Source organism: Bufo gargarizans, chromosome 10 (assembly GCF_014858855.1).
Source record: "Bufo gargarizans isolate SCDJY-AF-19 chromosome 10, ASM1485885v1, whole genome shotgun sequence".
Taxonomy (NCBI): Eukaryota; Metazoa; Chordata; class Amphibia; order Anura; family Bufonidae; genus Bufo; species Bufo gargarizans.
In genome coordinates, this window is record NC_058089.1 from 96,154,718 (window position 1) to 96,298,896 (window position 144,179).

The window sequence follows — 144,179 nt, forward strand, 5'->3', positions numbered from 1 at the left end:
AAGCAGGGGTATATCACAGACAAAAATTGGTGAATGTCACCCAACTATGTAACAGAGAAATTAGTGAAATATATTAACCTGTCTACTAGGTAGAGCAGGGGTATATCACAACCAAAAATTTGTGAATTTCACCAGACAATGTAACAGACAAATTAGTGAAATTTATTAACCTGTCCACTAGGTAGAGCAGATGTATATCACAGCCAAAAAGTGGTGAATTTCACCCGACAATGTAACAGACAAATTAGTGAAATTTATTAACCTGTCCACTAGGTAGGGCAGGGGTATATCACACCCAAAATTTGGTGAATTTCACCGGACAATGTTACAGACAAATTAGTGAAATTTATTTACCTGTCCACTAGGTAGGGCAGGGGTATATCACAGCCCAAAATTTGTGAATTTCACCCGACAATGTAACAGACAAATAAATGACATTTATTACCTGTCCACTATGTAGAGCAGGGGTATATCACAGCTAAAAATTGCTGAATTTCACCTGACAATGTAATAGACAAATTAGTGAAATTTATTAACCTGTCCACTAGAGGTAGAGCAGGGATATATCGCAGCCAAAATTTGGTGAATTTCAACCGACAATGTAACAGACAAATTATTGAAATGACTTAAAATAAAATACGTAAAAATAAAAAAATATAATCTTGATTTATCAGGTGGAGGTCCATATGGAGTAGGAGGTGGAGGAGGCGGTGGACGTAGCAGTGTAGGTGGAAGCGGCGGTGAAGGAGGACGAGGTAGCCAACACTGATTATTGGTTTTATTTTTTATTATTTATTTTTTGTTTAAATTAGGGTACACCCCAAAAGAGTGTGAAATATCAAAAATACAACAATGAGCAATTGCGGTGTAGTATAACAATGGCTGGGTAAGGCCGGTATACATGTCGATTCTGCACAAGGTACGGACAAGTCCTGTGGGATCCATGCCTGGTTTATTTTAATGCACGTGAGCTTGTCCACATTGGCTATGGACAGGCGGCTTCGCTTGTCTGTGATAATGCCCCCTGCCATGCTAAACACACGTTCAGACAATACACTGGCTGCAGGGCAGGCCAGCACCTCCAAGGCGTAAAGGGAAAGCTCAGACCATGTGCCCAATTTGAAGACCCAGAAGTTGAAGGGGGCAGACCCATCATCCAGTACGTGTAGGCGGGTGCACACATACTGCTCCACCATGTTGCTGAAATGCTCCCTCCTGCTAAGACGTTCCATATTAGCTAGTGGTGCTGGTTGTTGTGGCGTGCTGACAAAGCTTTTCCACATTTCGGCCATGCTAAACCTGCCTTCTGAGGTGCTGTGTTGGCGACCTCTTCCTCCTCCTCTGCCTTCGCATTGTGCTTCCACTGTGCTCCTACTGTCAGGTGGGAATGCCACCAGCAGCGCATCTACCAGCGTGCGCTTGCACTCGCACATCTTACGATCACGCTCCAGTGACGGAATTAAGGATGGTACGTTGTTCTTGTAATGGGGATCCAGCAGCGTGGCCACCTAGTAATCAGCACAAGTTAGAATGTGGGCAACTTGGCTGTCATTGCAGAGATACTGCAGCATGTAATCGCTCATGTGTGCCAGGCTGCCTAGAGGCAACGAAAATATGTCCTCTGTGGGAGGTATATCATCTGTGTCCTCTTTTTCCCCCCAGCCACGCACCAGTGATGGCCATAAGCTGGTTTGGGTGCCACCCTGCTGTGAACACAGTTCCTTCTCCTCCATCTCCTCATCCTCCACCTCATTCTCTTCCAGAACTGTGCCCTGGCTGGACAATTGTGTACCTGGCATTTGTGGGTGCAGGAACCCACCCTCTGAGCCACTTGTGAATGACTGGCCTGAAACCCTATTAAATGATCCCTCTTCCTGCTCCTCCTGTGCCACATCCTCTTCCATCATCGCCAGAAGCATTTTTTCAAGGAGGCATAGAAATGGGATAGTAACGCTGAGAACGGTGTCATTGGCACTGGCCATGTTGGTGGAGTACTCGAAACAGCGCAACAAGGCACACAGGTCTCGCACGGAGGCAGGGTCATAGCTATAGGGGGTGCAGAGGTAGCAGTCTCTACCAGGCCCAGGAGCCTGAGGGGCCCAAAGACCCTTGTGCCACATAAGAAGACACTGGTATTATAGAAAGTGTATGCAAGTTACACCTCTGGCTGGACAGAAGGGGTTAGGTTAAGAATTTAGTATGGAGGAGGGGGGTGCAGTTTCAATTTTTGCCTGAGGCAGCACGAAGGTCTGAGATTTGAGGGAAGGGGGGCCCAAGCTGAACTCTTGCACCAGGGCCCATGAGCCTTTAGCTACTCCCCTGCATGGAGGCCCAGTCATTGGTGGTGAAGTGGTGCTTTTCCGCAGAGTGACTCACCCATGTGTGCTGCAGCTGAAACTCTACTAGCGCCTGCTTCTGCTCGCACAGTCTGGTTAGCATGTGCAAGGTGGAGTTCCACCTTGTTGGCACATCGCATATGAGGTGGTGAGCGGGAAGGGCGAAGTTACGCTGCAGCGCTGACAGGCGAGCAGCAGCAGGGTGAGAACGCCGAAAGCGCGCACAGATGGCCCACACTTTCTGCAACAGCTCTGACATATCAGGGTGATTTTTAAGGAACCTCTGCACCACCAAATTCAGCACATGCGCCAGGCAAGGGATGTGCGTCAAACCGGCTAGTCCCAGAGCTGCTATGAGATTTCACCCATTATCGCACACCACCAGGCCGGGCTTGAGGCTCACTGGCACAAACCACTCATCGGTCTGTTGTTCCATGGCCGTCCACAGCTCCTGCGCGGTGTGGGATTTGTCCCCCAAACAGATACGTTTTAAAACTTCCTGCTGTCGTTTCCCCCTGGCTGTGCTGAAGTTGGTGGTGAAGGTGTTACGCTAACCGGATGAGGAGGCGGTAGAGAATGAGGAAGCGGAGTAGGAGGAGGAAGCAACAGGAGGCAAACTGAAGTGCCCTGCAATCCTCGGTGGTGGAAGGACATGCGCTAAACTGCTATCGGCCTAAGGCCCAGCCGCCACTGCATTTACCCAGTGGGCTGTTATGGAGATATAACGTCCCTGACCGTGCTTACTGCTTCACGTATCCGTAGTTAGGTGGACCTTGCAACAGATGGCGTTGCGCAGTGCACACCTGATTTTTTCCCCCACTTGGTTGTGCAGAGATGGGATGGCTCTTCTGGAAATGTAGTGGCGGCTGGGCACGACGTACTGTGGGACAGCCACAGCCATAAGGCTTTTAAAACTCTCCATCTCCACCAGACGGAAAGACAGCATTTTAAAGGCCAGTAATTTTAAAAAGCTGGCATTCAGGGCCAGGGATCGCGGGTGTGTAGGGGGGTACTTCCTCTTCCGCTCCAGTGTTTGGGAGATGGAGAGCTGAACGCTTCCGTGGGACATTGTGGAGATGCTTGGTGACCCAGGTGGTGGTGCTGCTGGCAGATCCTCTGTTTGCTGGGTTGCAGGTGACACTGTCACTCCAGAGGTGGATGAAGAGGCCGAGACTGCAGCAGAAGAGGAAGCAGGAGGATCCAGAGACCTTTCTTTGTTTTTGAAGTGTCTACTTTATTGCAGTTCGTGCTTTGCACTTAGATGCCTAGTCATGCAGGTTGTGCTCAGGTTGAGAACGCTTATGCCTCGCTTCAGGTTCTGATTGCACAGTGTGCAAACAACTCGTGTCTTGTTGTCAGCACATTGTCTTAAGAACTGCCACACCAGGGAACTCCTTGGAGCTGGCTTTGGTGTGCTCGGTCCCTTGGTGTGGTTGGCAGTAGCAGGTGTACTGTCTAGAGGACGGCGGCTCCACTTGCACCCTGCTCACTCTTCTGCTGTGCTGGTGGCTCTGTGCGACCACCGCCTCTTCCTCCAAACTACACAGGTCACTTGCATGACCTTGATTCCAAATCGTCCTCCACATGATCTTCCACCAAGTCTTCACCCCTGCTCTCCTTATCAGTCTGCACACTTTCGAAAACCCCAGCAGTTGGCACCTGTGTTTCGTCATCATCCGAGACGTGCTGCGGTGGTCCTTTCATGTACTTATCCTGAAACATAAGTGGTTAGGCATCGGTGCACTCAATCTCTTCCACTTCTGGGGCAGGGCTATGTGGATGGCCCTGGGAAACCCTGCTAGCAGAGTCATCAAAAAGCAGAAGAGACGGCATCATCACTTGGGGCTCAGACTGCTCAGCTGATTTGCAAGGGGGTGAGGTGAAGGACTTATGGACATGGGCTGCAGATGCCAATTCTGATTTTTCAGCAGGAGACTGGGTGGGAGACAATGTGAAGGAACTGGAGGCACTGTCAGCCACCCAATTTACTATCGCCTGTACTTGTTCTGGCCTCACCATTCGTAGAGCCGCATTTGGCCCTACCAAATAACAATGAAGGTTCTGTCGCCTACTTGCACCTGAGGAAGGTGTTTCACTTGTGCGTGTAGCTGGCACAGATAGACCACGTCCTCTCCCTGCAACAGGAGCTCCACCAGCATTACCACGACCGGGGCCACGTCCCTGATTTGACGCTCTCCTCATTCTTTGAGTTCACCCACCAAACTAACAGATGTTTTTTGTCAGGCGACAATGTAACCGCCAATAGTCAACAATTAAGTTCACTGAGCGTAAGGCAATCCGATGTAATAAAGAGGAAAAATTTATTGAGGTCACACAACAATGTGACAGGCAAATTTTATACAATTACTTCACTGTCCCAAAAAATGTTAATTTGTCAACCAACAATGTAACTGCAGTATTGACTGGTTGTATTTGACTGTGATAAATGCAGGCCCCAGATGTAGGATCTTGCAAATAATTGGTGTTTTTTTAAACCCATACTATAACAACAGTATTTAAAGTTTGGATTTGACTGTCACAAATGCAACAAAGGCCACAAATGTATTATCTTGCCCAAAATGGGTGTTTTTTTTAAAACAAGAATCTAATAGAAGTATCTAACACTTGTATTGGAATGTGACAAATGCAGCAAAGGCCGCAAATGTATATGCTTGCCCAAAATGGGTGTTTTTTTTAAATACCAAAATATAACAGCGGTATATCATGCTTGTATTGGACTGTGACAAATGCAGCAAAGGTCCCAGATGTAGGGTCTTGCATAAAAAATTTTTTTTAAACCAAGAATATAACTGCAGTATTTAAACTTTGTATTTGACTGTCACAAATGCAACAAAGGCCACAAATGTATTATCTTGCCCAAAATGGGTGTTTTTTTAAAACCAGAATATAATTGCAGTATTTCAAGCTTGTATTTTACTGTGACAAATGCAGCAAAGGCCCCAAATGTAGGGTATTGCAAAAAATGAGTGTTTTTTTTTTAAACCCAGAATATAACAGCGGTATATCACGCTTGTATTGGACTGTCATAAATGCAGCAAAGGCCACAAATGTATTATCTTGCCCAAAATGGGTGTTTTTTTAATACCAGAATATAACAGCGGTATATCACGTTTGTATTGGACTGTCATAAATGCAGCAAATGCCACAAATGTATTATCTTGCCCAAAATGGGTGTTTTTTAATACCAAAATATAACAGCACTATCTAACACTTGTATTTCACTTTGACAAATGCAGAAAAGGCCCCAGATGTAGGTTATTGCAAAATATTTGTGTTTTTTTTTTAACCCAGAATATAATTGCAGTATTTCAAGCTTGTATTTCACTGTGACAAATGCAGCAAAGGCACCAGATGTAGGGTATTGCAAAAAATGGGTGTTTTTTAAATAACAGAATATAACAGCAGTATCTAACGCTTGTATTTTACTGTGACAAATGTGGGCATGGCTGTGATGGCTTCTAAGGGCACACGAGTTAAACACTTGTTGATTGGCTGCTCTGCAGCCTTTCAAAAAGCGCCATTAACTCGCCGAACACTGAACACAAACTTTTACCGGGGTCCAAAAATCCTAAAGTTCGGTAAGAACCCGAACTTTACAGTTCGGGTTTGCTCAACCCTAATTATAAACTCTGTCACCACACAACCACATTCACAGTCATTACTTGCAATGTAACACACTTCCCCTGGAAATCAGCTGTGTCTATGTCTATGATTGGCTGGGGAACTGGGTGTCAGACCCCTGTCGATCTGATATTGATGACCTATCCTGAGGATAGGTCATCAATATTAAAAGCCCAGAGAACCCCTCTAACAGACGAATATTGGAGAGGGAGAGTGTAGGGTGTTAATGAGGACCATCCTCATCTTTTGCTGGGTTTACTTCTTCCAAATCATCCTTCTTGGTCTCCATGTCCTAGAAAAGTCAGCAACATGCAGAGAGAGGAGGAACTGGATAACATATTGTCATCTATATATCTATATTAGATGATGTGGAAAATGAGGAAAAGCAGATGACAGAAGAAGGGCTCCCTCATGTAGGGCAGGAGAGTGCTGGGTTGGAGACATGGGTACAGCCCTTGTTTAACCCCTTCAGGATCCTGCCATTTTTCACCTTAAGGACCAGGCCATTTACTTTATGTGGTGATAACTTTAAAACACTTTTACTTATCCAGGCCATTCTGTTTTCTCGTCACGTATTGTACTTCATGACAGTGGAAAATTTTAATTAAAACAAAATAAAAATTATAAAAACTACTTCCTAATTTTAATATCTCTACTTTTATAATAGATAGCAATACCTCCAAAAAATACATTTCCCATATGTCTACTTCATGTTTGGATCATTTTGTAAATGTCGTTTTATTTTTTGGGGAAGGAGGGAGGCTTAGAAGTTTAGGTCTAAAGTCACTTTGTGAGGCTTACATAATAGAAACAACCCAAAAATTACCACATTTTACGAACTACACCCCTCAAGGTATTTAAAACTGATTTTACAAACTTTGTTAACCCTTTAGGTGTTCCACAAGAATTAATGGAAAATAGAGATACAATCAGGGCCGGCCTTAGGCCTTTAGGCGCCCTGTGCGAGAAAGCTTTACAGCGCCCCATAGTGACCACGCCCTCAGTAACCACGCTTCTCAGTAACCACGCCCCTCAGTAACCACACCCCTCAGTAACCACACCCTTTCAGTGGTCACACCCATTTCTCCAATATCTGCTCAATTTAAGATTGAGCCATATGGTGTCATCTTCAAGCGGATCCGTCCCCATTGACTTACATGTTAAGTCGGAACGGATCCGCTCGTCTCCGCACGGCCAGGCGGACACCCGAACGCTGCTTGCAGCGTTCAGGTGTCCGCTCACTGAGCGGAGCGGAGGCTGAGCGCTGGCAGGCGGATGCATTCTCAGTGGATCCGCCTCCACTGAGAATGCATTAGGGCCAGACGGCTGCGTTCAGGGCCGCTCGTGAGGCCCTTCAAACGGAGCTCACGAGCGGACACCTGAACGCAGGTGTGAAAGGAGCCTAATGTGGTAGTGTTACCTGCAGTCCTATGTAAAACCACAGATAACACTAGTGCTGATAATGTGGTAGTGTTCCCTGCAGTCCTATGTAAAACCACAGATAACACTAGTGTAGATCATGTGGTAGTTTTACCTTAGTCCTTATTGTGCCTTCCTGTGTCTATCGCACGGACTCCATGCTGGCGGCGCTGCCTCCTCTTCCTTCTTCCTCCGCACAGAACGTTCTGATGCAGCTGCGTCAAGACATAGGAACAGTGGGCATGGTGATGGTGACACACAGGGACAGACACACACACAGTGGCATTGACACATTTCTCCCTGTCCCCTCCAGATGGGCAGCATCAGCACATCTCTGCCCCCCCCCACCCCCGCGTCACCATGGCATTGGCACATTTCTCCCTGTCCCCTCCAGATGCGTCACCATGGCATTGGCACATTTCTCCCTGTCCCCTCCAGATGCATCACCATGGCATTGGCACATTTCTCCCTGTCCCCTCCAGATGCGTCACCATGCCATTGGCACATTTCTCCCTGTCCCCTCCAGATGCGTCACCATGGCATTGGCACATTTCTCCCTGTCCCCTCCAGATGGGCAGCATCATCAGCATCATCATGTGCTGATGCTGCCCATCTGGAGGGGACAGGGAGAAATGTGCCAATGCCATGGTGACGCGGGGGACAGATGTGCTGATGCTGCCCATCTGGAGGAGAAATGTGCCAATGCCATGGTGACGCGGGGCCGGGGGTGGGACAGAGATGTGCTGATGCTGTCCATCTGGAGGACAAATGTGCCAATGCCATGGTGATGCGGGGGCAGGGGTGGGACAGAGATGTGCTGATGCTGCCCATCTGGAGGAGAAATGTGCCAATGCCATGGTGACGCGGGGGCGGGGGTGGGACAGAGATGTGCTGATGCTGTCCATCTGGAGGACAAATGTGCCAATGCCATGGTGATGCGGGGGCAGGGGTGGGACAGAGATGTGCTGATGCTGCCCATCTGGAGGAGAAATGTGCCAATGCCATGGTGACGCGGGGGCGGGGGTGGGGGGGGGACAGAGATGTGCTGATGCTGCCCATCTGGAGGGGACAGGGAGAAATGTGCCAATGCCATGGTGACTGGGGGAGCGGGGGTGGCGGGGCAGAGATGTGCTGATGCAGCATCAGCACATCTCTGCCCCCCCCACCCCCGCTCCCCCAGTCACCATGGCATTGGCACATTTCTCCTCCAGATGGGCAGCATCAGTGATGCTGCCCATCTGGAGGAGAAATGTGCCAATGCCATGGTGACTGGGGGGGGGACAACAGAGACTCTGTCCCCCCCCCCAGTCACCATGGCATTGGCACACTTCTCCCTGTCCCCTCCACTTGGGCAGCATCAGCACATCTCTGTCCCGTCCCCCCATCCCCCATGGCACTGTTGGCACATTCACATAAATCATAATCATTTCTCCAAATAAAAAATACCTACTTGTTGTTCTTCTCTAGCTGTAGACTAGTGCTGCCGCGTGGGCCTTGCTGACTCTGCTGGCTGGGAACGCTCTGTCTCCTCTCTGGAGGCGGAGCTCAGGGGCTATGCTCCAGCAGCCACTGGTCTGCTCTCTTAAAGAGACAGGCAGGCCAGCCAGGCAGCAGAGCGGAGCTCAGAGCGGCCGCGAGCCCCGCCCCCTCCTCACTCCTTCAGTCCGGACCGGAGCGCAGTGTGTGTCATACTGTGAGTAGTGTGACTGAGTCTGTGTTGTAAGTCCGCCGCCCGCCCGCAGGCCCTGCCCCCTGAAGAATAAAGATTTGCGTCACTGCGGGCTGCCGCCCGGCGCCCTGTGTGACTGTGTTGTAAGTCCGCCGCCCGCCCGCAGGCCCTGCCCCCTGCAAAATAAAGATTCGCGTCACTGCGGGCTGTCGGCCGCCCGGCGCCCCTGTTGCTATGGCGCCCTGTGCGGCCGCACAGCCCGCACACCCCAAAGGCCGGCCCTGGATACAATTTCACTTTTTTGGCAGATTTTCTATTTGAATCCATTTTTTACAGTTACAAAGCAAGGTTTAACAGCCAAACAAAACTCAATATTTATGGCCCTGATTATGTAGTTTACAGAAACACCCCATATGTGGTTGTAAACTGCTGTACGGGCACACGGCATTGCGCAGAAGGAAAGGAACGCCATACGGTTTTTGGAAGGCAGGTGCAACTCCAAAAAGTGACCCCATTTTCAAAACTACGCCCCTACAGGTATACAAAACTGATTTTACAAACTTTGATAACCCTTTAGGTGTTCCACAAGAATTAATGGAACATAGAGATGAAATTTCAGAATTTCACTTTTTTGGCAGATTTCCCACTTGAATCCATTTTTTCCAGTTACAAAGCAAGGGTTAACAGCCAAACAAAAGTCAATATTTATGTCACTGATTCTGTAGTTTACAGAAACATCCAATATGTGGTCATAAACTGCTGTTCGAGCACACGGCATTGCGCAGAAGGAAAGGAACGCCATATGATTTATGGAAAGCAGTTTTCACTGGGATAATTTTAAGCTGCCATGTCACATTTGAAGACCCCATGATGCATCCCTAGAGTAGAAACTCCAAAAAAGTGACCCAATTTTAGAAACTACACCCCTCAAGGTATACAAAACTGAATTTACAAAGTTTGTTAACCCTTTAGGCGTGCCACAAGAATTAATGGAAAATAAAGATGAAATTTCAGAATTTAACTTTTTGGGCAGATTTTCCATTTTAACCCATTTTTTCCAGTTATAAAGCAAGGGTTAACAGCCAAACAAAACTCAATATTTATGGCCCTGATTCTGTAGTTTACAGAAACACCCCATATGTGGTTGTAAACTGCTGTACGTGCACACAGCATTGCGCAGAAGGAAAGAAACGACATGCGGTTTTTGGAAGGCAGATTTTGCTTTACTGGTTTTTTAACACCATGTCCCATTTCAAGCGCCGCTGATGCACCCCATGAGTAGAAATTCCCAAAAAGTTACCCCATTTTGGAAACTACGGGATAAGGTGGCAGTTTTGTTGGTACTTTTTTAGGGTACATATGATTTTTAGTTGCTCTATATTACACTTTTTGTGAGGCAAGGTAACAAATACATAGCTGTTTTGGCACCATTTTTATTTTTTATTATTTACAACGTTCATCTGACAGGTTAGATCATGTGATATTTTTATAGAGCAGGTTGTTACAGACGCGACAATACCAAATATGACTTTTTTTGGTTGTTTGTTTCAGTTTTACATAACTAATCTGCTCTAAAGCCCTGATAGAGACCCTCGGGATGTAAATATAAACAATAGACCAAAAAATATCCCTTTAGGGGTCTCTACTAAATAAGTGTAGAATAAAAAATTATATCTTTATTTATTCATTTAAAACACTAACTGTCACGGATAACAAGGGGGGAATTCTTTAAAAATATCAGCCCAAGATAGGGTTTGATACTTGTAAACCTAGTGGCTACTAGTAATTACTAGCGGTAGCTGAGGAGGATTGGTGTCACCTCTACTGGCTGTTATGTGCGCAGCCAAGTGCGCTATGCACTCAATTTGGGGACAGGTCAGAAAACTGGCGTTATAGAATTGTTATTGGCTTTGGTGGGAGTATACTATCTCCCTAATTTATTGAGGACTGCATAAACTGTTGGTAACAATGTGGAGCTTGCTTTTCAGTGGAATCAGACAAACAGTTGCAATGGTTAATGTGCATAATGTGCTTAATCCATTGGCAAACAGCTTGTACATGTAGCATGTCTTAGTATCAAGCGTACATAGTGAATAATTTGATTCCACAGTTTGTTTTCTGTTAATTTTGCCTGCTTATATAGCAGGCTAAACACTTATAACATTTGTATCATTAGCCCTACAGGTGTAGCAATGTACTCTGAGCATATGAGCTCAGTGGGAGACACTGTTGCTAATCACTGTTTGCATACTGACTCCATCTGTTCTCTGCCCTAACCTCACAGTAGCAGACCTACTGATTACACTGACGACTGACTAATTGCCCCTCAGTATTCCCTCTCGCTCACTAGGATGCCGACTTGAACTGCCTAAAAATTGAAGTGCAGCACTATTACACCCCTTCCAACATGTTTTGCCACAGAAGTGGCTTCGTCAGGGGATGTGGTGTACATGTTTTAGTGTCTCCATATTCTGAGAGCCATAGTTTTTTAAGTTTTTTAGCGATTATCTTAGTTAGGGTACCATTTTTGCGGGGTGAGATGATAGTTTGAGTGGCACTATTTTGGGGTGCATATGACTTTTTGATCGCTTGCTATTACACTTTTAGTGATGTAAGGTGACAAAAAATTGCTTTTTTTTATACTTTTTTTTTTTTTTTTTACCGTGTTCACCTGAGGGGTTAGTTCGTATGATATTTTTATAGAGCAGGTTCTTATGGACGCGGCAATACCTAATATGTATAAATTTTTTTTTTACTTAAGTTTCGCACAATAAAAGCATTTAAAAAAACAAAAAAAACAATGTTTTAGTGTCTTCATATTCTGAGCCCTAGTTTTTTTTTTTTTGGGCGATTGTCTTATGTAGGGGCTCATTTTTTGCGGGATGGGGTGACTGTTATATTGGCACTATTTTGGTGGGCATACGCCTTTTTAATCGCTTGGTGTTGTACTTTTAGTGATGTAAGGTGACAAAAGAATTGTTTATTTAGTACAGTTTCTTTATTTATTTTTTACGGTGTTCATCTGAGGGGTTAGGTCATGTGATATGTTTATAGAGCTGGTCGATACGGATGCAGCGATACCTAATATCTCTACTTTTTCCCCAATTTTTTACAAATTTATTTTTACTTTATTTGGGGAAAAATAATTTTTTTAATTTTTTTTACTTGAAACTTTTAATTGTGGGGGGATAAAACTTTATTTTTTTAACTTATTTTTCACTTTATTTTTTGTCCCACTTTGGGACTTCAACTTTTGGGTGTCTGATCCCCTTTCCAGTGCATTCCAATACTTCTGTATTGGAATGCATTAGCTGTATGTGTAATACAGTGTGTATTACTCATACAGCTTCCTGCCTGTGAGATCCAGAGCAAAGAAAATGTGCTTGTTTGCCTGAGAGGCTTTGGTTGGGGTACTATTACTCCATATGGAGAGCGACAAGTACACATGAGAACACGTAAGGAGTTTTGTAAGCCAGTCAATGCTCCTCTAGGTTTCTATGAAAAATCTGCTGGCAGCTGATAGGCTTAGCCTATTTAAAAGCTAACTTGAATATCTTTCCCAGAGATGAGCGTTTCCTTACCTACAATACTCTGAACATACAGTCATGGCCAAAAGATTTGAAAATGACACAAATATTAGTTTTCACAAAGTTTGCTGCTAAACTACTTTTAGATCTTTGTTTCAGTTGTTTCTGTGATGTAGTGAAATATAATTACATGCACTTCATACGTTTCAAAGGCTTTTATCGACAATTACATGACATTTATGCAAAGAGTCAGTATGTGCAGTGTTGGCCCTTCTTTTTCAGGACCTCTGCAATTCGACTGGGTATGCTCTCAATCAACTTCTGGGCCAATTCCTGACTGATAGCAACCCATTCTTTTATAATCACTTCTTGGAGTTTGTCAGAATTAGTGGGTTTTTGTTTGTCCGCCCGCCTCTTGAGGATTGACCACAAGTTCTCAATGGGATTAAGATCTGGGGAGTTTCCAGGCCATGGACCCAAAATGTCAATGTTTTGGTCCCCAAGCCACTTAGTTATCACTTTTGCCTTATGGCACGGTGCTCCATCGTGCTGGAAAATGCATTGTTCTTCACCAAACTGTTGTTGGATTGTTGGAAGAAGTTGCTGTTGGAGGGTATTTTGGTACCATTCTTTATTCATGGCTGTGTTTTTGGGCAAAATTGTGAGTGAGCCCACTCCCTTGGATGAGAAGCAACCCCACACATGAATGGTCTCAGGATGCTTTACTGTTGGCATGCATGACACAGGACTAATGGTAGCGCTCGCCTTTTCTTCTCTGGACAAGCCTTTTTCCTGATGCCCCAAACAATCGGAAAGAGGCTTTATCGGAGAATATGACTTTGCCCCAGTCCTCAGCAGTCCATTCACCATATTTTCTGCAGAAGATCAATCTGTCCCTGATGTTTTTTTTGGAGAGAAGTGGCTTCTTTGCTGCCCTTCTTGACACCAGGCCATCTTCCAAAAGTCTTCGCCTCACTGTGCGTGCAGATGCGCTCACACCTGCCTGCTGCCATTCCTGAGCAAGCTCTGCACTGGTGGCACTCCGATTCCACAGCTGAATCCTCTTTAAGAGACGATCCTGGCGCTTGCTGGACTTTCTTGGACGCCCTGAAGCCTTCTTAACAAGAATTGAACCTCTTTCCTTGAAGTTCTTGATGATCCTATAAATTGTTGATTGAGGTGCAATCTTAGTAGCCACAATATCCTTGCCTGTGAAGCCATTTTTATGCAACGCAATGATGGCTGCACGCGTTTCTTTGCAGGTCACCATGGTTAACAATCGAAGAACAATGATTTCAAGCATCACCCTCCTTTTAACAGGTCAAGTCTGCCATTTTAACCCAATCAGCGTGACATAATGATCTCCAGCCTTGTGCTCGTCAACATTCTCACCTGAGTTAACAAGACGATTACTGAAATGATTTCAGCAGGTAGGTCCTTTAATGACAGGAATGAAATGCAGTGGAAAGGTTTTTTGGGGATTAAGTTAATTTTCATGGCAAAGAAGGACTATGCAATTCATCTGATCACTCTTCATAACATTCTGGAGTATATGCAAATTGCTATTATAAAAACTTAAGCAGCAACTTTTCCAATTTCCAATATTTATGTAATTCTCAAAACATTTGGCCACGACTGTATACTACGCATACTAGGCACTCTCCAGAATGAGAAAGAGCACCCCCAAGCAACACATAAATATTACCAGAAACCCAGAATAGCATACTAGGCACACCTTTTCCTCAAGACCAGAAAGACCTTTTAACCAATTTTCAGGGCAATTGAACATATATGATTCAGGTATAATTGAAAGTCAAGTTAAAAATTTAGAATTTTTTTTATAAATAGGAATGGAAAATTAAAAGAATTTTAAGAAGTTCTCTCATCTCAGAAAATCTGAACCTTCATTGTAGACTGCTAGTAATTAATTCATAATGTCTAGAAGGAAAAATATAGGAATCGTACTACAAAGAGTCATTAGAATAGATGCTCCAGAATTGTCATTACATTGTACAATGTAAGTAGTTACTAAAACCAACGTCAGGAGGGTTTACAAGTCCCATGTAAAAGACAGAGAATGGCAGGACGGGGAGCCTACAGCATAGTTTACAAATGTATTGTTTATCAAATACACTTGAGAGTTTTACTCGCCCAAGGATCTGGGAAATCTGTGCATGTGATCCTGATATTCCAGTGCTAGCGATGTCACTTGATTGATCCCACCATATAAGTGGAGCGGGTGCCACCTTCCCCCTGCTGGATTGGGTTTCTAGAGGTAAGAATTTAGCCTATTCTACTTTTACAACATAACCTAAATACATTGATTAAACATAAATCTTAGGCCTCATGCACACGACAGTTGTTTTTTGCGTCTGCAAATTGTGCGTCCGTCAAAAGAAACGGATGCAGCATCCGTTTTTTGGGGAGGATCCGTTTTTTTCCACAGATCCCTTGAAATAAATGCCTATCCTTCTCCGCAAAGGTGAAAAAAGTAGGACATTCACAATTTTTTGTGCTGAAGGGAAACACGGACAACGGACGCGGAACACAAACGGATGAACTATCAGCATTTTTTTTGCTGACCAATTGAAATGAATGGGTCCCCATCCTATCCGCAAAAAAAAACAACTGAACGGAGGCCAAGAAAAACAACTGTCGTGTTCATGAGGCCTTATTTGAATACTCCTTTAAGGACTCTGGTGTCTGTAAGACTCTTGAGATTTTGCTCTTGAATAAAAAATTTATCAAACATGGTCGCTAGTACTCTTTCTGGATTCTGTATGTGTTAATACATGGTGGTTATCAGAAAGATCATGTTGCTAAAATATATTATGTGTTTATGGTTGACTAAAGATCAGAGTATAAACTAACAGCAGCCCTTGTTAAAATGTATAATTAGGTAAAGTTTAAAGATTTTACCTTATTATCTTTTGTATAGGAATTTCTAGAAACAAGAGGTATGGTTAGGGTATGTTGACAGATTTATTGCAAATGCAGCCCCATCTAGATGTACAGAAACGATATTTATGTTCACATTTGCCATATGTGAACACATTTCTAAGCACGCCTTTGATAATAACAATCTTGACATTCCTTTTCGTCTGGTTAATATGGAGAACATTTGGTGCAATTTCTGATAAAGATACATTTATAGAAGGAAAATATGCAGTATTATATAATGCATTTATATTTGTTATTCACTGTATGGGTTGAATTACGGTACATTACTGGGGATTTGGTACTGAAAACAATGTTACTATTCTCAAGCATTTATTAAGAATTCTATCATATTAGGTGCATGCATGAATTTAGATCACTGTGGTGGATATCTTTGGTGAAATGGGTGACATATCTTACATGTAAACTAATCTAATTCATCTTGAAATTTTCAGAAATTCATATTTCAGCTGAATCCGAATATTTTGTGATTCCAGTCTGACAAACTTGTTAAAATGATAACAACCATTTTACAGGCATCTGCTATCAAAAAGGGATCATTTTTGGACCATGTTTTAATGAGAAAAATATCTGACAGTGCAGTATGTTATTAAACCCATAGCCATACGTGGCACTGCCAATTTGATATTACTAATGCTGTCTTGACACTAAAGAGCTTGAAAGGGATGATTGGATATGGTCCTAAGAGAACTCAGAGTGTGACATACAACTTTTCAGGGAAATGTAAGAACTTTTGCTTTGGGTAGAATTAATTCATACCATAATCAAATCTATTGACCGATTTGTTAAAATCTGACCCAAAAAGAATTTCAGGAAATTTGCTTATCTCTGCTTGCGTCATATCTAGACCTACACATCTTATAATATTTTTCCTTTGTTATTATAATATGGTTTGAAATGTCTTTGAAATTCCTACAGAATAGCTAGCAACTTGAATTTGAAGAATATAATGAACGACCGGCTCCCAAGTCTTAATTTCCTATGCACATAAATAATGAAGAAAAAGTGAGTTGGATGAATAAACTGTACATATTTCAGGATTATCTTAGTGTAGCCTTTTCATGACTTTTTCCTTTAAGCATTCAGAAATGAAATCCTTGTGGACAATTTTGCATAATTCTGAAGTGTCAATAGAAAACATACTGAAACTCATCAAATAAATTGACAATCTGCCAATAGAACCATTTTCCCAAATAGGAGGAATAAATGAGATCTTTGAATTATGTTATGGGTTATTTTTCTGTGTCACTTCTACAATAAAACACCTAAAGGTCAGCATTTTTATAGTACATTATTTCTCCAGAGATTTGACAGTCTACTAAATCCATACTTAAATCACTCAGGAACAAAATGTTCATGTACATATTGAGTGATATTGAGATGTAAAGTGAATTCATTTGTTTTATAAATACTCTAAATACTAAATAAATTATTTTGCATTTTTATTCTTTATCTTTAAATGACAACCTGGCCCAAATAGCAAGAAATACTGCAATTTAATGAACACAAATATACAGTATGTTCTGTCCAGTAGGAGCATTTAGAAAAATATCCTTTACTCTAGATGTTTCTATTACTTCTTCATTATTACATTCAATGTATTCTGATCTGTTAGTGGCTTTTAAAGACCCTCAAAAATGTATGTAACAGCAGGGAGTGATAATCATAAAGAGCAGGGTAATAGAGGTATACGTCCCTATGTGTTAGTATCAGAACAAACAAATATATGAAGGGACGTTAAAATGGAGCAAAAATAATAAAGTTTTATTAGTGCTTAACGTAGAAAAACGTTAAGGTGAAAACCTACAATTGATAAAGTTGGGCACAGAGTCGGTCCCGTATTGCTAAATTCGGGTGCCTAGTAATATGGTCACAATGTCCACTAGGTATATGGTGTGGGAGGGACCCAGTGGACACCCTATGTTAATAATATGGACAACAGATAATAGTGTATACAATTCCACCGCTACTAGTGGTTGAATATGATACTCCAAGAGGCAGGTTACTGCCTGTACACTAGAAGTAAGCTGGTGGAATGAATACTGAGAGAATGGTATAACCTCTGAAAAAGAAGAATGTATGTCTAGATATAAAATAACTCCCAGAGATAAACCCAGTGGGATACCATTCGCAGCATTAATAAACTGACGAGTGACAGGCCACTCACTGGGCAGTAATGGTCAGCAGGAGGGATGGCTGTGCACTATGCCGTCCCTCAAACACTGACCCTCGTGCAGGTGCACAACAATCACAGGTGAATACTGGTGCTGGCAAAGGTACAACCAGCCACCAGCAGTCCCTGAGGACTCAAAATTCGATTCTGATTCAACTCCAAATCGAAAGTGCTCCAACTAGCCTAAAAATTTGTGTATGACACACTGAGGTCTCCTTTGACTACCCTTTCTCTCTTGTTTTTTGCTTTAAAAAAAAATATTTATAATTTTTATTTCTCTCTCTTCAAAATTTTCCTAAATTGAATCACCAAAAATTTAGATTTGTAACACCCCAGAGTTGGGTTACTACACACCTCTACCCCACTTCTATCTTCTAAGAGCTTTTATGCTGCCATCTGATGGGATTTTGCTTATGTTCCACAGAAATGTGCATAAAAACTATGTTTAACACGTTCAGGACCTTGGACGAGTATACTCGTCCTGGAACAACGGTACTTAGCGCACCAGGACGAGTACACTCGTCCTGGCATTAAACTGTCACCATGTCTGCAGACATGGTGACAGTGCTGAGTGCCGGCTGTTACACACAGCCAGGCACCCAGGGTCAATGCCGAGGGGGGTCCTGTGACCCCCCCGTATCGGAGATCGCTGCAAACCGCAGGTCTATTCAGACCTGTGGTTTGCAGCGCTTTCTGTAGTTTCTGATCCCTGCGGTCCCTGACCGCAGGGATCAGAAACTTTAAAATGGCCAAAGTAAAAAAAAAATTAACCCCCCCCCCCCTGCACCCCTGAATGATTTCATGTCGGCGGGGTGCAGGGGGGCAGGTTGTGGGCGTTTGCGAATTTTCATTGGTGGTCAGTGGTGTATACCAGAGTGTCAGCACATTGCTGACACTCTGGTATAAATGGCTGACATCGCTGTGATGTCAGCTGTTTCTCCCTTTCCATACAGGACTTATGGAAAGGGTTACGTCAGGGAGCTCTCTCCCTATGCCATCGGGGGGGGGGGGGGGGGGCCTTTGCAGCCCCCAGATGGATGGGGGGACAGAGGGAGGGAGCTTCCCTCCTTTCCCTTCCCTGTCTGCTCAGTTGTGGCAGACTGGGAAGGTTCCCATGGCAACAGGACGCCTTCTCAGGCGTCCTGCTGTCCATGGTGCTGAACAGATCTATGCTAAAGGCATAGATCTGTTCAGTGTAAGTAAAATACAGTACTACCCTATATAGGGTAATGTACTGTATTATACAGACATCAGATCCACTGGATCTTCAAGAACCAAGTGGGTCTGGGTCCAAAAAATGTAAAAAAAAAAAGTGAAAAAAATAGATAATTAAAACACATTTATCACTGAATAAAAATTTTAAAAATAAAATACAGTACACATATTAGGTATCGCCGCGTCCGTAACGACCTGATCTATAAAACTGTCATGTTACTTTCCCCGCACGGAGAACGCCATAAAAATAAAAAAATAAAAACTATCAGGAAATTGAAATTTTGCCCACCTTACTTCCCAAAAAAGTTAATAAAAGTGATCATAAGAGTCGCATGTACGCCGAAATAGTACCAATCAAACCTCATCCCGCAAAAAAATTGCCCCTATATGAGACAATGGCCCAAAAAATAAAAATAACTATGGGGACACTATAACATGATTTTTTTTTTGTTTCAAATATGATATTATTGTGTAAAACTTACATAAATAAAAAAAAGTATACATATTAGGTATCGCCGCGTCCGTATCGTCCAGCTCTATAATAATATCACATGAGCTAACCCCTCAGATGAACACCGTAAAAAATAAAAAATAAAAACTGTGCAAAATAAACAATTTTTTGTTACCTTACATCACAAAAAGTGTAATAGCAAGCGATCAAAAAGTCATATGCACCCCAAAATAGTGCCAATCAAACCGTCATCTCAACCCGCAAAAATCATACCCTACCCAAGATAATCTCACAAAAACTGAAAAAACTTTGGCTTTTAGACTGTGGAAACACTAAAACATGATTTATTTTGTTTCAAAAATGAAATCATTGTGTAAAACTTACATAAATAAATAAAAATGTATACATATTAGGTATCACTGCGTCCGTATCGACCGGCTCTATAAAAATATCACATGACCTAACCCCTCAGGTGAACACCGTAAAAAAATAAAAACGGTGTAAAAAAAGCAATTTTTTGTCATCTTATGTCACAAAAAGTGTAATAGCAAGCAATCAAAAAGTCATATGCACCCCAAAATAGCGCCAATCAAACCGTCATCTTATCCTGCAAAAATCATACCCTACCTAAGATAATCGCCCAAAAACTGAAAAAACTATGGCTCTCAGACTATGGAGACACTAAAACATATTTTTTTGTTTCAAAAAAGGAAATCATTGTGTAAAACTTACATAAATAAAAAAATTGTATACATATTGGGTATCGCGGCATCCGTGACAACCTGCTCTATATAAATACCACATGATCTAACCTGTCAGATGAATGTTGTAAATAACAAAAAAAAAACTGTGCCAAAATGCTATTTCTTGCTACCTTACCTCACAAAAAGTGTAATATAGAGCAACCAAAAATCATATGTACCTTAAACTAGTACCAACAAAACTTCCACCCTATCCCGTAGTTTCTAAAATGGGGTCACTTTTTTGGAGTTTCTACTCTAGGGGTGCATCAGGGGGGCTTCAAATGGGACATGGTGTCCCAAAAAACTGTCTAGCAAAATCTGCCTTCCAAAAACCGTATGGCATTCCTTTCCTTCTGCATCCTGCCATGTGCCCGTACAGCAGTTTACGACCACATATGGGGTGTTTCTGTAAACTACAGAATCAGGCCATAAATAATGAGTTTTGTTTGGCTGTTAACCCCTGCTTTGCAACTGGAAAAAAAATAGTAAAATGGAAAATTTGCCAAAAAATTGAAATTCTGAGATTTCATCTCTATTTACCAATAACTCTTGTGGAACACCTAAAGGGTTAACGACGTTTGTAAAATCAGTTTGGAATACCTTGAGGGGTGTAGTTTCTTAGATGGAGTCACTTTTATGGAGTTTCTACTCTAGGGGTGCATCAGGGGGGCTTCAAATGGGACATGGTGTCCAAAAAAAATCTGTCTAGCAAAATCTGCCTTTCCAAAACCGTATGGCATTCCTTTCCTTCTGTGCCCTGCCGTGTGCCCGTACAGTGGTTTATGACCACATATGGGGTGTTTCTGTAAACTACAGAATCAGGGCCATAAATAATGAGTTTTGTTTGGCTGTTAACCCTTGCTTCGTAACTGGAAAAAAATAGTAAAATGGAAAATTTGCCCAAAAATTGAAATTCTGAAATTTCATCTCTATTTGCCAGTAACTCCTGTGGAACAACTAAAGGGTTAACAACGTTTGTAAAATCAGTTTTGAATACCGTGAGGGGTGTAGTTTCTTAGATGGAGTCACTTTTATGGAGTTTCCACTCTAGGGGTGCATCAGGGGGGCTTCAAATGGGACATGGTGTAAAAAAATAACTGGCTAGCAAAATCTGCCTTTCAAAAACGTATGGCATTCCTTTCCTTCTTTGTCCTACCTTGTGCCCGTACAGTGGTTTACGACCACATATCGGGTGTTTCTGTAAACTACAGAATCAGAGCCATAAATATTGAGTCTTGTTTGGCTGTCAACCCTTGCTTTGCAACTGGAATAAAATGAGTAAAATGGAAAATCTGCCAAAAAAGTGAAATTTAGAAATGTTATCTCTATTTTCAATTAATTCTTGTGGAACACATAAAGGGTTAACAAAGTTTGTAAAATCAGTTTTGAATACCTTGAGGGTTGTAGTTTCTAGAATGGGGTGATTTTTGGGTGGTTTCCATTATATAAGCCTCACAAAGTGACTTCAGACCTGAACTGGTCCCTAAATATTGGGTTTTTGAAAAGTTCAGAACAATTTCAAGATTTGCTTCCAAACTTCTAAGCCTTGTAACATCCCCAAAATATAAAATATCATTCCCAAAATGATGCAAACATGAAGTAGACATATGGGGAATGTAAAGTAATAACTATGTTTGGAGGTATTACCATGTATTATAGAAGTAGAGAAATTGAAACTTGGAAATTTGCTATTTTTTACAAATTTTTGGTAAATTTGGTATTTTTTTATAAATAATTTTTTTTTTTACTTCATTTTACCGGTGTCATGAAATACAATATGTGTCGAAAAAACAATCTCAGAATGGCCTGGATAAGTCAAAGCGTTTTAAAGTTATCACCACATAAACTGACACTGGTCAGATTTGCAAAAAATGGCCTGGTCCTTAAGGTGAAAATGAGCTCGGTCCTTAAGGTGTTAATGTAATTGTTCTTATAATTTTCCAGGTTCACCAGCAGGTGGCAGCATCATTGTCAGACATAGTCTCAATGTTATGGCAGTTCAGAGTGGAACAATCCTGTTCTATTCTGCCCCCCTTCTGAAGAGAGATGTACTATTCCATCTTCCTGCAGCAAGGGAGGGAAAAACCAGTTAGATCCAGATATTTATATTTATTGATATACTAAATATTCTCAAACGATGGAACTCGCTATAAAAACATAAAATCCTAAATGTTTCTTAATAACAGCAGTTTAAAATGGTTCTCTTAATGGTCTGAAATTTCTGAGAGTGCCCTGCTCTTTTCCTCTATTTTTATTTTATAGCAATGTTTTTCGATTGGTAAGGTGCACCTTTTTTTGGTTTTCAGATATCCTTGTGCGACATCTAACTCCTTTTTTTTTTATCCAGATATAGTTTTTCCCCTGCATAGGGAAGACAGCAAGGACCAAGTCTCGGCTAAGACTTGGTCATATTTCCAGTCTAAGCACCTTCAGCCTCAGCTGGATAAAGAAGCAGAAACTGCAGACAACCTCCAGAATTCCAGGAAGAAAGCATCCCCTGAGAATCTGTAAGTTAAGTCCAGAGACCTAGAAAAGACATTCCTGCTCAGCTAGTCTGTCCACATACAGCAGAGGTCATATTCAAAGCAGAAGTACTCATTCCTGCCAATCCTTGCCAAAACCTGCTGGGAACAAAAGACCAAAGCTGTATACTGCTTGGATACAAGTTATGTCAAGTAAAGAAACATTTGAACTTCATCTAAAGGTCTGGTCATCATTTCTGCTGCAAAATTCCTCTATTTCTCCTACTATCACTGCACTAAAATTTATTGCAAGTGAGCCAGGAGTCCAGCCGTACCCAGGTAGGAGACACTGTGTCACAATTATCACTATCCTACTGGGACATTATAGGCCATTACACCACTCTGGCAATCCTAATCTAGGACGTGCGTTATAACACCTTGGAAGGGCCCTGGGATAGTACCCTGCGCACGCTGCAATTGGTGTCACAACAAATACAGAACATTAACAACCCTAACAAGTCCTGGCCACTGCAGGTTCAGCTCTAATTATTACAAAATTCGTATCAAAGCCAATTTGTTTATTGCTACTGCTGAGCCCATTACTGGCCGCAGCGATCACATGGCATCGTTAGGGATGTTCTCACTGAAGCACTAGAAACAAAAACCAGCCATAAGCACTGGAGCGACAGATCTGGAATGGTGGTAATCGGGCAGGTGAGTAAGGCTGCTTTTGGGTTTTGTTTTATAGCACTTCCTGCCTTTATACACAGTTTTGCTGGAAAACAATTTTAATCAAAATAGCGGTTCATACATTTGACTGTATTCCCAGTCTATTTTGTAAGGAGCCATGATAGGGCTGCATGAACCCTCTAGTTTTCCTCTGTATTCCTTTGATTTAATATGTTTTCTGTATGATTTAAATACTTCTATGAGGATGGGGCGGAGCTTGGCCGCAGAGTGAGATGCACATGCTTGTGTGAGCTCTACTGCAGACACAGTGCAAGCGAGCTTAATCAACACACTAAGAGTGGCGATAATGGGGAAAATTGGACAAGACAAGTCCAGAGATATCCCCGAACCATGGGGATCAAACCCAGTCCATGGAGAGATGGAGAAATTCTTCAAAAAAAGCGCTCAGAGGCCCCGCGCTGAATACAAGATGGCGCGGGAGAGAGAGACAACAGCGAGAAACGAACAGGCAGACGCATCTCCAGATCTTTTATAAGAGAGGCTCTAGGGGTTGCATTAGCTTCTTTAAAACAGGACTTACAAGATATAAAAGCAACCAAAAACAACTCAGAGAACGTGTGGAGATGCTTGAGGCCAGTCACGAAGAATCAATGGCTTTTAACACTGCGGCATCCCACAGCTTTGAACATGCACAGGCTCACATTAACCACCTATATAGCCTGGTCGAAGACCAAGATAACAGGGAACGGAGACACAAGCTCCGTATTAAGGGCATTCGAGAGACTGTTCTGCCTGATTCTATCATGCCGGCACTGAAAGAGCTGTTTCAAAAGCTACTAGGCCCCGAGGCCACAGATGACCTCACTATGGATCGAGCCCACAGGGCTCTTCGCCCACCTCCCAAGCCACAAGAACCCCCACGAGACATATTCTGCAAACTGGTTAGTTTTAGCACCAAAGAAAAATTGCTTAAAGCGGCGAGATAAAAACACCCACTTGCCTGCTTTGGTACCACCGTTTTTTTATTCCAAGATCTATCAGCAATGACATTGCAGAAAAGAATAGCACTAAAACCTCTTCTGGGAGTATTGCAGCAGAAATATATCACCTATCGTTGGCTCCATCCGTTTGGTTTATTGATTAATAACCCGGGGCGCAAGCTAGTGATCAGATCTCCCTCTGACCTTCCCCAGGTCTGCAACACCCTGGAGACAGACCCGCTGGATATAACGGATTGGTACATCGTTAAAAACTTAACGGACTTAATGGACTGTGCTCTCTTAAGGAGACAGAGACGGTCTTTGGTTGTGTTTTTGTCCATATTCTTTTCAATTGCCGGTGACTGTTGAGCGACATTTGACTCGAGTCCTTTGCCTCACGAGACACCAATGTGAACACATGTGAGTTACGGTTAAGTAGGGCATTAATACTCAACTTAACCACACAGGGATGAGGCAGTAAAACACGTGAGTTGGTTTTACACCACTGTGATAGAAGACTGCTGGACCTCCTTTTCTTCTGTTCTATGGAAGTTTGCGATTAAAGATCGCTGTGAGCCCGCTTCGTACGGTGTATGTGAGCACCAGATGATTCGCCACACGAGTGTTGATCCTGTCGATCGTGCTCACTTATGCTTGAAGGAGGGTGTATGCGGTGTGCGTTCGCTGCCTGGTGGCCGTCTGGGCTGTGGGCCTCTGATCCCTGCCCCTTATAGATATAACAACATTAAATGAGATGCTTTGTCCATCTGCTTTATTTAGCTTTGGATGCCGGACGGGTCCTGCTTTCTCCTCCAGGAAGTGAGATCTCCACTTGATTTTTAACATGCACATAATTATGGACACTTGCATGAAACTATTGTTAAATTATGCTTATAAATTAGAATTGACTGACTTATGGATTTCATAATATTGTAAATGTAATATCGATATGAAGTTTTTGTATGATAATGAATAAAATATAAAAAAAAACAAAAAAAAAAAATTAACGGACTTACCAGCTATACCCGTGTTGGAACCTTGGACCCCTAGTGCTTCCTCCAGATCCCAGCGCTTAAAGAGAGGGATGATGAAGACGACCCCAAGAACGATTTTTCCTAGATCTGGATTGACTCTCCACAGGAAGATTACCCGATTCCTGCTCCTCAACCACTTGAGGGAACCTCCATTCCTGGTCCACAAGTAGACCTTCACCTGAAGTCCCCAGAGGATCAAGGGACTATTCTAAAGATGAAGAATCGTTCTTACTAGCTACAGTCATAGTTGATATTAAGTTTATCCTTTTCTCACTGTGATCTAATTTTCTGAACTCTGAGCTTATCCAGAGTTTTATTTCTTATCTTTATCTCCACTTCCCTGAATTATTTTTCTCATAATAGGCCTAACCTCTAATCTACCCTCTCCCCCTCCTCTTTCCCCCCTCCTTACCTTACCCCGCTTCCCTCCCCCCCTCATATCACCTCTTAGTCATATTACCTTCTCTTATGCCTTCTTGATAAAGAAAAAAAGAAAAAAATATATAGTACATCTTCACACGGCTTTACACTTTTATCCCCACTATGACCAGCCTTACTTAGGTCCACTAGAGGACCTATACGGTGTCCCCCACCTGGTGCTCATCTACAAACCCAAGCTCACTAGTTCCTCCTTCTATAGCTTTTATCTTCCTACTCGCTGGCATCGCCATGCTGCCTATTGCTGTCCATTTCTCCAGCTCCCACTCTTCCACCCTGATTGGGTGGCTCTCTTTATTTCTCTAATTCAGCATACCCTCCAAAAAATTGCTGTACTTAGAAATGGTTATTAACCTATGTACTAGTGTTCTTATTGACTGTTCAATTTGTTTTCCCCACCATGACTTTCCTCTCCCCCTCCTAGTCCTACAGCACATTAGATTTACCAAGCAAGTCTGAAATCGCTTCATTGACAGATCACACATCTTCACCTCAACTAAATGGCCACCCTGAAGGTCTGATCTTTCAACGCTAGAGGCCTTAACTCTCCGGCTAAACGAAGTCAGAAAATAAATTTGCTACGCAAGCAACAGGTGAGTGCAGCCATGCTACAAGAAACTCACATTAAGAAAGACCATACACCGCGTCTGAACCATCTCTGTTTTAATCAATAGTTTCACGTTGTATCGCCTTCCTCTGCATCCAAGGGAGTGTCTATAGCGATCCACAAAAACTTTCCACTAAATGTTCTCTCCTCCTTGATTGACCCGGAGGGAAGATACATTTTTTATCAAAGGTACACTAGGCAATCAAACATTTACATTTGGGAATATATTTGGCCCGAACACTGCTCAATCCAAATGGATTTGTAGCACTTTAGAATATCTAAGAAACTTTGCAGAAGGAGCGGTTATCTTAGGAGGTGACTTAAACTTGGCACTATACCCACAACTAGACTCCTCAACAGGTTTATCTTCCACATCCAGAACAGCTTTAGCAAAAGTCAGATCCATATTAGAATCGCTCAGGCTCATGGACGGCTGGAGAGCTATACACCCCAATACTAAAGATTACACTTTTTACTCAGTGGCCCATCGCTCGTATCAGCGCCTAGATTACCTGTTTTTACCCATTCAGTTATTATCCTCCTGCAAAAAAGCAAAAATAGGTTCCCTACTGCTTTCCGATCATGCACCAGTGTTTTTGGAGGTGATCCTCAGACAGCTCCCCAAACCCATGTCCAACTGGCGGCTGAACGAGTCTTTGCTTGATTCTCCAGACCATAATATAAAAATAACCAAGCTGCTTGCGGAATACTTTAAGCTCAATGACACACCTGACGTGAAATACGGATCTATTTGGGAAGCTCACAAAACGGTAGTTAGGGGTCACCTAATAGATCTTGGATCTTACATTAAAAAACAAAAGGAACAAATACAGAAACTTGAAAATATTCATAAGAAACATATATATGAGGAGACCCTAAGCCAACTTACAATGTTCAGACCTACCCTTAAGAACATTCTAAATGCCCGTACAGCTAAGCTATTTTTAGCAGCTAAATATGAATATTATGCACATGGCGACAAAGCCTCAAAGTTTATGCTATCACAGATTAAAAAACGGAAAACCAAATCCTATATCCATATGATCCGGTCTCCCTCTTTACATCCTTTGAGAAACACTGATAAGATAGCCTCCCGGTTCAAAGACTTTTATGAAAGTCTATACAATATCACCCCTCCTCCTTCATTGACAAACGTAGAAGATAAGGTTACGGCAATAGACAAATGGTTGGCTACCCTCAATCTGCCCTCTCTCTCTCTCTGCAGAACAGTCCAGGCTTTTACTAAAACCATTTACAATCCACAAATTAAGTAGAGTCCGGGCCCGGATGGTTTATCGCTGTTATTCTATCGTACATTCCGTACTACCCTATTGCCTAGGTTTCTTGACCTATGCAACGGGGCATTAAAAGGAGGGCCTTTGCCATCCCAGATGTTGATGGCACATATCACAATCATACCTAAAGAGAGCAAAGACAACTCTCTCTGTGCCAACTATAGACCTATATCACTCCTTAACACCAATCTCAAAATGTTCACCAAACTCATAGCCCTTCAGCTAAAACCGATTCTGGCCCTTCTCATCCATAGTTAATAGGTTGGATTTGTGGCTGGGAGAGAGGGCAGAATGAATACCACTAGACTGATCCACATCATAAACTACGCTAGTAGCCGTCGGATGCCATTAAGGCGTTTGACCGTATTGATTGGATATTCATGAAAAGAGCGCTCAACAAATTTGGAATACCGGGCCAATTTATATCTACCTTCATGGCAATGTATAATAAACCCACAGCCAGGGTCCAAATAAATAGTACTTTATCCCCCCCACAGATCAATAATGAGATCCGACAAGGATGTCCCTTGTCGCCTCTACTATTCGTTCTCACAGTGGAATGCTTGTTTTAGGCAATTAGACAAGATGATAGAATAAAGGGTATTGATCTGCAGGGGGTACAGCACCACCTTGCCGCATTCGCGGAAGACCTCTTGGTAATAATAACAAATCCAGACTCCGCATTTCCCGCTATACAGAATATATTTTACCTTTTTGGGAAAATATCTAACTTCCTAATAAACCCAGCCAAATCCAAAGTTCTCAATGTGACCTTAGACTTACAAACCCAAAAAAGATTACAGTTAATTACACCTTACCAATGGTCCAACATCTCTCTAAAATTTCTGGGGATTTGGTTAACAGCTGACCCAAAAGATTTATACAAAACAAACTTTCAGGAACTCCCTAAAGCTATAAGCCAAACCATTAATAATTGGGACATCCAATTCTCATCCTGGTTCGGTAGACGCTCTTTAATAAAAACGGTATTATTGCCTTAGATACTGTATTACCTACAGACCTTACCAATACCCCTTCCTAGATCCTTCTTTACGCAAATGTAGACCATCTTCTCCAAATTCCTGTGGCATAAGAAAAAAACCTAGACATTACACCACATTACTTTCTCTTCAGGGCGGGATGGGGGTACCGGATATACGTAGCTATTATTTAGCTATACAAGGAGTACGATGTCTAGACTGGCTCCGCCACTCAGAGACCCGCCTGGACATACAAGCTGAACAAGCAATTAACCGCATCTCACTAAGATCCCTTATATCATCAGACAAATTTTTGTCCCATACAAAACTTTTTACCCTCCTAACAAAAAACACGGTTAGTATATGGAACCACCACCTAAAACACTTGCTGAATTCTACCCCTATATCTCCTTTACTACAAATAAGAGATATACTATGGGATGCACCACCACAATTCCTTCAGACCCTTCCGGGTTTCCTCAGACGTCTCACCACCCCAATTATAGACCTGCTAGATTTGCAGGGTTATTTACTAGAAAACTGGGAGCAACCCTTACACGTACTCTCTCTGTCCTACTTCCATTTGACACATGTCAAAAGCTTTATGAAAACATTACTTCCAGCAAAATATACAACTCTGACTCAATTTGACTCAAAAGTATTACAATTGAAAGAACCAACTAAAAATATAACTACTATATATGCTGAGATACTTCAATATAACAAACCTGAAACTTTGTCGTTTATGATAAAATGGGAAAGGGACCTACAAAAGATTCCCTTAACAAGTGTTTAGCACTCACTCCAATGATCTCTTCATGCGTCCACCTACAGGAGAATTATTATAAGATACTCACACGGAGGTCCTTCACAAAATATACCCAGACGTCAGTCACCTATGCTGGCATTGTAAACAGGAATCTGGTACATTTATTCACATATGGTGGCAATGTAGTCATATAGCTTCCTTTTGGAATACTATATGTTCTTCGATTAGTGAGATCTGTAAGACCAAAGTTCAACCAACACCACAACTATGCCTACTTAACCTGTTGGATCCGATACCACTCCCTAGACATGCAAAGAAACTGATAACTTCCTTGCTGACCTCTGCTAGGATACTTATTGCCTCTAAATGGAGATGTGACTCACCTCCCACATTAGCTATGTGGCTTAATAAATGTGATGATATCTATAGAATGGAACAGATAGCTGGTTGGGAAACCATATCCACTCAAGCTTATCAGAAGACCGGGTACCCCTGGGTGTCATATAGAGACTTCGAAAAGCAAGGGCAACCCAGCAACACAAAACAAACTCCTATAGTAGACTGAAATCTCCAGATAGTTTGTATTCCAGACTTGACGACTTAACAAGCTGTAAACCCTCCCCCCCTCCCCCCTATATTCCCTTTTTCTACCTAGTGTTTACTCTTCGTATTTTATATGACTATTCACTATCCTTGTGTAGAGAAGGGTCGGCACTGCTGGATGGACGCGGTGCACGAGTCAGTGGGTAGACGTCCCAATACTTGCAATAAAAGGAAAAAAGACCGGCACTCGCGATGATGATGAATGTTGCGTTTATTCAGTCACATATTATAAGCATATAGTGACGCGTTTCAGCACAACACGTGCTTTCATCAGACTATACAATAAACCCCTATCACATCCCTTTTAAGCACGTGTTGTGCTGAAACGCGTCACTATATGCTTATAATATGTGACTGAATAAACGCAACATTCATCATCATCGCGAGTGCCGGTCTTTTTTCCTTTTATTCACTATCCTTATCAGCTGTAAAATGTATTATTGTACATCTGACCTTTTAAGAAAAGTATTACTCTTTACGGAAACAAGCAAATAAAACATTTATATATTCAAACAATCTATACTCCTCAATAAAAAAGTTTTGAAACTAAATACTTCTATGAGAAAATAGCTTCATGCACAGAGAGGTAGTGCATGAGTCTAAGGTGTATTCATACATTGCTGTTTTAACATGGTTTCAACACAACACCCAAATACAGAGAAAAGCACTGGGATTACAAATATTTGAAATTGTATTCAATGTATTAAAATACCATGCAATTAAAATAAATAATGGTGATATAGAACATATATATATAACTTGAAGAAAATGGACTGCACTCCAATTAAAAGTGAAAAATAGTGAACTTTTATTCACCCATATTGTGGCAACTTATGCGACGTTTCGGCTCACAAGAGACTTCTTCCAGCCTCCAGCCTTCTTAGGCTGGAGGAAGGCTCTTGTGAGACGAAACGTTGCATAAGTTGCCACAATATGGGTGAATAAAAGTTCACTATTTTTCACTTTTAATTGGAGTGCAGTCCATTTTCTTCAAGTTACATTATTGGGGTGTTGCCGTGGCCCCCGTGGACACTGCACCCGCTGCCTGGTTGGTGCTCCCGCTGGACTTTTTCTGCTATATATATATATATATATATATATATATATATATATGTATAGTGGCAAGGTGAACAGTAAAATGCATGGGAAAGTCCCGGAAGGGGGGCATATCTCTCCCAGGTTCTTTAACTGGCTGAGATGGATTAAATCCAGGATGGTGCTGGCTTCAGCAAACTTAGTTGCTGGAGCTATTTTCTTTATTTATTCAGGGCTGGATTTTACTTGGATCGGGATGGTAGGTTTTGGCAGTAGGACCTCCCAATCTACCCCCCCTCAGTCCTGGGCAGGTTTTTCCCTAGCAGGAAGGGATCCCCAGGTGAGGCCTGCTGTAATCAGGCCAGTATAAAGCATCTCCCAGTGTGTCAGTCTGGGGAGGGAGAGAGAGAGTGTTTGTGAAGCAGAGTCCTGCAAAGGCTATGTGTGTGGTCTCAGTCAGGAGGGCTGTGGGGCCACAAGGCTTTGAATAGCCTGGAGTTTGGAGGAACACGCAATGTCTGCAGTGAGATGGTTGCATGGCCACAGTCAGGCGGACTTCTGGGCCCTAGTTCTGCTGATATACTGTTTTGCTACAGCCTGGAGGCTGCTGGGTGATTGGCTGAGAAAGCCGCATCTGAGTCCAAGTGTGAACTGCATTATGTAGGTGAGTCAGGGATTAAGTAATATGTTTAGTTAGAGCCCAGCCGGGCCAGTGTTTATTGTTTTGTACTATTTGTGTCTTGCTGTGTTTGAAGACTGTCCAATAAATGTAACACAGTTGTCAGCGATAATTCTGTGAGAATGACCCCAGAAAAAGAGACGATCCCTTACAATATATATATTAGAGATGAGCGAAATTTGCTCTGATCCAAATTAATTTGCAATGAATCACATTAGGAATTGGCTAATTTCCAGGCTGCATAGAGCCTTTATATGGGTGTAGAACACTGTGCCTTGCAGTAACACACATAGGGAGTCTGCTGTGGTAGTGAAATATTACTGTGAGTCCGTATGACATGCAGATGACAGGCGTCGCTCTTAGAATCACTGCACATTTCACTTATTTGGGCAGTCACGGGGCAAAAACTAACCAAATAACTCAAGTATTAACTCAGCCTAACAGGTCGTGTAAAGAAGAAGCACAATCCCTTTACACCCTCGTCAACTGATTCCACTTAGATGTCTATATATTTTTATCTAGAAATATGACAATAAATGGTTTTAGTGCAAATAACACCAGAGTGAACGGCGTCTATTTTTCTCGTATTGTACTGAACTGACAATAAATGTTTTTAAAGCAAATAACACCAAATGTGAACAGCGTCTATTTTTCTCGGATTGTACTATAATAGGGCACTAAACGCTTTCACTATATATAGCTGCAGAAGTGAACAGAGTATAAATTTCTATTTTTCCACAGATATTAGCCACTAAAGGCTTTTCAACATAACACTTGCACCCCTACAACAAATTGCTGGAATGACAGAGCTGTATAATGGCTATTTGGATCCCCAAATAATCTTTCCCTGCACTTGTAGATCGTATCGTGCACTTATAAAATGCTTTTTTTCTTCAAAATGAGGTTTTCTTTCACTCTCCCTAGTGCCTGCATAAATGTCTGTCCCTGAACAAAGTACGATGGTGAATGGCAGAATCTAAGATGGCCGCCGTATTTATAGGGCTGTGACATCACCGGCCCGGGCTGGCTGGCTGCTGATTGTCTGCATGCATGGCATTATGGGTCATCCTGCCTTCCCAGAGTTCCTTGCCCCATGTCCACACACGTGTAACCGCCATTTTAGCTGCCATTGTAGCCGCGATATTAGGAAAAATTGCAATTCGTTACCACGAAGCGAGAGGAAATTTGCATTAGTTCAGAATCAAATTCTTCCTGAAATTCGGAACGAATTCGACTTCGTCAGCTTTGATTCACTCATCTCTAATAAATGTATATATATAGCAGATAAATCGGGGCAACCCCAGCTGGATTAGATAACTATATATATACTTATTGCACATTGACCAAAAGTCACATTAACAGCTCAATAATATAAAGTGCATGTGCCTTCCAATAATCATGAGAATGCTAAAGTATCACTATGACTAAATGTACACATCAAAACATAAGGTAACAGAATACCAACCAGGAAGCTCCGCGCCCCTACGCTTCTTTCGCCTATAGCTTCATGAATTATTTTAATTGTATGGTATTTTAATTCATTGAATAAAGCTTCAAATATTTGTAATCCCGGAGTTTTTCTCTATTTTTGGGTGTTTCATATGAAAGTGGGCATAGAACATGTGTAATGATTGTATGTCTTGCTGCCACATTACTTATAGGTGTATGGTTTCAATGCAGTTGTGACTTTTAAAGGTCAAACATGTTTGATATACATGTTACACCAGCAAAAAGCACAATAATCATTAAAAAACCTGGGTAAAACAACATGGTTTTTCGAATGTGTATTTTGAGGGTCATTCACTAAAGACCAGCGTTTCAAAGTCTTAGTAAAAACCCTGATGGAGGACAATATGACTATTTTATTAAAAGCCTCACATGACACATTAGTAAATCTGGATGATTATTCCATGTGTGGCTTGACTAGAGATTTGAATGGAGGCAACACCATGTTCTTGTCATCTGTGTCTCTGTCTCTTTTGACGCATCCCATGATCTTATTTGCTTTGGCAGCAGTTGTCTGGCATTGGTTTTATCCAGAGATTTACTATTTAATACATAATTGTACATTCTGTTTCCTGGGCACAAGTGTATATCTTTTATCATTTATTCACATTGACTGTTTAGTCGAAGTTACACAATGTTTAGCATTTTTCTCAAAAATCTGGGGAAAAAAAGACTTGAAAATAGTAAAAAATAATTATAAATAAAACCTAAGGACCAAATACTGTCATGAAGACAGATGTGAGATACAATCTGTTCATAACAACCAGGACTTTGGGGATACTATGACCACATGTATTTTATGGAGCAGAAATACATTAAAAATCTTATTTTCAACATCAAGAAATGAATCTGAATGCAACAAAAAATCTATATATTGTAACTTCAAATGACATGTTTGCTAAAGCAATGTCTATTTATTGAAAGGACTTTGTTGCTTGGGTTTTCAATGAAGCAATAAATGTGTGTTTTGTAACAGCAGTCACGTCCCTAAATAATAACATTAGGAAGAAAAAAATACTTTCTGCCAAAACCACTAGCATTACTGCCAAAGGAATTGAATTCCAAATGCATTATGCTACAAATACCTGTCAATTTTGCAAGAAAAAATGAGATGGAGGAAAATATCTATTTCTGTTTTATATTAAAAATTCAGCCCAAGGGATTGGTTTAAAATGTAGCATATTTATGTTGTAATTTATTAGGGCAATTGTACTGCATGCAGAAAAAAATAGCCCTTTATGATTTGATGTTTAAAATATACATGTTCATTATTTCACAAATGTGCTGGCATTTATTTAGGTATGAACCAAACCACCATTGCCATAAAACACATATCTAACATAACACTTTTATTGTTTTAATTATAATTCTAATAACTCTCAATACCAAAGAGCAACCGAGAGGAATTCCCCGCTGTATTAAACAAAAATGAGATCCTCATAAGATTCTGTTCAGAAAAAACATGGGGTTCAAATATGGCCACTAAAATGTAGCCATGTAAAGGGAATGTATCATCAGAAAATGATCTATTGTTTAAATCAAGTATCTATATTGAGCATATTTTTTATTTAATTTTTTTTAGAATTTGTGTTGCTTTTTTATTTCCAATGTCCCTATCTATATTAAAAAATATCAAATATAAAAAAAAAACTAAAATCATGCAGTTTTTTATCTTGCTCTCTCTCCCCCTTGAAAAGTTACCTGTACAGAGCAGGAAATCTCCACATATTTTTAGGCATAGTGGACAAAGTGAAAACTGCACAATTTTATGATGGATAGGTAGATAGATAGATACATAGAACTAAAATGTATAAAATTAAAAAATATATATTTAACATAAAAATCTGATTTAAACATTCATTTTCTGATTATGCATTCCCTTTAGGCTGATAAAATACTCTAATAAAGAGTGTATTTTGATTATAATATAGAGTCAATAGATTGGGCTCTGATAGGTGCAAATGGACCTGGAAAAAGCAAGGGAAAAGGGGGCTAATGGATTGAGAAATTGAAGGAACTGTCAAGTTTGGTGGAGGAAGCCTGATGATATGGGGTTGTTTTATAGCCAAAGGCATTGAACACTCGACCAGGATCGATGGTGGTCTCAATGCTGAGCTATATGTGAGTATCCTACAAGATGAGTTACTTCGTACACTTGAGTACTATGGGTATGAAAAGGAAGACATAGTGTTCCAGCAGGACAACGACCCGAAGCATACTCCGAGATTGACGAACAAATGATACAATGACAATGAAGTAGAGGTGCTGTATTGGCCTCCACAGTCCCCAGTCCTCCATCCAATTGAAAACTAGTGGGTAGAGTTGAAGAAAAAGCTGTATTCGTACCCAAGTGAGTCAACCAGTATGCGCCAACATTGGGAACGTGTAGAAGAGACCTAGGAACAGATTTTGGTTGAGACAGGCTTAAATCTGATCTAGAGCATGCCCAGAAGGATTCAGGCAGTGCTGAAAGCCAAGGGTGAATTTACAAAATACTAACAAAATAATAAAAACAAAAATTTTGAATTTTAGGAGCAAAACAGTAACAATGCAGTAACATTACATGAATCTGCATTACTAATCATATGCTAAATAGTTGCAGTCCAATTTATGTATAGTGTTGAGCGCGAATATTAATCGCGAATATCACAACTTCGATAATTCACGAATATTACGAATATACTGCTATATATTCGTTATATCGAATATTCGTCATTTTTTACATCTGAACAAATGATTCCTCCCTGCTTAAAATGCTTGTGGTCAATGAGTCAGGCATACTCCTCCCCACAAGCGTCCCCGTCACCATAGGAACGTCTGGTGGTTAGAATATACCATCGGATCTGAGTTAGATCGTGAAACTTCAAATCTGATGGTATATTCTAACACAGAGGCGTTCCCATGGTGATGGGGACACTTAAAGTTAGAGTATACCAACAGGTGCATACATACTGGCCCCCTGCTGGCTGGCGGCACCTGACCTCTGACAGGGCACTGTGATCCACACAATTAACCCCTCAGGTGCCACCGGGCAGCAGTGCGCCCCCCCACTACCCCACTAATAAAATCTATCATGGGCAGTGCGCCCTAACCCCTCACCAGTATTACAATCATTGGGGGCCAGTGCAGATCCCCCCCTCCATATTAAACATCATTGCTGGCAGTGTGCCCTCAATCCCCCCTCCCTCCCCAGTATTAATCATTGCTGGAAGTGCACCCCCCCCATCATTGGTGGCAGCAGCAGTTCCGATCGGCGTCCCAGCAGTTTAATGCTGGGGCTCCGATCGGTTACCATGGCAACCAGGACGCTACTGAAGTCCTGGCTGCCATGGTCAGTTAATCAGCATTGTACTTACCTGCACTGGGGCCGCCGGGCGCTCCTTCTTCTCAAACTCACAGGTCTGTGTGGCGCATTGCTATAAGCATACGCCGCACAGACCTGTGAGTTTTATTACAGATTTTTCACAATTAAACAAATATCTCGAATATGAATATTCGCGAATATATGACGAATATTCTACCAAATATTCACAAAATATCGCAAATTCGAGTATTGCCCCTGCCGCTCATCACTATTTATGTATGAGATCGCCAAAATGATTGTCTCTAAAACAATTGTAGTCTCACATTTAAAGCTGTAGTGGATGGTGAGATATGGAACCTGAAAGTCAAAAGTTCTAAATATTTTTACCCTTTTGCTCGTCAGTGTCCCATGGGACCCATAGTGTTACTGTACCTCAGTGGCTCTCTGCTATGGGCATAAGTCCTAGAACTTATGAGTGCCTTCTCATTGCAGTATAAATGCACAATCATAATGTAAATGGTTATATTGAAAGATATAACACTTCTTTTGATGCCACTTTTGTGGTTATATTGTACTATTTGGATTTGATAATTTCTGCACTACTTGAACATGTCTCATAATAAACGGGAACTACAATATATCCAAATATGAGGTTTCATCCACACTTACATTTGTAGTTACCACAGAGGCTAGATGTACAGTAAGACGGGAGTCCACTAGTGTTCACCTGTCTTTGCATCATTCACATTCACTGAATCTGAAATCAGGCTGGGTTTGATAGATGTTTCAGTAGAATTCACTGTTTACTACTGTACATATGAGACATTGGTTGATAGGTGGTGGAAACTCAAATGCAAACAATGGAGATGGCTCCTTTTTCAATTTGATATGGGTCCTCCACAATGCTCAAGTACTTTTTCTTCAAAGCCCTATCAAGTTCTGTTCCTTCCCACATTTCCTCTCTTATTTAAATATGCCAACCAATCTGTACTTTGTCAATGTCAACCCGCTCTTTACCACTCTAACCACCTAATCATGTACCTCCCCTCCATTCTGGAATTTCCTCCCTCATTCTTTTCATTCAATACATGAAATGCTTACTGAAAGGCCTCATGCACACGACCGTTTTTTTTAAGGTTCCGCAAAAACGGGGTCCGTAGGTCCGTGATCCGTGACCGTTTTTTCGTCCGTGGGTCTTCCTTGTTTTTTGGAGGATCCACGGACATGAAAAATGAAAAAAAAATCTAAGTCAAGTTTGCCATTGAAATGATAGTAAAAAACGGACACGGATCACGGACGCGGATGACAATCTTGTGTGCATCCGTGATTTTTCACGGACCCATTGACTTGAATGGGTCCGTGAACCGTTGGCCGTGAAAAAAATAGGACAGGTCCTATTTTTTTCACGGCCAGGAAACACGGATCACGGATGCAGCTGCCAAAGTCAATGGGTCTGCGAAAAAAAACGGAAAACGACACAACAGCCACGGATGCACACAACGGTCGTGTGCATGAGGCCAAAACCTGATTTTAAACACTATGGGGGATTTATTAAAAGTATATATGCCAGTTTTCTAGTGTAAAAGAGTTACACATTTTGCCACAAGTCCAGTTTTGGCAAAAAATAAAAATAAAATGCCCAATCAGATTCCTGACTCAGCGTCCAATCGCAGAGTTAAGGGGGGGGGGGGGGGAGGGGGTTTAGACTGCTGCTCAGTGATTGTGATCATCTGTGATTGCATAAAGTGCCATGGCTCTGTTTTTACTTCTGTGCTTTGTACCAGAACTTAAATACCTGCTCATTGACCTTGGACTATTTACCATATTGCACGCACTATTCCAGTCCTGACCTTGGCTTGTCCCTGAGTATGATTTTGCCTGTCACCTCAGTGCCCTGCACCAGTATCTCTGACCCCTGTAGGTCAGCTGTTAACCATATAGAGACTACTCCAGGAGGTGGTGGCCTGATGACTCTGCTAGAGCGAAATCCAGATCACTGTATAGGATTTAAATGGTGAGTACCAGGGGATTGCCAGAATAATGTTCTTAGGATTAGCCCTAGGGCAAATCTATTGCTTAACATAGTGGATCCACACCCACTGCTGTAACAATAATATATATTTTACATTGATATGAAAAAGTATTTGCCAGGTGACTGCCATTCCTATTTTTGAAATTTTGAAATCAGTTTTTTTAAGCTTACCATATGCTATCATTTCTGGATCACATGCATTGTATAGGTCGTTGTTGACTTTATTATCTTCTATATGCCCCAAAGCTTAATTGAATTGTTCTGTTCTGAAAATCTGTAGCTGGCCATGACATCACAAAAGTGCAGTGCTGTCATCTGACACTAAGGAACAAAAATAGGTAATATTCTGTTTTTGCCTAGATGAGGATAGCAGAAAAAACTTTTAAATAGTGCAAATTATTAATAAATGCAATAAGTTAAAATTTTGGACTAGAGGGAATCACAATTTGACACAACTTTTTCCCAAAATTCAGATTCTATAGAATTAGAATTTCATATGATTTGGTTTGTGATGATCTTCACAGTTTTTTCTTCAGTTCACTGAAGCAATTTCAATTTGAGTCAAATTTATTTGGGTTTGAGAGGAAATGGATGCCTGATATAATCACACCAGACCTAAATCGAATTTTTAGACACTCACTCATCACTATTTTGGACATTTCCTGAGTTAAACTATAAATGACCATTAAATTGTAAATGAAAATTTAAATTAAAACAAGTTAAATTTTCTTTACTCATTTGTACCTTATATTTTACTTAAATGTCCATGTAACAAATCTGAAATTAGAGCCACATTTTGATATCTGTAACCATTTTCGATCACAAATTTTCAAAGCTACGCAATATTAATAATCTATTTCCAGAATAGACTGTTGTGTTATACCAATCCAGTTCAGCTTCTTTCTGTGCAAATGAATACCAAGACCAAGCCATCCATTTTTTTTCAACCAAGATGATTTGATCATACTACTAATCATCTGGTCATAACGTTCATCATTAAAGGGCTTTTCTGGGATTTCAATATTAATAGTCTATCCTCAGGATAGGTCATCAGTATCGGATCAGTGAAGGTCTAACTCCAGAGACTGAGTTGTTTGAAGAGCCCATGGTTTTCTGGTAAATGTTGCAGCCTTCTCACACCTTACCCAGCACAGCGCTGTACATTGTATAGTGGCTGTGCCTAGTATTGCAGCCCAGGACCATTCATCTGACCAATTAATGTGATGTATCCGGCCTGACACTGCAGCCTTTTTAAACAGCTGATCAATGAGGGTCAGACCCCTCCTGATCAGATACTGGTGACCTATCCTCAGGATAGTTTAAAATCTAAATAAGCAGCACTACATACCCCACATTAGGGAAAAGTCCAATTAAACTGGTACCAGCGATAATGGTCCAGACTTGGTGCTCGCAGGTAGTTCCAGACTAAGGATCCCTTGGAATAATAATACTTGGAAAAATCTGCAGCACTCCTCCGTTTTAGTAGAAAATTCCAGTGACTTTATTTAATAAAGCAGCATACAACTGCGACGTTTCAACTATATATATATATATATATATATATATATATCTTGATAAAGACTTATTATAGTCGAAACGTCGCAACTGTATGCTGCTTTATTAAATAAAGTCACTGGAATTTTCTACCAAAACGGAGGAGTGCTGCAGGTTTTTCCAAGTACTATCCTCAGGATATATCGGCCATCAATATTGAACTCCTGTAAAAAAGACAATATTAAATATCTACATATTTTTCCTATAAGCTATAACGTGGCTAATCAACAAAGCGCAGGTTTTGACTAATAGAAAATAGAATTCAAATTGTAAGGCTAAGGCTATATGATAACACGCATCATCAATGTCCAGCTCAAATATATTGATTATTCCATATTTTGAGAGTGCATATTTACTTGAGTAAATCGGCACACATTTACAATCACATGTCCAATTTTAACAGCTTCTCTAAAAATAAGGAAGACAAATGTTACTTTAAGTCAGACTATTACCCATACCTATGCTATTTACTGAGTGAAAAAAAGGATAATAGATGTTCTCGTAATGCATTTTCAGTCAATCTGGACGGTATTTCAGAGACAGGTGACATTCTATTTTCCTTAAGATCAACAGCAAAATGTTTCCATAGATTTTGCTTCTTATCACCATAGCAGTCTATATGATTTCATAATAACACATTAACATTTTACCTTGACATTTACGTGTGGCAGATATATAGCGTAATCTTATTCTAAGTACAAAGGGCACTATTCCTATTGTTTTAGATGCATTTTACTTACTTGAAAACTTTTAAACAATTCATATACTTAAGCTTTAACTGACAATTTCTATAATAAGATAATAAAATTCCATATACTCTTACTGGAAACTTACCATTGAGAGCTGGAATTTGATTGGTGAGTAATGAAAACCGCTCCATGTTTTCCTTTGTTTTAAAAAATCTCCCTAGGCCTTATACGTAAAATCGGACTTATGAAACATGTATTCTTGCTACACTACAGTGATCATTATCTAAATTCAGAGCTCATGCACATGACTGTATGTTTGATCAAATCGGATGTGGACCCGTTCTACAAAAGTTGCGGACAGAACAATGTGTGCTCTCTGCATCCACACATCCATTCTGCAGTCCCACAAAAAAGATAGAACACGTCTAATTCTTGTTTGTTTTGCTAAAAAGGCTAAGACATTTTTATTGAAGTAAAAAAGAAAATGGCAGCATGCACACGGACCACAAAACACATATAGTCGTGTGATGAGCTCTTAAAGGAATTTTCCGTGAGTTCAATAGAGATGGCCAGGATAGATCAACAATATTTGATCTGTGGAGGTCCAACATCTAGCAGCCTCACCAACTAGCTGCTTGAAGAGGCCATCGTATTCTGGTGAGCGCTGCTGCCTCATCACAGATTACCAAGCACAGCGCAATACATTGTATAGCAGCTGTGCTTGGTTTTGCAATCCATGCCTATTCACTAAAATGGCCTAGGATTAGGTTGCAGCACTTAATTTCAAAAACCTGATCTGCAAGGGTAATGAGAGTTAGAACCCACCCACGATCTGATGTTGATGAGCTACTGTATCCTGTAGAAACCAAACTCCCAGAAAACCCTTTAAACTCCAAAGATTATATATTTTTTCTGATTAGTTGCCATGGATATCTATGCCACTAATTTTCTGAAATGGTTTGAAAAGTTCAGACCCCCTTTGCAGATGTGGAACAAACTGTAATTGGTATACCTATAAGAGTTTTCTAGCCCCATATTTTTTTTTAAAGCTGACTATAGTTTTAAATAATAAAAGGAGTAATAATAACCCTTCTAATCCCCTGTTTCTCCTATGCTGATGCTGTCCTGGTCACCCACCAGTATCTGTTTACCAGGATCCAGTGGTGGTATATCAATATGTGACTGCGACAGCCAATCATGTCACCACCAGTCAACACCAGTGACTGGCTGCAGAGTCACATGTCGAAACAACATAGTATTACCCAGTAAACAAAGACCATCGGGGCCAGGGAAGCTGCAGGAGATTGGTACAGTATTACTATTTTTGCTATTTTATTCCATTATCACCAGTTTGTATGAAAAAGTCATGGTATTGGAAAAATCATTTAAACGGGTTGAATGTTTAATGGTAAAATCAACCTTTCCTCACACTGAACCTCTGATGAATGTGTAAAAGTAGCAGGTGCCTAGTTGAATCTGTTTTACGGGATTTTAATGCAGTCCAATTCACAGCCCATTAAGTTCAATCTATATTTTGTGTAATGCTACATTGGCCCTTTGATGGTTTTGAAGGGGCATTATATACATATTTGTTTTTTCTTTTCATGCAGATTACAGCTGATTGTTAAGGGTCCCAATGGTGGGTCTGACTCTGTCACGGATGGTGTAACAGAAAACAAGAAGTTACAAAGAAGGATCTGACTGGCTTGATCCGAAACTAAGGAACAAAAGGGTGACCCCTATTTAAGCCCTGAAACTCTCCCTGTCTTCTCAGCCCATGCAAAGATCTCTATGATAGAAAATTGCATGCCCTCGTGCCTCGACTGTATGACACCTGGACACCCTATAATAGTGAGGGGACACGACCACCGGCTCCCTACACTTAATACAGAGGGAGTCAGGGTCCCCTAGGATCAAGCAAACAGGAAAACACAAATAAATGAACAGACTTATCTGTAGAAGGATCAGTTGTAGCATCCAGCATGTACACACTCCAGGAAGTTGTACAAACCGCAAAGTGATGCAGTATGGGAAGGGATTTAAAGCGATGCAATCAGTGTAACTACATGACAGCTGAGAGAGGCTAACGAGATGACAAAACGAAAGCAAAAAAAAAGAACCTCAAGCAGGAGGTTCTGAAGAACGTCTGTCAGAGCTTCTCAGCTGTCTGGCGGTGACAGACTCACTTTATGATCAGCTTATTGTACGGATACATTTCTAGAAAGAAAGGATTATCCAAAGCTATTGATTTGTCAATAGGTTGGTAGCTCATTGGTGACCTTTAGTGTTGAGGGAATCGAAGGTTAGAAAATCGACTTCAATCCGAATTTCAGGAAAAATATGATTCACCACTAAACTAAATTTCTTTGTACTTCATGGTAAATAATAGATTTTTCCCTGAAATGGCAGACAAATTAAAAAAATTCTACTTACCTCATTCATTTGATTCCGAAGAGGCTGCCAAGGCCATCTTGCTTAAAGATCCAACGTAAAATCTTGCGTGCGGTGACGTATGAAATCACCACGCCAGCCAATGTGATGATGTCATCAAGTGTGGCATGAGATTTTGCACTGGATCTTCAAGCAAGATGGCCACGGCAGCCTCTTCGCTATCAAATGTATGATTTAATTTTTTTTTAAAAAATTCAAATAGTAAAATGCTTTAATATGGATCTCAGATTCCGCGATCTATTATAAATGCGGCATCTGAGGGGTTCAATGACAGGGGGGCAGTGCAATCACCGTTCCCTGCCATTGCACCCACTATTTACAAAGAAATTCACTTTGTAATGAAGTAATTTGTCACGAAGCACATTTTTGTAAAATTCAGTTAGGAAACCAAAACGAATTTTAGAGCACTTCGCTCATCTCTAGTGACCTTGATGGCAGATGTCAGCTCATAAATCGTCAACCAGAGGGGTTAGCCCATCAGAACAAACCTAATCTTTATGCTATATTTGTACACATACTGTATGTATGATGCCTTGCTTAGGATCCCCCAAAATTACAAATCACCGGGTATTACATGCATAACCATTGATTTTAGTATGATTCCAAGTCAAAATGTAATTTAATCAACTAGAGCATATATTCAACTTTTTGTGGAAATCTAAATGATTTTCCAGTTAGAAAATATTTTTTTAACTATAGTAAAGAAATTAAAAATTCAAAAACCAAGAAACTAACTCTATAATGCAAGTAACAGTTGATAATCCATATAAATCTGATTAGAACCTCAAATATGACAACCAGATTATCAACTATGAACATAATGGAATTGCTGCAGATTTTCTGTCTGGATTTGTGGATGCAAAATCTGCAGTGGACTATAATACTGGCCCAGGTTCAAAACTCATTCAGACCTTGGATAAATGTTTCTTATGGAAAATGACCTGCTGTGTGGATTTTTAAATTGGGTAGTAAATCTGCAATGGCCATGGTTTAACCACAAATCCACAGCAAAGTCTGCAAGTCTTAAATAAAATAAAAAATACTCTCTTCAAAGTTTAAAGTTTAAAAACAAAACAAAACCTATACTCACCCTCTGGCAACTCATGGCTCCATTGCCTGGTTACTTGACAGTGTCTGTACACCTGGCATCCTGTGATGATGTTTCGTCACATGTGACTCCTGCAGCCAATCATTAGCTGAATCAGTTACATAGGATGAGACATCATTGTAGGCTGTCAGGTGTACAAAGGTCGGTGAGGCACCACAGATACACTGCAATGGGAGAACCAGGGGGAGTGAATATAGTGTTTTTGTTATTATTTTTTTTTCACTCAACTCTTTTCTGCAGGTGGTATCCGCAAGATAATAAAGGCAAAGAAAATCCACACAATTGGGTGCTGATGATTTTTCTTGTTGATTCCTATGGGAGTGCTATGGAAATTTTCCAGTAATCATCATGCAGTAATTAATTGACATATATTAGATATTCTTTTGTTTATGACATATACTAGATGCTATTTTGTGCATATATTAAGTTTACAATGGAATCACATATCAGCACTACTCCTAAAAATAAGCCTATTGCTTCCTTGGTAGAAATGGGAGGATGCTGTAGTACTACAACCTACCTCTCTGATCCAATGACTGATCATATCACCAGGATTTGAACACAAATGAACACATTCTAGAATTTCCGTCATACCATATTTAAAAAATATGTAAAAGTATATAAAGCATTATGAAATAGAACTATGAAACTGTAACAAAAGAACACGAAAACACCAAAATAAACTAAAACAACCGAGCCAGGTTTCCAACACATACATTTGGATAAGGCATAAACATCTAAGATACTCATAGTTGTCCTATTTATAATAGCTTTATTGAGTAGTAGTAAAAAAAGCTTATGGTGATTTACTGTGTGTTATCTAAACAATTTAGGCTTAAAATCATCCTTTAAAGTTGTGTAGCAGTTCTGACAGAGCTTACGGGATACATGTAACCTGTCCGGTAAACTGTGCATCCACTACCAGACTTGGTCCCCGATTTACAAGAGCTGGCAAACTTGCCCTGAAACAACGTTGCAAGTACAGGGACACTACCTACAGTGAAATAGCCACCCCAATAGGGGCAATCCCACTCAGGAACATATGAAGTTAAGCTTGAGCAGTCTCTGCAGTGGATTTGGAATTCAATCACCAGGTAGCTGCTAGAAGGTTGAGTGGACAGGTCGAATAGTCATAATAGCTGGGGTCAAAAACAAAACATTATCCAATAGCAGCAACAAAAACAAGTTGATTCAGAACAGAAGTAAGAGAGATGAAAGTACAGAGATGCAAAAGCAGGAGATAGGTAACTAAACAGTCCGAGGTCAATCAGAGTAGCAAGAAGAAGGCAAAGAGTGATTGGGTAAACAAGACTGATCAAAAAACAAGAATTCTCACTAAATACATACAGTAATCTAGTACAAACAAGTCAAGTCACCTTCTGCCTCTCTTTTCTATGTTAGAAGCAAGAACAGGTGAGCTCCTCACAAGTCTTCTTTGCCTAGAGTCTGGAGCAGAGTTTTTTTATAGCGGCAAATAGTAGCAAAAAGGTTCCTTTATTGCTTTGTGCCAGTTTTAAAGTGGACCTGTCAGCACTCCTGGGACTTCCGGTTTACTTAAATAATTGTATTTCTCATTAGCTTTTTGGGGGAATTTATTCATATAACTTTATGTCAATCAGCCCCACAGTTACTATTATTCATTAATTTGTAGCTGGATATTACCAGTGTATATATGTGAGTGCGTGAGGGGTGATGAGGTCAGTGCTGCCAGTGTGAGACTGGTAACATCGAGTTGCAGATTCATTAATAAATGAAACAGCATAGTTATATAAAAAGATTCTCCAGAACGGTTATTGCATGTGGAATGCAAAGAGTTACTAAAACAGACAAGTTCAGGAGAGGTGACAGATCCTCTTGAAGTGTTTTTATATCCATTTGACTTTTTTTTAAAAACAGATCCATATCTGTGCACAAGTTGTGTTTCAGCTCAGCTCCGTTGACTTCAATACTAGACATAGGAGGAGATTTATCAACACTGGTCTTCATATCCCCTGTGCTGCCAGAGGATGCACTACAGGAGCATACCCCTTCATATATTTGGCATAGCCTCCTGCAGTTTGTGCACCTAAATAAGTTGAAGCTGCTGTCTTAATTTGCGCCAGAAAACTGATAAAAATGAAAATAGGTTTGTCTTGACTGCTAACCATGCATTCCATTCAGATAGACATATGAGAGCTTATTTATTTTTATTTTTTTGCAGCACAAGTTATACTTTTTTAATATTGTCATTTAATATTGCATACAGTGTATTGGGAAGCTGAAAAAAAAAAAAAATTGGATGAAGGATCCCAAGCTTGCCAGAGTAAAATTCCTATTAAGCCCGAGCAAAGCGATTTTGTCATAAACTGCAATGGTAAACTACTGCTGTCTGCCAATCCCATGTTCAAGATAAAGTTAAATAAGTTAAAAAATGTTTTACAATTTACAAAATATAAAAAGGAAACAAATGCAAACAACACCCTTTCCCCCTTTGTATACAAAAGAGAACAAACAAAAACATCATTGGTAATGCTGTGTCCAAAAATGCCTTAAGTATTAATTAAAGATGAAGATTAGAGATCACTTATTTGGGCAGTCACGGGGCCAAAACTGACCAAATAACTCACGTATGAATTTCGCCTTACAGGTCGATGTTAGAGCCAAGAAAAAGTGCACTCCGTTTACACCGTCGCCAGCTGCTTCAACATCGATGTCAACAGAACCTGTTCTATTAAACACATATATAAGTAGCGCCCCCTTACAGAGTTGAGACAGTGTCAGTAGTAATTTATTGTTGACGTCACTGATTACTTTGCCCTTCTTCTGATCCGTCAGAACCCACAAAAAACAGATCCTGTGCTTGGTTTTAACGTAACTTAATTCTTTCATGAGTTATTTACAAGTTTCTGACCACTTATAAAATGTGTTCAATGTGCTGCCCATTGTGTTGGATTGTCAATGCAACCCTCTTCTCCCACTCTTCACACACTGATAGCAACACTGCAGGAGAAATGCTAGCACAGGCTTCCAGTATCCGTAGTTTCAGGTGCTGCACATCTAGTATCTTCACAGTATATGCAAAGAAAAAAATGTGGGGGGTTCAGTCCGCACAACCCTATGCAGGTGCAGATTGCTATGGCGAAATACAGATACAAACGCAAAAACACAAATGCAATCGCACTCTGCAAACCAGCACTCTGCCCTGCCTCTATGCTGGATGTTGAATAAGGCATTGGTGTACATTTTGGCCAAAGCGTAATAGGCCACTCACCACGTCAAGGTCGCCTTCATGAGTGGTCCCTAACACCAGTTCCTACCTGTTATGGGCCACGACAGCCACACAAAGTCTAGGGAGCGCAGGTACATCATGCACGCCAAGCACACTCTGCTTTTAACCCCGTCCGGTGCTATTACAGCTTTCATCGGATCCAGGGATGCAAGTACCAACATGCATGCTGAGCCCACTATATACTTCTCCTGGAGCCTAATGGCTACTGGTAGGTGCTATGTAAGCAGACTCAGTTTTATACTGACTTTAAAACCAGCCTCCAGGGCAGACCAACTGGTCAGGTGTGCATGACTGCATGGAGATCACCACGCCTCCAATATATACTACAAAGAAAAAAAATGTGGGGGTTCAGTCAGCACAACCCTATGCAGGTGCACATTGCTATGGCGAAATACAGATACAAACGCAAAAACACAAATGCAATCGCACTCTGCAAACCGATGAAAGCTGTAATGGCACCGGGCGAGATTAAAAGCAGAGTGTGCTTGGCGTGCATGCTGTACCTGCGCTCCCTGGACTTTGTGTGGCTGTCGTGGCCCATAACAGGTAAGAACTAGTGTTAGTCCCACTCATGAAGGCGACCTTGACGTGGCGAGTGGCTTATTACGCTTTGGCCAAAATGTACACCAATGCCTTATTCAACATCCAGCATAAAGGCAGGGCAGAGTGCTGGTTTGCAGAGTGCGATTGTATTTGCATTTTTGCGTTTGTATCTGTATTTCGCCATAGCAATGTGCACCTGAATAGGGTTGTGCGGACTGAACCCCCACATTTTTTTCTTTGTAGTATATATTGGAGGCGTGGCGATCTCCATGCAGTCATGCACACCTGACCTGTCAGTCTGCCCTGGAGGCTGGTTTTAAAGTCAGTATAAAACTGAGTCTGCTTATATAGCACCTACCTCAGAATGCATGTTGGTACTTGCATCCCTGGATCCGATGAAAGCTGTAATGGCACCGGACGGGGTTAAAAGCAGAGTGTGCTTGGCGTGCATGCTGTACATGCGCTCCCTGGACTTTGTGTGGCTGTCGTGGCCCATAACAGGTAGGAACTAGTGTTAGTCCCACTCATGAAGGCGACCTTGACGTGGTGAGTGGCTTATTATGCTTTGGCCAAAATGTACACCAATGCCTTATTCAACATCCAGCATAGAGGCAGGGCAGAGTGCTGGTTTGCAGAGTGCAATTGCATTTGTGTTTTTGCGTTTGTATCTGTATTTCGCCATAGCAATGTGCACCTGCATAGGGTTGTGCGTTCTGAACCCCCCACATTTTTATCTATCTATTTATCTCTATTCATCTGCAGTTTGTGTCTCTACCGGCTGTATTCAGTGTTATACACATATTAATTATATCATCTACACTTTTTCTTACATATGCGATATCACCGGTAATGCATAGAATAAACTATATGACAATAATGGGAGTCACATAAACACTGTTCTTCAATGTCAGCTCTGTGTACTGTATATTATTATGTTTTACATTTCAGATATAATTGTGTGTTATTTTATATTACATTGTATTTTTTTCCCCAATTGCCTTTGTCTGCTCTTTTTCATTATTACAGTAACCCAGTTTAATGATCTGCTTTGGCATACTGTAAAATTGACAATCTTCTCTCACACAGTTTTACTTCACGGTTGACAATTTTATGGCCCTTTCATTACACTGAAAAGCTCAGGCCTGTTATAAATAATAGAATCGGTTGTAAAAGAATAATTAAAACACATTTTTTCAGCCTTGACACATTGCTGTGCGCTGATTTTTTTCCTCTGATGGAGAGACTCGGCTTTATCGCCTTAAATGTCTTAAGATCTCTTAATTTAAAAAAAAAATAAAGGGAAAATCTTCAGAGAAAGCAATATACATTTAAATGATATTCATGGCAAATCATGAAGCATCATCAGAGTGGAGGATGTAGAAATGTATGGATGTCTCACAGTTGTAATTTAGCAGAACTGGCAGTAATAGACTGGATGCTGCAGAAGGTAACATTTCCTTTAGAAAGCAATATATTGTGGTTAAATAAAAGAGGCTTTTCATTAAAGTAGAATTACATTTTCTGGAGGAATTGTTATTGTCGCTTATTCTGCTTTCATCCTGGTAGCAAATGTAATGCAGAATCTTTATAAAACAAGAATCCAACACTTGGAGAAACCTAAAGATGAAAATTGTCTTAAGGTTGAAACAGTTTCCTGAATATTCTCAAATTGTTGATCTATATTAGATAGGAAGGTCAAACCTGCATAACAAAAACTACCTATGAAAAATTAGACCTTTAAAACAAAATTTTATTCATATCACTAAAATAAGGGAAGGCTGATTAGGATTTTATATATGATTTATATCCTTAGGTGATCAGGCCTAATCAGCCTTCCCTTATTTTAATGATATAAATAAATTTTAGTTTTAAAGGTCTAATTTTCTATAGGTAGTTTTTGAAAGGCTCTCCTGTCCCGGACTTGAGATTTACACACAAAAGGCTGTTTGTTTGGTGTGTGAACTGTGGCCTGTGAATGTTTGCATTCCCCGTGTCTGCATCTCTGTGGTTCCTGGCACCGGTGCGGTGCAGGCTGGCTGCATGCGCTTAGTGTACTGGCTGTGGGAATACCCATGTATGCTGGTTCTGTAAAGTGTGCTGGCTATGGCCTTTTTTGTGAACATGGCCTTAGTATGGATACATTTCTGTTTGTGTCACAGGATGTTTGTGCTCTAGCGTACTGGCTGCAGTGGACTCTGTGTATCCAGGGGCAATGTCCTGTTCTGCAGAGTGTGTTCTCTTCCCTGTTCATGCAGGCTAACCTCAATGTTTGTTTTTGATGGGGTTAACTTCCCCTGGTCTGTTCATGGGTGTGGCTTATCAGGTGCCCTTGTTATTGCAGCTATATCTATCTGTGAGCTGTGGGGCTTGTGGTCAGTCTGTCTTGGGCCTTGCTGGGTGTAGCACCTTGCTGCTCATCCAAGAGGTCTGTCTGTCTTATGTCTTTCTGGGTGTAGCACCTTGCTGCTCACCCAGGAGTTCAGTCTGTCTTTTGTCTTGCTGGCTGTAGCCCCTTGCTGATGACCATGGGGGTTTGCCATCTGCCCTTCTGTTTGGTGTCGCCTGGTATAGTGTTGATGTTGGTGTTGTTGTTGTTGCTTCATCTGTTCTTCTGTACCTGTTCTGTGGTGATGTTGTTATCCTTGTCCATGTCTTGCCTGTTTGTCTGTGCCTGTTCTCTGTCTGGATCCACTTTGTTCCATGTCTAGCCTAGCAGTGCTCTAACTGCGTCTGATAGCTTGGCAGTGCTAAACTGCTTCTGATCCTGTCCTATGTCCAGCCTGGCAGTGCCTACTGCTTCTGATTTAGTCTGTTCCATGCCCAGCCTGGCAGTGCTTACTGCTTCTGATATAATCTGTTCCATGTTTGGCCTGCAGTGCTTTACTGCTTCTGTTCCTGTCCTGTGTATGTCCTGCCTTCGTGAGAGGGTCCCTGGGTTCTCAGGATGGAGGATCTTTAGTCTGTGTGCAGCTCTGCCTGAGACCGCCGTGCTTCAATCCTGCTTATGTGGTTTCTGTTTGTCTTGTTGTCTGATACATGTCCTGTGTTTGGATGGGTTCCAGGTCTGTTGTTGTCTTTTTCCACTGGTGCTTGCACCAGAGTGGTTCTTTGCAGGTAGGGGCCAAGTGTACCAGGACCTTCCTGGAGTACAACCAGTGAGCCCTCGACCCAGTTCATCTCCACCACCAGGGGTTCTGTGAAGAACGGGGCTCACTGGCTCTCCACCCTCTGGGTTTTGTCTCTGGTCTGCCAGTGCACTTGGTTCTATGGTAGTGCTACCACTATTGCTTAACCTGCTATACTGTCATGTTCTTTAATTACATGTTTAATAAAGTACTCTGTTGGTCCCTGATCTATATCTTGCCTGTGTCCTGTTTGCAAGATGTCCCGGAGGTCTTCCTTTGGGCCTCTGGAACGTGACAGTATGCATTACCAAGACCACTCTGTTCTGTGCCATGTTTGGCGTTCCTTGCTTTCTCTTGAATTTCTGAGTTTCTGTTCCCTGGATCTGAGTTCTGTGATCTGTTGTCCGAACCTATGTTCTGAGTCTTGGCTTCCGGTCTTAGCCTTTGGTAAGAGGTCTGCATGTTCTGCCATTCGTGTTCATCGTCCGAAAGGAGGGTGTGAGGAGGTAGGACGCGTTGTACGGTGGGTTCACACATGCTGGTTTGTGACAAAGAGACATGGGCCATGCCATGATTTTTGCTGTAGTCATGTGATATGAAACCTCAATATACACAACATTACTTTCTTTTGATGCATCTATCTACCTACCTATCTGTCTGCCTGTCTATCTAGGAATGCAGCTTAAGGGAGTTACTGGTTCTCCTTAAGGAGACTAGCCATGTATGGAGACTTAGTGGCACTGCTCCATGGGAAAATAATATGCAGAGTTATCTCCCAGGGAAAGAGAACCATCTTGTTAGCGTCACCTTTCCCTTGCCATTTCCTAAGGCTTGACTCATAGGGAACCACTTCCAAAAGGTGGTGCTAGCACAAAGGTTCCTCTTTCCCTGGGAGATACCTATTTCCATATCTGCTTCTCACCACATAAGAAGATAACACTATGGTAGAAAGTATAAAGCAGGTGAGGGCCCATGTTAAGATTCTTCCTTTCCTTCCTTCTTTCCTACCTTCCTTTCGCTACTGGGCCCATGAAGGCCTAAAAACACCTTCTGCCGCATAAGAAGACAACACTATTGTAGGAAACACATAGAAGGTGGGGATCCTACTAAAGATTTCACACTGGGGACCAGGATTTTCAGGTTATTCCTCTCTCTCAAATATTTATCTATCTATTGACTTTTTACTCATATTTTGGGCTACTTATCTATCTACAGTTATTACTCATATATATAAGGATATAATAAAGATCATTATGTGTGATGCTCGCGTTATGTATGGTATATTATATAGATGGCTTTGCAGCAAACACAGGCATGCAAATCAATGCACACCAGAAAATAGTAGACAGATGGATGGCAGTGTGGTAGATATCAGATTTATTATCTGTCGGCAATTTAAAATCCCAGTCTCTTCTGTTTAGCAAGAAGACAAATGTGTGCAATGACATAAAGAGTGAACAAAAACAGAGTTTTTGAAAATAAAAGTTGAAAGGGGATTAATCTAATTTTACAATAAGAAAAGTTACAATATTTCCGCATTAAAATTGTTAAACTTGTTTTTTGGTTTGAAAACATCCTCTTTGGCTTGAGGAATCCCCAGAGTTGCAGCTAGCTAGCATTACTATATCTCAGATTGCCCATCAAATACCAAAGAGACCAACATCAAAGAGAAGACTATATATTGCAGCTGTATAGAAAAATTTGCTGCAGATTTGTAAAAATTTGTCAAAAATGAGACATGATCGCACAATTTTTAGGACATGATAATTGCTAAGTAGTGGCCAAGTATGTTAAAATCCCTGTATAGTCACCAGAGACACAGGTTGTGGTTACTTTTATGATAGAAAAGATTTTCACTCTATAATGCCACTGCTACCAGTGAGAAAAAAAATTGAGGCATGACATGAAACTGACTTAGAACTTTAGGCCTTATGCACACGAATGTTGTTTTAGGTCCACATCAGAGCCGCAGTTCCTGCCCAGAGTCTCTACATAATGCCTCATTCACACGTCAGTGTTTTGGTCAGTGATTTCCATCAGTGATTGTGAGCCAAAACAAGGAGTGAAGGCTTCACAGACATACGGTATAAGGGAAAGATCTGTACCTGTTCTGTGTCTTTGACCCGCTCTTGGTTTTGTCACGGTCTTTGGTGTGCGCCGTGACACTGTTGCAGTGCATGCTGTTGCCAGCGACAACCTGTTGTGGTTTCTGCATGTAGGTGCCTCCTTCTTTCTCCTTGGGCCTTCCCTGTCTGGTGCCGCATACCCTTTATCGTACGGTGGGGAGTTTCCCCAGCTCCCCATAGTGACAATATGTCCAACAAAGGCTAGTCTGTTTATTGCCTTCGGAAGAGGGCTCAGCATGTGTTGCCTTCTGCTTTCTGGCGTGCATGCTTGTCCTCCAGAAGGAACGATGAAAGGGGAGATCCTGTTAACAGTGTGGTTCTTTGTGTCATGGAACCATGAACCAGACGTACAACAGAGATGAGTGGAAATAAGAAGGCTTTATTGGAAATCAAGCCGTAGCAAAAGTCCAAACGGATGGCTAAACCGAAGCAGGGTCTTGCGTAGACAGAGGTCAGGAACCAGGAGGGTGGTCAGACGAAGCCAGGATCAGGAACCAACGGGGTAGTCAGACGAAGCCAGGATCAGGAACCAACGGGGTAGTCAGACGAGGCCAGGATCAGGAACCAGAAGCAGCAGCAGTCTTAGAAGCATGTGAACACAGGAGGACCAAGCAAGGAACTGAAGCCACAGACCTTCTATATATATGAGCTAGGCATCCAGCTCCTCCCAGTGGGAAGGAGAAGCCGCAGGGTGGGAGGCTACAAGAAACCCAGAAACCAAGATGGCCGCCAGCACATGTCAAACGAAGGTAAGACCATGACAGTACCTCCCCCTCAAGGGCCCCTCCTCCGCGGAGTAAGGAACGGTTTCTGAGGGAAGCGTGCGTGGAAGGCTCGGAGCAAAGCAGGAGCATGGACATCTGCGGAGGGAACCCAGGAACGCTCCTCTGGACCATAACCACGCCAATGGACCAAAAACTGCAACCGACCGCGGACCAGGCGTGAGTCCAGGATATTGCTCACCTCATATTCCTCATGATTGCCCACTTGGACCGGACGGGGCCGAGGAACCGAGGAAGTGAAACGATTACACACCAACGGCTTCAACAGGGAGACATGAAACACGTTGGAGATCCGCATGCCAGGAGGAAGCGCAAGGGCATAGGCTACCGGGTTTACCCTGCGAAGCACTCGGAAGGGACCAACAAAGCGAGGCGCCAGCTTTGGAGTGGGCACTCGAAGGTTGAGGTTGCGGGTGGACAACCATACACGGTCTCCGACCTGGTAGGAAGGAGCGGGCGCTCGTCTGCGATCAGCCTGGAGTCTCTGGCGCTGCGCAGAGACCTCAAGGGACCTCTGGATCTGTACCCAAGAAGCACGTAGGACGGAAAGGTGATCCTCCACAGCCGGAGTATCCTGGGCAAAGAATACCTCCGGTAACACGGCAGGTTGGAACCCATAATTGGCCATGAAGGGAGACGTCCCAGAGGAAGAGTTCACCGCCGTGTTCCTGGCAAACTCAGCCCAAGGCAGGAGGTCAACCCAATTGTCTTGGTGATCGGAGACATAGCAACGAAGGAATTGCTCCAAGGCCTGATTAGATCGTTCTGCGGCCCCATTGGACTGAGGGTGGTAGGCCGAGGAGAAAGAGAGATGAATCCCCAACTGGGAGCAAAAGGCGCGCCAGAACCTGGACACAAACTGACTCCCCCGATCCGACACAATCTCCTTGGGCAAACCGTGCAACCGGAAGACCTCCCTGGCGAAAATCGTGGCCAACTCTTGTGCAGAGGGTAACTTCTTGAGAGGAACACAGTGGCACATTTTGGAAAACCGGTCCACAATCATGAGAATGACCGTATGGCCTCGGGATGCAGGGAGGTCCACAATGAAATCTATCCCCAGGTGTGACCATGGGCACTCCCCGGTGGCTATGGGTTGCAAAAGGCCCAACGGAAGGTGCCGAGGGGACTTACTCTGGGCACAAACGGAGCATGCCGCTACATATGCGGCGATGTCGGAACGTAGAGAAGGCCACCAGAACAGACGTGAAACAGCCCAGGACAGCTGGTTCTTTCCAGGATGCCCCGCGGCCTTGGAGTTATGGTAGGTTCGCAACAACCGAGTGCGCAACTCCTCAGGCACAAAACACCTGCCGTTGGGTCTCCCAGAGGGAGCACCAGATTGAGCCGCCAAAATCTGCTCACCCAGGGGAGAGGTCAGGCTGGTGCGAATGGCGGCCAGGATCTGATTCGGAGGTATGACCGAAGTCGGAATCGACTCCTCCCCGGACAGCTCGGAGTACTGCCGTGATAAGGCATCCGCTCTGATGTTCTTGGAACCGGGTAGGTAGGAGACCACGTAATTAAAACGTGACAAGAACAGAGCCCATCTGGCCTGATGTGGTGTCAATCTCTTGGCCTCAGAAAGGTAGGTCAGATTCTTGTGGTCCGTCAGTATGAGAACCGGAACCACCGAGCCCTCGAGCAAGTGCCTCCATTCTTTAAGGGCCTGCACGATGGCCAATAACTCCCTGTCACCAATCTGATAGTTGCACTCCGCGGAAGACAGTTTCCGGGAGTAAAACCCACAGGGAAGCAGAGGACCCTCTGGTGTTCTACGCTGAGACAGAAGGGCGCCTACTCCCGTCTCAGACGCGTCCACCTCGAGGACAAAGGGCAACCCAGGGTTGGGATGCGACAGAATCGGAGCCGACACAAAGGCGGACTTTAGAGCCTCAAAAGCTCGGATGGCCTCGAGCGGCCAGACCTGGAAATTACTGCCCTTCCTGGTCAGATCCGTGAGAGGCTTGGCTAGCATGGAAAAGTCCCTGATGAACCTCCGATAATAATTGGCGAAGCCCAAAAAGCGCTGCAGGGCACGGAGACCACTGGGCTGGGGCCACTGTAAGACAGCCGAAACCTTCTCAGGATCCATGGAGAACCCCTCAGCGGAAATGATGTAACCTAAGAAGGTAACCTGGGATCGGTGAAATTTGCATTTCTCAAGCTTACCGAACAGCCTGTTCTCTCGTAACCGTTGCAACACTCGTCTGACATCCATAATGTGGGCCTCCATGGATTCAGAATATACCAAGATGTCATCCAAATAGACCACCACACACTGCTGCAACAGGTCACGGAAAACATCGTTGATGAATTCCTGGAAGACTGCGGGCGCATTGCACAACCCAAAGGGCATAACCAAGGATTCATAATGACCGGTCCTGGTGTTAAACGCGGTCTTCCACTCATCGCCCGCCTTGATCCTTACCAGGTTATATGCCGCCCTCAGGTCGAGTTTGGTAAAGACCGTGGCCCCTTTGAGGCGATCGAACAGCTCGGAAATCAAGGGTATCGGGTAAGCGTTCTTGATCGTGATGCGATTGAGACCCCTGTAATCGATGCAAGGCCTCAACTCACCGCCCTTCTTTTTCACAAAGAAAAATCCAGCCCCTGCCGGGGACGAGGATTTGCGAATGTGTCCGCGTGAAAGCGCCTCCCTCACGTACTCCTCCATGGCCTCATTCTCCGCTACCGACAGTGGATAGACTTTGCCACGAGGAGGAACGGCACCGGATTGTAACTCTATGGCACAATCGTATGGGTGGTGCGGAGGTAGGGCAACCGCGCGCACCTTATCGAATACATCCCGGTACTCTTCGTATTCAGGAGGCAACAGAGAGTCCGAGGAAGTACACAGCAACTTGACAGGCCCATGGATGCAACTAACCCCACACTGCGGTGACCACGAGAGGATCTCGACAGATCTCCAATCGAAAGTCGGATTATGCTTCTGGAGCCAGGGGTACCCCAAGACCACCGAGTAGTGTGGAGACGAAATAACCTGGAGACAGACCGACTCTCTGTGAACGGCACCAATGGATATCCCCACTGGAAGGGTCTCATGAGTCACGTGTGGCGGCAGAAGGGGTCTGCCGTCTATCGCCTCAAGAGCCAGTGGGGAACCTCGAGGCTGCAGAGGAATGGAATTGGCGGCAACGAACACTCTATCAATGAACAAACCACCAGCACCAGAGTCCACCAACGCCTGGGTCGTCACCGAGCCCCCGACCCAGGAGAGGACAACCGTGATCAGTGGTTTGTCAACACGGGAAACCGGGGACGAGGAGACTCCACCCAAGATCTGCCCCCGACAGGACCTCAGGTGCGAGCGTTCTCCCGGACGGTTCGGACATGCCAACCGAAAATGCCCACCGAGACCACAGTACATGCATCGGCCCTCGCGTCTCCGGAGTGCCCTCTCCCCCTCGGACAGGCGAGCAAACCCCCGCTGCATGGGTTCACCCCCAGACAAGTCATCCCCAGGAGGCGTGGGAGGAGAGGGAGGCACGGGTGGGACAGCAAACGTAGGCGCCAATCTGTTAGGAGACCTCCGCAGGCTCTCCTTAAAGGAAGGTCTCTCCCTGAGTCTGGTGTCAATCAAAATCAGGAAAGAAATAAGAGGCTCGAGCTCCACTGGTAGGTCCTTAGCTGCAACCTCATCCTTCAAGGCATCCGAGAGACCATGAGAGAAAGCAGCGACCAGAGCCTCATTATTCCAGCCCACCTCTGCTGCCAGGGTACGAAACTCAATGGCGTATTCAGCTACGGATCGTGAACCCTGTCTGATGGACATAAGGAGCTTCGCAGCAGAGGCAGCACGAGCCGGCACATCGAATACCTTCCGAAGAGAAGCAACAAAACCGGAAAACTCGGCAACCACCGGATTGTTGTTCTCCCATAAAGGGCTGGCCCAGGCCAAGGCCTTGTCCGAGAGCAGCGAGATCAAGAAGCCCACCTTTGATCTCTCAGTAGGAAAGGCATGTGGCAGCAACTCAAAATAAATGCCCACCTGGTTAAGGAAACCTCGGCACTGAGTTGGCTCTCCCCCAAAGCGCTGTGGAAGGGGGGCAGAACCGGTCATACCCCGAGACACCGCAGGCGCAGCAACAGGTGTCGGGGTAGACTCTGGCGCAACAACCGGGGCGGCAGTAGGAGCGGGCCCAGGAGCGACAACCGACCCATCGGCAACGGAAGCGAAATGAGCCGTGCGTTCAAGCAGGGTTTGCAACGCCACAGCGAACCGACCCAACAGGTGATCCTGCTGATCAAGTCTGGCAACCAGCGTAGGTAGCGAGGATGGCCCTGTACCGTCAGAATTCATGGCTTGGTCCTAATGTCATGGAACCATGAACCAGACGTACAACAGAGATGAGTGGAAATAAGAAGGCTTTATTGGAAATCAAGCCGTAGCAAAAGTCCAAACGGATGGCTAAACCGAAGCAGGGTCTTGCGTAGACAGAGGTCAGGAACCAGGAGGGTGGTCAGACGAAGCCAGGATCAGGAACCAACGGGGTAGTCAGACGAAGCCAGGATCAGGAACCAACGGGGTAGTCTGACGAAGCCAGGATCAGGAACCAACGGGGTAGTCAGACGAGGCCAGGATCAGGAACCAGAAGCAGCAGCAGTCTTAGAAGCATGTGAACACAGGAGGACCAAGCAAGGAACTGAAGCCACAGACCTTCTATATATATGAGCTAGGCATCCAGCTCCTCCCAGTGGGAAGGAGAAGCTGCAGGGTGGGAGGCTACAAGAAACCCAGAAACCAAGATGGCCGCCAGCACATGTCAAACGAAGGTAAGACCATGACACTTTGTGACAGTGGTTGCAGTAGGTGTTAACCGTTACTTGTGTTTGTGTTTCCCCTCGTCTATGTCTCAGTGGTTCAGTCGCTTGTGTTGTGTGCTGGCTGCATTCCTTGTTGTACTGGCTTTGGTGTTTGCTTGTTGGGGATGCATGCTGGCCGCGACCTGGTGTTAACCATGTCTGAGGTGGATGCAGTGTTCAGTGCAGTCTCTCCAAGCTGTTTGTTGGCTGGCTTGCCGGTTCCTAGTTGGTGGTTTTGGCGTGCTGGCGGCAGTCTTGGAGAGACTTCGTTGCACTTAAGCTGTTTCTGCTACTTCTACCCCCCCCCACCCAGTGTTTGTGGGTGCCCCACTAGCTTCCCCTTCTTGGTTTGGGAGGGCTTTGAGGGGTGGGAGTGTCATGGCCTTTGGTGTGCGCCGTAGCATGGTTGTCATGCATGCTGTTGCCAGCGGCAACCTTTTGTGGTTTCAGCATGTAGCTGCCTCCTCCTTTCTCCTTGGGCCTTCCCTGTCTGGTGCCGGAGGGGTTAATTTTCTAGCTGGTGGGGATTTAGGTGTGTCCTGGGTGTGGACACAAGGTTTATATTACCTGTGGCTTCCAGGGTGGAGTCAGTTGTACTCCAGCCTTGTTTGGTGATGGAGCTCTGCTCCTTTCCTGGGTGAACCTGTCCAGTCCTTGAGGGCTACCTTGTTGGGCATAAATTGTTTTCCCATTCTATCCTCCATGTTCCCCTTTCTTACCTGTGTGGGTTTACGTTCTGGGTGTCGTGTCTCGTCTTGTTGTTGTTACATGTCTTGTCAGTTGGTGTTTTATGTCCGGCATGTATGCAAGTTGTACCCTGTTTGTTGTGCCTCCGGAAGTGGGCTCCATGGTTTCCCGGAGGGGTAAACCAATAGTCAAGTCTGTGAGCTGTTGCTGGAGCGCTGGTTCCTGTGTGTCAGTTTGGTGTTTGGATTGCAGTACGTTTGCATGGGTTCCAGTTTACCTTGGTGTGGTCTTCTGTTGTGCCATCCAGCAGCTGCGGCAGTTAAGTTACCATGCCTTCCTGGGCTCTTGGTTAAGTGGTTATCCCCGCCACTGGATACTTACCTGCCATTCCATTTGGCTTCCTCTATTTGCTGTTAGGCCTGCAGAGACTCCTGCTCTTCCATGTCTTGGAAGAACTGGTTGTCTCTTACCTGCTCATATGTGAGGTATTATCAGGGCGACTCAGGGTCCTAGGTATCCTGGGTATGAGCCGTCCTACCATCGAGGTCCACTCATACGGTGAGGAGTTAGGGCAAGGATTAGGGACGCTTTAGGAGGTGACCTGCTCCCTTATCCTGGCATCCTGGCTTAGCTGCTTCCCCGCATACCCTTTATCATACGGTGGGGAGTTTCCCCCACTCCCCATAGTGACAGGTTTTGGCTCACAATCATTGATTGAAATAACTGACCAAAACACTGATGTGTGAATGAGGCATAAGGCATTTTTTTCAAAATTTAATTTAGGGATTTCTTCAATTTCTAGTTTTCTATTACAGTATGGTCCGACATAGTGGCAACCACACACAAAATGTATTAATAATATGCGTTTGGAGGTAAAACCAGTGCAGTTTTCCGAAGCATGTGGCTGCTACTACAGGAGACGATAGCGGAACAAGTAGGTCTTCTAAATTTTTCCATAAACATCTGATAATCCAGAATATTTGATCCAATACCCATCAGAGAATGTTTTTGTTAGAGTACAATAAATGGATGTGATATTCCTACCATATATGGATAAAGCATAATTCCTAAATCACTTGCAAACATACAACATTTATAGCAACTGGGGTGCTGAAAGGGTTATATCCAAAGCCAGAAAAGTGTTCATTTTCTTAAAGGATGCAATAAAGAAATGACATACTTATTTGAAAGTAACATAAATAAAGATTAATAGGTTAATGAATTATCTTCCTTTCATTACTCAACTATTGTACTTTATTATAATTGCTTTGCACTCGTTTAATTAAATTTGAACTAAGGCCAGAAGAAGATAATTTGTTTTTCCCTGTACCAAACAATGAGTATGCAGATTGGATGTACTGAAGCAATAATCAGCCCTGTGTTTTTGGAACACTTTCCTACCCTGTGTAGACATTATAATTGATAATTTGATTGTTACAGCACTCAGTACAATATATTTTAAGGCTACATTAACATAATAGAAATTATGTTGTGTGTCTAATCTTAGCGTTTCATTGTAGGAGCACAGAGAATCTTCCCTGTATGAAATTAAATATTCACAATACCCTGCAGAGGATTGCATTTGCCTGCAATATATTTCAACAGATTAAAATGGAGTAGATACTTCTAACTAGAAAGATAGATACAGTGTTATTTAAATAATACCTTTTAATATTTTTTTTTTCCTGCTAAATTTTGTAAGTGGTTATGAATGTTTTTACTGTCGTTTTTAGTTAGGAAGTCATTTTACACTGTTGAAAGCAAATATAGAGACCAATGGTGATATGGACCGCAAATTGTAGAATAGAGATGGATAGCTAGATTATCATTTTTTTATGATAGTATCACCCATAATGCATCCTTTCTGTGAGCAACACCAATATTTCTCTGGTACCTCATGTCTATGTCTTTGGAAGCCCATACACATAAATGAAATGGGTTATGCAGTAACGATAGGTCATCAATAGCTGATTGGTGGGGGTCTGACACTCGCCACCCCTTAGGCCTCGTTCACACTTCAGTGTTTGGTCAGTGATTTCAATCAGTGATTTGTGAGCCAAAACTAGGTGCAACTCTAAACACAGAACAGGAGCAGATCTTTCCCTTCTACCTCATGTCTGTGGAGGCTCCACTTCTGGTTTTAGCTCACAAATCACTGATGGAAATCACTGACCAAACACTGAAGTGTGAACGAGGCCTTAAGATCAGCTGTTTAATGGGGAGGAGCAGTTGCATGGTGTGAATGGAGTGAGTACTCGTCATAACATTGCAATTCCAAGATGAAGTGCAGTATAATGAATAGCTTCAAACAACTGATCGGGGAGGGGGGGGGGTGTTGGACCCCCGCCAATCAGATGCCAATCCCCCAATACATATGGATTCTTGGCTCACCCAAAAAGGCATGTGTTGTGAATGGGGAGGAGAGAAATTGCCTCTGACAGATTTTCTCCTCAAAAGCAAAAAGCTGCCTATCCCACAGAAATTGGGTGGCTTTGGTTGACATACTGTATATCTGACGTGTATGGCCAATTCAAACCTATCACTAGAGATGGCCTTGCAGCTCGACCTGCGGTCGTTTTGCGGCAAACTTTTTTTAACGTGTCAGCTGCTGACAATAGTGTTGCCATCTGCAGCCTGTGCAATCAACGCATAAGTTGCGATAAACCCCACACTTACCTAGGGATGGCCGCCTTAATAAGGCGCCTGGCCTCCCATCCCCAAGCCCAGTGTGAGCAACGCCGTCAGAACCCACAAAGCCACACTCCCGGCACTCAACATCCTGTCTCTTCACCTTCTCCTCTCTCCTCCCATTTGTCCTCCACTCCACCTTCCACCGTGCTGTCGTTGCATTCATCTGGCACAAGGCAGGCTTTCGTGGCCCAATTGTTCGAGCGTAAAAAATTTATGATGGCGCCGGATAATCCTCTTGCCCAACGGGTGTCCGCTGGCTTGTCAGAACTGCTAGCCCGCCATGTACTGCCATATAAATTAGTGGACTCAGAGGCCTTTAGAATATTTGTGGCCATTGGCACACCACAATGGAAGGTCCAAGGAAGGAAATATTTCTCCCAGAAGGGCATCCCTGAACTATATGGCCACGTTCAGCGGCAAGTTAATATATCTCTGGCAGACAGTGTTGGTGCCAAGATACATCTGACCACAGACACGTGGTCTAGCAAACACGGGCAGGGAAGGTACATAACTCTTAATGCCCACTGGGTGAACCTTATGACAGCCATCAAGCATGTAACCCGTGGCACCCATGTGGATTTGGTGTTACTGCCACGGATTGCATGCAGGCCTGCCTCTTCTTCTCCTCCTCCTACTCCATTATCCGTCTCCTCCTCGGCTGACACCTACTTTTCCACTGCCTCTTCCGCTGCACCCCCAAGCTCCCCAGAACATGTTTGACATGCCAGGTGAGACGTTGCCATGCTCTGCTGCGGCTGTTGTGCCTGGAAGCCAAGAGCCACACTGGTCCTGCACTGCTTTCAGTTCTGCAGTCACAGGCCGTGGCTAACCCCGCTCAATTTTACAGTTGGTAAAGTGGTGTGCGACAACGGTGCCAATATGCGCACTTAAACAGGGCAAAATGACACACGTGCCGTGTATGGCACACGTCCTGAACTTAGTCGTACAGCGATTCGTTGCCAAATACCCCTGGGTCCAGGATGTCTTGCGGCAGGCCTGAAATCTGGCCATTTTAGAAGATCTTACAGGGCCATGGAGCGCCTTGCTGACGTTCAGCGGTGACACCACTTTCCCGTCAGACATCTGATTTGTGACTGTCCGACGCGCTGGAACTCCACCTTGTATATGCTTGATATGCTGCTCCAGCAAAAACATGCCGTTAATGACTACCTGTACGAACTCTGCGGCAGGATAGATTCTGGGGAGCTTGGTTTCTTTTTACTGCGCCAGTGGCTGCTCATGAGTGAATGTGCAATGTGCATGTGAGAGATATTTCTATGCTGTCCATACGTACATGCTACAGACATAGTGCTGTGATGTTACAACAATACTTAGTGCACCAATCAGTAATATCTACTTACAACTGATAAAAAGTGAAGTTGTAGGTATGGCGAAAAAGATATTCGCATCATAAGTGGCTTTTTTCACAAATGCAGATATTTTATAACAATCTATCTGCATATAAAGCGATTGGTCTGACATGCATGTGAAATTTAATCAAATACACTGGTGTATTGGGGTGTAATGTTAAATTACTTACAGTGATCAGGAGTTCTTCCTCCCTGTCGCGAACTTTGCTTCCAACCGTCTTTTCCAATCGCATCAAATTTTGGGTAGTTCAAACCAGTTGCTAGACTAGGCCACGCCCTTTTTGCGTGTGCGCATTATATGAAATTTAACTATGCGATTTTCGTATTGAAAAAAAAAAAATGAATAGAGATAGCTGCACATTTGTATACATCAAACCAAAAGGAAATAAAGTTTTTCTAGGCTCCAGCAGGGCACATTTTTTAGCGTTTCCCTTTAAGACGCATACAAATCTGATTAAAATACATATTTTTTGTGGGAATTTTTGCCAATGATCCCCCTCTGGTATGTCACTGTCCATGTTTTGGGATTATTTGTGCACTCATAGTTTGTATTTGGTGGCTGCAAATATGACCTAAAGGTTTTTCAGGTTCAGCTGCTATTAAAATCAATGGGCGCGATGCGAATGCGCGGTTCGCAAACATTTGATCACAAAAGTGCAAATCGTCCCGAGCGATGTTCGTCCATCACTACCTATCACCCCCTCCACCCTCACACCCCACTACTTTATTAGTCCTCATGCACACGACCGTTGTTCTGGTCTACAGTTTTGTGCGGACCAATTCACTTCAATGTGGCCACAAAAGAGGCGGACAGCACTCCGTTCCATGGCCCCGCCCCAAAAAATATAACATGTCCTATTCTTGTCCGTTTTGCAGACAAGAATAGGCATTTCTACAATGGGCGGCCTGTTCTGTTCTGCAAATTGCGGAAGGCACACGGGCGGCTTCCGTGTTTTGCGGAATTTGCAATTTGTGGACCACAAAAAACTGCATGAGGCCTTACCAGAATATTTACCCCCTTTCCAATAGGCCAAGCTTTCAGTTTTTGCAATGGGCCTATCTAACTGCAAATACCTGTTTCATTTCTGAGCCAACCTACATATAGTTGTGTATATTAGAAACTTCTTGAAAGTGACTACTTTTTTAAAATGTTTTTGGTTGATACCCTATGGTATTCCCCAATTTTGACATTGTAAGCTTTTTTTTAACAATAAAAGAAAAAATAGGTGTGTTTGCATGTTTTATGCCCCCCCCCCCCCGAAAAAAAAATAAAACAATATACTAAATATATCTAAAAGGAATACCTTTGTGTAAGTAATCTGCTATACTATTACTAAATCTAATAACTATAGCTATAACATTTCTATTTGTTTTTTTTTTTACCAGTCTACTAGGTATAGCATTGGTACATCACACCCAAACATTGGTGAATCTCACCCGAAAATGTAACAGGCAAAGTAGGGAAATGACATAAAATAAAATAAAATATGTACAAATAATAAAATAAACAATTTCTGAGGTGGTGGTCCATATGGAGTAGTAGTTTGAGGAGGCGGTGGACGTAGCGGTGTAGGTGGAAGCAGCGGTGGAGGAGGACGAGGTAGCCAACACTGGTTTTTGGTTTTGATTATTATAATTTTTTTTATTAGGGTACACTCCAAAAGAGTGTGAAAAATCCAAAATACAAGAATGAGCAATTGCGCTGTAGTATAACAATGGCTGATTAAGGCCGGTATACATGTCTTTTCTGCACAAGGTACGGACAAGTCCTGTGAGATCCATGCCTGGTTCATTTTAATGAACGTGAGCTTGTCCACATTGGCTGCGGACAGGCGGCTGCGCTTGTCTGTGATGACGCCCCCTGTCGTGCTAAACACATGTTCAGATAATACACTGGCTGCAGGGCAGGACAGCACCTCCAAGGCGTAAAGGGCAAGCTCAGGCCATGTGCCCAATTTGGAGACCCAGAAGTTGAAGAGGGCAGACCCATCATTCAGTACGTGTAGGCGTGTGCACACATACTGCTCCACCATGTTGGTGAAATGCTGCCTCCTGCTAAGACGTTCCATATCAGCTGGTGGTGCTGGTTGTTGTGGCGTGCTGACAAAGCTTTTCCACATTTCAGCCTTGCTAACCCTGCCTTCTGAGGTGGTGGCGGTGCCCCAGCTGCATTGGCGACCTTTTCCTCTGCCTTCACCTTGTGCTTCCACTGTGCCCCTGCTGTCAGGTGGGAATGCCACTAGCAGCACGTCTACCAGCGTGCGCTTGTACTTGCGCATCTTTCGATCACGCTCCAGTGAGGGATATAAAGACGGTACGTTGTCCTTGTAATGGGGATCCAGCAGTGTGGCCACCCAGTAATCAGCACAAGTTAGAATGTGGGCAACTTGGCGGTCGTTGCGGAGACACTGCAGCATGTAATCGCTCATGTGTGCCAGGCTGCCCAGAGGCAACGAAAAGCTGTCCTCTGTTGGAGGTGTATCATCTGTGCCCTTTGTATCCCCCCAGTCACGTACCAGTGATGGCCATGAGCTGGTCTGGGTGCCACCCTGCTGTGAACTCCTTCTCCTCCTCCTCCTCCTCCTCTAGAACTGTGCCCTGGGTGGACAATAGTGTACCTGGCGTTTGTGGGTGCAGGAACCCACCCTCGGAGTTACTTGAGAATGACTGACTGGAAACCCTATGAAATGATCCCTCTTCCTCCTCCTCCTCCTGTGCCACATCCTCTTCCATCATCGCCAGCAGCGTTTTTTCAAGGAGGTATAGAAGTGGGATAGTAACGCTGAGAACAGCCTTATCGGCACTGGCCATGTTGGTGGAGTACTTGAAACAGCGCAACAAGGAACACAGGTCTTGCACGGAGCCCCAGTCATTGGTGGTGAAGTGGTGCTGTTCCGCAGAGCGACTCACCCGTGCGTGCTGCAGCTGAAACTCCACTATCGCCTGCTGCTGCTCGCACAGTCTGGCCAGCAGCAGGGTGAGAACGCCGAAAGCGCGCACAGATGGCCCGCACTTTATGCAGCAGCTCTGACATATCGAGGTAATTTTTAAGGAATTTCTGCACCACCAAATTCAGCACATGCGCCAGGCAAGAGATGTGCGTCAAACCGGCTAGTCCCAGAGCTGCTACGAGATTTCGCCCATTATCGCACACTACCAGGCCGGGCTTGAGGCTCACTGGCACCAACCACTCATCGGTCTGTTGTTCAAGGCCCATCCACAGCTCCTGCGCGGTGTGGGGTTTGTCCCCCAAACAGATACGTTTTAAAACTGCCTGCTGTCATTTACCCCTGGCTGTGCTGAAGATGGTGGTGAAGGTGTTACGCTGACCGGATGAGGAGCCAGTAGAGGATGAGGAAGCAGAGTAGGAGGAGGAGGCAACAGGAGGCAAACTGAAGCGCCCTGCAATCCTCGGTGGTGGAAGGACATGCGCCAAACTGCTATTGGCCTCAGGCCCTGCATTTACCCAGTGTGCTGTTATGCAGATATAACGTCTCTGACCGTGCTTACTGGTCCACGTATCCGTAGTGAGGTGCACCTTGCCACAGATGGCGTTGCGCAGTGCACACCTGATTTTGTCCCCCACTTGGTGGTGCAGGGAAGGTATAGCTCACATGGAAAAGTAATAGCGGCTGGCACGACGTACTGTGGGACAGCCACCGCCATAAGGCCTTTAAAACTATCCGTCTCAACCAGACAGAATTACAGCATTTCAAAGGCCAGTAATTTTGAAATGCTGGCATTCAGGGCTAGGGATTGTGGGTGGGTAGGGGGGTACTTCCTCTTCCTCTCCAGTGTTTGGGAAATGAAGAGCTGAACGCTTCCGTGGGACATTGTGGAGATGCTTGGTGACCCAGGTGGTGGTGTTGCTGGCAGATCCAGTTTGCAGGGTGGCAGGTGGCACTGTCACTCCAGAGGTGAATGAAGAGGCTGAGACTGCAGCAGAAGAGGAAGCAGGAGTAGCCAGAGACATGATTTGCAAGAGGGTGAGGTGAAAGACTGATGGACACCGGCTGCAGGTGCCAACTGTGGTATTTCAGTAGGAGACTGGGTGGGAGACAATGTGAAGGAACTGAAGGCACTGTCAGAAAACCCAAACTACTATCGCCTGTACTTGTTCTGGCCTTAATTTATAGAGCCACACGGACATCCAAATACCGCTGCAGGTTCTGTCGCCTACTCGCACCTGAGGAAGGGGTTTCACTTGTGCGTGTAGCTGGCACAGATCGATCATGTCCTCTCCCTGCAGCAGGAGCTCCACCAGCAGCACCACAATCTGGGCCACGTCCCTTATTTGACGCTCTCCTCATATTTCTTAAATTTAGGATCTTGCCCTAAATGGGTGTTTAATTAATAGCAGAAAAGAACGACGGTATCTAAAGGTTGTATCTCACACGTACAGATGCAGACTAGTCCACAATTAAAGCTTTTTTGCCCAAAATGGGTGTTTGTTTAATAACTGAATAGAACCACAATATGTAAAGGGTGTATCTTACACGTCCTGATACAGACTAGGCCGCAATTAAAGTTTTTTGCCCAAAATGGCTGTTTTTCAAATAACTGAAAAGAACCACAGTATGTAAAGGGTGTATCTCACACATCCTGATCCAGACTAGCCCGGAATTTAATTTTTTTTGCACAAAATGGCTGTTTTTCAAATAACTAAATAGAACCACAGTATGTAAAGGGTGTATCTCACATGTCCTGATCCAGACTAGGCCGCAATTAAAGTTTCTTGCTCAAAATGGCTCTTTTTCAAATAGCTGAATATAACCACAGTATCTAAAGTGTGTATCTCACACGTACAGATGCAGACTAGGCCGCAATTAAAGTTTTTTGACAACAATGGGTGTTTGTTTAATAACTGAATATGACAGCAGTATATAACCCTTGAATTTCACACATGCTGATGCAGCAAGGGCTGAAAAATTGTGTATTTTGCCCAAAAATTGTGTTTTATTAATAGAAGAATATAACCACGGTATCTAAAGTGTGTATCTCGCACCAACTGATCCAGACTAGGCCGCAATTTGCACAAAATGGTGTGTTTTTCAAATAACTGAATACAACCACAGTATCTAAAGTGTAAAAAAATAAATAAACACCTATAAATGTACAACACAGCCGCGTTCAAGTGTAAAACATACCAAATCTTTATTGTTACATACAAAACAAAATAATAAAAAACATATAAATGGCAATGAAGACACAGGAATGACACTGGACTGCTGGTAATGTAGCAATGTAATAAATGCAGAAAATCCTATCTACCCCTGACAAGTGCCAAATAGGTATCAAGTCAATAGGTAATAATAAAGTGCAAAGTGAATGAAAATGGGGATAAATGTGCGAAAAATAGCTGCTCAATAAATACAGACCAGTAAATCCTGACCCCAACGCACATTTCACTGTCTCTTCTTCAGGGGGTGAATAGAACCACAGTATCTAAAGTTTGTATCTTACAGTGACATATGCAGCAAAGGCTGCAAAATTTAATTTTTTGCCCAAAATGGGTGTTTGTTTGATAACTGCATATGACAGCAGTATATAATACTTGAATTTCACACGTGCTGTTGCATCTAGGGCTGTAAAATTGTGTATTTTGCCCAAAAAGGGTGTTTTATTAATAGAAGAATATAACCACAGTATCTAAAGGGTGTATCTGTATTTGTGTTTTTTCAAAGCCAGAAAATTATTAAAATTTTAAAACTTGTTTTTAACAATCACAGATGCAGCAAGAATATGAAAGCTGTATAAAACGATTACATTTTTGCACAAAAAGGGTGTTTTTTAAAAACCCAGAAAATAATGGTTGTATTTCTAGCTTAAATTGCACATTGACTAATCCAGATGTTGGATATTGTTTTTTTGTAACAGAATATGAAAGCTGTATATAACGCTTGAATTTCTCACGTGCAGATCTGTAAAATAGTGCATTTTGCAAAAAAAAGGGTGTTTGTAAAAACCCAGAAAATTATGGCTGTATTTCTAGCTTAAATTGCACACTGACTAATCCTGCAAATGCACCAGATGTTGTATATTGCCAAAAAAGGGTGTTTTTTTAAAACCAGATTATTAGTGCAGTATTTCAAGCTTGGATTTGAATGTCACAAAAGCTCAGATGCAGTGCTAGTGCACTGAACTTGCATTAAATGGCCTCTGCCGCCCACCTAACTAACAGACGGATAAAAGTTTTTTTCTTTTATGCCGCTGTATATACATAAGGCTAGGACCATTCTTTGTTCTGTGTGGTGGCAGATATGTGTGGGCTGGCATGAGGAAATACAATTACATTAAAAAAAAATGTGAGGTAGTCCACACTTTTGTTAGCTAGGCGAGTGCGCTTATCAGTCACGATCCCCCCTGCTACGCTGAACGTCCTTTCGGACAGGACACTCTACGAGGGGCAAGCCAAGAGTTCCATGGCAAATTGTGCCAGTTCTGACCACAGGGCAAGCCTGTACACCCAGTAGTCAAGGGGTTCCTCGGTTCTCAGACCGTTAACCCGATGTAGTCGGACACCTGTCGGTCTAGGCATTCCCTGAGGCTGGATCTGGAGGGCGGCTGTCGATGGGTTGGCTGCAAGAATGATCTCATATCTGAAGTGATCAACACATCTTCAAATCGCCTTCTTTTTCCAGGCGTGGTAGGATTGGTACCCGCACCTGTTTCGCTGTGGGTGGAAATTCCTATGCCAGTGGCCGCAACAGCAGAATGCAGCATCTCTCGCAGCAAGGCCTGGAAATGCTGCATTCTGATAGCCCTCTGTGATGCTGGTAACATGTCCGCCATTTTGTGTTTGTTCCGGGGGTATAAGTACATTGCCACCCAGTACAGATCCTTGAACTTTATGCTTTCTTGAGCATGAAGGTCCCCATTTGCACTAAATTGGAAGTGGTGGAGCGCTCTGGCTCCTGCTCATCGCCCAGGAGAATGTCGTTCTCGGTCTTCTCCCCTCATCCACTGACAACATCAGGTATCCCTGAAATGTTTAAAGCCTGCACTTCTCCTCCCCCCAGCCACCATCCTCCTCTGACTCCTCTTCAGACTCCTGCTGACTTGTCTCAGATGGAGTAGCCCCCCTGGGAATTTATTCAGTTTTGTGACTTCCTTATCTTCCAGCTTCTCCTCCTCGACGGCTTGATCAGGGACACGACGCAATGCACGCTCCAGAAAGAAGGCATAAGGTATGATATCACTGATGGCGCTCTGGCTGCGAATGACCAGTTTGGTGATCTCATGAAATGGCCGCAGAAGTCTGCATGCGTCACGCATGAGCAGCCACTGACGCGGTGAAAAAAACGAACAAGTTTCTCATAACCTGTCCTGCCGCAGAGTTCGTACAGGTAGTCGTTAATGGCACATTTCTGCTGGAGCAGCCTATCAATAATAAACAAGGTGGATTTCCAGCGTGTCGGCAGTCACAAATCAGACGTCTGACGGGAAAGTGGTGTCGCCGCTGAACATCATGGCCATTTAAGATCTTCTAAAATGGCAAGAGATTTTCCTGTCCTGCCGCAAGACGTCCTGGACCCCGGGGTATTTGGCAACAAATCGCTGCACGACTAAGTTCAGGACATGTGCCAAGCACAGCACATGTGTCATTTTGCCCTGTTTCAGCGCGCTCAGCAGATTGGCACCGGTGTCGCACAACCCTGGGTGAGATCTTACAAGTTCTGATAGATCTCTCTTGTTTTTATTGTTGTTGACAGGTTTCCACCCCTTCACAGATGCTGCTCATTATCAGTCAGGTGGCTATTTATATGTTCCGCCCCTCACTTGTTTCCCTGAGGCTAATAGTTCTTCACTGGAGTGCTCTGCTTGTGTGGTGGTTCTCCTGTTCCAGTTATATCTCAAGCTAAGTCCTTTTCCCTTTTCTTGGTGTGTCTGTTCTGACTAGGGAGACACTAGCTCTTTCAGTTTGGAAGGAGCCGGTTTCCTCTTTCCCTGTTCCCTAAGCTGAGGGTTTGGTGCAGTGTTGCAGCAGTCTCAGGTTCCTGTGCATGTGCATTTCTACCTTTGAGATTTGCACATGTTGTTAGCAGTTTAGGGAGAATATCAGGGATTGCTAGCAGGTGACCTCTTTGTTCCCTAGGTTTGGGGCCTAGTCTGTTGTTGTTTAGTTGTGGTTCCCTTTGATTGTCTTTCCTTCCTTGTATTTCCCGTGACAACACCACTTTACCAACTGTCAAATTGAGCGGGGTTAGCCACTGATCGGCCTGTGACCGCAGACCTGAAAGGAGTGCAGGACCGGTGTGGCTCTTGGCTTTCAGGCATAACAGCCGCAGCACAGCATGGCAACGTCTCATCTGGCACATCAAATATGTTCTGGGGAGTTTGGGGGGTGCAGCGGAAGAGGCGGTAGCAGTGGAAAAGGAGGAGTCAGCCGAGGAAGAGACGGAGGATGGAGTAGGAGGAGAAGAAGAGGCAGACATGCATGCAATCTGTGGCGCTAACACCAAATTTACACAGGTGCCACGAGTTACATACTTGTTGGCCATCAGAAGGTTCACCCAGTGGGCAGTAGAGGCTATGTATCTTCCCTGACCTTGTTTGCTAGACCATGTGTCTGGGGTCAGATGTATCTTGGCACCAACACTGTGTGACTGAGATATATTCAATTGCCGATGAACGTGGCCATATAGCTCTGGGATGCCTTTCTGGGAGAAATATTTCCTTCCGGGACCTTCCATTGCGGTGTGCCAATGGCCACAAATTTTCTAAAGGCCTCTGAGTCCACCAGTTTATATGGCAGTAGTTGACGGGCTAGTAGTTCCGACAAGCCAGTGGTCAGCTGTTGGACAAGAGGGTTATCCGGCGTCATCAACTTTTTATGCTCCAACATTTGGGCCACAGAAACCTGCCTTCTGCCAGATAAATGCATTGACAGTATGGTGGAAGGTGGAGTGGAGGACAAATTTAAGGAGAGAGGAGAAGGAGAAGAGGCAGGACATGGACCGCTGGGAGTGGGACTTTGTGGGTTCTGGCGGCGTTCCTCCCACTGTGCTCGGTGATGGGAGGCCTGGTGCCTTCTTAAGGAGGTTCTCCCTAGGTGAGTGTTGGGCTTACCGCGACTTATGCGTTGACAGCACAGGCTGCAGATGGTAACACTATTATCAACAGCTGACACGTTGACACTGTGGAGCCATGTGCCGTCGTCCTGGGAGCACCAGATGTGACCATGCATGGTGAATTGCTCGCTTCAGATACATTTGCAGTCTGCTTTTTGCCTCCTGTGCACTGCGAGTTCTGCCTGCTTCTCCTCCTTCTCCTCCCTATCTGCTGCTCCGTCTCTCCCTCTGAACTCCCCTCCTCTTCCTCTCTTGTGAGCACCCACGTGATGTTCATTGGCATGTCATCATCGTCACCTTCACCACCACTGACATGAGTAGGCAGCAATAGTGGGGACCACCCTCCTTGGGCTGATCTGGGTACTGTCGTCAGACTGCTTGGTGGCGGCCGTTGCTATCTCCTCTTTCTCATCTGATGCCAAGAATGGCTGCGCACATTGGTAAAGTCTGGGAAAAGATGGGAAAATAATTCCTCTGACTCAAGTGGAGGGGCTATGGTGGTGGTGGTGGGTGGTGTCTTTGGGGGTGCACAAAGCAGAGAGTGAGGAGGGTCCAGATACAGAGGATGAGAAGGGTGCAGAAGCGGAAAGCTTAGTGAGGCACTAAACCAACTCTGGTGTGCCCTTTGAAGTTATCGCACGCGCCTTCTTCAACTTCCCACTTAGGCTCCGGCCTGGTGCACCTGCCCAACCCCTACCCCCCCTGCGGAAAGGTCTGCCTCTTCCTCTGCCTGTCATTTTCTAAATGACCCTCTGCCTAAGTCCTTAGATAAGAGCAATATTTGTGGAAGGTGGTATATTGCAGCCCTCAATCAGTATTTGGTGGAAAAAAGGTATATAGCAATAGCACCCCTCAATCAGTATTTGGTGGAAACAGGTATATTGCACCCCTCAATCAATAATTGTCGGAAACAGGTATATGGCACCCCTCAATAAGTATTTTGTGGAAGCAGGTGTATTGCAGCCCTCAATCAGTATTTGGTGGAAGAAGGTATATAGCAGTAGCAACCGTCAATTAGTATTTTGTGGATGAAGGTATATGGCACCCCTCAATCAGTATTTTGTGGAAGCAGATGTATTGCAGCGCTCAATCAATTTAGTGGAAGAAAGTATATAGCAATAGCACCCCGGAAACAGGTATATAGCACCATTGAATCAGTATTTGGCTGAAACAGGTATATAGCACCCTTCAATCAGTATTTGGCCAAAACAGGTATATGGCACTCCTCAATCAGTATTTTGTGGAAGCAGGTGTATCGCAGCCCTCAATCAGTCTTTGGCAGAAGAAGGTATATAGAAATAGCACCCCTCAATCAATATTTTGTGAAGAAGGTATATGGCACCCCTCAATCAGTATTTGGCAGCCCTCAAGCAGTTTTTTGGGGGTAACAGGTATATCACACCCGTTGCAATTAGTTACTCCAATAGCGTTTGTTCCTCTATCTAGCTGCGGTATCGCAGCAGAACCACACACAACTTCTGCACAATACAAATACACTATAATATTTCTATGTTAGAAAGTATATTATAAGTATATCACACCCCTCTATATCACATCTATCGATAGCACAGTACCAGTCCTAAAAAGGACTTTTGTGGCCGTATTAGCTAGAGTTGGGTGTCCCTAACAGCCTGTCCCTGCTCCAAAATGCATCCTCTCCCTACACTGGCAAAACACTGAATGTAAAATGGCTGTCAGATCGGGTTCTGTTATAGGGTTGGGGGGTGTCCGTGTGCTGAAACGTCTCAATTGGCTGTCCTGTCCCACCTGACGGATGTGTCATGGGTCAATGTTCGGTGCTATGCAAAAAAATATGCCGCATGAGAATATCGCCATATGTTCGCATGTTTGTCGAATCGCGAACGAGCAAAGTTTGCCACAAAATGACCACCGGGCGAACTGCAAGGCCATCTCTACTGATCATAAGGTGGTTAATTGGAGTCCAAACATATCATTTTCATCCACATAGCATGTTAGAGCCAGAATTATAAACCAAACGAGTTTCGGAGCTAAAACTTGCTCCTTCTTCAGTGATTATGAATGTAATTAATCCAATCATTCTGATCCTTTTATAATGTTCACTCATATGGAGGGGGAAGACACACCCCTCACGTTGCATGTCTACTCCAAGACCTGGATCAAAATTAAATTTTCACAAATATAATCTTATGAATTGTTCTCTATTTAAAAACGTTGCGTCTTTCCCCTCCGTAGGAGTGAACATTATAAAAGGATCATATTGATTGGATTCATTACTTCCATAACCACTGAAGAAGGAGCAAGTTTTAGCTCCGAAGCGCGTTTGGTTTATAATTCTGGCTCTAACATGCTATGTGGATGAAAATGATATGTTTGGACTCCAATTCACCACCTTATGATCAGCAGCGCATATAGAGCAATTTTACTTCTATCGAGCCTGCAAGTATACTACTAATCTTTCAAGCCGACTAAAAGTCAATCCCTCAACCACGTGGGACGCCAGGAGAAGCAAGTACAGCACGGCAAGCGGTTACAGCACGGACCTTAAGCACTTTGAAGCAGGACAAATTTAAACAGGAGACAACTCTTATGAACTGCTGAGTAACTCTTCTGGGCGGGGAGGTAACAGTATGTTACAATGTACTTGTATATAATTGGCAACCAAATGTCGAATGAGAGACTTGTTATATTCCCTAGTATCTTAGTTTGACATAGTGATATCGATACAGAGGGATTAGGGGACATTTGAATACAGACACAACTATTCTATCTATTGATTAAAACGTTTCAATACCTATAATAATTTTTTATGCAATTTTTAAATATATTTTTTCAGTTTTTAAACATGTACTATATGGATGGAGTATATTAATTCATGAATATATGGACCTTCTATTGCATAGTTACATAATTATTTTTTGCAATTATTGAGAGTAGACCAATTATCAATTATTTATCGACCATTTACACTGACTTGAATATCTATTCCTCAAATCTATAGCACATTATAATTTATAGCGGTCCGAACCATTCATGTGTTTCTAAATTATATGAATTGTTGTTGTATTATTTCTAATATATGTAAATATAAGTTAGGGCTTAGGGTCATTATCTTGGAGAGACATTGTATGCTAGTATATATATCCACAATTTACTCAACATGAATTTCCCCTTTTTTTATAAAAAAAAAATTGTGGATAATAAATTGTACAATTATATATGTTTTTTTATTTGAGCGATTTGTCTGTGCAACTCCGGGATATATGGTGCCTGCCACTTGTATAGCATTTAAATAAGACAGAGCAGAATACACCTGGTGGGAGAGTCCTTTTAAAAAAAAGTAGTTGTAACTTAAGACATCAGCAAATTTTCTAATGTTTATTTTGGTCCAATTCTTTCCAATCAGCCCAGGAATCCAATTTGAGTACAAAATCAAATCTACCTTAATAAAAAAAACTCTCTCTATCCAAAATTCCCACCTTAGCATTTTTATAAATATTGCTAGAAATTGTATCTAAAATGATGCAAAAATATAATAGATTCTAATGAATAATAAGACACCAGCTAAACATATTTAATAAACTTTATAATCTAAGTAACATAATTGGAATAGCAATAATGCAATTCAATGATAACTAAAATTAACTATCATAAAAATAAAGGGCAAGGTTTAGAAATCTGTCTTAGAATTCTAATTACAATGCAAATAGAATATAAAATAGGCACTTGTTAAAGCTAAATTAATATTATTGCTCATTATCTTTATAACACAGAGAGAATTTAATCAGTTCAAAGGAGAAATACATTCCTTTACTGTCAATATACGGCATTAAAATAAATTCCCCATGTCACAATATTCTCTTTGATAAATGCTTATTTTCCCACAAACAGCTTAAACAATCAGCAATACATTCCATTTTATTTTTTATTTTTTTTGGAGTGAGGTTTTGGAAAGCCTGAAAAACTCCAGAACAAAGATTGATACACAAAAAGGTCTAAATTAAGGATTGAGATGAATTTAGTTTTTTTCTAGAGGTCATACAAGGTCATGCTCCACTGCATTGGCTTTGTTGTTGCTTTATTCCACATAATGAACAAGGTCATTCTTTTACATTTCCTTGCCTCTAATTGCATTGCATTCTGCCCAGTGGATAAACCTAGTAAACAGGTGGCATAGAAATCAGCTTGAAGTTGGCCGAATCACAAACACATATAAAAAAAAAACTTTCAAGATAAGGTAGTAACACATCACAATGTACAAGCATTTGCACCTGCAAGTGTTTCAACAAAGATTGCTCATTGAAGTAGGTTCTCCTCTGGGGATGGTTAAGTACAAGGACAGCAACCAGTGTACCTCTTAAGGGGGTCATCAATATTATTTTTATTAAAACCCAGCCTTTAATTATACATATTTTTTGTATTTACACTTATTAAAAATACTTATATTCACAGATATTTCAGGGATTATATCAGCATAGTGCTACCTGCAGTTTTTTTGGGGGAAGTCTTTTTGTGTCCACTAAATGTGCGCTGGTGGACACACACACTAAAAGATGGCCACACACATTAGTCTTTTGTCAGCCTAACCCATCAAGAACTGTGGGTTTGGCCGACAGTCTTATGTGTTCAGGGAACTTCTGACTATCCCCTGACGTAGGAAGTCGGCGGAGACAAGGATCAAGTGACATGAATATTTTTGCCCAATCCTTTTGATCTCCTGGGAGATAAGCCATCTCCAGAAGTGTCGGCAGCAGCTTATTTTGCTTTCTCCATAGAATACAGATACATGTTCAGCCCAAGCTTGTACAGTGCCTTGCAAAAGTATTCACCCCCTTGACTTTTTTCGTGTTTTGGTGCCTCACAACCTGGAATTAACATGGATCGTGTAACAGGGCGCCTAAGGCGCACTCGGTCTCCCATCAGCCGCAGACCTGCTGCTTGGCTTTGGGAGCGAGGATCTGCGTTTGGCCTCGTTCCCAGGGCGGCCTTGCTAGCTGGGAGGCTCCCTGCTCTTAGGTCTGCCTTGAGCGCCGAGCTGATCACTCGACTTGTCTGTCTGTCGGTCATGTGACGCTGGCCACGTCACATGACCCTCACTCCCCACTATAAATACAGGCGGCCTGCTGGCTACAGGTTGCCTGTGATTTTCATCCTATAGGCTGTGTACTTTATTGTTATAAAGCTACCTCTGGAATTGAACCTCGATCCGCTTCTTGACACTTCTTCTGCCTGCTCCTGTACCTTGACGCTACCTCTCGGATTTTGACCTCGGCTTGTTTACGGATTTGTCTTTGCCTCTTCCCTTGTTCTGACGTGACCTCCTGGACTGACCTCGGCTAGTTGACCCTGATCGCCTTCCGTTTTTGTTCTACCTCTTGTCCGCTTATTGTAACTTCTCAGTGGCTGTCCTCTTCCCTGCTGATTCCCGTGACTCTACCTGTGACAGATTGTTTGAGGATTTGCATCATTTAATTTACAGAACATGCCCACATTTTTGAAGATGTTTTTTTTTTTATTGTGAAGCAAACAACAAATAGGAAAAAATAACAGAAAAAGTAGATGTGCATAACTATTCACCTACCTAAAGTCAATACTTTGTAGAGACACCTTTTGCGGCATCACAGTCTCTATGAGCTTTCCACATCTTACCAATGGGATTTTTGCCCATTCCTCCTTGCAAAACTGCTCCAGCTCCTTCAAGTTGGATGGTCTGCGCTTGTGAACAGCAATCTTTAAGTCTGACCACAGATTTTCAATTGAATTGAGATCTAAGCTTTGACTAGGCCATTCCAACACATTTACACATTTCCCCTTGAACCAGTCAAGTGTTGCTTTATCAGTTATTTTGGGGTCATTGTCCTGCTGGAAGGTAAACCTCCATCCTAGCCTCAAATCACGCACAGAGTTGTACAGGTTTTGCTCAAGAATATCCCTGTTTTAGCACCATCCATCTTTCCCTCAACTCTGACCAGTTTCCTAGTCCCGACTGTTGAAAACCATCCCCACAGCATGATGCTGCCACCACCATGTTTCACTGTGGGGATGGTGTTCTTTGGGTGATGTGATGTGTTGGGTTTGCGCCAGACATAGCGTTTTCTTTGATGGACGAAAAGTTTAATTTTAGTCTCATCAGACCAGAGCACCTTCCTCCATACATTTTGGGAGTTTCCCACATGCTTTTTTTTGCAAACTCACAACATGCCTTTTTGTTTTTTGCTGAAAGTAATGGCTTTTTTCTAGCCACTCTGCCATAAAGCCCAACTCTATGGAGCATACGGCTTATTGTTGTCCTATGTACAGATACTCCAGTCTCTGCTGTGGAACTCTTCAGCTCCTCTGAGGTCCCTTGGGTCTCTGTGCTGCCTATCTGATTAATGCCCTCCTTGCCCGGTACGTGAGTTTTGGTGGGCGTCTATTGGCAGGTTTAATGTTGTGCCATGTTCTATTCATTTGGTTATGATAGCTTTGATGGTGCTCCTGGGGATCATCAAAGATTTGAATATTTTTTTATAACTTAACCCTGTCCCTTACGTGTTTAGTGAGTTCCTTGGTCTTCATGGCAGTGTTTGATTAGTGATGACTCTTGCTTAGGTGTTGCAGCCTCTGGGACCTTTCAAAAAAGGTGTGTATATGTAATGACAGATCATGTGACACTTAGATTGCACACAGGTGGACATCATTTCACTAATTATGTGACTTCTGAAGGTAATTGGTTGCACCCAAGCTTTTTATGGGCTTCCTAACAAAGAGGGTGAATACATACACACATGCCAATTTTCTGTTTTCTATTTCTAAACAATAGTTTAAAAAAAAAAAATTCTCATTTGACTTCACTAACTTAGACTATTGTGTTCTGATCCATCACTTAAAATTCAGATTAACAAAACATTGAACTTATAGCTGTAATGTAACAAAACATGAAAAAAGCCAAGGGGGCTGAATAATTTTGCAAGGCACTGTATGTGTATGAGGAAGTTGGGAGGGAGTCGGGAGAGATATCGGTATAGCCAGCTTTAGTCTTGCCTCTCTCTCTGCTCCTTCAGTATGTGGCGCTAGCACCACCTAGGGGCAAAATAATATAATGACACTGCCAGCCTAATATTATGATACAATACATTAAATACCACTTAAACAGGTAAAAATTACGGCTCTCACCTGCCCCTTCTCTGCTGTGAGCATGGAAAAAATACCCCACGTTGATGCGGATAACTTGAAATCCAAACAAAAAGAGATAATCCAGCTCAGTCTCGCAAAGGTTCAACGGTACTTTATTTGCGCTTAAAAATACATCCAGTACAACCAGGCTTTGTCTACGCGTTTCGGACTACCAGTTATGTAAGCCCTTACTCATGACATACTAAAGACACAACTGAATGCAGCAGATATAGTGGGTCAACACCTGGGCCCCTGATTGGGCTATCCCGTGATCCAAAAGAAATGCTGCTATTCACATGCATCAAATCGTCAATTAAAAAGTTATATATTTGATTTGTTTTGAATAGGATATATTTGTGGAAATATTACTTCTATTTTTGTTGATTTTGTAATATTTATGTTTTTAAACATTTTAAAACTTGATCTATGTATTCTTTGTCCTACTTGTGGACTTAAATGCGGGATCATTTGATTATTGGTAAAATATAATATTGCAATACTATTGTATTGCAGTGCATTATGCCTATGCAAAGATCCTATTAAGCCCTGCTTCTAGAGCTTAATAGAAGTATAATGGATCAATTCACTAAGTCCCAGCTTCCATGCCAACAATTGCATCACCAGGTGTTGGAAGGTCAGATAGGAGATGAAGCCCTCTGTCTAGCCACACTAATACTGCTATTGGCTGAGTGGTTAAATGGCTGGGATAGGAAATATCTCAAATCCTGACCATGCCAGGCTGGTGTATAATGTAGCCAGCAGCCACATCATAAATTATAGTAAATTTAGCAGGCTGTGGGTGGCTTTGCAGCCTTCCGCTAAACCAAACATACCCATTAAAGTCTATTGGTTCACGATAAGCCATTGACACAACACAGTCGACATCTGTGTTCTACCAGTGTTTTTTTATGGACCATTGGTCTGGAAATTAATTTTCAGCTGAACAGTGTCCATGGAATATGGATGACACATGGAGGACACAAAATGGACATATGGATCAAACACAAATTTTACATGAACAAAATACAGATGGATTTTCCACAGATGTCAATGGACATGGAAATGTTAATGATGCCTTAGTAATAGCTAAAACCTAAAGTAGGCTTCCCCATGCAAAGCTATATGATGGTTTAGTAAGACAAGTAATTATCTAGTAATTATAATGTCACAAGAAAGAAATGATCTTGGACGTTGACTTTGGAGCTCCTCTCCCACTAATTTTTGGTTGAGTAAAATCATATTTTCATTTGTAATGAATTGAAGTAAATGGGAAAAGGAATGTTTCCTTGGATAAACAAAATCTTAAATAGACTGAGATTTTAAGAGAAAACTGAGGAAAGAAGACAATGAAAGTGTCCATCATGATTACAAAAAATCCAGTACCAGATTGATGTATTTCCTGGCCAGATTTTTATGCCAATGCACAGCAACATCATCTATTGAGAGAATTAGGGTCTTTAGGTCTATAATCAGCAAACAAGAATAGCACGGTACTGCTATATGTTACAGGAGACAAAAAAGAGTGGTTTCCGCATATGAGGCTCTCTGTAAGTCCAGGAGAGTTCTAGAAATGGCAGACAAATGCTGTGAAATCTCTGTTTTATCTCTTCCTATATGAGGCTGCTGCCAGATGCTGTGGTTTGTTTTCTTAATAGATAAGGTCCCAGAGGTGGTTTCCACATCTACTAGACATTTATGGTATATTCTATGGATGACATTTATTTATGGAGAAGACCTTTTAACAATAATAAAAAATCCTCTTTCCCATTCAGTTAATGTATTTCTTGATTAAAATGAAGATCTGTTTCTGTAGTTTGAAAACAATCCAACACAAAAAGCAAATATATTACCAGATGTCAAATTTAAAAATTTTGCCAATTTTTTCCCTAGAATTAACCTTGGTGGAACTATTGAATGTCATTGCAGTTATAAGATAAATGTGAAAATGTTGGATGTTTTGCTCAGCAGATGTAAGGCAAAAATCTGAAAACATTTATACAGAATCATAAGTAATGGTGACTTTAGAATGGATTGATGCAAAGATTGGAAATGACATTTTGTGCTGAATAATAATGAATGCACTTTCCATAACATTTTCCAAGTCAGCAAACATTGTAGAGACTAAGAAAAATCATTTTAAAGTTTCTTTCTGGTATGTTTTCTATGTCCTCTTCAATTTTGAAGTTGAAAATTTGCAGGCCAGAACCATTCAACCTATGTATGGAATCATTATTCTAAAACAGTGATTTACAGAGATTACTATGTTTTTTAACAGATATTGTCATGTAGTTGTTTACCTCACGTACATCTTCTCCAATGCTTTTTTTTTATCATTTGGACTCTAATGAAGAAATTTTCACCAAATCACTCTGGTTTGTTTCCATCCTGTATGTAACACTTACTATTGCTATATCCAATCAGTCCCATGAAGAGCTTCTCCTCTCTCTGCCAGAGCCCCAGCACCACCTCTTAATGCCCAGCTATTTTATAGCTTCTACCAACCCAGCTAGCTACATAGACTCTCCCCTATCACTGCCCGGCCCATGGATATAACATCACAGAAAATAAAAAAAGAGCTACATAGACAAGATCATATGACCACAGCCCTGAAAGGCAGATAGGAGCAATAAAGGTAAAACATATAATACAAAATTATAGCTGCCTCCATTGAGGATTATTTTAAAGGATGTTGTTAAAGGGGAGAACTCCTTTAAAAATAAGCTATTTATTCTTGCTGGCTTCATCTTGCTTATTTGACTTTTTGAATTAGGTACTGTACTTGCACAAGTATGGCACACATAATGTTTTTTGGGGTGATAAAGTGGTAAAGTTATGTGTAAACTTAATTAAAATGGTGATCAGAGCAAAAATTAAAAAAAATTAGAAATTTGTAACAAATTCGATTGGCATGGAATAGACTTGCTCCTCTCTATCTGCAATGTTTATATGTAGAGGCGCTTAGTTCAGTGTGCACCTTAGGAAGGAAAGTAGGTGATTTTTAAAAAATTTGTGACATTCAAGAAGAAAATCAAGCCAATCCAATCCATTAATAAGCAGCAAGTAAATACTTTACATACCTTAAATAATGTTCTAGTAAAATATTCCCACTATAGTATATATATATATATATATATATATATATGACTATGTATTTGCAATAGCCCATATGTCGAGTTTAAGGTAAGCAATATTTCCTTGCTTTGCTTTCATCACAATTTTGTCGTCAGTTTGCTAGCGGAAGCAGCCCAAGTAGTATTTCCTACCTATATCATGCTACTACAACCTACTATTCATTTATATGGAGCTGTTACAGCAGTAGGTATGGAACAACTGTGTCAACTTGGTGCAAAAAACACGATGGGATAAGGCAAAACTCGAGGTTAGTAACAGGCTGGAGTCAGGGCAGACAAAATATGTGAAGATCTGAGGAAACAGTCTAAAGATCCGGGCAGGTAACTCAGGGTCAAGATGGTAATCAGGCATAGCTCAGGTTAGACAGCAGAGGATCAGAATTCAAGAATCAGGCAATAGTCAGTACACAGTCAGACAGGCAAGAATAGCAAACTTTAAAGGTTCTATGAAGCTAGTAAACCTATTGCATAGGCACCTTTACACGAAGATGCCCTAACTACTAGAGATTGCCAGCTATTGACTGGTAAATATTAGGATGCTTTTGTGTTGACCTTTTAAGATATATGGAGTGCATGTGTGTGCCCTATGGGCAGGCTGGAGAGGCCTAGACAGCAAGTGGAGGCAGTGGCCTGCAGTGGAGGAACAAACATGAGATTATGACAGCCAGGCCTGCTGCTGAATGGCAGAGGAGGGCCAGCAGGTCCAGACCACCTGAATATTAGTGTGCTTGTGACTTTTACAACACCACTTGCAGAAACATTTTTGTGCAAGTTGTATTTCTCCATCGCCCTAGCTTTCTACTATAAAAGAACATTTAAATATTATCCAGCCAAGAACTGCTGAATAGGACACCTTATTTATGACGAGGTGTTCTCTGCTGGTCTATCACTAATCTACCCCATTAAGTTTATAACAAATACCTCTCTTCTATAGATATCTTTCTATAGATACCTTTTTCAAAGGAGGCTGGAAGTAGAATTAATTCCTTTTATTCTTGGTAATAACTTATTTTACTGTCAAAGAACTGAAATTAGATTTTGAAAGCATCCTAAAAGAATACAATTAGTAATTCGACTGTTATATCCCCAAATGCGTCATTGTTTTCTTCTTGTCCACAAAAGAACTAAATTATTTACTCAATACATTTAAGTTCTCAGATGTAATAGTTACATTTCTGGCATTTTAATGCAGAGTCCAGACATTTCATTTTTTTCTCTGCCTCCTCCCAATGAAAATACATTTTGACAGGAAAAAAAAAAAACCTGCTTAGACCTCTTGTTCATGAAAAGGTCATTTTTAAAACTTTCAGACAGAAAAACATTTTCAAAACAGTTAAACAAATGTGGCACAATACGATTGTTGAGCATTCCAGAATTGTTTAGGATTTTTAAGCTATTTTTATTTATTTTTTATTTACATCATATTCACTGACATTGGTGCCACATACACATAAAAATTAGCAAATTAAGGAAGTTAGAAGTACTCTATTAATTTATCAGTTCACCTTTCAATTCTTGAGGAAAATTAACAGAACTATTTGTTCACCTAACATTAAGATCCTGTCAGTACTTTAATTAAAGGAGTTTTCTGAGTGTTTTATACTGATTACCTATCCTTAGGATAACTCATCAGTATCTCATCAGTGAGGGTCTGTCTCCTGACACCCTGTAATGTAATGTGAATTCTAAAAATTTGAGAAGGAATAAGCTTATGCAGGCTAAGTGAATACATATATTTACTAAGTGGGATTAAATATACAATAACACAAACAAATAACATATTGAATAATAAAAAGTAAATAAACATCACTAGCCTAAATATGCAATATGGGGTGACACTCTGGTCGCCATGTCATAGCACATGGACAACACCCCAGGCTTTACAAGAGATAGGGCAAATCAATACTTACATCCTACTTAGAATGAAGTCATCAATGGAGTGCCAATTAATTGTGCAGACCACAGTTATTCCTATCAACACCAGTGTTAGAGAGCTGAGTTTGTGCAGGTTGAGACATGTCTGGACATGCAACACTCATAGTAGCAGTTCAGTCTGATGAGAACACTGGAAGTAACAAGGTGGCAAGTGCAGTGCAGTGTGGGTCTACAAAGAAAGTGAGGGAATTGGAGCTTCATCCCATGATTAAATTCCTTACAAAGGAACAAAAGTAGCCTAAAGAAATCCATGAAAGGATGATTGCTGTATATGGTGATGATGTACCTTTCTTCTACCAAATACATTTTTCGGCCAATGAGTTTAAATGGGGTAGGGAATCAATTGAAGATGATCCATGTTCAGGGCAACCGGAAAAAGCATCTTCAGAGGAAATATGTGTAGGCCATGATTTTGGAAGATCATTGGGTCAAAGTCAGTGTTATAGCTCATGAATTAGAGTTGGCACAGTTTCCAGTATCATTCATGATGTTTTTATTATGTCAAGGTTTAGTTCCCGGTGGGTGCCACAAACATTGACGCATATGCAAAAAAATGGTGGCCAGCAATTTAGCCAGAAGAAATTAAGATATGCTTAGGGAAAATCCAGGAGATGCAGTGTGGGTCTACAAAGAAAGTGAGGGATTTGGAGCTTCATTCCATGATTCAATTCCTTACAAAGGAACAAAAGTAGCCTAAAGAAATCCATGAAGGGATGATTGCTGTATATGGTGATGATGTACCTTCCTTCTACCAAATAAAGGTTTCGGCCAATGGGTTTAAATGGGGTAGGGAATCAATTGAAGATGATCCTTGTTCAGGGCAACCTAACAAAGCATCTTCAGAGGAAATGTGTGAAGGCCATGATTTTGGAAGATCATTGGGTCAAAGTCAGTGTTATAGCTCATGAATTAGAGTTGGCACAGTTTCCAGTATCATTCATGATGTTTTTATTATATCAAGGTTTAGTTCCCGGTGGGTGCCACAAACATTGACACATATGCCAAAAAAATGGTGGCCAACAATTTAGCCAGAAGAAATTAAGATATGCTTAGGGAAAATCCAGGAGACTTCTATTCTTGAATTATTACAGGAGATGAAACATGGATCCACCACCATGATCCTGAGACCAAACAAGAGTCACTGAAATAAAAGCACAAGTGTTCACCAACTTCAAATAAATGTTGTGTGCAGCAGTTTTTTTTTTGGGCGTTTTATTACTGGAATTCATACCACACAAGACAACAATTACTGGAGACACCTACGCTTCCACAATGAAGGCATTATGTGAGGCAAGAGAAATGCTGTGAGAAGTTGTCGGCAGGTGTGTTGCTGCTTCACGACAATACGCCAGCTCACAAGTCTCGCAAATCACAAGCTGTTATCAAGGAATGCAGCTTCATAGAGCTTAACCATCCACCCTACAGTCCAGACCTGACACCCAGTGATTACTTTCTCTTTCGGAACCTGAGGAAATTTCAGCATGGACAATGATTTCCTGATGATAATGCAGTCAAAGAGGCGGTAACAGGGTTCCTGCAGCAGCAAGAAGTCTTCTATTCTGAGGGCATCCGATCCCTGGAAGCGAAGTGGAATAAATGTGTTGAAGTCAAGAAGGGTTATAATGAAAAGTAGTACTTTCAATTCTCTCACAAAATGTTTTTTTCATATTAAGGTAGATAACTTATTGAACACCCCTTATACCTTCACTACAATTTTTCATCATGTACCTTTCTAACAGGTCAGAGAATACAATTTGTTATGGGAGTGCTTCTATAATATGAGCAACTCATGCCTTTGCTAGAGATACTTGGCTTCACTTTCCTGTATATGGTAAAACTTGCACACAGATCATACTTTTTTGGAAGGAAGTAAAGAGAGAAATAAAACATACTATTCATTTAGAGACATCTCTCTCATTCATAAAACTATTTTTTGCCTACAACTCACTCTCACTAAACTCATGCCTTGCCACCTACGGTAGCACTCTGTACTATGTATGTATTTGTACTTCATATATGGTCCGATTTAAAGATTTCTCATTAGCATTCTCTGCTATGTCATACATTTTCTGATATCTTTATATTTTTTGTTTGCATTTCTGCACGAGGTGTTTCTGTGAGTCTTTTAACTGACAAATGAGCAGTATTGTATTGTCTCACTTATCTGTTATTTTTTGTCATAAACTTTCAATAAAAATAGATTTGACCAAAAAAGTACAGTACACACAAGCAATATCAAATTACACTAATAACTTAAACTGTATTTATGAATGCATGTTTTTTTTTTTTCCCCAGTTCTTTCTTTCTTTCTTTCTTACATGTCCCATGTTTGCTGTAATGGTAATAATTGTATTGAAAAAAAAAGCTGTGGTTTACAAGACAGAGAAAGGTGCATACATTCTTAAAACATTTACCCCCAGAATGCTCCTAGAGCAAGCCAGTCAAAAGAGCCCTACGGGCCTGACATGTGTCCTTTTGAAATCCAAAGGCAAGTATAATCTGCTATACCTTTTTATATCACTGTACATAAAAACATGTGTTTTTCTATACAGTTGGCCACCACAAAAAATATACTCAGAAAAGGACTATTACTTTAATTTATCGCAATTTTTCTTTATTTTACAGTGGACCATCTAAGATGTTATAGGTTTAGTTGTGGTTTGAATGTCATCCAAGTCTAAAGAACCTCCTCCCTTAGGCCATGGTCCATGGAATAGATATTGCTACAGCAAAGAATTTCCAGTTAAGTCGGGAACATACCCAACAGGGCATCAACAGAATAGCAGTCAGGATGCAACAGGCCAACAGATGAAAAGTAAGTAACCATAGTTAGAAAACAAGTCAGGAAACTATACCAGGAGGGGACCATAAGAACCAGGAAAAAAATCTGAAGGATGAGGCGGAGACAAGGTTTGGGATTAAGTGAGGCTCTAGGTTAGTATCAGGAACTAGGAAGCGAGTCAATATCTCTGAACAATTAGCCAGGCATAGATCGTACAAGGAATCCAAGGCAGACTTTCGATAGTTATAATATATGGCAATATATCCCTTATAAGTTAAGGAATGAAGCTATAACTGTCATTTCTGTTATTTTTAATATAGTGTAGAGACAGGGGTGTTTTTGTAATATACATTATGAGAGAAAGATGTTTCTTTGCACTAGAAAACAGGTCGTAAAGAGTCTTCTTAACAACTGAGAATTGCTAAGGAGAGTCTGTCTTCAGTCTTCAGTTCTACTGAGGACTGAAGAAGCCTGTGTGTAACATGCAGAGGCTTTCAGCCTGCTTCTTGTCACTTCCCCTAGCTATGTACCTATACCCTATCACTACCCATCACCCTACCTATTTTACTTGTTACGCAGGAGTCTTCAGAACTCAGTAGAGCACTAAAGATAGACTCTCCTTAGCAACACTTAAAGCAGTTAAAGCATTGCTGAGAAAACTCTTTACACTCTTTTTTCTAAAAGAAACACCTTTTCCTAATAAAATATATTACAAGAAATTCATACCATCCCTTTTCCGACACAATGTTAAAACTTTAAAGAGAACTTGTTGCTATGAAATTCTGTGTAATCTGCAGGTAGCGTATTATAGAGCAGAAGGAGCTGAGTAGACTGATATATAGTTTTGTGGGAAAAGATTCAGCAAAACTTGTAATCTATATATTTAAAGGGAGTGTGTCACCTATTTTTAGCATTCTAGACTGCATATCGCATTATTGCGCAGTTCTCCCTCACTTGAGCTGTACCTTTATTGTATATGTCCCACGTAGAGAAGATGAAAAACTAATTGATATCAATATGGTAATAAAGTCTCGCACGTGCCCGGGATGGCCTCAAGTATCCAGACCACTCGCCGATGTGCCTGCCTAACTACTCCTCTTGCAGTCATCTGGCCCAACCTGTCCTCTATGTTCGTCATACTCCTCTGCCCCCGAGATCTGGCGCCTGCGCCGTCTAGCACCGAATAGTGATGAGCAGCATAGGCAATATTTGTTTTCACAATATTTCACAAATTTTTGGCCTAATATTTGCCGTAAATTCAGCAAATTCTAGAATTCGTGATCTCCAGTCATTATTTTCTTGATTGCGAAAATCGGCAATGTAATATGCACGTATTGTGTGCACAATACAGGCGTGGCTCACTTTTGCTAAATTTTTCAAGCTGCTAGAAGTTTCTTAAGACTGGAAAAAATGGTTGGCAGCAACTTTTGTGACTGTGAGGAAGAACTCCTGATCACTGTAAGTAATTTTACATTACAGCACTGTAAAAATCTAGAATATTCGCGATTATGAACATACAGCACTATATTCTAGATCTTAGCAAATTCTCGAAATGCCGATATTCGCAATTAGAATATTCTCGATCAACACTACTACTTAACTGGGAGGGCAGGGCAAGGAGGATGGTTAGGCAGCCACATCGGCGAGGGGCTTGGGCACTTGCAGCCATAACTCCACCCCTGGATGCTTGTGAGACTTAATTAGCATATTTCAGCTTCTCTACGTGGAACATATACAATAAAACTCACTACGCAGCCTATATAGGCCAACTACCCAGCTTGATCCAGATATATTTAACTATCTTAAAATATAGCTTTTATTTTACTTTATATAAAAAAATCTAAAGTTTTTAAATATAAAGTAAAATAAAAGTTACATTTTAACATAGCTAAATATATCTGGTTTAAGCTGGGTAGTTAGCTTATATAGGCTGTTTAGTGAGTCCTGACTTGTTTACTCCGTCCTGACTTCTGCACAGGTCACAGAAATTTTAGAAGAAGGCGGTGATGGACTTGGTAGCCAGTTTCTTTGGGTCTCCTTTTCATTTTGGCTGGTGAGCCCGAGTTCAGCCAGGGGTGCACCACCAATGAGGCGAGTCCTGCTTGGGCATTTGTACATATACAATAAAGGTACTGTTTGAATGAGGGAGAACTGTGCAATAATGCAATATGAGCGGTCTAGAATATTAAAAGTAGGTGACAGACTCTGGAAATCTGGCCCCCATTAATCTCATGAATATGACCTATATTAAGGATAGGTCATTAGTAAGTAAACCCTGGAAAACCCCTTTAAGGAAATATAGTGTGCAATAAAACTTGTACACTTGCTGATGAGGGAATAGCACAAAAATGTTATTGACCCTGTCATGTTACATGACCTTACTAGCTCCATTTTAGCTTTTTTTGAAAATTTACTGTGAAATCATTATACGGTGAGCAACTAGGTTGTGGTATGGTACAGTAAACTAGACCTTCATCACTTTTACCTTTTATTCATTTTCAAAGTTTTACATTAAATCAGCAAATTATCTTCCTATGATTATAATGTTTGTTTTGCATATATATTCTCATTTTACATCCCACTATTGGCAGTGAAAACTATGTTGTTTTGCACAAGGTTTGAATATGTATTTTTAGAAGTAGAATGTTTTGCAATGTTTATATATCCTTACAGATTGAATGAGTAATGTAGGTGGATGCAAATGATGTGCAAAGAGAGCTGACATGTGAAAGATATTCAATATACAGAAATGTAAATTAATTGGAACACCAAACAAATTTAAGGAAACATGCCGAAAAGAAGTTATATGAACAGTATTACGTTCATGTAGATTTTTTCTTAGCTTTTTTATTTGCTTTGTAAGTGATTGCAAATTAGTATAGTGCTACTATAGTATTTTTACGATGTAGTAAAAAAATAATGCAGGTTCAAATGGAAATGTTTGTTGCACATACGGTAAATACTTACAAAAGTCCATATTTTTGAGAAGCTCACCAATATTATTTTACCCTACTAATGCAGTAGAGGCTACAATACCTTGGTAGGAACTAGAGATGACCGAATCATTAAAAATTCAGTTGGGGTTTGCTTTGGCCGAATTCGATTCCCAATCAATTTTACTCGAATTGAGAGTCCTTTAATTGCCCTAAAAATTTATGTATGACTCTTTGAGGTCTCCTAGCACGCATGTTATTTCTCTTCACTTTTTTATTTTAATTTTTTAATTTTTGTATTAATTTTTCTCTATTCTCTCTTTCTCTATCTCCGTATGATACCCTGGGGCAGGCTCCTAAGGATAGGTCATCAATATAAGTTGCTGGATAACACCTTTAAAGGAAATGTGTCACCAAAAATGTTATCTGCAAGTTAAAACTACATAGCAACACATATCTTTTTTTTTCGAATCTGTTTTTATTTTCTGATTGCAGATTTTTTATTCGGCTTCATGATCATGATTATAGGGGCAGCCGTCTTGCCTGAGCTATTATTAACAGCATTTAGAAACCATTACAAATATTGCTTTACGGCAGATTCTTCTGTGGGCGAGTTTTCTAGGCAGGCTCTGCGACCCGTACAGAGGTCATTGCACAAGAAAATAATAGATAAGCTTTGGAAACCACCTGTTGTGAATGGTGGATCCTGTCTTATCCATACACAAAGATGATATCATTATAGGCAGGATTAGAATGACAGATAAGAAGATAACTACAGTAAAGTGATCTGTACAGACCAAGAAGTGGACCCTATTATTAGGCTTAGTGGCTAGTGTGAAAACTTCAGGATTGTATTTATTTTATTTTTCAAATATATATATATATATATATATATATATATATATATATAAAAAAATATATATATATGTATAGTGATATGGAAAATTAAAAATAACCACCAAAATTATTTATAAATATGTTAAACATAAAAATGTGATATAAAACAATAGATCATTTTCTGATGACACATTCCATTTAAGTTCCCATCCTTAAAACAGTAGATATCCACCTCCTTCTTCTAAAAATACAGTTTACAGTTGTGACCATAAAGTTTAATTTTGGTTTCATCATTCTAAATGATTTAACTCCAGAAGTTTTGAGGCTTCTGTAGGTGCTAGAGATATTTGCAGATCATCAGGTGTCAATTGAATACATTTTACTGTGAGCTTTAAATAACCACATTGTGTCCTATAAAATTTAAGAATTAGAAAATTCATAAATTTTTCAAAAATTGTAATGGCTGATTCTGTAACTTTTTTTGTTAACATCTCAAGAATACCATTGATTAATATTGAAGTGGAATTTCTTGGTTTCAAGCTTGTATCTTGTATAACCTGGAAAGACAGGGGGACAGTAATAGAGGAGCAGAGATTGCACCCTGTCCCTAGTGCCTGCCTGGAGGAGTCCTGTGCCACATAGGAAGACACCGGTATTATAAACGAGACTTGAGAGGTGGGTTGACCTGTTACAGATTTTGTGTTGTAGACCATGAAGAAATTGGTGGTAATATGAATAAGATACATATTATATATAGATTATTATTTATAGCTTGAAAAATTTTAGCTTGGAACTGCATGTCCTCATAAATATCAAGTTTAGAAAATATAGTTAACTTCACAGGTGGCACAAAAATGTTTGAATAATAACAGATATAAACCAATATAATTAAAAGTACATGGTCACAAGTCTACTGAGAGAAGGGACTGTGGATATATGAGTTCATTTTGGGAGGTTAATTTAAGCTTGCAAACATACTGAGCTTTTTGGCTAATAGAACTGTTCAAAGTAAACAACGGTCTGCGATGTTCATGGAGTGCTTGCCCCCACGTCTACACAGCCCTCTCAGCATTACATAAATACACAGCAATTCTGCATCTGTAATAAGCTGCCTTGACATACAATAGCATGTGTAAAGATGCAGCATTTGATAACATTACCACTGGCCCTACTCTGTAAACCTAGTGTGGTGTGGCGCTCTGTGCAATTAATATAGTGTGCTATTCCAATAATGTCACACAATGGCATACATTTATCATTCCCCCTATGCCATTTATTGGCTTGAAAAGCTGCACTTTTTATGTGGGCACTGCAGGTTTACGAAAAGGGGCATGGTGACTAGAGCAAATAGTGACTGAAATCTATTGCAGCTCCGAGTTCATGGATTGCCAGAGGTCTGCGCCTCACAGAAGTAGAGTGGCAAATATTGGGGAACTGCTCAAACCCCAAACACTGTAGCGTGTTTTTCATTGGGGGAGCAGTCCCACCGCATGTGGACCGCAGCAAACGACCATCCCCAGCAAAAATGCGTACAATGGAGGATGCCGGCGCGGTCCACATGCACCACAAAGGCATCCTACACAAAACGGAGCATTGTGTGGATGAAAATATAATTATATAAATCACTGACTATACTAGCTAGTCATACAAGCAGATATTAAAAGCTGAGACTTTTGCCAATATATTCCTGTCAGAAACATATCTGTCACCACCAGACATCTGAGAAGCTCTGACAGATGCCTTTCAGAACCTCCTCCTTGAGCTTCCTTTGTTTTGGTTTTCAGTTCCTCATCTCGTTAGCCTCTCTCAGCTGTCATGTAGTTGGACTGATTGCATCCCTTTAAATTCCTCCCCATAATGCATTAGTGTGCGGTTTATACAACTTCCTGGAGTGTGTGTGCATGCTGATCCTATTTCCCAGTCTTCTACAAGATATGTGTTGTACATTCATTTGTGATTTTCTGTTTGCTGGATCCCAGGTGACCCTGACTCCCTCCGTGTCTAGTGTAGGGAGTCGGTGGTCGTGTCCCCTCAGTATTATAGGGTGTTCAGGTGTTATACAGTCGAGGTACGAGGATATGCGATCATCTACCATTGGGATTTTCGCATAGGCTGAGCAGTCAGGGAGAGTGCCAGGTCTGATGCAGGGGTCTCCCTTTTGTTCCTTAGTTTTGGATCCAGTCAGTCAGATCTTCATTTGTGTCTTCTATTCTTGTACACCTTCCGTGACATTATAAACCGCCAAAACCGTCTCAAGCATGGATCCGGTTTCACTTTTGACTGAACGCATGCCAGGGTCTTTCATTGGAGGTAGCTGATCTCCGTAAGACTCTTTCTCAGTTTCAAGGTGACCGGTTCAGCTTGCGTTCATGGAGTTTGTTCTGAGCCTAAGATCTCGCTCCCGGATACGTTCTCCGGGGGTAGTGAGAATTATGTGCGTTTTAGAGAGGCTTGCAAACTCAATTTTCGCCTTCTTCCCCATTCCTCTGGTAATGAGGAACGGAGGGTGGGGATCATTATATCGCTGCTTAGGGGTAACGCTCAGTCGTGGGCCTTTTCGCTTCCGGTGGGGGCACGGCCCCTCCGTTTAGTGGATGAATTCTTTTTAGCCCTGGGTCAGATATATGATGATCCGGATCGTATTGCTTTGGCTGAGTCTAGACTACGTCTGTTATGCCAGGGTAAACAATCCGCAGAGATATACTGCTCAGAATTTCGGAGATTGGCAGCTGATACTGGTTGGAATGATGCTGCTGTCATGGAACCATGAACCAGACGTACAACAAGAGATAAGTGGAAAATAAGAAGGTTTTATTGAAGAGCAAGCCGTAGCAAAGTTCGAACGGATGGCTAAACCGAAGCAGGGTCTTGCGGAGACAGAGGTCAGGAACCAGAAGGGTAGTCAGACGAAGCCAGGAACAGGAACCAACGGGGTAGTCAGACGAAGCCGGAATCAGGAACCAACGGGGTAGTCAGACGAAGCCGGAATCAGGAACCAACGGGGTAGTCAGACGAGGCCAGGATCAGGAACCAGAAGCAGCAGCAGTCTTGGAAGCATGTGAACACAGGAGGACCAAGCAAGGAACTGAAGCCACAGACCTCCTATATATATGAGCTAGGCATCCAGCTCCTCCCAGTGGGAAGGAGGAGCCGCAGGGTGGGAGGCTACAAGAAAACCCAGAAACCAAGATGGCCGCCAGCACATGTCAAACGAAGGGAACAGCAAGGAGGTAAGACCATGACAGTACCTCCCCCTCAAGGGCCCCTCCTCCGCGGAGTAAGGAACGGTTTCTGAGGGAAGCGTGCGTGGAAGGCTCGGAGCAAGACAGGAGCATGGACATCTGCGGAGGGAACCCAGGAACGCTCCTCTGGACCATAACCACGCCAATGGACCAAAAACTGCACCCGGCCGCGGACCAGGCGTGAGTCCAGGATATTGCTCACCTCATACTCCTCACGATTGCCCACTTGGACCGGACGAGGCCGAGGAATCGAGGAAGTGAAACGATTACACACCAGTGGCTTCAACAGGGAGACATGAAACACGTTGGAGATCCGCATGCCAGGAGGAAGCGCAAGGGCATAGGCTACCGGGTTTACCCTGCGAAGCACTCGGAAGGGACCAACAAAGCGAGGCGCCAGCTTGGGAGTGGGCACTCGAAGGTTGAGGTTGCGGGTGGACAACCATACGCGGTCTCCGACCTGGTAGGAAGGAGCGGGCGCTCGTCTGCGATCAGCCTGGAGTTTCTGGCGCTGCGCAGAGACCTCAAGGGACCTCTGGATCTGTACCCAAGAAGCACGTAGGACGGAAAGGTGATCCTCCACAGCCGGAATATCCTGGGGAGAGAATACCTCCGGTAACACGGCAGGTTGGAACCCATAATTGGCCATGAAGGGAGACGTCCCAGAGGAAGAGTTCACCGCCGTGTTCCTGGCAAACTCAGCCCAAGGCAGGAGGTCAACCCAATTGTCTTGGTGATCGGAGACATAGCAACGAAGGAATTGCTCCAAGGCCTGATTGGATCGTTCTGCGGCCCCATTGGACTGAGGGTGGTAGGCCGAGGAGAAAGAGAGATGAATCCCCAACTGGGAGCAAAAGGCGCGCCAGAACCTGGACACAAACTGACTCCCCCGATCCGACACAATCTCCTTGGGCAAACCGTGCAACCGGAAGACCTCCCTGGCAAAAATCGAGGCCAACTCTTGTGCAGAGGGTAACTTCTTGAGAGGAACACAGTGGCACATTTTGGAAAACCGATCCACAATCATGAGAATGACCGTATGGCCTCGGGATGCAGGGAGGTCCACAATGAAATCCATCCCCAGGTGTGACCATGGACGCTCCCCGGTGGCTATGGGTTGCAAAAGGCCCAACGGAAGGTGCCGAGGGGACTTACTCTGGGCACAAACGGAGCATGCCGCTACATATGCGGCGATGTCGGAACGTAGAGAAGGCCACCAGAACAGACGTGAAACCGCCCAGGACAGCTGATTCTTTCCAGGGTGCCCCGCGGCCTTGGAGTTATGGTAGGTTCGCAACAACCGAGTGCGCAACTCCTCAGGCACAAAACATCTGCCGTTGGGTCTCCCAGAGGGAGCACCAGATTGAGCCGCCAAAATCTGCTCACCCAGAGGAGAAGTCAGGCTGGTGCGAATAGCGGCCAGGATCTGATTCGGGGGTATGACCGTAGTCGGAATCGACTCCTCCCCGGACAGCTCGGAGTACTGCCGTGATAAGGCATCCGCTCTGATGTTCTTGGAGCCGGGTAGGTAGGAGACCACGTAATTAAAACGTGACAAGAACAGAGCCCATCTGGCCTGACGTGGTGTCAATCTCTTGGCCTCAGAGAGGTAGGTCAGATTCTTGTGGTCCGTCAGGATGAGAACCGGAACCACCGAGCCCTCGAGCAAGTGCCTCCATTCTTTAAGGGCCTGCACGATGGCCAATAACTCCCTGTCACCAATCTGATAGTTGCACTCCGCGGAAGACAGTTTCCGGGAGTAAAACCCACAAGGAAGCAGAGGACCCTCTGGTGTTCTACGCTGAGACAGGAGGGCGCCTACTCCCGTCTCAGACGCGTCCACCTCGAGGACAAAAGGCAACCCAGGGTTGGGATGCGACAGAATCGGAGCCGACACAAAGGCGGACTTTAGAGCCTCAAAAGCTCGGATGGCCTCGAGCGGCCAGACCTGAGGATTACTGCCCTTCCTGGTCAGATCCGTGAGAGGCTTGGCTAGCATGGAAAAGTCCCTGATGAACTTCCGATAATAATTGGCGAAGCCCAAAAAGCGCTGCAGGGCACGAAGCCCACTGGGCTGGGGCCACTGTAAGACAGCCGAAACCTTCTCAGGATCCATGGAGAACCCCTCAGCGGAAATGATGTAACCTAAGAAGGTTACCTGGGATCGGTGAAATTCGCATTTCTCAAGCTTACCGAACAGCTTGTTCTCTCGTAAGCGTTGCAACACTCGTCTGACATCCAGAATGTGGGCCTCCATGGATGCAGAATATACCAAGATGTCATCCAAATAGACCACCACACACTGCTGCAACAGGTCACGGAAAACATCGTTGATGAATTCCTGGAAGACTGCGGGCGCATTGCACAACCCAAAGGGCATAACCAAGGATTCATAATGACCGGTCCTGGTGTTAAACGCGGTCTTCCACTCATCGCCCGCCTTGATCCTTACCAGGTTATATGCCGCCCTCAGGTCGAGTTTGGTAAAGACCGTGGCCCCTTTGAGGCGATCGAACAGCTCGGAAATCAAGGGTATCGGGTAAGCGTTCTTGATCGTGATGCGATTGAGACCCCTGTAATCGATGCAAGGCCTCAACTCGCCGCCCTTCTTTTTCACAAAGAAAAATCCAGCCCCTGCCGGGGACGAGGATTTGCGAATGTGTCCGCGTGAAAGCGCCTCCCTCACGTACTCCTCCATGGCCTCATTCTCCGCTACCGACAGTGGATAGACTTTGCCACGAGGAGGAACGGCACCGGATTGTAACTCTATGGCACAATCGTATGGGCGGTGCGGAGGTAGGGCAACCGCGCGCACCTTATCGAATACATCCCGGTACTCTTCGTATTCAGGAGGCAACAGAGAGTCCGAGGAAGTACACAGCAACTTGACAGGCCCATGGATGCAACTAGCCCCACACTGCGGTGACCACGAGAGGATCTCGACCGATCTCCAATCGAAAGTCGGATTATGCTTCTGGAGCCAGGGGTACCCCAAGACCACCGAGTAGTGTGGAGACGAAATAACCTGGAGACAGACCGACTCTCTGTGAACGGCACCAATGGCCATCCCCACTGGAAGGGTCTCATGAGTCACGTGTGGCGGCAGAAGGGGTCTGCCGTCTATCGCCTCAAGAGCCAGTGGGGAACCTCGAGGCTGCAGAGGAATGGAATTGGCGGCAACGAACACTCTATCAATGAACAAACCACCAGCACCAGAGTCCACCAACGCCTGGGTCGTCACCGAGCCCCCGACCCAGGAGAGGACAACCGTGATCAGTGGTTTGTCAACACGGGAAACCGGGGACGAGGAGACTCCACCCAAGATCTGCCCCCGACAGGACCTCAGGTGCGAGCGTTCTCCCGGACGGTTCGGACATGCCAACCGAAAATGCCCACCGAGACCACAGTACATGCATCGGCCCTCGCGTCTCCGGAGTACCCTCTCCCCCTCAGACAGGCGAGCAAACCCCCGCTGCATGGGTTCACCCCCAGACAAGTCATCCCCAGGAGGCGTGGGAGGAGAGGGAGGCACGGGTGGGACAGCAAACGTAGGCGCCAATCTGTTAGGAGACCTCCGCAGGCTCTCCTTAAAGGAAGGTCTCTCCCTGAGTCTGGTGTCAATCAAAATCAGGAAAGAAATAAGAGACTCGAGCTCCACTGGTAGGTCCTTAGCTGCAACCTCATCCTTCAAGGCATCCGAGAGACCATGAGAGAAAGCAGCGACCAGAGCCTCATTATTCCAGCCCACCTCTGCTGCCAGGGTACGAAACTCAATGGCGTATTCAGCTACGGATCGTGAACCCTGTCTGATGGACATAAGGAGCTTCGCAGCAGAGGCAGCACGAGCCGGCACATCGAATACCTTCCGAAGAGAAGCAACAAAACCGGAAAACTCGGCAACCACCGGATTGTTGTTCTCCCATAAAGGGCTGGCCCAGGCCAAGGCCTTGTCCGAGAGCAGCGAGATCAAGAAGCCCACCCTTGATCTCTCAGTAGGAAAGGCATGTGGCAGCAACTCGAAGTAAATGCCCACCTGGTTAAGGAAACCTCGGCACTGAGTTGGCTCTCCCCCAAAGCGCTGTGGAAGGGGGGCAGAACCGGTCATACCCTGAAACACCACAGGCGCAGCAACAGGTGTCAGGGTAGACTCTGGCGCAACAACCGGAGCGGCAGTAGGAGCGGGCCCAGGAGCGACAACCGACCCATCGGCAACGGAAGCTAAATGAGCCGTGCGTTCAAGCAGGGTTTGCAACGCCACAGCGAACCGACCCAACAGGTGATCCTGCTGATCAAGTCTGGCAACCAGCGTAGGTAGCGAGGGTGGCCCTGTACCGTCAGAATTCATGGCTTGGTCCTAATGTCATGGAACCATGAACCAGACGTACAACAAGAGATAAGTGGAAAATAAGAAGGTTTTATTGAAGAGCAAGCCGTAGCAAAGTCCGAACGGATGGCTAAACCGAAGCAGGGTCTTGCGGAGACAGAGGTCAGGAACCAGAAGGGTAGTCAGACGAAGCCAGGAACAGGAACCAACGGGGTAGTCAGACGAAGCCGGAATCAGGAACCAACGGGGTAGTCAGACGAAGCCGGAATCAGGAACCAACGGGGTAGTCAGACGAGGCCAGGATCAGGAACCAGAAGCAGCAGCAGTCTTGGAAGCATGTGAACACAGGAGGACCAAGCAAGGAACTGAAGCCACAGACCTCCTATATATATGAGCTAGGCATCCAGCTCCTCCCAATGGGAAGGAGGAGCCGCAGGGTGGGAGGCTACAAGAAAACCCAGAAACCAAGATGGCCGCCAGCACATGTCAAACGAAGGGAACAGCAAGGAGGTAAGACCATGACAGCTGCACTCCGAAGTCAATTTTGCCATGGTCTTTCAGAGGAATTGAAATATGCATTTGCCTTTCATGAGAGGCCTATCTCCTTGGACTCTGCTATGTCTCAGGCCGTTCGTATTGACAGGCGTCTTAGAGAGAGAGGAGAGATCACTCTTTCCTGTCATACTCAATCCCAGGACAGTGCAGCGGTCTCATTCTGTGCGCAGGGGTCTCAGTCGCTGTCAGCCCCTTCTGAGCAACAGCCCATGCAGCTGGGGTTGTTTGCCTCTGACAATAGAAGATTCAGCCCGCATGGGAAGGTTTGTTTTTGTTGTGGAGGTATAAATCATTTGGCAAATGTTTGTCCCTCTAGGAGATTCAGGCAGTTTTCTGGGAGTAATAAAGAAACAAAAAGGAAAAAATCTTTAAAAATGTTCCATCTGTTACTATTGGCAGGGTTGAGGCGGAAATTGAAGGTTTTCCGTTTGCTTGTAGTTCCCGTTTTGTCCTGCCTGCCAGGGTGGCGCTAGAGAGCAAGAACATTTTTTGTGAGATTTTTGTAGATAGTGGAGCAGCTGTCAATCTCATTGATAATCAATTTGCGATAACTCATGGTTTCCAGGTATGCACTTTGGGAAAGGATATTCCTGTTTTTGCTATTGATTCCGCTCCACTTTCTCAGAAATCATTAAAGGGCATAGTTCACAATATCCGTTTAATTGTGAGTGATGCTCATGTTGAGGATGTGTCATGTTTCGTCCTTAGCGGATTGCCTACTCCTCTAGTGTTGGGGCTACCCTGGCTCACTAAACATAACCCCACCATTGATTGGCAAGCGAGGCAAATAAATGGTTGGAGTGACTTTTGCAGAGAGAATTGCCTCACGACATCTGTTTCTGAGGTTTCTACTAAGACTGTACCATCTTTTCTCTCTGAATTTTCGGATGTCTTCTCTGAGAGTGGAGTTCAGGATTTGCCCCCGCACAGGGAGTACGATTGCCCTATTAATCTCATCCCAGGCGCCAAGCTGCCTAAATCTCGTTTATACAATCTCTCCCAACCTGAAAGGGTCGCTATGCGTGCTTATATCTCTGAGAGTCTGAGAAAAGGACACATACGACCCTCGAAGTCACCTGTTGCCGCTGGTTTTTTTCTTTGTTAAGAAAAAAGATGGTTCTTTAAGACCTTGTCTGGATTTCAGGGAGCTGAACAGTATCACTATTCGTGACCCTTATCCGCTTCCTCTGATCCCGGACCTGTTTAACCAGATTGTTGGGGCTAAAGTCTTTTCCAAATTAGATCTAAGAGGGGCATACAACCTGGTCAGGGTCAGAGAAGGAGACGAATGGAAGACGGCCTTCAATACCCCTGAGGGCCATTTTGAGAATTTGGTTATGCCTTTTGGTTTGATGAATGCCCCAGCCGTTTTTCAGCATTTCGTGAACAGCATTTTTTATCATTTAATGGGAAAATTTGTATTAGTGTATTTGGATGACATTTTGATTTTTTCTCCTGATTTCAAAACTCATAAGGAACACTTACGTCAGGTCTTGCTCATCCTGCGGGAGAATAAATTATACGCGAAACTGGAAAAATGTGTGTTTGCGGTTCCAGAAATTCAATTTCTGGGGTTTCTTCTCTCCGCTTCTGGTTTTCGCATGGACCCCGAGAAGGTCCGCGCTGTGCTTGAGTGGGAGCTTCCTGAGAATCAGAAGGCGCTGATGCGTTTTTTGGGCTTTGCCAATTATTACAGGAAGTTTATTTTGAATTATTCCTCTGTTGTTAAACCACTCACTGATATGACCAGAAAGGGGGTAGATTTTTCTTCCTGGTCGGTAGAGGCGCGTAAGGCCTTTTCTAATATCAAGGAGAGTTTTGCTTCCGCTCCCATCTTGGTACAACCTGATATTTCTCTACCCTTCATAGTTGAGGTTGATGCTTCTGAGGTGGGTGTGGGTGCGGTCTTGTCTCAGGGTTCCTCTCCTGCCAAATGGCGACCGTGTGCCTTTTTCTCGAAGAAACTCTCCTCCGCAGAGAGAAATTACGATGTGGGAGATAGGGAGTTGTTGGCCATCAAGTTGGCTTTTGAGGAATGGCGCCATTGGCTAGAGGGAGCCAGACACCCTATTACCGTGTTTACTGACCATAAAAATCTGGCCTACTTGGAGTCAGCCAAGCGTCTGAACCCGAGACAGGCCAGATGGTCTTTGTTCTTTTCAAGGTTTAATTTTGTTGTCACGTTCCGCCCTGGGGTTAAGAATGTGAAGGCAGATGCCCTGTCACGTTGTTTTCCGGGAGGTGGGAATTTTGAAGACCCGGGTCCCATTTTGGCTGAAGGTGTGGTGGTCTCTGCTCTTTATCCTGAATTGGAGGCAGAGGTGCAGGTAGCCCAGTCAGAGGCTCCTGATCTTTGTCCTCCTGGGAGGTTGTTTGTGCCTCTCGCTTTAAGACACAAGATTTTTAAGGAACACCACAATACTGTCCTTGCTGGGCACCCGGGGGCAAGAGCCACAGTGGATCTCATCGCTCGGAGATTCTGGTGGCCTGCGCTTCGTAAGTCGGTTGAGGGTTTTGTGGCAGCCTGCGAGACTTGCGCTCGTGCCAAAGTCCCTCATTCACGGCCATCAGGTCCTCTCCTTCCCTTACCCATTCCTTCCCGTCCTTGGACACATCTGTCCATGGACTTCATAACGGACCTGCCTCGTTCCTCGGGGAAGACTGTGATTCTGGTGGTGGTGGACCGTTTTAGCAAAATGGTGCATTTCATCCCTTTTCCTGGTTTGCCCAATGCTAAGACGCTGGCGCAGGCATTTATTGATCACATTGTCAAATTGCATGGTATTCCTTCAGACATAGTCTCTGATAGGGGCACGCAGTTTGTTTCCAGATTCTGGAAGGCTTTCTGTTCTCGCTTGGGGGTTCGGTTGTCATTCTCTTCTGCTTTCCACCCGCAGTCGAATGGCCAGACAGAGCGCGTCAATCAGAATCTGGAGACATATCTGCGCTGTTTTGTGGCGGAGAATCAGGAGGATTGGTGTTCTTTTTTGTCCCTTGCTGAGTTTGCTTTAAATAACCGTCGTCAGGAGTCCTCTGATAAGTCACCATTTTTTGGTGCATATGGGTTTCATCCGCAGTTTGGGACATTCTCGGGAGAGGGGTCTTCTGGTTTACCTGATGAGGACAGATTCTCCTCATCTTTGTCATCGATTTGGCAAAAGATTCAGGATAATCTAAAGAGCATGAGTGAGAGATATAAGCGTGTGGCAGATAAGAGATGTGTGCCTGGTCCGGACCTGAATGTTGGTGATCTGGTGTGGTTGTCTACCAAGAATATCAAATTGAAGGTTCCCTCCTGGAAGTTGGGTCCTAAGTTTATTGGGCCTTACAAAATCCTGTCTGTCATCAATCCTGTTGCCTACCGTCTTGATCTTCCTCAGACTTGGAAGATCCATAATGTTTTTCATAAGTCCTTATTAAAACCTTATGTTCAACCCATTGTACCCTCGCCTTTGCCTCCTCCTCCGATTATGGTTGATGGTAATCTTGAATTTCAGGTCTCTAGGATTGTGGATTCTCGTGTTGTCCGCGGTTCTCTCCAGTACCTCGTTCATTGGGAGGGTTATGGTCCTGAGGAGAGGATGTGGGTCCCAGTGACGGACATTAAGGCCACTCGTCTCATCAGGGCTTTCCATAGGTCCCATCCTGAGAAGGTGGGCTCTGAGTGTCCGGAGTCCACTCGTAGAGGGAGGGGTACTGTCACCACCAGACATCTGAGAAGCTCTGACAGATGCCTTTCAGAACCTCCTCCTTGAGCTTCCATTGTTTTGGTTTTCAGTTCCTCATCTCGTTAGCCTCTCTCAGCTGTCATGTAGTTGGACTGATTGCATCCCTTTAAATTCCTCCCCATAATGCATTAGTGTGCGGTTTATACAACTTCCTGGAGTGTGTGTGCATGCTGATCCTATTTCCCAGTCTTCTACAAGATAAGTGTTGTACATTAATTTGTGATTTTCTGTTTGCTGGATCCCAGGTGACCCTGACTAGTGTCTAGTGTAGGGAGCTGGTGGTCGTGTCCCCTCACTATTATAGGGTGTTCAGGTGTTATACAGTCGAGGTACGAGGATATGCGATCATCTACCATTGGGATTTTCGCATAGGCTGAGCAGTCAGGGAGAGTGCCAGGTCTGATGCAGGGGTCTCCCTTTTTGTTCCTTAGTTTTGGATCCAGTGAGTCATATATTCATTTTGTGTTGTCTTGTTTCCTGTACACCTTCCATGACAATATCGGAGCCCATCATGCACCACGTCACGGTCTCTCAGCATGGCAAGGGGTCCTACCACTGTGCTAACTATGGTGTGAACACGGTCTGAAGGTGATGAAATCCAGCTCACAGCCAAGCTTCCACACAACCGCATAGCAGGACAACTAATACAATGTGAACAAAGCAAGACTGTAAGCCACACCCATATCAGACGGTGTGATGGAGGTTACCAGGTGCAAAAGAATCTTTAAATGCCAGGTAAAGGCACATTCAATACATATAAAACAAAATCACAGAAATATAGTGGCAAATATGGGGGAACTGCTCAAACCCCAAACACTGTAGCGTGTTTTTCATTGGGGGAGCAGTCCCACCGCATGTGGACCGCAGCAAACGACCATCCCCAGCAAAAATGCGTAAAATGGAGGATGCCGGCGCGGTCCACATGCACCACAAAGACATCCTACACAAAACGGAGCATTGTGCGGATGAAAATATAATTATATAAATCACAGAAAAAATTTTTACCAAACGGATATGCCACGGACTATACTAGCTAGTCATAAATTACATGCCTCCTCCGGCACTGCAGACCCTATCGAGGCCAATGTTTTGCTTCATTTTCCTTTTCAAAAGCCATAATTAAAAAAAAATTCTATTGATGTAGACGTATGATGGCTTGTTTCTTGTGGGATGAGTAATATCTTTCAATGAGAATCATTTCGAAAGTCATTAACTTAAGAATTGATGCTGTGTTTACACTATTCAAAAATAACAGGTTAACTTAAAGGTCGATAGTGTTCCTAAAAAAGCAAAGCAAAAAAACTTTATTGGTATCAAGGATAAATAAAAGGCCATCTGACAAAAAATTGTGTATAAAAAATGAGGGTAAGGGATGGTGTGCACCCCTTAGTGTAATATGCTTGGCTGTCCTTATTAATATTACTAAATGCTCTATAGATGTCGGACTCACATGCACACTAGTATTGTCCACTTGGGCTAGCAGCAGTATAGTGTATGAACAAGCAAGCACTCATTACAGGGGTGCCACCACACGCAGACCATAGGTCAGGCATCCATCAATGCAAGCATCCGTGTCCTTTCTATTTCTCTTAGCAACTAGGTACACTCGTTTTTTGGCAGCACTTGCACTCTATATACAAGTAAATATACAGGAAAGAATGTTTCATAACAATTTTTTTTTCCGTCTAAAATCGATTTTATCTTTGGTTTTGTGCGTATTATTGTCAGTCTGTAAAAGTGGCGTACTACTCGGACAACATCGTTCCCAGCAGCGACCTGGGAGTCAAAGATGCATCCAGACATCCTCCCCATGCTGTTCCCGAACCATTATAGACAGTGGTGTGTCTTTGCAAATCATGTCCAATCAACTGAATTTACCACGTGTGGACTCCAATCAAGATGTAGAAGCATTCCAAAGATGATCAAGAGAAATGGGAGCCAGGGCCCACAGAATTATTATTCAAGTGTTATAGCAAAGAGTCTGAACACTTATGCAGATGTGAATTTTTTGTTTTTCCTTTTTAATAAATTGGTGAAAATGTCTAAAATGCTGTTTTTGCTTTCTCATTATGGGTTACTACATGGGTTCATAAAAGCAGCGGAAGGCTTCACCCCATGGTGGAGGGAAAATTCCATACTCACTAGTGTGGGAATTTTTCATAAAGTTGCTGGGGGGCTTTAATGTGGCGTTATACAGAATGTGTAGGCAGAAGGTAAGGCGCCGTCAGGGTGCTAAGGTTGGCACAATGGTCCTGCATCAATGCATAAAGTGGCATGGGAAAACCATGCCATTTGTTTAGTGTTGCACAACTGCTGCATCTCCCACCGGCCCGCACCCCCTCTCCAGCATCATCAGAAAAGAAGCCGTTGTTCCTTTCCATCGAATTCAATGATGCTCCGCCTCCTCTTACTCCTAGCCACTTGTTTTGGCAACAATCGATCACCGAGGTGATTACAAAAAGACAAAATTATGCGTACACACATCCAATGGCACAGAAGCTTAATGTCTAAGTTACTGGTACTACAGTTCCTCCCTTTCCATGTAGTTGACTCTGCACATTTCATAGAACTGATGCGCCCATCCAAGGTGGACAATCCCAAGACAACATTACTTTTCCAAAAATGCTGTACCAGCCCTGCACACGTACTATAAACAGAAGGTTGGCCAGTCTTTGGGCCACTCGGTCTCTGGTATAGGTCGCGCCAGCGCTGATGTATGGAGTTGTAACTATGGTCAAGGACAATATATGTCGTTCCCAGCCCACTGGGCAAATGTATTTCCGGACCAGGCATACCAGCAACTTGGCCAGATGATGTCAATGCTACCTCTGTGTTCTAATGCGAAGATTTCCACACCAATGGCCTCCTCTGTCTCCTCATCCTCCACCTTGTCCTTACACTCCCCTCAAGTCACTGTTCACAGTGGTCCTCCAGCATATCACCTGCACAAAGCTAGCTGTTGTCACTCGGTTCTGCACCTGGTAAACCTTGGTAAACAGAGCCACACCAGGGAGGAACTGCACCATGTCATCAATAAAGAAATCAAACACTGAATGTCTCCTTGCCAACTGGATATAGGAACCATGGTTACTGATAAGGGGAATAAAATGTTGTCTGTACTGCAACAGGAAGGGCTGACCCATGCACCCTGCATGGTGCACGTCTTTAATCTCATTGTGATCCAGTTCCTCAAGTCTTCCACTGAACTGCAAGAGCTGTTAAAAATGTCCAGGAAACTGTGCATGCACTTCAGCCACTCTTGCTATTTAAAAAAATGCCCTACTTGCGCTGCAAAGACAAAATTCTTTTACCCAACATCACCTGATAGGCAAAGTTTTCACCCATTGGAACTCCATGATCCATATGTTAAACCGCCCTTTATGAGCAGAGAAAGACGATCAATAATTTCTCAATGCTGCAGACTTATGTCCTGGAGGGGATGCTGACAAATCTGATTGGTGAGGGGACAGAAGACGTGGCACCTCCATTTCATGGCCACCCGAGACCCGAGGAGGATGAATTGGCAGAGGAGGAGGACATAAACGCCCAGGATTTTTATACACAACTAAGTAGTTTATCTGACGAAGAGACAGAAGAGGAGCAGGAGGAGCTGGAGGTGGCTTTAAAGATGAGGCAATTGACCCTGAAAGACCATGGCAGTATGCAGTGGAGATGTAGGCACTGAGATCCTCAGAATCCCTTGCCAGATGCATGCTGTCATGTTTGTGTAGTGACAGCTATATTGTCAGAGAGATGACTACTGGCTACCCACATTGTTAGACCCATGCTACCGGTCAAAAATGGGGCCTTTTTTAGACCTTCTGAGAAGGATTAAAAAATTGACTACTAAAGAGACATGCTGTGTCATCAGTTGGTCGCTGCCTACAAGCGCCATTGCCCGTCCTCAGGAAGCTCTGACCGGGGGGACGCTCTGCACTCTGACCGGTGCCATGACTGGTGTTCAAACGCCTACTGAAGAAACCTCCCAGCAGCAGGAAATGTACTATAACAGAACCTCAACCAGCAGGTGGTGGCATACTTGAACTGCACCCTGTCACTCATGATCCAACATCCCCTGTACTACTGGACATGCAAACTTGAAGTGTGTCCGCAACTGGCTGAGTTTACCATGGGCATGTTTTCCTGCCGAGCCAGTAGTGTGGCATTAGAGCAGATGTCCAGTGTGGCAGGGGGCACAGTTACTCCTAAGAGAACTCGCCTATCCTCCCTAAATGTTGAGAGACTTAGAGTCCATTTGCGGATCCGCAAAACACCGACACCGGCAATGTGCGTTCTGCATTTTGCGGACAGCACATCGCCAGCACTCTCATAGAAAATGTTTTTTCTTGTCCGCAAGAATAGGAGATGTTCTATTTTTATTTATTTTTTGCGGAACAGAAGTGTGGATCCGGAAGTGTGGATCCCGAAGTGCAGATGCGGACAGCACATTCCGGCCCCATTGAAAATGAATGGGTCCACACCTGTTGCCCAAAATTGCGGAACGGATGCGGACCCATTTTGCGGACGTGTGAATGGACACTTACCTTCATAAAGATTAATCAGGCATTGGATCAACCTGGATTTCCAGACGCCGTTGCCCTATGCAACAGAATAGATATTTCTGCCACTAATGATCATACTGTAGTGTGCTGCTGGAATATTCTGCAAAATGGGCCATTACATCTGGTCTCATCCCGCTGCCACTATTCAAATGCTGCTACCTGCCTGATGCCTCCTGTCCACTGTCTTTACAATGATACCTACAATGGGGATTCTTGGCCTACTGATACTGTATGTACATGTAAATTTTTTAAAGGATATGCATGCCGCTGAGCCTTACTATCACACTGCTGTTTCTGGGTTCTGCTACTACTTTGATCTGCCACCATCTTGTGCTGTATGTCCCTGCTGTTGCCCTTCCTCCCCACTATGTCACTGTCAATGCTGCTGCCCCCCTCCGCACTATAGTCCCTGTTACTGCCATTACTAGACAAAGTCGAATTCGTTCCGAATTTAAGGAAAAATTTGATTCTGAACGAATGCGAATTTCCTCACGCCTTGTGGTAACGAATCGCATTTTTTCCTACAATGGCGGGCGTCTAAAATGGCGTCTACACATGTGAGGACATGGGTCAAGGAACTATGGGAAGGCGGGATGACCCATAATGCCATAAATGCAGCCAATCATCAGCCAGCCCGGTGATGTCACAGCCCTGTAAATACGGCGGCCATCTTAGATGCTGCCATTCACCATCGTACATTGGTCAGGGACAGATGTGTATGCAGGCGCTAGGGAGAGTGAAATAAAAACGAATTGTTACAAAAAAAAAGAAAGAAAGAAGCGATTTACTAGTGCAGTGAAAGGATAGTGAGATGAATCATTTAATAGGCAGGGAGAGACGAGTGCAGATGCTTGCAGATTACTGTTGCAGTAATTTCTGGTGAAAGAGTATAAGGCCGTATTTAAGTATGTTAAAGAGGATATTAATTATTGATATTTATGCAAATGTAAATATTTAATATTCATAAAATAGGCGTGAATCGTCTAGTGATGACTCCGCCTATTTATGCCTAAATCATATATAAATACCTAGCTAGGTTAACTAGCTAACTACCTCTGTTACCTATACTGGCTACTTTGAAGAACCTAGAATATGACATAGTTTCAGTTGTTTCACACTTTTTTGTTATGTATATAATTCCACATGTGTTAATTCATAGTTTTGATGCCTTCAGTGTGAATCTACAATTTTCATAGTTATGAAAATAAAGAAAACTCTTTGAATGAGAAGGTGTGTCCAAACTTTTGGTCTGTACTGTACCTACCGCACTGTTGCAGTGATTTCTGGTGAAAGCTTATAGTGGCTTATTTAAGTTCAACAAGAAATATATTTACTCAGGTCACTTCTGCAGTTATTTCATACATACTGTTGACATTTGATATTATTTGCCTTCAAACCATTTATTGCCAGTTCAGTAAAAAATAAGAGAAATATATACGCAGTTCACATTTGTTTTTATTTCTGCTATAATAATTTAGTGGCCTATTTCAGTTCAAAACGAGAAATATAGTCAGGACTTTTAGGGCTGTTTAATTTAGTTCAGCTAAAAGTATGTCAGATAGAGAAGTGCCAGGACATGCACAGAGGAGTAGCAGAGGCATAAATGTTTCTGGTGCAGGCAGAGGTTGCAGCAAATTAAAGGGCCGTAGCAGCAGGAGTCGTAGCGGTTATTGATTGGTTAACTCGGTCATCCAATTCATCCCAAGTGACATCGGACACCCCCAGTCAGCAGTCGGTGGGTTCGTCAGACAAAACCCTTAGTTGGCATGGCCCGGGGTCAGGCCCTGTGCCCTCAACTGTCCTCAACCTGCCTCTGTCCTTTGCTGTTCCCTCAGCCACAGAAGTATTATCTGCTGTGGGCTCAGCTCTACTATTCAGTGAGGACAAGCTACTTGAGGACAGTCAGCAGCTAATGCCCAGCCAATATTTGGAGGAGTCATCTGCCACTTCCTCCGCTAGGCGGGCATATAGTGATGAGGAGAGTGGCATGGGCGGTGGTGTAGCAAGCGGTCTGGCTCCTGACCAAGAGAGCATTGAGGAGGACACCAGTGATTTGCAGACACTACTCGATAATGATGAAGCCGATCGCACTTGGGAGCCGGGTGAAGAAGGGGCTTCATCATGATTGGAAGAAGAGGGTGGCAACTTGCCCACGAGGCAGCAGCTGAGCCAGCAACGTTGTAGCATGGCTGGGAGTCAACAGGGTGGCAGCAGTGGGAGGTCGGCAGCCAAACGGGCCAGGGGTAGACCACCCACTTCGCAGCAGCCTAGCTGCCCGGAAAGGAGTGGTGCACGGGTACACGCGAGCAGCGGCACTAGCAGTAAGTCCATGCAGAGTGTTGGGGGGAAAATCAGCTACTCATCGGTGTAGCGGTTTTTTGTCAAGACTCCAGAGGAGGTGAACATGGCCATATGTCGAATCTGTGGGCAAAAGGTGAGGCGTGGCCAGGGTGCCAATGTTGCCACCACTGACCTGCGACAATATATGCAGCGACACCATAAAGTGGCCTGGGACAATCGTGGCTCTGATGTGGTGGTCCAGCCTGCCACAGCTGCATCACCTAGTGGCACGCACCCCATTGCAGGCAGTCAAGGCTCCACCGGCTTAACAGAAAGGGAGCTGTCTGTTTGTCCCATCGTCTGCTGGTCCTGAAGCTCCTGCTCCTCCTTCTACTCCTCATCAGTCATTCCGCCAGCAATCAATCACTGAAGCGATTGCCAAGAGACAGTAGTATGCATGCACGCATCCAAAGGCGCAGAAGCTGAATGTGCTCCTGGCCAAGTTGCTGTTGCTGCAGTCCCTCCCTTTCCAAGTGGTGGACTCTGCACATTTCAGAGAACTGATGGCTTGTGCCGAGCCGAGGTGGAGAGTCCCAAGACGTCAATTCTTTTCACAAAAGGCAGTGCCAGACGCTTCTGCCTCCACGTTGTCGCACCATTTGTCCTGCGACAATGTCTGCCTCTGCCACCTCATCCTCCACCATGTCCTCAGCCTCCACTGCAGGAACAAGTCACAGTGCCCCTCCAGCATTCCACATGTGCAGGGCACGGCGGTGTCACGCAGTTCTGCACCTGTTTTGCCTGGGCGAATGTGGTTACACAGGGGAGGAACTGCTCCGTGTCCTTCAGAAAGAAATCAACTGCTGGCTTTCTCTGCGACAACTGAAAATCAGAACAATGGTGACCGACAACAGGAAGAACTGTCGGTACTGCGTCAAGGAAGGCTGAGCCATGCGCCCTGCATGGCACACGTATTCAATCTGGTTGTCAAGAGGTTTCTGAAGTCTTCCACCCATCTGCAAGACATCATAAAAATGGCCAGGTATGCACTTCAGCCACTCATACAGCTCAAAGTACACCCTCCTTGAGCTGCAGCAGCAGAACGGCATCCCCCAACACAGGTTGATATGCAACGCTTCCACCAGTTGGAATTCCACCCACCATATGTTGGACTGACTGTATGAACAGAGAAAGGCCATCAAAGATTTCTTGATAATCCAAGTGGATAGGAGTACTCCCCTTTGTAACTTCAATGTCAGCCAGTGGCAGCTCATGACAACTGCCGTTTGCTCAGGTTTGCTCTATGTTTCTATTTAGAGGGGCAAAGGTTTAAAAGTAATATCAGGAAGTATTACTTTACTGAGAGAGTAGTGGATGCATGGAATAGCCTTCATGCAGAAGTGGTAGCTGAAAATACAGTGGAGGAGTTTAAGCATGCATGGGATAGGCATAAGGCCATCCTTCATATAAGATAGGGCCAGGGGCTATCCATAGTATTTAGTATATTGGGCAGACTAGATGGGCCAAATGGTTCTTATCTGCCGACACATTCTATGTTTCTATGTCCTTTCAGAAGGCCACACTATTTGTCAGTCGCCAGGACTACAGAATGAATGCCGTCATTCCACTACTCCATATCCTGGAACAGATGCTCGTGAATATGGCTTATCAGGGGACTGAAGACGTGGCGCCCAGATATCATGGCCATGTGAGCCTGTGGGGGCTGAACTGGAAGAGGAGGAGGAGGACATTGGAGCACAGGCAATATTTAGCCAACTGAGTGGTTTTTCTACTGCGGTGACAGGAGAGGAGGAGCAGGAGGAGCAAGAGGGCGATGAGGAAGATGAAACAGAGGACCCAGACACACCGTGACAGTATGCAGTGGAGATGGATGCAGGGAATCCCTCAGAGTCACTTGCACAAATGGCCCGCTGCATGCTCAATTGATTGCGTAGCGACAGCAGAATTTTCACCATTCGGCAGAGGGACGACTTCTGGCTCTCCACCATGTTGGACCCTCGTACTGTTTTTTAGACCCACTGAGAGGGAGGACAAACTGAAGTACTACAGATACATCCTATGTAGTCAATTGGCCTCTGCCTATCTGCTCCATCGTCCATCCTCTCGCAGGTCTGAGCAGGGGGGCCCTCTGCACTCACATTCCACTGCCATGGCTGCTAGGGAGGGGTGCGGTGGCAGGAACAGTAGCAGCTCCATCAGCAGCAGTCTAAGTCTAGAGTCCATGATGAGCAGCTTTCTTCACCCGCATAGTGAAGAAACCACTCACCAGCAGCAGCAGGTAGACCTGGAGCAGGACCTGAACTAGCAGGTGGTGGCATACATGGACAGCACCCTGCTACCCCACATTGAAGGTCCGCTGGACTATTGGGCAGTCAAACTGGATTTGTGGCAGCAACTGGCAGAGTTTGCCCTGGAAAAGCTGTCCTGCGCGGCCAGTAGTGTAGCATCAGAGCGGGTGTTTAGTGCAGTGGGGGCAATTGTTACCCTATGAAGAACTTGCCTGTCCACAAATGTGGAGAGACTTACTTTTGTTAAGATGAATCAGGCGTGGATCGAAAAGGATTTCCACCCACCGATGCCTGATGCAGCAGATTAGATCATCCATCTCCACACCATGTAACCATGCCATTCTGTGTCCTCCTGATGCTTCCATCTCCACACTATGTCACCATGCCACTCTGTGGTATCATGCTGCTGCTGTTGCTTCCATCTCCACACTATGTCACCTTGCCACTCTGTGGAATCACGCTGCTGCTGTTTCTGCCATCCCCACACAATGTCACCTGGCCACTCTGTGGTATCATCCTGCTGCTGTTGCTGCCATCTCCATGCTTCGTCACTGTGCCACTCTGTGGTATCATGCTGCTGCTGTTCTGCCATCTCAACACTATCTCACCATGCCACTATGTGGCCTCCTCATGCTGCCATCTCCACACTATGTCACCTGGCCACTCATTTTTATCATCATGCTGCTGCTGCTGCTTGAAGGTCTTGGACTGATCACCCGCCCACGATCTAATTTAGGTTTTGGAACTGACAAACCCAACTTGCTTTTGAGGGCTGCATTAATCTGCAGGTTACCGTCAAACAGCTCTACAGATAACTTTCCATCTGCATCTTTCTCAACAATCTTTGCCCTCAGTCTTTTATCCAGACTCTGTCATTGTGCCACATTGTACTGTGGCGAACTTCACACTGTGTCATTGTGCCACTCTTTGGCCTCCTCATGCTGCTGCCACCTACAGACTCTGTCATTGTGCCACTCTATGGCCTCCTCATGCTGTCGCCAACTCTGTCGCCACTCTGTAGCCTCCTCATGCTGTCGCCAACTCCAGACTCTTTCATTGTGTCACTCTGTGGCCTTTTTTTATACTGCTGCAAACTACACACTGTGGCCTCCTCATGCTGTCGCCACCTCCACAATCTCTGTCATTGAGCCACTCTGTAGCCTCCTGATGCTGTCACCAATTCCAGACTCTGTGTCATGGTCTTACCTCCTTGCTGTCCTCCTTCGTTTGACATGTGCTGGCGGCCATCTTGGTTTCTGGGTTTCTTGTAGCCTCCCACCCTGCGGCTCCTCCTTCCCACTGGGAGGAGCTGGATGCCTAGCTCATATATAGGAGGTCTGTGGCTTCAGTTCCTTGCTTGGTCCTCCTGTGCTCACATGCTTCTAAGACTGCTGCTGCTTCTGGTTCCTGATCCTGGCTTCGTCTGACTACCCTGCTGATTCCTGATCCTGGCTTCGTCTGACTACCCTGCTGATTCCTGATCCTGGCTTCGTCTGACTACCCTTCTGGTTCCTGATCCCTGGTTTCGCAAGACCCTGCTTCGGTTTAGCCATCCGTTTGGACTTTTGCCTTACAGCTTTATTTTCAATAAAGCCTTCTTATTTCCACTCATCTCTTGTTGTACGTCTGGTTCATGGTTCCATGACATTCTGTTATTGCGCTACTCTGTGGCCTTCTCATACTGTGGCGAACTTCACACTGTGTCATTGTGCCACTCTTTGGCCTCCTCATGCTGCCGCCAGCTCCAAAATCTGTCATTTTGCCACTCTGTAGCCTTCTTGGCGCTAACATGAAGCACCTCCTGCTATACCACGTCATTCCATTCACTTTGTGTATATATAGAGATTCCTGGAGGTATATAAACTCCAATTTAAATGTGCCTGTTTTCCATCTACAGGCTACATTTAGGTGCACCTGTGAGGCCTGGGCCATACCAGACAGTCTTGAGTGGGACTTGCAGACTCCTCCCTCCTCCCATTGCAAGCATGGATACATGCTGGAGGTAACTGGTGAGTTGTTTGTGAGTCGGCCTTATGCTCCTGTAATTTGCCCACTGGCTCCTGGTATTTGCCCACTGGCACAGGTAGGAGAGTGTTAGGTCCCGGGCTACTTGAGAAACCTTGTCGCGGTGCCCGGGCTTAGACATGTCCTACACCGTAGGACATGTTGACTAATCTCTCAATTTTAAAACCAGTTTGAGGATTTAGTAATACCGCAGAGTGCACCTGTCTTTTGCTATTTTGTTATATTGTTATATTGATTATCACATCCACACAATTGTTACCTTGTGTAGGATGTCTATTGTGGTACTTGTGGTTCGCTGCGGGCATCCTCCACCGTATGCATGTTTGCTGGGGATTGCCATTAGCAACGGGCCACAAGTGCAGGATTTGCTCCCCTATATATATGCACGACTGCATGTGGGTTTGAGCACCTCCTGCTATACCACGTCATTCCATTCAGTTTGTGTATATATAGAGATTCCTGGAGGTATATAAACTCCAATTTAAATGTGCCTGTTTTCCATCTACAGGCTACATTTAGGTGCACCTGTGAGGCCTGGGCCATACCAGACAGTCTTGAGTGGGACTTGCAGACTCCTCCCTCCTCCCATTGCAAGCATGGATACATGCTGGAGGTAACTGGTGAGTTGTTTGTGAGTCGGCCTTATGCTCCTGTAATTTGCCCACTGGCTCCTGGTATTTGCCCACTGGCACAGGTAGGAGAGTGTTAGGTCCCGGGCTACTTGAGAAACCTTGTCGCGGTGCCCGGGCTTAGACATGTCCTACACCGTAGGACATGTTGACTAATCTCTCAATTTTAAAACCAGTTTGAGGATTTAGTAATACCGCAGAGTGCACCTGTCTTTTGCTATTTTGTTATATTGTTATATTGATTATCACATTCACACAATTGTTACCTTGTGTAGGATGTCTATTGTGGTACTTGTGGTTCGCTGCGGGCATCCTCCACCGTATGCATGTTTGCTGGGGATTGCCATTAGCAACGGGCCACAAGTGCAGGATTTGCTCCCCTATATATATGCACGACTGCATGTGGGTTTGAGCACCTCCTGCTATACCACGTCATTCCATTCAGTTGGCGCTAACATGAACCTGTAAGATGGAGTTAATACTTGAGTTATTTGGTCAGTTTTGGCCTTGTGACTGCCCAAATAAGTGAAGTGTGCAGTGATTCTAATAGCGATGCCTGTCATCTGTATGTCATCCTCACTGACAGTATTATTTCACTAACCCAGCACACTTCCTATGCATGTTAAGGGCTCTCTGCAGCCCGGAAATAGCCATTTTTTACGGGATTCACCACAAATAAATTCGGATCATAGCTAGATTTTGCGGAAAATTCGGCAAACCAGCCGAATCAAATATTTGAGAAATTCGCTCATCTCTATTCTTTGCTATTTTTGTCTGCTTCCAAAATGACAATTGCACCACCCTTATCTGCAGGATGGAGGACTATCTGTTCCTGTGTCTGAAGTTGTTTGATAGTTTCAATTTCTTGTTTAGTAAGATTATTATTACTAACAAGTTTAACTCTATCATTCATATTCCGTATGTCATATTCCACACTTTGACGAAAAGTAGACATTTCCTGGCTGATCTCCTGTCTTGGATATTTTTTAGATTTATTTTTTAAACCTGTATGTTGATACTCGTCCTTCTTCAATATACCTTCATCCATTGTTATTGGGTTTTTAATGTAATATTTTTATATAATATATACATTTTTCAACACCAATATACATGTCAAATTTATTTAATTTATTAGTGGGTGCGAATTTTAGTCCCTTATTCAACAAACTATTTTGTGCATTAGTCAGCCTATTCATAAGTTTCTCTGACGTCGACTTATCAGTATATAAGTTTATTAAAATATTGCATGAAAACCGCAAGTATATATAAGTGAAAGAAGTGGATAAAGCCGACGTCAATGAATATGAATTGAGAAATATATCCATATTTTTAATGGTATTTTATGAGTAATGTTTTACAGTTGCATGTCTATTATTATTTCCTTTTGCTATTGGGTGTGAATCTTAGATTCATAAAGTGGAAGACAGAAGTTGAAATATTATAAATATTATAATAATTAAAGGGGGTTTTATAAGAAACCGCATATAAAACGCTTGAGATAAATATGTGTTTATATGCTCATTGTGGACAATAAAATTACTTTAATGGCGAAGATGCAATTTAAACAATAATTAGAAAAGAATAAATAACTTGCCATGGAACAAACAAAATATCATAGTAACATAGTAACATAGAATATAAGGCCAAAAAAAGACATGTGTCCATCCAGTTTGGCCTGTTATCCATTCCATCTTTTCGATGTAACCTTCAGGATATACATATGAGAGTGTACTTAAGGGTACAAACAAGATAGGGGGATTTACCACTGAAGAAGTAGCAAGTATATAGCTCCGAAACGCGTGTGGTTATTAACACCCCCAAAGAAAAGCAAGTACCCTTGTAAGGACATTTATAATTCATAACAAGTGGAGTGCTCCAACATCTACAAGCCCACTGTTTAAAGGATTCTCTATCGAGAGTATATACATACAGCCGGCTATCTAACTCTGGACCCACTGAACATGTGGGATGCTGGACGATCCTTTAGTTTACACAGTGAAGCAGCGCGATTGTAACGCTTGCTACAGCAGAAGGTACGGAGGTAAGATTAGTTCATGCTGAAGACCACGTGGGACGCCGCGGTCGGCATTTGACTCTACTCCTGCAGTGAACAGTAAGTAACTAATATTTACATTGCTCAACTGTGTAACTTACCTATGCGGACATCCAGGCAAAGGTAGACTGTACACCTGAGAACAGTGAGGTCCTGAAAAAAAACTGTGAAATGAAAGAATATTTAATACAACAGACATAACAACGTATTTGATGCACTCAATATCAAAACAGACATATACTTATCATCTTATCAACTATATTATAATTATGATGGCTACTTTTTACAAATTATTTTTACGCTTATTGTTTACATCTAGTCCTATTATTATCTGTTCTTTTTCATGAATTTTATTATATGTCATTTTATTATATGTTGTTTTTTAAGATAAATCTTGCAAGCTTGAGGTGATTGCAGATAGTGAGTGCCCTTCTTTTAATATCTAAATTCACAATTTATATATCGGTGAATGGGTGAGTCACAATTGATAGGTGCACCTATTCCATCACAGTAGACAGGGGAGCCATCCCTATATTCATACATTGTTGATATCTTATATATTTTAACCTACAGTCTTATATCAGATTCAAGGGGACCGGTTTGCAAACTCTTTGTGAACATGTTTATGTATTGAAACCTATGAGAATTTCTCGGTGGATTATGTATTGACTTGTTCTCAGGCCATAAACATTTCGTTCAGGGAGAAGTAAGGTATTGATCTATCCTGAGATGGTAGTGTGATGCTCAAAGGCAGAAGAATATTGTATCATAAATACAAGATGTATATCCTTTGATTACTTAATGACATATAATGGAGAAATGATTGAATACTATTGTATGATCATGCTTAAGATCAAAGTAAATTGAATTGATTTCAGAAAACTATTACTTATATGTCTTCTTACAAATATCTAACAAAGAATAGAAACAGGAATAACAATTCCAGAATAGATAAAAGTATAGATTTTTCAAGTCTATGTCCGGGAAACCTTGTAATCTAAATGGGTTACAGGTGATACAATGAATTTCAACAGCAAGCAATTTATCAAACAAGCAAAAATAAAGCAAATAAACAAAGGTACAGTTGGTTGAAGTGTATATAGAAATAGATATGGATGAAATGGATAAAAGCAAGAATGAGGACAAAAAACTTAGAAAACTTAGCAACCATTAGAATGCTCACTAAAACTGGGAGGTAGTAGCAGTCTTGTGGCTGACCATTTTCTCTCTATGTGTGTGCATTCTAAAAGGTAAATAAGAATGAAATCTTCATGCCTCAAATTTTTACTGAAACTTTTTTGTAAGGTGTACTCCACTATATAGCATAGGCGTGCGCACAGGGTGTGCCAGGTGTGCCTGGGCACACCCTAATCAAGTCGACTCAAGGTTCTGTCAAGGCCGGAAAGAGCTGTAAGCGCTATACTCACCTTTTCCTTCCTGGTCCTCAGTGCTCCACTGTGAAGGCTGTGCACAGTATGAGGCTGCGCCCACATGGCAGACTTACAAGAGGATTACTGAGTGGGGGTGGTGAGGAGTGGCAGCATCCGGAGCAGGATTGGTAAGTGTTTTTTTATTTTTTATTTGGGGGATGATGGAGGCACTGGAGGCTGAAGAGGTGCATTGGGGGGCTGAAGAGGGGCATTGGGGGCTGAAGAGAGGCTGCTGGGGGGCTGAAGATGGGCACTGGGGGCTGAAGAGGGTAACTAGGGGGCTGAAGAGGGTCACTGGGGAGCTGATATGAGGCACTGGGGGCTGAAGAGAGGCTGCTGAGGGGCTGAAGAGGAGCACTGAGGGGCTGAAGAGTGGCACTGGGGGCTGATATGAGGCACTGGGGGCTGATATGAGGCACTGGGGGGCTGAAAAGGGGCATTTGGGGCTGATATGAGGCACTCGGAGCTGATATGAGGCACTGGGGGGCTGAAAAGGGGCATTGGGGGCTGATATGAGGCACTGGGGGACCGACATTGATAGAAGAATTTATTCTGTCATATTTGCATTTTGAAATTAAGGAATAGCTTCCCCAAATATGATCCTAATGGTTTTGCCTTCTACTGATTAAACACTGTAGGATTATAGACTGGACTTGATGGACTTGCATCTTTTTCAACCTTAACTACAGTCATGTAAAAAACAATGTACACTCTCTTTGAGAGTGAAAAAAACATCTGTTCCTTTGAAGATCTTAAAATTAGGTAAATACAACCTGAGATAAACATTGTGTTATTATCTATTTAACAAAAACTAGGCCAAAATGCAGAAGCTGTATGTGAGCTATGTACACCCTCACTGCTTCCATAGAATTTAAAAGGCTAAGAAGCAGGTACGTGCTGCTAATCAAATTCTCTTGATTAATTGATCATTAGCAGGTGTGAGCACCTCTATACAAGCAGAAGTTTTGGCAGTTTGCAGGTTTGTGTTAACAGTTTACACTCTTCCTATGAGTGCATATCCCAGCAAACTCATCCAGGTCAGACCATGCAATTCTCATAAAAGTGGAAAAAAAATAAAAATCCAGCAAAAACGCAGATGTGAAAGTAGCCTTACAAACAGAAAAAAAAAACAGTCTCCTAAATAGGTGTGGGTGTATGTCCTAATGCACTTTTACAGAAGTAGGGTAATGAAATTGTAGTGCTTCAACAATCTTTCAGAACTGGTACCCAAAGTATAATTGAAATGTATTACATTTTTGGTCATCTAAATGTGGGTGCTGCAGAGCTAGCAGTTGCATCTGGTGCCTGAGGGGTCTAGAAAGCACATCTTCAACATAGGAAGATTATATTATTATATAATTATTGCATTATATATGGCACATTATATTTTGTAAATGCTCCTACAGCCTTAAAGTTACAAATCTGCATTCAAATATTGGTGATATACTAATATTTGTATATGTTCTTGCTACTTTACAGCAGGGTTTGACTGGAATTCCTTGGGCCCACTAGAGGAAATTATTCTTGGGGCCCAAAGCCTATATCATCAATAAACTATAATAGATTTTGATTCAAAGATATAGACCTTAAGATAGCTCCAAATGTTTTTTCTCCTAGACCTTTGGGGCTGACTGTGGTATCAGAACATGCCTCACACTTCTTTGCTATGAAGGAATTCCAAAAATTTTCCCCTCCTGGGTAAACCCTAAAGATATACAATTAAGACCATCAGCCAAACTGGAAAAAAAAAGAATATGCAGCAAAAGAATTATCTCCTAAAAAAAGGGTCCAGAACCTGCAGGGACAGTTAGTTAACAACATAAATGTTACTGCCCAATCACATTTTGAGGAAGCTAGATTGGAATACAAAAACTATTTAATTGAAAAAGCACAACACAGGGTATTTTTTACAGGAGCTAAATATTTTATTCAAGCAGGAAACCAGGAAATCTTCTCTCATCCTTGATCCAAAACCAAAAAAGTATTAATAGAATAAAAAATATTAAGTTGGGAAATGGAGAAATTACCACGTGCCCGGAGGAGATTGAGCGGGAGTTTGTAGAGTATTACAAAACCTTATATACAAATAACAAAAACAAGCAGGATGGAGACGTTGAAAAGTTCTTGGAGGATATCAACCTCCCAAAATTAACAGAGCAAGAGTGTGAAATATTAAACCGACCTATAGAATTAAAGGAATTATTAGAGGCGGTTGGGACTATTCAGGGAAACTCTTCCCCAGGTACAGACGGACTTCCGTTCGAAATCTATCGCCAATATGGGGACACAATTCTGCCAATGTTATTACAAGTTCTAAATAACACTTATCAGACAGGTGAGCTCCCTGTGTCCTTATCCGAAGCAGTGATTACACCTATCCTGAAAAAGGACAAAGATGAGAGAGAGATCGGTGAGTATCGCCCGATCTCCCTCTTAAATACAGATTATAAAATCTGCGCAAAAATATTCGCTAATAGACTAAAGGGAGTCATTGAAAGGCTAATCCATCCAGATCAAACCTGATTTATACCCAAGAGATTGGTACAATCTAGCATACACAGAGCTTTCTTAAATATGCAGGTTGAGCATGGGGCCGGTTCCCGCTCCATCCTGTCATTGGATGCTGAGAAGGCGTTCGACAGGGTGGAATGGGAATATCTCTGGAAAATAATGTATCGGATGAACCTGGGTAAATACTTTATAAGATGGGTTTAGATCCTATATAATCACCCCAAAGCCAGAATTTATATCAATGGAATATGGTCCGAGCAAATAGAGCTGTAAAGAGGAACAAGACAGGGATGTCCTCTTTCCCCTTTATTGTTTGCTCTATTTATAGAACCATTGGCAGCCAAAATTAGAGCGGACAAGCAGATCTGCAGCTTTGGTATGAAGGGGACCTCTGATAAGATAAGTATGTACGTAGACGATATCCTGATTGTCTTGGAGAACCCAATATTACAATTGCCCCATCTTATGGAATTAGTAAATAAGTTCAGTGATATTTCCGGATATAAAGTTAACTGGGCAAAATCAGTACTGTTACCACTTGACCAGGAAAGACCATCGAACTCCTCAGGAATTATGGTCTTAAAAACCATGGAATCCAGGGAATATCTGGGCATAAAGTTGAGTCCGAGTATATTAGACTTTGTGAGTTTGAATGTTACTCCCCTTTTGACTAGATGTAAAAGTAAAATCAGTGTTTGGCAGAAGCTATTAATCGGACAGGCGGATAGAATTGCATTGATAAAAATGATAGAGGATTGTTTTTTTCAACCATCTGGAATGGCTGCTGAATGACTTAATCTGGGGAAGAAAAAGGGTAAAACTCAAACAAAAATATCTCTGGTTAGCAGAGGAGGATGGAGGACTATCGGTCCCTTTCTTCCAGGGATATTATTTAGCCTCCCAAGTCCAGTGGATAAAGTCAGGGGGAAATAATATAAAATAATATCTGGAAGGGGGTTTTATTGGCCCAAGGTATAATATATTCAGCATATTGGAGACGGGATTTATTAAAAATAAAGGGAAAAAATGCCCAATATGTCGAATGGTGGACCTGTCTTGGGGAAAGATAAAAAGAATATTGGTAATCTCGAACACCCTATACAGTTGCAAGAAAAAGTATGTGAACCCTTTACAATGATATGGATTTCTGCACAAATTGGTCATAAAATGTGATCTGATTTTCATCTAAGTCACAACAATAGACAATTACAGTCTGCTTAAACTAATAACACACAAAGAATTAAATGTTACCATGTTTTTATTGAACACACCATGTAAACATTCCCAGTGCAGGTGGAAAAAGTATGTGAACCCTTGGATTTAATAACTGGTTGAACCTCCTTTGGCAGCAATAACTTCAACCAAACGTTTCCTGTAGTTGCAGATCAGACGTGCACAACGGTCAGGAGTAATTCTTGACCAGTCCTCTGTTTCAGTTCAACAATTTTCTTGGGATGTCTAGTGTGAATCACTTTCTTGAGGTCATGCCACAGCATCTCAATCTTGTTGAGGTCAGGACTCTGACTGGGCCACTCCAGAATGCGTATTTTCTTCTGTTTAAGACATTCTGTTGTTGATTTACTTCTATGCTTTGGGTCGTTGTCCTGTTGCAAAACCCATCTTCTGTTGAGCTTCAGTTGGTGGACAGAAGTTCTCCTGCAAACTGTCTTGATACCCTTGGGAATTCATTTTTCCTTCGATGATAGCAATCCATCCAGGCCCTGACGCAGCAAAGCAGCCCCAAACCACGATGCCCCCACCACGATACTTCACAGTTGGGATGAGGTTTTGTTGTTGGTGTGCTCTGCCTCTTTTTCTCCACACATAGTGTTGTGTGTTTCTTCCAAACAACTACATTTTGGTTTCATCTGTCCACAGAATATTTTGCCAGTACTGCTGAGGAACATCCAGGTGCTCTTGTTCAAACTGTAAACGTGCAGCAATGTTTTTTTTGGACAGCAGTGGCTTCCTTTGTGGTATCCTCCCATGAAATCCATTCTTGTTTAGTGTTTTATGTATCGTAGATTCGCTAACAGGGATGTTAGCATATGCCAGAGACTTCTGTAAGTCTTTAGCTGACACTCTAGGATTCTTCTTCACCTCATTGAGCAGTCTGTGCTGTGCTCTTGCAGTCATCTTTTCAGGACGGCCACTCCTAGGGAGAGTAGCAGCAGTGCTGAACTTTCTCCATTTATAGACAATTTTTCTTACCGTGGACTAATGAACAGCAAGGCTTTTGGAGATACTTTTATAACCCTTATAATCCAGCTTTATGCAAGTCAACAATTCTTAATCGTAGGTCTTCTGAGAGCTTTTTTGTGCCAGGCATCATTCACATCAGGCAATGCATCTTGTAAAAAGCAAACCCAGAACTAGTGTGTGTGTTTTTTATAGGGCAGGGCAGCTGTAACCAACACCTCCAATCTCATCTCATTGATTGGACTCCAGTTGGCTGACACCTCACTCCTATTAGCTCTTGGAGATGTCATTAGTCTGGGGGTTCACATACTTTTTCCACCTGCACTGTGAATGTTTACATGGTGTGTTCAATAAAAACATGGTAACATTTATTTTATTTGTGTGTTATTAGTTTAAGCAGACTGTGATTGTCTATTGTTGTGACTTAGATGAAGATCAGATCCCATTTTTGGGTGACAAGTATGGATAGCTAGTGGAAGATCCGAGTCAATTCTAGTATTGAACGGGGAGTTTGTAAATTATTTTGGATAGTGTGAACTATGTATTAGATTTGTATTTTATTGCCTGTTCAATGTGAGATATAATGTGTTATATCTGCTGTGTAAGCAGACTGTGTATGGATGTACTCGGACTCAGTACTGTCAAATGTTATCTTAAAGGGCTTTCTGTCACCCCACTAAACTTTTTTTTTTTTGGCTTCTTATAATCCCTATACAGCGATATATGAATACATCATGTTATTAGTCATTTTAGTTCAGTAGATCATGAATAAAACACACTTTTATAATATGTAAATCACCTGTCTACCAGCAAGTAGGGCGGCTACTTGCTGGTAGCAGCTGCATCCTCCTATAAGATAGACGCCCCCTCCGCATGTTGATTGACAGGGCCAGCGAATGCGATCGTCCTCTGGCTGGCCCTGTCTGCTACCAAGATCTCGCGCCTGCGCCATAACGGTATTCAGTTGGCGCAGGCGCACTGAGAGGAGGATGCTCGCTCGGCTGCTCCATCCTCCGTGCGCCTGCGCCGATGACGTCACATCTACACCCGGTGCAGGCGCACTGAGGATGGAGCGGCCGAGCGAGCGTCCTCCTCTCAGTGCGCCTGCGCCAACTGAATACCGTTACGGCGCAGGCGTGAGATCTTGGTAGCAGACAGGGCCAGCCAGAGGACGATCGCATTCGCTGGCCCTGTCAATCAACATGCGGAGGGGGCGTCTATACGATAGGAGGATGAGGCTGCTACCAGCAAGTAGCCGCCCTACTTGCTGGTAGACAGGTGATTTACATATTATAAAAGTACGTTTTATTCATGATCTACTGAACCAAAATGACTAATAACATTATGTATTCATTTATATCGCTGTATAGGGATTATAAGAAGCCAAAAAAAAAAAGAGTTTAGTGGGGTGACAGAAGCCCTTTAAACTTTGTATTATGAAGGGGAAAGAAACTGAATAAATAAATTTATTTAAAAAAAGCCATCAGCCCATGCAACAAGTGGTATCCCCTGCAAGTGAACTGAAATAAAATATCACAATAAAATCTTCAAATGTCTCAATCTGATTTTTCTCCAAATTATGATGTGGATTTGGCAAAGGCTTTGACCCGCTTCCTAACAATGGGTGACCTCTATAACAAATCTGGTAGAGTACAATAGTTGAAAGGGCATGCTACATATTTGAAAATCGAATGCATGTGCTCAATTATTTCTGAGTTTTTAGGTTTGCATTAGACTGTACTTTAGCTGCACAATACAATAGTTTCACCCCTAATTTCCAGTAAACCCACTGTATTGGCCAATGGGATAAAAGTTACAGATCTTGCTCTTGTCTTCTGATGAACTTCCTAAATAGGTTCTAAGAAACTGTAGGGTTTCACAGAACTCTGGTTGGCAAACACTGAACAAGACTAATTTATCATGGGACCATTTTTAACGGCCACTTAGGCTACTTTTACACTAGATTTCATATTTTCCGGTATTTAGATCCGTCATAGGGTCTTAATACCGGAAAAAAACGCTTCAGTTTTGTCCCCATTCATTGTCAATAGGGACAAAACGTAACTGAATAGAACAGAGTGCTCCAAAATACATTCCATTCCGTTTGGTTGCGTTCTCATACTGGAGAGCAGGCCACCACTCATACCGTTACAGGGTGTCACCTTGCAGATAAAAAAAGTCAATTTATTTTTTCTCTGTGATATAACCGCAGTTGCAAGCCAGTGAGTGTCTGGCCCCTACAGACTGTACTGTGTACACACCATTCATACAGGGTGTCACAACAGATAAAAAAAAAGTCGATTTATTTTTTCTCTGTAATAAATATGATTGCAGTTGCAAGCCAGTGTGTGTCAGGCCCACAGACTGTACTGTGGTCACTGGCCAGGCCACCACTCATACCGTTACAGGGTGTCACAATAGTGTCACAATACCTTGCAGATAAATAAAAGTCAATTAAATTTTTTCTCTGTGATATAATCGCAGTTGCAAGCCAGTGTGTGTCATGCCCACAGACTGTACTGTGGCCACTGGCCAGGCCACCACTCATACCATTACAGGGTGTCACAATACCTTGCAGATAAAAAAAAGTCAATTTATTTTTTCTCTGTAATAAATATAATTGCAGTGGCAAGCCAGTGTGTGTCAGGCCCACAGACTGTACTGTGGTCACTGGCCAGGCCACCACTCATACCGTCACAGGGTGTCACAATACCTTGCAGATAAAAAAAGTCAATTTATTTTTTCTCTGTAATAAATATAATTGCAGTTGCAAGCCAGTGTGTGTCAGGCCCACAGACTGTACTGTGGTCACTGGCCAGGCCACCACTCATACCATTACAGGGTGTCACAATAGTGTCACAATACCTTGCAGATAAAAAAAGTCAATTTATTTTTTCTCTGTGATATGATCACAGTTGCAAGCCAGTGTGTGTCAGGCCCACAGACTGTACTGTGGCCACTGGCCAGGCCACCACTCATACCGTTACAGGTTGTCACAATAGTCTCACAATACCTTGCAGATTAAAAAAAGTCAATTTATTTTTTCTCTGTGATATAATTGCAGTTGCAAGCCAGTGTGTGTCAGGCCCACAGACTGTACTGTGGTCACTGGCCAGGCCACCACTCATACCGTTACAGGGTGTCACAATACCTTGCAGATAAAAAAAAGTCAATTTATTTTTTCTCTGTGATATAATTGCAGTTGCAAGCCAGTGTGTGTCAGGCCCACAGACTGTACTGTGGTCACTGGTCAGGCCACTACTCATACCGTTACAGGGTGTCACAATAGTGTAACAATACCTTGCAGATAAAAAAAGTCAATGTATTTTTTCTCTGTGACATAATCGCAGTTGCAAGCCAGTGTGTGTCAGGCCCACAGACTGTACTGTGGTCACTGGCCAGGCCACCACTCATACCGTTACAGGGTGTCACAATACCTTGCAGATAAAAAAAGTCAATTAATTTTTTCTCTGTGATATAATCGCAGTTGCAAGCCAGTGTGTGTCAGGCCCACAGACGGTACTGTGGCCACTGGCCAGGCCACCACTCATACCGTTACAGGGTGTCACAATACCTTGCAGATAAAAAAAAGTCAATTTATTTTTTCTCTGTAATAAATATAATCGCAGTTGCAAGCCAGTGTGTGTCAGGCCCACACAGACTGTACTGTGCCCACTGCCCACCACTTATATAGGGTGGCACAATACCTTGCACGCATAGTACCACTTATCTAAAAAAAAATATGACAGGCAGAGGCAGGCCACCCCGCAGGGGCCGTCGTGGTCGTGGTGCTGTGATTTCCACTGGCCCTGGAATAATGCCAGTGTTCAGAGGCCATCGTACCCTGAACCCAAAAAATTCTGAGGACATAGTTGACTGGCTTACACAGGACACCCAATCTTCAACAGCTTCTGCTAAGAACCTTAACGCACCATCCTCCTCCAGCTCAGCTTCGGTCACCTGCTCTCAAGTTACCACTCTCCCGCCCGCCGCACCACCACTACCACCACAGCCGCTTCACTTGATCCGTCAGAGGAGTTATTTACACATCAGTTGGATGAAATTAGTGATGCACAACCATTATTGCCAGAGGATGTAGATAACAGGGATATGTCTCAGTCAGGCAGGATTACACACATGGACGTACAGTGTGATGATGATGATGATGATGTTGTACCCGCTGCTGCTTCCTCTGCTGAGGTGTCAGATACAAGTGAAGTGGTTGATGATGACGATGTGTCCGTGGATGCCACGTGGGTGCCTGCTCGAAGAGAAGAAGAAGAGGGGGAAAGTTCAGAAGGGGAGACAGAGAGAAGGAGGAGACGAGTTGGAAGCAGGGGGAGGTCGTCGCAAGGAGCTAGTGGCACAGTCAGACAGCATGTATCGGCACCCGGGGTCAGCCAGACAGCACGCCAATCAACGCATGCTGTTGCCACCACCAGAATGCCGTCATTGCAAAGCTCAGCAGTGTGGCATTTTTTTTGTGTGTCTGCCTCTGATAACAGCAATGCCATTTGCAACCTGTGCCAAAAGAAACTGAGTCGTGGGAAGTCCAACACCCACCTCGGTACAACTGCTTTGCGAAGGCACATGATCTCACATCACAAACGCCAATGGGATCAACACATGAGTACAAGCAGCACACAAACTCAAAGCCACCATCCTCCTCCTGGTCCAGCATCTTCAGCCACGTCAACCACTGCTATCCTCCTTGCCCCCTCTCAACCACCCGCCACTCCGCCTCTCACCTTCAGCAGTTCCATCTCATCTGCCCACAGTCAGGTGTCTGTCAAGGAAATGTTTGAGCGTAAGAAGCCAATGTCACAGAGTCACCCCCTTGCCCGGCGTCTGACAGCTGGCTTGAGTGAACTCTTAGCCCGCCAGCTTTTACCATACCAGCTGGTGGAGTCTGAGGCCTTCAAAAAAATTTGTCGCTATTGGGACACCACAGTGGAAGGTACCCGGACAATTTTTTTTTTCAAAAAAGGCAATCCCAAACCTCTACTCTGTTATTGAAAAGGAAGTCATGGCATCTCTGGCATACAGTGTTGGGGCAAGGGTCCATCTGACCACTGATACCTGGTCTGCAAAGCACGGTCAGGGCAGGTATATCACGTACACTGCGCATTGGGTCAACCTGCTGACGGCTGCCAAGCATGGAATGCGTGGCTCTGCAGCGGAGTTGGTGACACCGCCACGACTTGCAGGCAGGCCTACTGCCACCTCCTCTACTCCTCCTACTCCATCCTCTTCGATAACCTCCTCGGCTGAGTCCTCTTCTGCAGCGGCGTCTGGCTGCACATCAACTGAATCCCCCCAGCTCCCCAGGGGCTATTCCACATCCCGGATACGACAGTGTCACGCTGTCTTGGGGTTGACTTGCCTGAAAGCAGAGAGCCACACTGGACCAGCACTCCTGTCCGCCCTGAACGCACAGGTGGATCAGTGGCTGACCCCACACCAACTGGAGATCGGCAAAGTGGTGTGTGACAATGGAAGCAATTTGTTGGCGGCATTGAATTTGGGCAAGTTGACACATGTGCCGTGCATGGCACATGTGTTGAATCTCATCGTACAACGCTTTGTGTCTAAGTACCCAGGCTTACAGGACGTCCTCAAGCAGGCCAGGAAGGTGTGTGGCCATTTAAGGCGTTCCTACACGGCCATGGCGCACTTTTCCGATATTCAGCGGCGAAACAACATGCCAGTGAGGCGCTTGATTTGCGACAGCCCGACACGTTGGAATTCAACACTCCTAATGTTCGACCGCCTGCTCCAACAAGAAAAAGCCGTCAACGAGTATTTGTATGACCGGGGTGCTAGGACAGCCTCTGCGGAGCTGGGAATTTTTTTGCCACGTTACTGGACGCTCATGCGCAATGCCTGTAGGCTCATGCGTCCTTTTGAGGAGGTGACAAACCTAGTCAGTCGCACCGAAGGCACCATCAGCGACCTCATCCCATTTGTTTTCTTCCTGGAGCATGCCCTGCAAAGAGTGCTGGATCAGGCTGTAGATGAGTGTGAAGAGGAAGAGTTGTGGTCACCATCACCACCAGAAACAGCCTTGTCATCATCGCTTGCCGGACCTGCGGCAACGCTGGAAGAGGAGTATGAGGAAGAGGAGTCAGAGGAGGAATGTGGCTTTGAGGAGGAGGAAGACCAACCACAGCAGGCATCCCAGGGTGCTCGTTGTTGTCACCTATCTGGGACCCGTGGTGTTGTACGTGGCTGGGGGGAAGAACAGACCGTCAATGACATCAGTGAGGAGGAGGAACGGGAAATGAGTAGCTCGGCATCCAACCTTGTGCAAATGGGGTCTTTCATGCTGTCATGTCTGTTGAGGGACCCTCGTATAAAAAGGATGAAGGAGAACGACCTGTACTGGGTGGCCACGCTACTAGACCCCCGGTATAAGCAGAAAGTGGCGGAAATGTTACCAAATTACCGAAAGTCGGAAAGGATGCAGCAGTTCAAAACCAAACTAAAAAATATGCTTTACACAGCTTATAAGGGGGATGTCACAGCACAACGGGAATCTAACTGGGGAAGAGGTGAAAGTAATCCTCCTCCTACCACGACCACGGCGGCAAGGACAGGACGCTTTACAGATGTGTTGTTGATGGAGGACATGCAGAGCTTTTTCAGTCCTACACATCGCCACAGCCCTTCGGGATCCAGCCTTAGAGAACGACTCGACCGACAGGTAGCAGACTACCTCGCCTTAACTGCAGATATCGACACTCTGAGGAGCGATGAACCCCTTGACTACTGGGTGTGCAGGCTTGACCTGTGGCCTGAGCTATCCCAGTTTGCGATAGAACTTCTGGCCTGCCCCGCTTCAAGTGTCCTGTCAGAAAGGACCTTCAGTGCAGCAGGAGGCATTGTCACTGACAAGAGAAGTCGCCTCTGTCAAAAAAGTGTTGAATTACCTCACCTTCATTAAGATGAATGAGGCATGGATCCCGAAGGGACTGACAGTGGGGGATACGTTTGACTAACAAAAGGCCTGATGACATGCCTTGGCCTCAAAATGGTCCCCATGCTGCTGTATTTAATGTCTGCATACCGGATGACTTTCGTGAATTCTCCGCCACCAACTAGGGTTCAAGCCGCAATGTTTTAGTCACCTTTCTGCCTGGAAAACATCAATTTTTCCGGCCGCTGCTACAACAGCGGCTGCAACAATACCATTATTTTTCAGGCATGTACATGCCAAATCTTTCTGTCCTCTGGTGCTGCACTGTGGATGCAAAAACAAAAAAAAAGGCACATACAAGTGTCAATTCCCCTTCGTGATCGTTACCTTGTTGTGGTGAAGGGGCTTGCGTATCACAATGAAGCGATCATCACCTCTATGAGTGTGTTGGCAATGTTGCCACACCCCAGATGATAAGGCCGTTGCTTCATTATGATCAGACCAAAAGCGATCGGCTGGATAATTTTTCATAGAAAAAACATACATTTTTTTTTTTTTTTTTTTTTTTTTTTATTAAGTTGTATGGGTTTTTAATACATAAAATAAAAAAATCATAATAAAGTCTCTTAATAGTTTATTAGAAATAATGCATACAATTTAAAAAATCCCCATCAATTCCAATACAAAGCAAGTACAGCACTCAGAACAAAATTATTTCGGGATGTCGTAATGGTTCGTTAATTCGACAATGGTTAATCAATTCAACACACGTCGATAGGGGACGTAACAGGGATTAAACTGAAAGGAATAGTACTAGTTAAGACACCACTCATATAGGGTGTCACAGCACATTGCTCCGTGCACGCGCAGTGCCCCAACTTGGGAGTTAGAGGACCGACCAAGCTGCTTTTTCCATCTCCCGGTTCCTAAAATCAATTCAGTTTGGTGTATCAGAGTTTGGTCTGTCACTGTGAAGGCAGTCGAAGGTACCCGGCCTAAATATTTTTTCACAAAAGGCAATCCCTGATATAGGACGTAACATGGATTAAACTGATGAGAAGAGAACTACAGAAAATACCACTCATATCGGGTGTGACAGTAAATTGCACTGGCGCAGACGCAGTGACCGTGGATTAAAACAAAGGGGAGGGAGCCAGCGTTTTTTTAACCATCTCCCCGTTCGAAAAATCAATTCAATAAATGGACTCCAGATTGGGGACGTAACAGGGATTAAACTGATGAGAAGAGAACTACAGAAAATACCACTCATATCGGGTGTGAAAGTAAATTGCACGGCGCAAACGCAGTGACCGTGGACTCAAACAAAGGGGAGGGAGCCAGCGTTTTTTTTAACCATCTCCCCGTTCGAAAAATTAATTCAATAAATGGACCCCAGATTGGGGAAGTAACAGGGATTAAACTGATGAGAAGAGAACTACAGAAAATACCACTCATATCGGGTGTGACAGTAAATTGCACAGCGCAGACGCAGTGACCGTGGATTCAAACAAAGGGGAGGGAGCCAGCGTTTTTTTAACCATCTCCCCGTTCAAAAAATTAATTCAATAAATGGACCCCAGATTGGGGACGTAACAGGGATTAAACTGATGAGAAGAGAACTACAGAAAATACCACTCATATCGGGTATGAAAGTAAATTGCACGGCGCAAACGCAGTGACCGTGGATTCAAACAAAGGGGAGGGAGCCAGCGTTTTTTTAACCATCTCCCCGTTTGAAAAATAAATTAAATTCACCTTTCGGGGACCCTTGGTGTTGTACGTGGCTGGGTGGAGGAAGAAACCTTCAATGACATCAACGGGACATGGCTAGCTTGGTATCCAACCTTGTGCAAATGGGGAGTTTGCGGTTGGGCAAATGGACTGTTTGCGGTTGTTTGCGGTGCATTAAAAGGGGAGTTTGGTCTGTCAATGTCTGTGAAGCGGGCGTAACCCTTACACTACCTGATCAATACAACATCATACCTGATCGTATACACACACTGGATGTTTTAAACCACGTTTATGAAAAAAATGTAGGATTGTTAGGTGATTTATGCCCTTTATGGATTAAAACCCAACTCTGCGTCAACTATGTAATTTTCCATGGGAGTTTTGCCATGGATCCCCTTCCGGCATGCCACAGTCCAGGTGTTAGTCCCCTTGAAACAACTTTTCCATCACTACTGTGGCTAGAAAGAGTCCCTGTGGGTTTTAAAATTCGCCTGCCTATTGAAGTCTATGGCGGTTCGCGAACATTTGCGAAAATTCGCGTTCGCAAATGTCTCTGTTCTCTATTGAACATGCCAGAAGACTTACTCCTCACTTGAAGCACATGATCATACTGGCAGTGCAAGTCCTGCTGTTTGCAGTGAGGAGTGTTCCAGCGTGTGCAAGTGGATGAGTTTTTTTTTTTTTTGCCTGCACTAAAGAGGGTAATTTATAATACCAGGGCCACAAGGGGGCAATTTATAATACTGCAGGGGGGGCACAAACAAGGCCATTATTTATACTGGTGGCACAGAGGGGGCCATTATTTATACTGGCGTACACAAAGGGGGTCATTTTCTATACTGGGGGACACAAAGGGGGCTATTATCTATACTAGGGGGTGGAAATTCATATGTTATTAACTACAATTTTTTTGATGCAAAACTGATAAAAGCTGCCATCAAAAATGGATGAACGGCCAGAAAATGGATGCACATACTGATGCAAAATGACCATATGAAAAACTGACGGCTGTTTTTTACACTGTCATGCAAATGTAGCCTTAAAATAAAGCGGAATGTTTACACATAAAAATCACATCTTGATTACTTTGTGTCAAATACATTGTAGTACTGTACAAAGGCTACAAAATTAAAAAGGCTACATTATAACATTTTGTCCACATATAAAAAAATATTAAAAATCTCACAGTACCAGCTGCTGTAATCCAGATTTGGAAGGCATTAACATCTGCAAATAAGAGCATGACAAAAATCCACCGACAAGACAATTTTTTTCATCCCATTACTTATTTGTTTTGAGTTATGATCAAGGTGTACAGATTTAGGGTCTCACGAAAGGCAGTGAAAAAGTTCAATATAATTTTGTGTGAATGCTATTATTTGTACTTTTCCTAGGGTAAAGAGAAAAAAAATAACGTTGTATCATGTTTGACAGTTTATTTTGAAATCTAAACACGTTATTGTTACTTTGCTTGTGTTGCTCGACAATAGCCTGTTATTTATAGCTTTGAATACGGTAGATCTGGTTATGACAGCTTTCTAGTTGTTGTGGTAATGATGACTTTTGTACCTGATCGTTACCATCTCTACAAAATTCCAAATATAATCTCCAGTATATATGCAGGTAAATAACCTTCAGTGAGCAAGAAATGTACACACTAACCTTCTGACTTCTGATTTTTGGGTGGGTCACCTTCAATTTATTCTGCCAATTAAAAACATTTAGTGACACATAGCCTTTATTCCTCATGTTTTATTTTCTGACTGTGGATTTTTTTTTAATTCTATTTCCAGAACAGGATTATAGAGGCGGCCATCTTTCTTGAGCTGTTGTTAACCGAGTTAGATATATGCTTCACAGCAGCCACCGTGGGTCTAGACACTATAAACTGGAGAGCACACATTGATTTCTATGGGGAGAATATTCCAGTTATGTTCTCTGAGCTTTGCAGAGGTCAGGTTGGAGTAGATAAGCTGTGATATCACCTAATGTGAATAGTGTATTTATGTGACATTTGTCATTGACATCCTGCCTCTGATAATAATGAGATGACTGCTCAAAATTGATCTGTACAGACCAAGAAGTGGTGCCTATTATTAGGCTTTGTGGCTAGTTCAAAAACTGTAGGATTTAAGGATATTTTAACCCTTTCTACCCCGGAGGATTTTTTGACTTAGCACTTTAGTTTTTTGCTCCCCGCCTTCCCAGAGCCATAACTTTTTTATTTTTTTTGTTCACATAGTTGTATGAGAGCTTATTTTTTGCAGGACAAGATATACTTTCCAAGAAACAGCAGGCATCCGGTTTCTATGGCGCCATCTTTAAAGACCCAACATGTGATGTATTATTACGTCACATGTCGGGAAGGGGTTAAAATATAGTGACAAGAAAAATTAAAATGAACATCTTCAAAAAGTCTTCAAAAATATGTTTAAATTGTTTCTTTGGAAATGATTTAAGAAGACTAGAATGTAAGCAGGACTGAATCCCACCATTTGGAGAGCTGCTAGGCAGGTGAAGGCGGCGGTGGGATCACAGAACATACTGTGCTTCAGCGATTGCATATACTACAAATTGGTGAGCATTCCTTTCAGGCTGCTCAGCCAGGATGGCATATCATAGACAGGGTCCCATTACTACCATCTATTGTATAGCAGTATATTGAAGTCCTGCCCCATCCCCACCTAGGCAGCTCTGCAAGTGTAGGCAACCTGTCCTACTCACATTATAGGACAAGTTGCTTGCAGACAATTTCAATCATTGCCAGAAAACCCCTTTTACTTAGAAACTTGATTTAAAGGTGTTCTCCGGGAATTAAGAAAATGAAAATACTTAAATATTACCTTATTGTAAATATATACCCAAATACCTTTCATTAGTTAGAATGGCTCGTTTTGTCTAGGGAGCAATCATCATAAGTTAAAAAAAATGGCCGCCATCCTATTAGTACACACAAAACCTGTGCTAATCACACAGCAGGACAGGTTACTTCACAACACTGGGCTAAAAAGCCGCCTCATCCTCCTCTCTGCTCTGTTTGTCAGGGATTATGATCCTGAATACAGCTGATAAGATCTTCAGCTGAATCTCTGTAGGAATAGAGTTCATGAAGAGACATGAGGTACAGTCTCCATTACCACAGCCCCACATTACCACAGTCTGTCCTGTCCATCCTCTCTGTACTTCGTGTCTCCTCATGAGCTCCATTTCTACAGAGATTCAGGCGAAGATCTTATTATCTGTATTGAGGATCATAACCCCTGACGAGCAGAGAAGAGGCAGCTCATTATCTCAGAGTTGTGAAGTAACTTGTCCTCCTGTGTGATCAGGACAGGTTTTGTATGTAGTAATAGGATGGCTGCCATTTTATTTCTCCTAATGATTGTATCATGGAGGGGAGTGGGGGAAACCCCCCACCGAGCGGTGTCAAAGGGTAAAAGAGGATCAGCCTGACCAAAAAGGAGTAATAAGGGAGCAGGTCACCTCCTACAACATCCCTAATCCTCTCCGTGACTCCTCATCGTATGAGCGGACCTCGATGGTAGGACGACTCATACTCTGTATTCCTATAGACCCTAAGTCGCCCTGGTAATCCCTCACCAAGGAGCAGGGAAGAGACGACCTGTTCATCCCAGTCATGGAGGAACAGGAGTCTCTATCTGAGGCCAGGCTGCAGGGAGAGGGGAACACGTACAGCAAAAGGAGATGGCAGGTAAGCAAAACAAATAATACACTTATCTGCCACAGACACACTGACTGGAACCCATGCAACTAGTGCTGCTGTCCACACCAACATTAAATGACACAGCACACACCACAAACCACACAGGAACCCAGGACACCATAGCTACAATAACATGAGACAGGGGAATGTCTAGTAAACATGACACCAAACACCACCAGACATGTAACACCAAACTAGACATACAAACACCCTGAATATAACCCACTCCATACAAATAGGGACAGGAAGGGAAGGAGACACTGGAATGATATTGATGAACACAAGGGTGGCCCTCACTGGACAGATGGTAAAAGACAGGAACAGAGAACCACCAGCATACACCAAGGCTGAAGGAACCCTCAGCTTCAGGCATCCAGCAGAGGCTAAATAGCCCAAGCAGCCACACACACACACACACACACACACACAAACCCAGTGTTCACAAAAAACTAGAAAGGGAGTTAACCCTTCCAACACCAGACAGAGGAAGGAAGCCACTTAAAAGGGGAAGTGCACACACAAGCATGCCAAACCACACGTTACCACAGGCAACAGCATGCGTGGCAACCATGTCATGGCAATCACCCAGAAGGTCAAGACACTGCCACCGCATGCTCTCACAGCAACACGTTGAGGCGGGCAACCGCAAGTGTGGCAACAGTGCCATAGCGCAAAGGCTGTGACAGATTGCTCCCTAGACAAAACAATCCATTATAACTTATGAATAGGGATGAGCGAACTCGAACTGTATAGTTCGGGTTCGTACCGAATTTTGGGGTGTCCGTGACACGGACCCGAACCCGGACATTTTCGTAAAAGTCCGGGTTCGGGTTCGGTGTTCGTCGCTTTCTTGGCGCTTTTGTGACGCTTTCTTGGCGCTTTTTGAAAGGCTGCAAAGCAGCCAATCAACAAGCGTCATACTACTTGCCCCAAGAGGCCATCACAGCCATGCCTACTATTGGCATGGCTGTGATTGGCCAGAGCACCATGTGACCCAGCCTCTATTTAAGCTGGAGTCACATAGCGCCGCCCGTCACTCTGCTCTGATTAGCGTAGGGAGAGGTTGCGGCTGCGACAGTAGGGCGAGATTAGGCAGATTAACTCCTCCAAAGGACTTGATTAACTGATCGATCTGCAGCTGTGGATCATTGAGCTGCTGATCCTCAATTGCTCACTGTTTTTAGGCTGCCCAGACCGTTTGTCAGTCACATTTTTCTGGGGTGATCGGCGGCCATTTTGTGTCTTGTGGTGCGCCAGCACAAGCTGCGACCAAGTGCATTTAACCCTCAATGGTGTGGTTGTTTTTTGGCTAAAGCCTACATCAGGGTGAAGCTGTCACACCAAGTGCATTTAACCAGCAATAGTCTGTTCATTTTTTGGCCATATACAAAATCAGGGGCAAGCTGCGCCTGTCACCAAGTGCATTTAACCCTCAATGGTGTGGTTGTTTTTTGGCTAAAGCCTACATCAGGGTGAAGCTGTCACACCAAGTGCATTTAACCAGCAATAGTCTGTTCATTTTTTGGCCATATACAAAATCAGGGGCAAGCTGCGCCTGTCACCAAGTGCATTTAACCCTCAATGGTGTGGTTGTTTTTTGGCTAAAGCCTACATCAGGGTGAAGCATTCACACCAAGTGCATTTAACCAGCAATAGTCTGTTCATTTTTTGGCCATATACAAAATCAGGGGCAAGCTGCGCCTGTCACCAAGTGCATTTAACCCTCAATGGTGTGGTTGTTTTTTGGCTAAAGCCTACATCAGGGTGAAGCTGTCACACCAAGTGCATTTAACCAGCAATAGTCTGTTCATTTTTTGGCCATATACAAAATCAGGGGCAAGCTGCGCCTGTCACCAAGTGCATTTAACCCTCAATGGTGTGGTTGTTTTCTGGCTAAAGCCTACATCAGGGTGAAGCTGTCACACCAAGTGCATTTAACCAGCAATAGTCTGTTTATTTTTTGGCCATATACTACATCAGGGGCAAGCTGCGCCCGTCACCAAGTGCATTTAACCCTCAGTAGTGTGGTTGGTCAAGCTGTGACACCAAGTGCATTTAACCAGCAATAGTCTGTTCATTTTTTGGCCATATACTACATCAGGGGCAAGCTGCGCCCGTCACCAAGTGCATTTAACCAGCAATAGTGTGGTTATTTTTTGGCCATATCCCAGTCTAATTCTGTCACTAAATCCATACCGGTCACCCAGCGCCTAAATACTAGGCCTCAAATTTATATCCCGCTAAATCTCTCGTTACCGCTGTCCTGTTGTAGCTGGGAAAGTTATTTAGTGTCCGTCAAAGCACATTTTTTGTTCTGGGTTGAAGTACAATTCCCAATTTAGCAATTTCATAATTTAGTGGTTTCTGCTATATCAGAGCTATTTGAAATCTATCCCTAAAAGGGTATATAATATTCAAGGTGCACATTGGGTCATTCAGAATAACTTCACACACACCCGCTACTGTGTATTTTCAAGTCTAATTCTGTCACTAAACCCATACCTGTCACCCAGCGCCTAAATACTAGGCCTCAAATTTATATCCTGCTAAATCTCTCGTTACCGCTGTCCTGTTGTAGCTGGGAAAGTTATTTAGTGTCCGTCAAAGCACATTTTTTGTTCTGGGTTGAAGTACAATTCCCAATTTAGCAATTTCATAATTTAGTGGTTTCTGCTATATCAGAGCTATTTGAAATCTATCCCTAAAAGGGTATATAATATTCAAGGTGCACATTGGGTCATTCAGAATAACTTCACACACACCCGCTACTGTGTATTTTCAAGTCTAATTCTGTCACTAAACCCATACCTGTCACCCAGCGCCTAAATACTAGGCCTCAAATTTATATCCTGCTAAATCTCTCGTTACCGCTGTCCTGTTGTAGCTGGGAAAGTTATTTAGTGTCCGTCAAAGCACATTTTTTGTTCTGGGTTGAAATACAATTCCCAATTTAGCAATTTCATAATTTAGTGGTTTCTGCTATATCAGAGCTATTTGAAATCTATCCCTAAAAGGGTAGATCATATTGAAGGTGCACATAGGGTCATTCAGAATAACTTCACACACACCCGCTACTGTGTATTTCCAAGTCTAATTCTGTCACTAAACCCATACCTGTCACCCAGCGCCTAAATACTAGGCCTCAAATTTATATCCCGCTAAATCTCTCGTTACCGCTGTCCTGTTGTAGCTGGGAAAGTTATTTAGTGTCCGTCAAAGCACATTTTTTGTTCTGGGTTGAAGTACAATTCCCAATTTAGCAATTTCATAATTTAGTGGTTTCTGCTATATCAGAGCTATTTGAAATCTATCCCTAAAAGGGTATATAATATTCAAGGTGCACATTGGGTCATTCAGAATAACTTCACACACACCCGCTACTGTGTATTTTCAAGTCTAATTCTGTCACTAAACCCATACCTGTCACCCAGCGCCTAAATACTAGGCCTCAAATTTATATCCTGCTAAATCTCTCGTTACCGCTGTCCTGTTGTAGCTGGGAAAGTTATTTAGTGTCCGTCAAAGCACATTTTTTCTTCTGGGTTGAAATACAATTCCCAATTTAGCAATTTCATAATTTAGTGGTTTCTGCTATATCAGAGCTATTTGAAATCTATCCCTAAAAGGGTAGATCATATTGAAGGTGCACATAGGGTCATTCAGAATAACTTCACACACACCCGCTACTGTGTATTTCCAAGTCTAATTCTGTCACTAAACCCATACCTGTCACCCAGCGCCTAAATACTAGGCCTCAAATTTATATCCCGCTAAATCTCTCGTTACCGCTGTCCTGTTGTAGCTGGGAAAGTTATTTAGTGTCCGTCAAAGCACATTTTTTGTTCTGGGTTGAAGTACAATTCCCAATTTAGCAATTTCATAATTTAGTGGTTTCTGCTATATCAGAGCTATTTGAAATCTATCCCTAAAAGGGTATATAATATTCAAGGTGCACATTGGGTCATTCAGAATAACTTCACACACACCCGCTACTGTGTATTTCCAAGTCTAATTCTGTCACTAAACCCATACCTGTCACCCAGCGCCTAAATACTAGGCCTCAAATTTATATCCTGCTAAATCTCTCGTTACCGCTGTACTGTTGTTGCTTGGAAAGATATTTAGTGTCCGTCAAAGCACATTTTTTGTTCTGGGTTGAAGTACAATTCCCAATTTAGCAATTTCATAATTTAGTGGTTTCTGCTATATCAGAGCTATTTGAAATCTATCCCTAAAAGGGTATATAATATTCAAGGTGCACATTGGGTCATTCAGAATAACTTCACACACACCCGCTACTGTGTATTTCCAAGTCTAATTCTGTCACTAAACCCATACCTGTCACCCAGCGCCTAAATACTAGGCCTCAAATTTATATCCTGCTAAATCTCTCGTTACCGCTGTACTGTTGTTGCTGGGCAAGATATTTAGTGTCCGTCAAAGCACATTTTTTGTTCTGGGTTGAAATACAATATCCAATTTAGCAATTTCATAATTTAGTGGTTCCTGCTATATCAGAGCTATTTGAAATCTATCCCAAAAAGGGTATATAATATTCAAGGTGCACATAGGGTCATTCAGAATAACTTCACACACACGCTTCTGTGCATTTCCAAGTCTAATTCTGTCACTAAATCCATACCGGTCACCCAGCGCCTAAATACTAGGCCTCAAATTTATATCCCGCTGAATTTGAATACAATACATTGGGCCAAATAATATATTTGTTGTTGTGGTGAACCATAACAATGAGAAAAACATCTAGTAAGGGACGCGGACGTGGACATGGTCGTGGTGGTGTTAGTGGACCCTCTGGTGCTGGGAGAGGACGTGGCCGTTCTGCCACATCCACACGTCCTAGTGTACCAACTACCTCAGGTCCCAGTAGCCGCCAGAATTTACAGCGATATATGGTGGGGCCCAATGCCGTTCTAAGGATGGTAAGGCCTGAGCAGGTACAGGCATTAGTCAATTGGGTGGCCGACAGTGGATCCAGCACGTTCACATTATCTCCCACCCAGTCTTCTGCAGAAAGCGCACAGATGGCGCCTGAAAACCAACCCCATCAGTCTGTCACATCACCCCCATGCATACCAGGGAAACTGTCTCAGCCTCAAGTTATGCAGCAGTCTCTTATGCTGTTTGAAGACTCCGCTGGCAGGGTTTCCCAAGGGCATCCACCTAGCCCTTCCCCAGCGGTGAAAGACATAGAATGCACTGACGCACAACCACTTATGTTTCCTGATGATGAGGACATGGGAATACCACCTCAGCATGTCTCTGATGATGACGAAACACAGGTGCCAACTGCTACGTCTTTCTGCAGTGTGCAGACTGAACAGGAGGTCAGGGATCAAGACTGGGTGGAAGACGATGCAGGGGACGATGAGGTCCTAGACCCCACATGGAATGAAGGTCGTGCCACTGACTTTCACAGTTCGGAGGAAGAGGCAGTGGTGAGACCGAGCCAACAGCGTAGCAAAAGAGGGAGCAGTGGGCAAAAGCAGAACACCCGCCGCCAAGAGACTCCGCCTGCTACTGACCGCCGCCATCTGGGACCGAGCACCCCAAAGGCAGCTTCAAGGAGTTCCCTGGCATGGCACTTCTTCAAACAATGTGCTGACGACAAGACCCGAGTGGTTTGCACGCTGTGCCATCAGAGCCTGAAGCGAGGCATTAACGTTCTGAACCTGAGCACAACCTGCATGACCAGGCACCTGCATGCAAAGCATGAACTGCAGTGGAGTAAACACCTTAAAACCAAGGAAGTCACTCAGGCTCCCCCTGCTACCTCTTCTGCTGCTGCCGCCTCGGCCTATTCTGCTGCTGCCGCCTCGGCCTCTTCCTCCGCCTCTGGAGGAACGTTGGCACCTGCCGCCCAGCAAACAGGGGATGTACCACCAACACCACCACCACCACCTCCGTCACCAAGCGTCTCAACCATGTCACACGCCAGCGTTCAGCTCTCCATCTCACAAACATTTGATAGAAAGCGTAAATTCCCACCTAGCCACCCTCGATCCCTGGCCCTGAATGCCAGCATTTCTAAACTACTGGCCTATGAAATGCTGTCATTTAGGCTGGTGGACACAGACAGCTTCAAACAGCTCATGTCGCTTGCTGTCCCACAGTATGTTGTTCCCAGCCGGCACTACTTCTCCAAGAGAGCCGTGCCTTCCCTGCACAACCAAGTATCCGATAAAATCAAGTGTGCACTGCGCAACGCCATCTGTAGCAAGGTCCACCTAACCACAGATACGTGGACCAGTAAGCACGGCCAGGGACGCTATATCTCCCTAACTGCACACTGGGTAAATGTAGTGGCAGCTGGGCCCCAGGCGGAGAGCTGTTTGGCGCACGTCCTTCCGCCGCCAAGGATCGCAGGGCAACATTCTTTGCCTCCTGTTGCCACCTCCTCCTTCTCGGCTTCCTCCTCCTCTTCTTCCACCTGCTCATCCAGTCAGCCACACACCTTCACCACCAACTTCAGCACAGCCCGGGGTAAACGTCAGCAGGCCATTCTGAAACTCATATGTTTGGGGGACAGGCCCCACACCGCACAGGAGTTGTGGCGGGGTATTGAACAACAGACCGACGAGTGGTTGCTGCCGGTGAGCCTCAAGCCCGGCCTGGTGGTGTGTGATAATGGGCGAAATCTCGTTGCAGCTCTGGGACTAGCCAATTTGACGCACATCCCTTGCTTGGCGCATGTGCTGAATTTGGTGGTGCAGAAGTTCATTCACAACTACCCCGACATGTCAGAGCTGCTGCATAAAGTGCGGGCCGTCTGTTCGCGCTTCCGGCGTTCACATCCTGCCGCTGCTCGCCTGTCTGCGCTACAGCGTAACTTCGGCCTTCCCGCTCACCGCCTCATATGCGACGTGCCCACCAGGTGGAACTCCACCTTGCACATGCTGGACAGACTGTGCGAGCAGCAGCAGGCCATAGTGGAGTTTCAGCTGCAGCACGCACGGGTCAGTCGCACTACAGAACAGCACCACTTCACCACCAATGACTGGGCCTCCATGCGAGACCTGTGTGCCCTGTTGCGCTGTTTCGAGTACTCCACCAACATGGCCAGTGGCGATGACACCGTTATCAGCGTTACAATACCACTTCTATGTCTCCTTGAGAAAACACTTAGGGCGATGATGGAAGAGGAGGTGGCCCAGGAGGAGGAGGAGGAGGAGGAGGAAGAGGGGTCATTTTTAGCACTTTCAGGCCAGTCTCTTCGAAGTGACTCAGAGGGAGGTTTTTGGCAACAGCAGAGGCCAGGTACAAATGTGGCCAGCCAGGGCCCACTACTGGAGGACGAGGAGGACGAGGATGAGGAGGAGGTGGAGGAGGATGAGGATGAAGCATGGTCACAGCGGGGTGGCACCCAACGCAGCTCGGGTCCATCACTGGTGCGTGGCTGGGGGGAAAGGCAGGACGATGACGATACGCCTCCCACAGAGGACAGCTTGTCCTTACCCCTGGGCAGCCTGGCACACATGAGCGACTACATGCTGCAGTGCCTGCGCAACGACAGCAGAGTTGCCCACATTTTAACCTGTGCGGACTACTGGGTTGCCACCCTGCTGGATCCACGCTACAAAGACAATGTGCCCACCTTACTTCCTGCACTGGAGCGTGATAGGAAGATGCGCGAGTACAAGCGCACGTTGGTAGACGCGCTACTGAGAGCATTCCCAAATGTCACAGGGGAACAAGTGGAAGCCCAAGGCCAAGGCAGAGGAGGAGCAAGAGGTCGCCAAGGCAGCTGTGTCACGGCCAGCTCCTCTGAGGGCAGGGTTAGCATGGCAGAGATGTGGAAAACTTTTGTCAACACGCCACAGCTAACTGCACCACCACCTGATACGCAACGTGTTAGCAGGAGGCAACATTTCACTAACATGGTGGAACAGTACGTGTGCACACCCCTCCACGTACTGACTGATGGTTCGGCCCCATTCAACTTCTGGGTCTCTAAATTGTCCACGTGGCCAGAGCTAGCCTTTTATGCCTTGGAGGTGCTGGCCTGCCCGGCAGCCAGCGTTTTGTCTGAACGTGTATTCAGCACGGCAGGGGGCGTCATTACAGACAAACGCAGCCGCCTGTCTACAGCCAATGTGGACAAGCTGACGTTCATAAAAATGAACCAGGCATGGATCCCACAGGACCTGTCCGTCCCTTGTCCAGATTAGACATTAACTACCTCCCCATAACCATATATTATTGGACTCCAGGGCACTTCCTCATTCAATCCTATTTTTATTTTCATTTTACCATTATATTGCAAGGCTACCCAAAGTTGAATGAACCTCTCCTCTGCCTGTGTGCTAGGCCTAAATATATGCCAATGGATTGTTGCAGTGGTGGCTGACGTGA